This window comes from Heteronotia binoei, chromosome 1, assembly GCF_032191835.1.
Source record: "Heteronotia binoei isolate CCM8104 ecotype False Entrance Well chromosome 1, APGP_CSIRO_Hbin_v1, whole genome shotgun sequence".
Classification (NCBI taxonomy): Eukaryota; Metazoa; Chordata; class Lepidosauria; order Squamata; family Gekkonidae; genus Heteronotia; species Heteronotia binoei.
This window is the reverse complement of record NC_083223.1, coordinates 16,059,906-16,201,721: the sequence shown is the minus strand read 5'-3', so window position 1 is coordinate 16,201,721 and position 141,816 is coordinate 16,059,906. Positions and strand designations below refer to the sequence as shown.

Genomic DNA, 141,816 nt, shown 5'->3' with positions numbered 1-141,816 from the left:
AGGAGCCACATGTGGCTCTTTCACATATATTGTGTGGCTTTCAGAGCCCCCATCGGCAGGACTGGAGAAGGCATTTGTTTCTTTAAATCACTTCTCCAAGCCAAGCCAGCCAACTGCCTGGAGAATGCATTTAAAGTTGCTTTATTTCCACCTCTCCTCCTTCCCCTCCCCTATAATCTTCCTTCCTTCCTTCCTTCCTTCCTTCCTTCCTTCCTTCCTTCCTTCCTTCCTTCCTTCCTTCCTTCCTTCCTCCCTCCCTCCCTCCCTCCTTTCCTTCCTTCCTTCCTTCCTTCCTTCCTTCCTTCCTTCCTTCCTTCCTTCCTTCCTTCCTTCCTTCCTTCCTTCCTTCCTTCCTTCATCTGGAAGAGAATTATTTTTAAACTGGGACTACCCAGTAAACTCCTAGGAAGCTGACGGGTGCAGATTTTTCAGTTCACTCATATTTTTTCCCTTTAAAATGGTTTTGGCACTAGAATAGATCACTCAGGTTTTGGTTCAGCTGACTCATGTTCCTTTTCTGTTCCTCCAGGGAGACATGGAAGCTGAACTGGGACTGCCAATTTCTCCACTCTGCGACCGTGTGGCTACCAACGTACCTGAGTCTCAAATAGGTGACATTCATTTAAGAGCTGTACCATCACATCACGTGATCTGGACACTATACTTCTGTTGATACAGCCCCAAATTGCATTTGCCTTTTTAGCCACTGCATCACACTGTTGACTCATGTTCAGCGTATGATCCACTAAGACCCCTAGATCCTTTACGCACATACTTCTGCTAAGACAAGTCTCTCCCATCCTATAACTATACATGGGATTTTTCCTACCGAATTGCAGAACTTTACATTTATCCCTGTTAAAATTCATTTTATTGGTTTTAGCCCAGTTTTCCAGCCTGTCAAGGTCATCCTGTATCCTGTTTCTGTCTTCTTCAGTGTTTGCAACCCCTCCCAATTTAGTATCATCTGCAAATTTAATAAGCATTCCCTCTATTCCTTCATCCAAATCATTTATAAAGATTTTATAAAGGTTTTACACAAAATGCATAGCGTGAAAAGTCTGATGACTATATTTTCATTTTTCTGATTGAAATGTTTTAGTATGTAGAAGAAAAACAAATAACAAATATAATTTTTGCAGGGCAAACTAATTAAATGCTTTTTTAAGACAGGGTTTTACTCCCTTGAAATGTATAGCATAAAAAAAGCCCAATTGGGAAATTTGGGGGAGTACTAGGAAAAAATCCTTACTACAATTTTTATCTAATTTCAACTTTTATTTTTGTTTTTTCCTGCTTCCCAGATGACAAAAATTAAGATATGGAAGCTAAGATAACAAAGGTTGTAGCAGTTTCCGGCTCTTGAAAATATTGGGTATATCTGCAATTTTCCTTGCAGGAAACTAACAGTGCAATCCTAGGTACACTTTCCCGGGAGTAAGTCCTGCTGAAAAGACCATAGTAGAATTCAGAGTAGACTTGCATAGGATTGCTCTCTAAGGCATTTATAATTTTAAATCAGAGGTGTCAAACGCAGTTGTTATATGGGCAAGATCTAGGGTTGACAAGCCCCACTGCTACTGTGGTGGGGGACTTGTTGCTCGCATGAGCTTTGTGCATGAGGCAGGATGATATCAACCAGAAGTGATGTCATCATGCCGGGGACATCATGCTAGGGATGCTCTAGGACTTGCGATAAAACTCTATGTTACCACAGTGTTTTACTGCAATTCCTCGAGCTTCACACCGGAAATGCTCTAGGATTCAAGGTAAACTTTATGAGTACCATAGAGTTTGGGGCACGAGTCCTAGGGTGTCCCCAGCATGACATCCCTGGTGCGATGGTGTCACTTCCATGTGACATCATCACACCGGGGACAGCAGCTCTAAGACCAAGTGCTAATATTTTAAGGATGTTTTAAGGCTTTTTTTAAAAAAAAATATTTGTGTTTGTCTGTGTTCTTTATAAAGTTTATATCTCTCTGCGACCTAATCATAAATAGGTACACACATGGCCCGGCCCAACCTGACATGGCTCAGCCCGTCAAGGTCTCATTTATGTCAGATTAGGCCCGCATAACAAATGAGTTCGACAACGCCGCGACATATGTAATCTGGAATAGTTCTTTTGAGAGCTAGCCTTGCCAACATGTGTATCTTCTGCTGTGTCTGAATGTCTTCCCTTCCTTTTCAGGTTTCCTAGATGTCATAGTCAAACCGGTATTTACTCTTCTATTTGAAGAAGTAGAGGAACTCATTGTTCCTTTTCTCCATAAAGTTGCCTCTAAAGAACTTTGGTAAGATTTTTTGGGCGGGGGGGGGTGTCTAGTTTTCTTTTAAACTAGCCTTGTTTACAGTAGACTCCTGTGGCTTCTCTGGTCCCCAGTAATGTGGAGATAAGCAGTCCCCAGTTTCATTAAACAAAGAATTTTTTGAGGCTCAGTTCCAAATAAGATGCGGGACTGCAACATTGCTGCAACCTAATCTTGAAGGTGTTTTCCACATGGGGGCAGGCTTGCGTGGTTTCCCTGTTGCTGCTGCGACTTCTTCGCTTCCATGGGACAGGTCAGGGCTCTTTTTGCAGCAGGAGCTCCTTTGCATATTAAGCCACACCCTCCCTGATATAGCCAATCCTCCAAGACCTTGCAGGGCTCTTCTTACAGGGCCTCCTGTAAGCTCCAAGAGGATTGGCTACATCAGGCAGGTGTGGCCTAATAGGCAAAGCAGTTCCTGGTACAAAAAAAGCCCTGGGTCTTCTTAAATTTTGACTGCCCCAGACCTCCAGGAAATAACAAGAAAAATACTCTCCGCGTAACAAAAAAATTATCGAAATATAATTACAATGATTCCCAGTACAACAATATATTATAGTGACAACATTATCAATTTCAGGGACAGAATACCATCCGAAGCGCACAACTTCACTACTGTCCATAAGATGACGCTACATTCATCCAATAAAGTCCAACGATGATTCAAAACCGGTCCGTTCTCGTTTCGGATCTGTGTGATCTTTCCTCTGGGACCGTCTAGTTTATTTTTAGGTGCAGCAGTCTGACGGTGCCTTATTCTTATTTCATTACAATTCGCTGTTTTCCAGGCTTTCTCGAATTAATTTCCTTTTTTTTCAGAACGCTGCTGCCATTTCTCCATCTAGCAGCATTTCATGGCCTGCTTCGGATGGTATTCTGTCACTGAAATGGATAACGTCGTCACTACGATATATTGTTGTACTGGGGATAATTGCAATTATACTTTGATATTGTTTTGTTAGACGGAGAGTATTTTTCTTGTTATTTCCTGGTTGTAAAACCTCTGCGGTCCCGGCATTGTTTGGTGCCCCAGACCTCCAGCAGTTGGGTGTTTTGTTGTTGTTGTAGTTTTTAAATGGCAACTAGGTATGATTATAGATCCAAGTAGTCAGCTGCGTTGGTCTGAAGTAGTAGAACAAAATAGGAGTCGAGTTGCACCTTTAAGACCGACCAAGTTTTATTCAGAACGTAAGCTTTCGTGTGCTCTCTAAGCACACTTCATCAGACAAGGAATCCAGCACAGTGAGCAAAGCCACACATAGCTGGTAGACTGTACCGGATTCCTCGTCTGATGAAGTGTGCTTAGAGAGCACACGAAAGCTTACGTTCTGAATAAAACTAAGTTGGTCTCAAAGGTGCGACTTGACTCCTAGGTATGATTATGTTATAGCAAACTATTTGTCGAGCCCTCTAAATTCCCAAAATTCATTTTTCCTTTTTAAAAAGGCCACGGGTGGCTCTAGCACATGGCTCCTTTCCGTCTTCGGGGGAGAAGCGGGAGTCTCCTGACCAGGCTGCTGTTTCATGCTCCCACCTAGCATAATAAGGTTATATAGTTCCATTTCTACTGAATTTCCATCCCTCCCCGCCCCCCGTCAAGTTTTCAGAGGTTCAAGAAATCACATAGTCCATTCTTTAGGCAGGTTTTATTCCTTGAGAAACATGGAGGCAAAACAGGGTTTTGCTAAGACTGTCTTACATCAGGGGGTCCCTTATATAGTTCTGTGCAACCGTTAAACATTTGAGCAAAGCGGGAAAGGTTTTTGGCGGATCCCCCACTCCATCATCCTAGAAATCCAGGTGAAGGTTAATCACGTTCTAATTCAGCATCCGAACTTGGGCCTCAGCTTAGGCTGGTGGAAACAGCATGAGTAACAAGTTTATAGATAGATCCAAATAGGCAGCCGTGTCGGTCTGAAGTAGTAGAACAAATTAGGAGTCAATTGCACCTTTAAGACCAACTTAGTTTTATTCAGAACGTGAGCTTTCGTGTGCCTGCACACTTCTTCAGACGAGGAATGAGGTACAGTAAGCAGAGCCACAAATAGCTGGTGGGTTTGGAATGCCGAGTGGTACAAAGTTAAAAACCAATAGCAGAATAGTAAAATTAACAGATTCAGAAAACCTTCGATCTGGGTTGAATTAGCGTGGGAAACGATAAAACAGTAACATGTCAGAATGTGAGAATGCCTGTTAATTATTCTATTGCTAATAAACCTGGGTCAAAAAGAAGGCATTTCTTTCCCAGAAGTTTTTCCTGTCCAACTAATTTACCTTTTAACATGTAACATAAATATATAAATCATTCCAACTAGAATGATGTATATATTTATGTTACATGTTAAAAGGCAAATTAGTTGGACAGGAAAAACCTCTGGGAAAACTTCTGGGAAAGAAATGCCTTCTTTTTGACCCAGGTTTATTAGCAATAGAATAATTAACAGGCATTCTCACATTCTGACATGTCACTGTTTTATGCTTTCCCACGCTAATGCAACCCGGGTCAAAGGTTTTCTGAATTTGTTAATTTTACTGTTCTGCTTTTGGTTTTTAACTTTGTACCACTCGGCATTCCAAACCCCACCAGCTATATGTGGCTCTGCTTACTGTACCTCATTCCTCGTCCGAAGAAGTGTGCATGCACACGAAAGCTTAAGTTCTGAATAAAACTAAGTTGGTCTTAAAAGTGCAATTGACTTCTAAGTTTATAGATAAGCAAAGCTGGTATACAAAGGGAGTAATTGCAATAGGAATGCATGCAAGGTACATCAAATAATAGACAGGGGTGGCCGACAGTAGTTCTCCAGATGTTTTTTGCCTACAACTCCTATCAGCCCCAGCATGGCCAAAGGCTGGGACTGATGGAAGTTGTAGGCAAAAAACATCTGGAGAGCTACCGTTGGCCACCCCTGCAATAGGATTCAAAAGTAACCAAACACTTGACACCCCGCCCCCCCAAAAAAACCCAGGGAAAAAATCCCCGCCCCCTTTCACAGCTTCAACATTTCTGGAAGTTGTACGTTTCTGATCCCTCTGTGCAAAAAGAAAAGGGCAGAAGGAGCAAAATGCATACACAAGCCTTGCAACAAACCAGATTTGTACATGGGGTCAGTATGTAATCTGAATGTAGGCACATTCTGTGTGCAAAGGGCATGCAGGACAGGACTATCTTTGCTAGCAGCAGGCTTCAAATTCAGCAGGAGCTCACAGGAGCACAGCTCCTGAACCTTTCTGACGGCCCCTCCTCCTTCCCACCTACCTTGTCCATTGAATAGTAGGTGCAGCTGCATAACAATCCCTGGAGAAGAAGAAGAAGAAGAAGAAGAAGAAGAAGAAGAAGAAGAAGAAGAAGAAGAAGAAGAAGAAGAAGAAGAAGAAGAAGAAGAAGAAGAAGAAGAAGAAGAAGATATTGGATTTATATCCCGCCCTCCACTCTGAAGAGTCTCAGAGCGGCTCACAATCTCCTTTACCTTCCTCCCCCACAACAAACACCCTGTGAGGTGGGTGGGGCTGGAGAGGGCTCTCACAGCAGCTGCCCTTTCAAGGACAACCTCTGCCAGAGCTATGGCTGACCCAAGGCCATTCTAGCAGGTGCAAGTGGAGGAGTGGGGAATCAAACCCGGTTCTCCCAGATAAGAGTCCACGCACTTAACCACTACACCAAACTGGCAGGCAGGCAGCCACCCACCCACCCATCAGGGGCTTTGCCACACCCCCAGCAGCCCTCATTAAGAAGAAGAAGAATTGCAGATTTATACCCCGCCCTTCTCCCTGAATCAGAGACTCAGAGCAGCTTACAATCTCCTATATCTTCTCCCCCCACAACAGACACCCTGTGAGGTGGGTGGGGCTGGAGAGGGCTCTCACAGCAGCTGCCCCTTCAAGGACAACCTCTGCCAGAGCTATGGCTGACCCAAGGCCATGCCAGCAGGTGCAAGTGGAGGAGTGGGGAAATCAAACCTGGTTCTCCCAGATGAGAGTCCACGCACTTAACCACTACACCAAACTGGCTCTTCCCTGGAGAAGCCCACGCCACCCTTTCTCCACTTCTTATTTCCCATTCTTAGGAATCTCCCACTCTTGGGAAAGGGCAGGATACAAATCGACTAAGTAAATAAATAAATCAATATGCGATTTTGGGTGGCGGGTAGCTTTCTGGCTTTTTGACGGGACGGAGGTTGGCCCAGGAGAGCCCCAGGCAAACAAGGCCTGCTTGGGCTGGCTGGATCTCTAGCCATCCCAAGCAGGCCTCGCTCACCCAGGGCTCTCTTTTCTTGCGTTGAGTTGATTTTGGCTAGGGGGCGGCAGCATATGCTAATGAGTTATGCTAATGAGCTCTGCCCGCTATTTTTCTACAAAAAGACCCCTGGGTAGCAGCCATCCACAGACATCTGCTCCACGAAGTATATTATATATTTTCATACCAATTTTAAAATGGATCTGCCTGTTCGAAGTTGCATCAGTCAGTTTAACAAATTCAGCCTTGTTCATTTCTGCCCCCCCCCCCAAATAATATTTCTTTTTTAGCCAGAAATCCACAGGGGCAAGTGGAGTTAAAAAATCTCAAAGTGGAAACAATTCCATGGGTGAAGGAGGGCCGTGTGCAGGAGCAAAAATCTTAAGCAGCTTAGATATATCAGCATTTAAGACCACAGTGATGCATAATATTCAAGCAAACAGAAATAAGTGGAAGGAAGCTCTGGAGGCCAAGAGAAAAGGTATAGTGAATAATGCTAAAATAACTAGTTTTGGTTTTATAATGCAGATTTTCATCTCCTTTGCTCTGTATTTTTGCATTTGTTCACACGGTCTCTTAAGGTGGTGGCACGTTTTCATTTATTCCATATTATACATGTTGCGGGGGATGCCATGATAGAGCAGTGCAAATTAACCCTGTTTTGCAGCGGCATTAGTGGTGATAAAAGGTGGAGACTCATCAGATATTTCTAGTGCTACTGGCTATTCCAACAGGTTGTAAAGGTGAAGGTAGTCCCCTGCACAAGCACCGGTCATTTCCAACTCTGGGGTGACGTCGCATCATGACATTTTCTTGGCAAACTTTTATTGCCTTCCCCTGTTATCTACGCTTCCCCCCCCCCCAGCAAGCTGGGTACTCATTTTACCAACCTCAGAAGGATGGAAGACTGAGTCAACCTCGAGCCGGCTACCTGAACCCAGCTTCCACCAGGATCGAACTCAGGTCATGAGCAGAGCTTCAACTGCAGTACTGCAGCTTTACCGCTCTGCACCACGGGGCTCCTTTCCAACAGGTTGGGGTGGTGGTGGTGGAAATAATTCTTGTGGTTTTCAGTAGAAGACAAATGTGTTGCCTCACCAATCAAACACACACACCCAGCTTTCAAAGCAGACAGACAGATAGCAGATGACAAAAAAAAAAAATCTTTAAAATTTGTCCAGATAAATACGCAAGACATTTGAAAGCAAAACCATGGAGGAAAACACTCATGAGGCATGGAGGAGAGAAGAAGATATTGGATTTATATCCCGCCCTCCACTCCGAAGAGTCTCAGAGCGGCTCACAATCTCCTTTACCTCCCCCCCCCCCACAACAGACACCCTGTGAGGTAGATGAAGATATTGGATTTATATCCCGCCCTCCACTCCGAAGAGTCTCAGAGCGGCTCACAATCTCCTTTCCCTTCCTCCCCCACAACAGACACCCTGTGAGGTAGATGAAGATATTGGATTTATATCCCGCCCTCCACTCCGAAGAGTCTCAGAGCGGCTCACAATCTCCTTTACCTTCCTCCCCCACAACAGACACCCTGTGAGGTAGATGAAGATACTGGATTTATATCCCGCCCTCCACTCCGAAGAGTCCCAGAGCGGCTCACAATCTCCTTTCCCTTCCTCCCCCACAACAGACACCCTGTGAGGTAGATGAAGATACTGGATTTATATCCGGCCCTCCACTCCAAAGAGTCTCAGAGCGGCTCACAATCTCCTTTCCCTTCATCCCCCACAACAGACACCCTGTGAGGTAGATGAAGATATTGGATTTATATCCCGCCCTCCACTCCGAAGAGTCTCAGAGAGGCTCACAATCTCCTTTCCCTTCCTCCCCCACAACAGACACCCTGTGAGGTAGATGAAGATATTGGATTTATATCCCGCCCTCCACTCCGAAGAGTCTCAGAGTGGCTCACAATCTCCTTTACCTTCCTCCCCCACAACAGACACCCTGTGAGGTGGGTGGGGCTGAGAGGGCTCTCACAGCAGCTGCCCTTTCAAGGACAACCTCTGCCAGAGCTATGGCTGACCCGAGGCCATTCCAGCAGCTGCAAGTGGAGGAGTGGGGAATCAAACTCGGTTCTCCCAGATAAGAGTCCTCACACTTAACCACTACACCAAACTGGAAATGGAAATTAGGTTTCAATCCAGAGATTACATGTAATTTGAGTCAGGGCTTTTTTTGTAGCAGGAGCTCTTTTGCCTATCCTCCAAAAGCTTACAAGGCTCTTTTTTGTAAGCTCCAGGAGGATTGGCTACATCAGGGGTGTGTGGCCTAATATGCAAAGGAGCCCCTGCATCTGGCCCCCCCACTTTTGATATTTAGGTTTTATTTAGAGCTGCATTTGATTAATTTACTAGCTATCTTAAACTCGGGGGGGGGTTGTTGTTTTTGTATGGATTTTACATATCATATTGTGAGTATTTATCTATTGTAAGCTACCTTGGGCTCTCCATGGGAGAAAGCAAGCTAAAAAATGTTTTGCTTCCATAGGTTAAGCATTGGATCATGTCATGAAAGAAAAAGAATGTCTTAGTTTATGAAAACCCTGAATGCATGAACAAATGATCTTCTTTCAGAATCTGCTTATCTTTTAAAGTAAAAAAGGTAAAGGGAGTCCCCTGTGCAAGCACCAGTCGTTTCCAACTCTGAGGTGACGTCGTATCACAATGTTTTCACAGCAGACTTTTTACAGGCTAGTTCGCCATTGCCTTTCCCAGTCATCTACGCTTTCTCCCCAGCAAGCTGGGGACTCATTTTTCCGACCTTGGAAGGATGGAAGGCTGAGTCAACCTGGAGCTGGCTACCTGAACCCAGCTTCCGTTGGGATCTAACTCAGGTCATGAGCAGAGAGCTCAGACTGCAGTATCTCCATGGGTTGGTAACGACTCAGTGCTCGCATGGGGGACTACCTTTTTAAAAGTATTAAATACAATAACTTGCTATTATTAGGTATTTGACAAAGGGCGGTTTGACTCTCCAAAACATATTTGCTGAAAATCTTCCTGATCTCGAAGGTGCTACTGAGTTCGCATCTAGCTGTTGCTATAAGAACATAAGAGAAGCCATGTTGGATCAGGTCAAAGGCCCATCCAGTCCAACACTCTGTGTCACACAGTGGCCAAAAAAGCCCAGGCTATGTACAGTTAACTCTTCGTAGATGAAAATAACGCCACAGTGGCATTTCTTACATTTGTCCTCTTTCTTAGAAGAAGAAAGCAACAAGGCTAAAGAAAGCAACAACAGTAAAGAATCACCGGGAAAAGAAAGCAACAAAGCTAAAGGAAACAAGACGAAAGAATCGCCAGACAAAGAAAGCAACAAAGCTAAAGGAAACAACAAGACTAAAGAATTGCCGGGAAATGAAAGCAACAACGCTCACAATCATGAAGATAAAGCACACAACAAAAAAACACAGAAACGAACAAGCAGCAATACTGCGCTATCAAAGTCCAAAAAGTATTGTGTAGTCCCGCAAGCACCCAGTACTTGTGACTGCCAACTGTGTGACAGTCGGGCCTTTGAGCCAATGAATCTCAACTTCATCGTCTTCAACACCGGCTTGCCAGAAATGTTCTTGCCCCGACAGGATTCTGAAGCAATGGAAGTCACAGAATCGTACGGTAATCCGAAATCTTTCCACAATTTCTTATCATGTCACACCGCTTCCTTAAGCCACAAGTACATCTAAAAGAACCTCGATGTAACTAGAAAAAATGATTAGAAGCAAAATATTTGCTTAGGACTAGAAATTAACATGGGTGCAATACAAAGCATGGAATTCAGGGCTTTTTTTGTAGCAGGAACTCCTTTGCGTATTAGGTTATGCACCCTTGATGGATCCAGTCCTCTTGAAGCTTACAGGAGGCCCTGTACTAAGAGCCCTGTAAGCTCTTGGGGGACTGCCTACATCAGGGGTGTGTGGCCTAATATGCAAAGGAGTTCCTGCTACAGAAAAAGCCCTGATGGAATTTAGCTAGTTAGTGGGCGATCTAAGCACATGTGCATAGTCTTCACCTTCACAGGAATTAGAACTCAGATTCAGGGCCAGATTAAACCCTGTGGAGGCCCCTAGGCAGTCAAAATCTTGGGGGGAACCTCACAAATTATCTCAGAGCCTGCAGGCCCCTTCTCAAAAATCTCTTTGACAAAGCTGCGGGGAAGAGGGAGAGAGAGGCAAACTTGGCGATGACGCCAGCAGCAGCCGCACCAGGCAAGTCGGGCAAAGAGCGGCTCAGTTGCTGGCTGTGTGTGCAGGCTGGGAGGGCTGCAAGCAGGGGGGGAACTGGGGGGAGAAGCCAGCCTGGGGCCCCTAAAGGCATGAAGGCCCATAGGCCAGTGCCTACTTAGCCTTATTGTTAATCCGGTTCTGCTCAGATTACAAGGAACAGCAAAGTATCTGATTGCTAGGTATACCGGAGTATTAGAAAATATATGAAAGTGTTCCATTAGGGTTGCCAAGTCCAATTCAAGAAACATCTGGGGACTTTGGGGGTGGAGCCAGGAGCAAGGGTGTGACAAGCCTAATGAACTCCAAGGGAGTACTGGCCATCACATTTAAAGTGTGCTGTCCCTTTAAATGTGATGGCCAGAACTCTCTTGGAGTTCAGTTATGCTCGCCACACCCTTGTTCCTGGCTCTGCCCCCAATGTCTCCTGGCTCCACCCCCAAAGTCCCCAGATATTTCTTGAATTGGACTTGGCAACCCTAGTTTGTGGTCACAAAGAGGAAGTAAAATGAAGGGCTTTTTTTGTAGCAAGAATTCCTTTGCATATGAGGCCACACACCCCTGATGAAGCCAGTCCTCCTGGAGCTTAAAGTAGGCCCTGTAAGAAGAGCCCTGTAAGCTCCAGGAGGATTGCCTACATCAAGGGTATGTGGCCTAACATGCAAAGGGGTTCCTGCTACAAAGAAAGCCCTGGAGTAAAGTAATATTGACAGGGCTTTTTTGTAGCAGGAACTCCTTTGTATATTAGGCCACACACCCCTGATGTAGCCAATCCTCCTGGAGTTTACAGTAGGCCCTGTACTAAGAGCCCTGTAAGCTCCAGGAGGATTGGCTACATCAGGGGTGTGTGGCCCAGGGGTGGAATTCTAGCAGAAGCTCCTTTGCATATGAGGCCACACACTCCTGATGAAGCCAGTCCTCCTGGAGCTTAAAGTAGGCCCTGTAAGAAGAGCCCTGTAAGCTCCAGGAGGATTGCCTACATCAAGGGTATGTGGCCTAACATGCAAAGGGGTTCCTGCTACAAAGAAAGCCCTGGAGTAAAGTAATATTGACAGGGCTTTTTTGTAGCAGGAACTCCTTTGTATATTAGGCCACACACCCCTGATGTAGCCAATCCTCCTGGAGTTTACAGTAGGCCCTGTACTAAGAGCCCTGTAAGCTCCAGGAGGATTGGCTACATCAGGGGTGTGTGGCCTAAAATGTAAAGTGGTTCCTTTTACAAAAAAAACCCCCCAGAGTAAAGTAATATTGACAGGGCTTTTTTGTAGAAGGAACTCCTTTACATATTTGGCCATACTTCCCTGAGGCAGCCAATCCTCCTGGAGCTTAAAGTAGGCCCTGTAAGAAGAGCCCTGTAAACTCCAGGACGATTGGCTACATCGGAGGTATGTGTGGCCTAATATCCAAAGGAGTCCCTGCTACAAAAAAAGCCCTGGGAAAACGGATTCGTCTGAAAATAACCCAAGTTCCACTACCAATCTAGGAAACAACCAGTTGTCCGGATGCGAGCCTGCGCCTGGACTCAGCTCCCCCACCAAAGACTCCGGAGCTGGGGTAGTTAATTGGTCCGTGGCCATCAGAAAGAGGGAAAAGGCACCAGGGAACAGGCTGCCTGCATAAGGCAGACTAAAGAATCTACAGGAGAGATGACTGTAGGGGGACACCTGAGCCAAGGGAACAGGCGGGGCCCGGCCAGACCCAGGGCTAGGGGCTACTGGGTGAAGGGGCAGGATTAGGGCTGCTAAACTCTAATGTAATTTAATTTATTCTTGTTTTTTTTATTAATTGGTTCCAGGGCTTTTTTTTGAGCAGGAATGCACAGGAACACAGTTCCGGCTGGTTTGGTGTCGGCGGGTGTGGCCTAATATGCAAATGAGTTCCTGCTGGGCTTTTTCTACAAAAAAAGTCTTGTGTGAAACAATGGTGATGTTAGGGAGTGTGGCCTAATACGCAAATGAGTTCCTGCTGGGCTTTTCCTGCAAATATATATATATATATATATAAATAAATAAAAGCTCTGATTGGTTCTCAATAATTTTTGAAAAAAATCTCACCCAATATAGGCACCGTAAATGTGAATTGGTAAGTAAGACGCTACAGGCTATCTCGCCAGCATAAGCAAATATGGCACTGAACCTCATATAAGACAATTGAGCTAACATGTCCCTTCTCTTTCCTTATTTGTTTTGTAGAAGAATTAGCCGATAAGGAAAGTTCTTGGAGGAAAGCTGCCGGTCAGACCGTCGAGTCAAACATCCAGGAGATGAGAGCCATGGTCCCCAAAACAAAACCTCTGTCTCCAAACGAGAGCGATGACGTAATCATTGAAGAGTTTGTCCCCGACGATCCCCAATCGCAGATGGCGCTAACAAGCGGGCCTCCCGCTATCAGTGGTCAAGAATGCCCACAGCAGCCACCCAACGTTGGCTTCATCATGACAGATCTCTCGAAAAGCGACATGGAAATTTTCTCCCTGTGGAACGGTAATTGCCTGGTTTTGCTTGGACTTTGATCCTAGTTAACAGGTAGTTTTAGAATAAAGCTTGTTGAACTCTAGCGGGTAGAATGAATTAAAGAAATTGCTGTAATAGCATTTCAGTAAAAAAGTTTTTCACAAAATTTTTTATATATGTGATTGCAATTTTTGGTTTAACAAGTCTATCTTGTTTTTACAAACATACGTTTATACAAGCCAATCAGCCTATTACAAAACAGATAGCTATGTTCTGTAATGTTTGTCTTTGTATTAGAAATGCATGTATCTCTTGATTGTGTTGATACTTTTATTCATTTTTATTTGTTCTTGATTTTATTGATACTTTTATTCATTTTTATTTGTTCTTGATTTTATTGATACTTTTATTCATTTTTATTCTATTCATTATTTATTTTTATTTATGCTGGCCCCGCTGGTGGACCTCCTGATGGCACTTGGGGTTTTTCTGGCCTGACACAGAGCATTGGACTGGATGGGCCATTGGCCTGATCCAACATGGCTTCTCTTATGTTCTTTTGTCCTTATTCTATTTTAACCATGGGCAATCAGGGTTGACTCAGCCTTCCAGTAGGGTTGCCGAGTCCAATTCAAGAAATATCTGGGGACTTTGGGGGTGGAGCCAGGAGACTTTTGAGGCGGAGCCAGGGTGTGACAAGCATAACTGAACTCCAAGGGAGTTCTGGCCATCACATTTAAAGGGACAGCACACCTTTTTAAATGTCTTCCTTCCATAGGAAATAATGAAGGATAGGGACACCTTCTTTTGGGGCTAATAGAATTGGACCCCCTGGTCCAATCGTTTTAAAACTTGGGGGGTACTTTGGGGAGAGGCACTAGATACTATACTGAAAATTTGGTGCCTCTACCTCAAAAAACAGCTTCCCCAGAGCCCCTGAAACCTCCAGATCAATTCCCCATTATACCCTATGAGAATCGATCTCCACATAGGGAATAATGAAGTGCTCGGCAGACGTTTCCCTCCCTACCCCCCCCCACCCCGTTTCTGGCGACTCTGAAGTGAGGGATTGGCCTCTCTACTCACGAGTTGCTGCCAACTTCTTCAAAATAACACAGACACACCATCCCAAGAGGAAGCCGTTTAATCAGAGACTGAAGCCTCCGGAGGTGGAAAGGCACATGGTCCTCTGGGGGTGGGGCTTCCCCCCGCTGGCCATCTGACTGGGGATGGGAAGGAGCCTGGGAAAGCGGAAGAACCCCCGCTGGGACCTGGGGATTGGCAAGCCTAGTCCCCAGCTTGCTGGAGGGGAAGTGTACTTGACTGGAGAAGGCGATGGCAAACCACCCCATAAAAAGTCTGCCGTGAAAATGTCGTGATGCGGCATCATCCCAGAGTTGGAGGTGACTGGTGCTTGCACAGGGGACTACTTTTACCTTTTTAATTTTGCCATTTAATGTTCAAATGTGTTTCAATTATTAGGCTTTTATGGTTGGCTTGGTGCTGTAGAAATAAACTGACTGACTGATTCATACATACGTTCAAAATTACACAAGGTAAAGAGACATCACGACGCCTTCACAATATGTTATGCAATTTCCACCCAAATGAAGTCCAGAGTCCACATGGGATTTCTAGATATTAAACCCGTTCCGAAGTGTCTTCCCCAGTGGACCCTCAGAGATGAAGGCATCTCTGATTAAATGCCCACAATAAATCAGTACATCTCAATTACTCATATTATTACTAAGCAAGGAACCATCTGGGAAAAATTCTCCATAGAGTAAAGCATTCCATTCCATTGTCTATTGAGGGATATTTTAGCATGCGCTTAGGAGTCCAAACTATTAAAAGTTGCATGTAGTTTCCCCCTTGAAAGCCAAAATAAAATCCCCAAACAGTCTTGTGTGATCACAGGGAGGGAGGGAGGGAGGGAGGGAGGAAGGAGGGAAGGAAGGAAGGAAGGAAGGAAGGAAGGAAGGAAGGAAGGAAGGAAGGAAGGAAGGAAGGAAGGAAGGAAGGAAGGAAGGAAGGAAGGAAGGAAGGAAGGAAGGAGGGATCCCTTAATACTCCATAGTAGTTCTGTGCTCAAGTTAAAGTTGCTTTCTTTCCATCTCTCCCTCCCCACCTATTTGCTTTCCTCCCTTCCTCGCAGTTCTCAAACATCTGACATTTATTCTATGTGGCTCTTACGTTAAGCAAGTTTGGCCACCCCTGTCCTAGAACCACTCCGAAAAGCTTCTCTATTTCCTTTTTTCCCTTTCTGTAGAAGAAGTCCTGAGACGGGCGGCGGAGCAGCAAAAGCAAGACCACCTCCCAGCGCCAGACGACGCGCCCTTACAGGTGGCCGTCTCGGCCAAGCAACAGATGGAGTGCCAAGGCTACGAGGGGGCTTCAGCGGGCAAGCCTCCCGAGACCTTCGTCCTGCAAGTGATTTCTTTCGACTCCCCTTCCATGACCTTCTCGAAAGATGCCACTCTAAACTGTAACCCGGGCCTGCAAGCGCTCCCCTCTCCCACAGCAGACGGCAGTGTTGTGCCTGTCAACACATCTCAACAAAGCCAAACGGACTCCTGCGATGCTGCAGCGGTGTCTATCACATCCTTGAACTACGGAGTCTTTCAGTTACCCCAGTAAGTATTGCTGTAGAGTGAGATGGCCTGGCTTGGGCCTAACGACAGTCGTCATTAAATGCAACTTGACAGAAATAAACACAGCTCTTACGGCTGCTGCGTGTTTGATACTTAAGAGAACGTCGCTCAGTGTGAGATCGGTTGACGTAATTCTGAAGTGTTTCCCTGCTCCGGAGTAGGGTGAAATCATTCTTCAAAGGGTCAACACATTGGTAAAAATTAAACCCACATAATTGTGCTTGAACGAAACGAAAGCGTTATGCATTTGTGCAACTCTTCTTTGCTGCGTGGAAAGGTGGAAGTTCACAGGAGGTAGTAAATCGTGGAACTGGAATCACGATCACGATTGTATCGCAGCAATCAAGCAACTGCTGATTTTTTTTTAAAGTCCACAAGCATGCGTGGGTGGGTGGGTGGGTGGGCTAGTCCCCATTCTCATTGTGGTCAGCTGTATGTCTTTATTGGGGTGGCCAAATTGTGGCTCGGGAGCCACATGTGGCTCTTTTGCACATATTGTGTGGCTCTCGAAGCTCCCCCCCCCACCTCATTGGCCAGCTTGGAGAAGCCATTTCTCTCTTTAAATCACTTCGCCAAGCCGGGCCAGCAGCTTGGAGAATGCATTTAAAGTTGCTTTTTTCCACCTCCACTTCCCTCCCCATGTATTTCCCTCCCTTCCTTCCTTCCTTCCTTCCTTCCTTCCTTCCTTCCTTCCTTCCTTCCTGTGGCTGTCAAACTTCTGACGTTCTTGTCTTGCTACTCTCAAACACCTGACTTTTATTGTACATGACTCTTACACTAAGCAAGTTTGGCTACCCCTGATCTATATTATTTTTGTGTGTGTGCGCTTCCCCCCTTCCTTTTCAGCATGTGGCTTGCTCTCTCTAGTGGTCAATTCAGTATTACATTGTTCTATGCCGGTTTTTATGCTGGACATGTAGTGATGTAATATCAAACTGACCACTAGAGGAAGCAAAACACATTCAGAAAGGACAATTCCACCCCCCCCCCCCCCAAAGCAATTGGGACACATAAGAAACAAAAGCAAGAATGCAGAAGAGCCGTTTGTGTCTATGTATGTTTGGAAGTAAAACGGCAACTGCAAGGGGCTGAAGTGAGGAAAGGGGCACTGATATGGATAGGACTTCCAAACAATGCACACCTTCCTATCCCCGTGGCATTCAAAGGTGCTGTGACTGCAATCTTTCCGACTGAAAGATTGTATCAAACAATGCTTGTATCAGCAAGCAGGAGAAAACTCAGAATCCAGGTTGGGAGCCAACACCGTGTAGACCAGGGGTGTCAAACATGCAGCCCGGGGGCCAAATCAGGCCCCCGGAAGGCTCCTATCAGGCCCCCCAAGCAACTGGCTGTCGTCTGCTTCCTTCTCCCTCTCTTTTGCTTCCTTCTGCATCACAGCTTGCTTTGCAGCGGTTTGCTCAATCGCACAGGAGCTACAGAGCAAAGCTTCTATTTTCTGCATTGGCTGAGGCTCCTCCCATGGGAAAGGAGGGGGAAGGAATAGCTTGCTTTGCCAGACTCTCTCAATCGCACAACAGAGCTACTGAGCCAAGCCTCTCTTCCTACTATTGGCGGAAGCTCTTCTCCCTCCTTGTCCCCTGGGGAAGGAAGGGAAGAGCCAGAGCATCCTTTGCCCAGTTCCCTGGATCCCATGGGAGAAATACGAAGAAAGCACCTTTAAGACCAATGAGTGCCAATGTTTTAATAATAATAATAAATGTTTTATTTTATTTTTTTTTTAAAAAAAATCTTTAATTGTGTTTGTCTGTGTCCTTTATAAAGTTTCTATCTCTGCTCCCTAATCTTAGATAGGAACACACACGGCCCAGCCCAACACGGCCGGGCCCAACAAGGTCTCATAACAAATGAGTTCGACACCCTGGTGTAGACGCTTCAAAACTACACACTCCAGTCTGGATGCCAAATCAGAGTAAAACTCTCATGTGAAAGAAAACAAGGAGTGTCTTACCGGTACAAGGTGCTGGTTATTACCTTTAAAGCCCTATATGGCCTGGGACCTGCCTACCTGAAGGACCGTCTCTCCCCACATGTTCCCCAGAGAGCACTGAGGTCAGGAACACAAAATCTCCTCACTATCCCCGGGCCAAAAGAAGCCCCCCTGAAAGCCACCAGGGAAAGGGCTTTCTCCGTTATGGCCCCCGTATGGTGGAATCAGCTGCCGGAAGAGGTGAGGGCCCTGCGGGACTTAGCGCAGTTCCGCAGGGCCTGTAAGACGACCCTCTTCCGGCTAGCCTATACCTAGCCTACATTTAGCTAGGATAACAACCTGAGGAAACTGGCCAGCCATCTGTTCATAGGAAACTGCATTACTCTGTTTTAATGTTTTAACTGTTTAAATTATTTAATTGTTTTACATTTGAAATTGTTTATTTTTAAGTTTGATTAATTGTTGGAAGCCGCCCTGAGCCATCCGTGGGAAGGGCGGGATATAAATCCCAAATAAATAAATAAATAAATAAATAAGCTGACAGTATAAGGCAGGAGTGTCGAACTCATGAGGGCTGGATCTGACATAAATGAGGCCTTGAGGGGCCGGGCCATGTCGGGTTGGGCTGAGCACACATGGCCATGTGTGTACCTATTTGAGATTAGGAAGCAGGGATATAAATTTTTATAAAGAACACAGAAAAACACAAATATATATATATATTTTTAAAAAACTTAAAACATGCTTAAAATTTTAGCTCTCATTGGTCTTAGGGATGCTTTCTTTGTATTTCTCCCATGGGATCCAGGGAACTGGGCAAAGGAAGCTCTGGCTCTTTCCTTCCTTCCCCAATGGAGCCAATGGAGAACATAGGGGTTTTGCTCTGTAACTCCTGTGCAATGGAGCAAGCCTTGCAAAGGAAGCTGTGATGCAGAAGGAAGCAATATAGAGAAAGAAGGAAGCAGATGACAGCCAGTTGCTTGGGGGCCTGATAGGAGCCCTCCAGGGGCCTGATTTGACCTCCGAACTGCATGTCTGACATTCCTGGTATAAGGCATGACAATTACCTGCAAAAGCGCAGAAGTCCCTTTACAATTCACTCCCTTTACAAAACTGCTGCATTATCTCTGACCCTCCCCCATATACACAGTGTACGACGCACACAGGATATAGGTGTGAGCTGTGGTTTCACGCACTTTCTTCTGCGGTGCATGGAATCTTTTAATGTAGACTGGCGCATGTGTGCATACATCCCTACATGAGTAGACCCTGCTCACACCAATCCACCAGCTGTGAAAGAGATGGACAGGTCTTAACTGAGAGATAATCCCTTGCGTTACTGTTATTGTATGTAAACCATCATAAATCGAATTGGGCTCACAATAAGGATTTTTGCCAGGTTCCCCCCCCCCATTTATCGCTCTCCCACCCCCATTCCTCCCGCCCCGAGCCATCCTGGGGGATCAGAAAACTCTAGCACAAGATGGGAACATTGGGGGAAATGTTTGCTGTTAAAATGGCAACTGCAAGGGGCTGAGGCAAGGAAAAGGGCGTTGATATGGACTTTCAAACAAGGTATGCCTTCCTGAACCCATAGCCTTCAAAGGTACCATGACTGCAGTCTTTCCACCCAAAAGATTGGATCAAACTGTCACGGTCTGGGGCCGGGTCAGGCGAAGCCCAGGGGCAGTCCAAGGCCGGTAGCTGGTGAGCAAAGAGGGTCTGATGCGCCAAAGCCAAATCACAGTCCAGGTATCGCAGGTCAGGGGTTCAGAAGCCAAAGTCAGGGGTTCCAGAAGTCAAGCCAAAGTCAGGGGGTCCAGAAGCCAAAGTCAGCAGCCGGAGGGGATGCTAGAATGTCAGGTAAGTGACTAGTTGCCTCCACAAAGCCTCCTCCCAAAGCCCACAGCTATATAGCCCTCTGCTGTCTGTTGCTCATTTGGGCTAAGTGCTGACTCAAAGGGCAGCCAGGATCCTGCTAAGACTCACGCATCCGTACTCCTAGAAGAGCCAATATCCTTTCGAAACTCAGGGCTCAGGGAGCGTCCTGCTCATGAGCGTGCCGCCCTCCTTTGATCCCTGAGGTCCTGGCGAAGGCAGTCACGCACCCGAGCCACCCGAGAGGGCGAAGCAGGGGGGCTCGGGTCTTCTCCCAAAGGGGGCAGGGGCACTGGTGCAGGTGGCCAGGGCACTGGTGCAGGTGGCAGGGGCACAGTTTCTCCTGCAGGCTTGGCTTCTTCCGCAGGGTCCCCAGCACCCATGACACAAACAATGCTTGGGGAAAAGAGCCAGTTTGGTGTAGTGGTGAAGTGCACGGACTCTTCTCTGGGAGAACCGGGTTTGATTCCCCACTCCTCCACTTGCAGCTGTTGGAATGGCCTTGGGTCAGCCATAGTTCTCATAGGAGTTGTCTTTGAAAGGGCAGCTTCTGGAAGAGCTCTCTCAGCCCCACCCACCTCACAGGGTGTCTTGTGTGTGTGGGGGGGGGGGGGGGTAAAGAAGATTGTGACCACTTTGAGATTCAGAGTATAAGGTGGGATATATATCCAATATCATCATCATCTTCTACATGAAAAGAATGGGAGCTTGTGCAAGGGATGATTTTCACCAATCCTCAACTGTGTATTATTGAATTTACTGTACTGTAACTGGTAACTTTCCTCCAGTCCCCCAAAAGGGCATAACAATTTTTATACAATCAAATTCCAGTTATGTCCTGCCACCTTCTGAAGCACAAGACAAACTCAGTCCCACAAGGCCACTGTGATCCGAAATTACTTAGAATAATGTATCAACACTTTATAATCATTTAAAGCAACCCAGGTATTTTTCCAGTGTACAAAATCCTTCTGCTGGTAACAATAATAATGTCCAATTTCAACGGTGACAATTCCAAAAAGTCGCTGAAGGCATAAATTTACAAAATTCCAAAGGGACAGAAACATCTCTGTCATAATCTTTCTACCAGGCAACTGCTCAGAAGGCTGCTTCCCGGGTTGATGGGATCAATTAATTAATTTCATTTGCACTGCAGATTACAGAAACTAACAAAAAAAAGAGACAAAATAAAGAGCTGCCAAATTTTCAACAAACATTAAAAAGGTAAAGGTAGTCCCCTGTGTAAGCACCAGTCGTTTCCGACTCTGGAGTGACGTTGCTTTCACAATATTTTCACGGCAGACTTTTTACGGGGTGGTTTGCCATTGCCTTCCCCAGTCATCTACTTTCCCCCCAGCAAGCTGGGTACTCATTTTACCGACCTCAGAAGGATGGAAGGCTGAGTCAACCTCGAGCCGGCTACCTGAAACCAGCTTCTGCCGGGATCAAACTTAGGTCCTGTGCAGAGCTTGGACTGCATTACTGCAGCTTTACCACTCTGCGCCATGGGGCTCTTTTTCAACCAACATTACAAACTTCATAGCAAATGCCCTGAGTGTGCCCATTTTGCACGCTCAGCTGAACACTAGTTTGGGCTTCGTGCCCTTGTCAAGCAAGCTTTTCCATCTGGCAGAGGCTATGCCAGAAAGAAATGTTTGGAATACAGAGCCGTTGCTCATCTCTCTGGCTTGTAAAGCTGCACCTTATGGAAAGTGTATGGAAAGTGCTTGGGGACAAGATAACAAGGCTGTTGATGGTAGCTTTTCAGTTCAATGTAGACAATGCATTTGAATTTGCCTTGCTCAGTTAAATGATGATGATGATATTGGATTTATATCCCGCCCTCTACTCAGAGGCTCAGAGCGGCTCACAATCTCCTTTCCCTTCCTCCCCCACAACAGACACCCTGTGAGGTAGATGAAGATATTGGATTTATATCCCGCCCTCCACTCCGAAGAGTCTCAGAGCGGCTCACAATCTCCTTTCCCTTCCTCCCCCGCAACAGACACCCTGTGAGGTAGATGAAGATATTGGATTTCTATCCCGCCCTCCACTCTGAAGAATCTCAGAGTGGCCCACAATCTCCTTTACCTTCCTCCCCCACAACAGACACCCTGTGAGGTAGATGAAGATATTGGATTTATATCCCACCCTCCACTCCAAAGAGTCTCAGAGTGGCCCACAATCTCCTTTCCCTTCCTCCCCCACAACAGACACCCTGCGAGGTGGATGAAGATATTGGATTTATATCCCGCCCTCCACTCTGAAGAGTCTCAGAGCAGCTCACAATCTCCTTTCCCTTCCTCCCCCACAACAGACACCCTGTGAGGTAGATGAAGATATTGGATTTATATCCCGCCCTCCACTCTGAAGAGTCTCAGAGCAGCTCACAATCTCCTTTCCCTTCCTCCCCCACAACAGATACCCTGTGAGGTAGATGAAGATATTGGATTTGTATCCCGCCCTCCACTCCGAAGAGTCTCAGAGCGGTTCACAATCTCCTTTCCCTTCCTCCCCCACAACAGACACCCTGTGAGGTAGATGAAGATATTGGATTTATATCCCGCCCTCCACTCTGAAGAGTCTCAGAGCAGCTCACAATCTCCTTTCCCTTCCTCCCCCACAACAGACACCCTGTGAGGTAGATGAAGAAATTGGATTTATATCCCGCCCTCCACTCTGAAGAGTCTCAGAGCAGCTCACAATCTCCTTTCCCTTCCTCCCCCTACAACAGATACCCTGTGAGGTAGATGAAGATATTGGATTTATATCCCGCCCTCCTCTCCGAAGAGTCTCAGAGCGGTTCACAATCTCCTTTCCCTTCCTCCCCCACAACAGACACCCTGTGAGGTGGGTGGGGCTGGAGAGAGCTCTCACAGCAGCTGCCCTTTCAAGGACAACTCCTGCCAGAGCTATGGCTGACCCAAGGCCATTCCAGCAGCTGCAAGTGGAGGAGTGGGGAATCAAACCCGGTTCTCCCAGATAAGAGTCCGCACACTTAACCACTACACCAAACTGGCTGGACTGGAGATAAACCCGAGTTTCCGTGGTAACCAGCCTCGGTCCAGTGAAGCACTTACAAAGAAACCTTACAAATATACCATATATAATCAAACACGCTCATAGATATAGCAACATAAACATACCCTTACAAATTGGAACAAAATGCACACAAGGACCTTAGTGAGAAACATTCGGTCCACAAATAAATGCCCAATCTCCGCACCAGGTTCAGAAAAAAATGTCTTGAAGTGTCTCCAAAGTTCTGATCACCCCTAGGGAACCCCCAGGATTACTGCTCATCTTCAGATGAAAAATGGCTGAAGAAAATGGCTGCTTTGGAAGATGGACTCTGTGGCACTGTACGTAGAGTTGCCAAGTCCAATTCAAGAAATATCTGGGGACTTTGGGGGTGGAGCCAGGAGACTTTGGGGATGGAGCCAGGAGCGAGGGTGTGGCAAGCATAGCTGAACTCCAAAGGGTGTTCTGGCCATCACATTTAAAGGGACCGCACATTTTTTTAAAAGCCTTCCCTCCATAGGAAATAATGAGGGACAGGGACACCTTCCTTGGGGGCTCATAGGATTGGACCCCCTGGTCCAATTGTTTTGAAACTTGGGGAGAATTTTGGGGAGAGGCACTGGATGCTATGCTGAAAATTCAGTGCATTTATCTCAAAAAACAGCCCCCTCAGAGCCCCAGATACCCGCAGATCAATTCTCCATTATTTCCTATGGGGATAAGACTCCATACAGAATAATATGTATTTATTTAGTAGGCTTATATTCTGTCCTTTCCCATAAACGGTCTCAAGGCGGATCACAACATATAAATAGAGTTCCCAGCCATTTCCCTCCCCCTACTTTCGGATGACCCTGAAGCAGGAGGAGGGTCTCCAAATTGGGGGATCCCCTGCCCCCCAGCTGGGGATTAAAAACAATTATGGGATCACAGTTTGGATGCCTTCGAAAAATACAAAAATAGAACTGTGATTATAAAGGCTACCATACTTTTATTTATAATTTCCAATAAAAGACAATAAAAATAATTTTCCACAGAGCTCATTGTTAATTAAACATACAGCATGAAAATAATAATAATAAAATAATAATAATAATAATAATAATAAACGCCATCAACAAGAGGAAGAGGTTTTGTTCCTGCTCAAAACGATAAACGACTTATAAGAAATTTGGAATTCTTCTTCTTCATGAGGTCTCATTGCTGCATTGCTTACATTTTGAGAGCATTAGGCCAACTTTAGAAGTGATGGCTTTATTCCAGGTAAAAGAAAAATGATTGGCCGCTCCATATAGAGAAGTAAAAAGTAAATTGCAACAATGGGTGGTTCCTACATGGGAGAGTGGTTTGGCCTGCAATAAAATGGAAGGCGTCATTCAAGTTTTTAAAAAGAAATACTGGCTGACTCCTCCACTTTATACAGCTTAACAACAAGAAGAAATTAATAATACTGAAGAAGTGGAAACACGAAACGCGTCTATTATTATTATTTTCATGCTGTATGTTTATGAGCTCTGTGGAAAATTGTTTTTGTTGTCTATTATTGAAAATTATAAGCAAAAGTATGGTAGCCTTTATATCACAGTCGCACCTGTGAATTGGCAACCATAACTGTACCCCAGGCTCCATTCTCAAATCTCCAGAAGTTTCCCAGTCTGAATCTGGCAATCTCAACCAGGGCCGGATCTGGGGCGGGGTGGGGGGGAGGCAGAGGGGGGTGTTTGCCTCGGCCGTCGACAAGGGGGGGGGCCACCAAATTGGATATGTCCATTGTATTCTATGGGACCATAAGATAGAATGGCCCATAAGGGGGCGTCGTTTTTTAATTTTGCCCCCCCTCCCTCAAAAAGCATGTCGATCCGGTCCTGCTCTGAACTTCCGTCAGTTGCTAGGCAACCACAGCAGCCAACACCCTTGCTAAGGGTTTTCTAGTCCTGACTGGGCCCTCGTCCCTTCTTCCCGTGCCTTGCCTGTGCCCCAGCATTTCTCAAGAATTATTAGTCATCGCAACAGTTGCAATACCATCATAACATAATCAACATAACATTAATATTTCATTCCAAAAATCCCCCCGCAAGCACCCTAAACAAGCACCCAGTCACCTAACTGCTACCGCCCAATAGACAACTCCCTCCAAACTTCAGCTACGCATTTTATCCCATCCGCCCAGGGCTTTTTTTTGTAGCAGGAGCTCCTTTGCATATTAGGCCGCACACTCCAGATGCAGCCAATCCTCCAAGAGCTTACAGGGCTCTTAGTACATTGCCTACTGTAAGCTCCAGGAGGATTGGCTACATCAGGGGTGTGTGTGGCCTGATATGCAAAGGAGTTCTTGCTAGAATTCCACCCCTGGGCCAATCAGTAAAGTTGCCAAGTCCAATTCGAGAAATATCTGGGACTTTGGGGGTGGATGCAGGAGCAAGGGTGTGACAAGCATAATCAAACTTCAAAGGGAGTTCTGGCCATCACATTGAAAGGGACCACACTCCTTTCAAATCTCTTCCTTCCACTGGAAATAATGAAGGATAGGGGCACCTTCTTTTGGGGCTCATAGAATTGGACCCTCTTGGTCCAATCTTTTTAAAACTTGGGGGGGGGGGGGGTACTTTGGGGAGAGGCACTGGATGCTATAATGAAATTTGGTGCCTCTACCTCAAAAAACAACCCCCCCCCAGAGCCCCAGATATCCACAGATCAATTCTCCATTATTTTCTAAGGGAATAAGTCGCCATAGGGAGTAATAGAGTTCCCAGCAGACATTCCCCTCCCCTCCCCTCACTTTCTGATGACCCTGAAGCGGGGGGAGGGCCTCCAAACCAGGGGATCCCCTGCCCCCACCTGGGGATTGGCAACCCTATACATCAGGGGTGTGTGGCCTAGTATGCAAAGGAGTTCCTGCTGCAAAAAGAAAAGCCCTGCATCCGTCTCTCCTCCACCCACCCTTGCAGTTCCTCTGACCAGCTCTCTTGTTGCATTCATGAAGTCTTGGCTCAGTTGCGCTCAGCATGTTGCAGAAAGGAAACAACACACAAGGTTATTTCATGTCAGGCTACAGCTGGCTGCAAAAATGAAAATGGGCAAGCAGTTCCTATGGACAACATGCGAGGTAACCACATGAAGAAGAAGAAGACTGTCGATTTATACCTTGCCCTTCTCTCTGAATCAGAGCCTCAGAACAGCTTACAATCTCCCTTATCTTCTTCCCTCACAACAGACACCCTGTGAGGCGGGTGGGGCTGAGAGGGCTCACAGCAGCTGCCCTTTCAAGGACAACTCCTGCGAGAGCTATGGCTGACTCAAGGCCATTCCATCAGGTGCAAGTGGAGGAGTGGGGAATCATACCCTGCTCTCCCAGATAAGAGTGCAAGTGGAGGAGTGGGGAATCATACCCTGCTCTCCCAGATAAGAGTCCGCACACTTAACCACTACACCAAACTGGTATATGTGTCATTGATCTGACTGCATCCTAACCCCACAGAACATCAAAGGAAGTGCATCCCAACCCATGAATTAGGAATAGACATTATCAGTCGACATGACACAGACCCACAACTAGAATATGCATTGGCACACCCTTGATATCATTTGCTATGTAAATGCAGAACCTCGAGGGACTGTTGTCGACTAGTAGAAATGCACTCTTGGGGTTGAATTTAAATGTTTTCCTGCTCGTCATCCCCACAAGCCATGTGAATATGGGCACCGGTGATGTGGTGTTTTGCTATGAACATACTTTCTGTGTCTTTTATTTCTGTCTTGATGTGGGGTTTTATCTGTAGGTTGCCATGGTTTAAAATGTGGGCCCAAAAGTAAGAGCAATGGTCATTGGGCAGACCTCTTTAGCATAACTTATTTGCATATTCTGCCCACACACACCCCCAGCCAAAAGCAACCCGATACAAGAAAGGAGAGCCCTGGGTGAGCGAGGCCTGCTTGGGCTGGCTAGGGATCCAGCCCGAGCAGGCCTCGCTCACCTGGGGCTCTCCTGGGCCACTCCCCTCCCCCAGTCAAAAGGCCAGCAAACCACCCGCCACCCAAAATCACATAAGAAGTGGAGAAAGGGTGGTGTGGGCTTCTCCAGGGGTTAATGAGGGCTGCTGGGGGTGTGGCAAAGCCCCTGGTGGCTGGCTGGCTGCCAGTTTTCCTAATCCGGGGATTGTTATGCAGCTATTCAATGGACAAGGTTGGTGGGGAGGAGGAGGGGGAACCCTCAGAAAAGTTCAGGAGCTGTGCTCCTGTGAGCTCCTGCTGAATCTGAAGTCTGAGTAAAAGAGAGTGTGGCTGGATGGGTGATTGAGCCGTGATATGACTGGATGGTAGCTGTACCCTAGGGGGTTGAGTTAACTCATTTGTTCAGAGGGTTGGTGTGTGAGAGAGAAGAGAGTAGAGTGGGAGAAGAGATTCAGTGAGACACTGGAGAGCGAGGGAAATCTGTGTTCAAGCGGCAGTTGGGGAGGTGAAGGGAATAATAATTCTTTTGTGTGGAAGTTACTAGCCTGTGGCAAGTGAGGAAAATAAGATTTGTGGCTAGGTGTATTTAAGGATCTTTAGAGGAAGGAGGAGGAAGAGGAGGAGGAGAGAGAAAGAGAAGAGGAGGAGGAGACTGGATTAATACCCTGTCCTTCACTACCTAAAGGAGTCTCAGAGTGGCTTACCATCTCCTTTCCCTTCCCCTCCCCACAACAGATACCCAATGAGGTAGGTGGGGCTGAGAGAACTCTGACAGAAACTGCTCTTTCCAGAACAGCTCTGACAGAGTTATGGCTGATCCAAGGTCACTCCAGCAGTTGCATATGGAGGAGTGGGGGATCAAACCCAGTTCTCCCAGATAAGAGTCTGCGTGCTTAACCATTACACCAAACTGGCTCTCCAGGATAACTGTACCCATCTGAAACCATAACACTTATGAACTAGACTGTTGGTGTGTGTGAGAGAAGAAGAGAGTAAAGTGGGAGAAGAGATTTCTGAGGGACACTGAGGGAAATCCGTGTTCTTTGTGGAAGTAATTAGCCTAAGTGGCAACTAAGGGGAATAATTCTTTTGTGTGGCAAGTGAGGAAAATAAGCTTTTGTGGTTAGGTATATTTAAGGAACTTTAGAGGTACATACCCTTTGCAGGGGTACCTAGGGAGCCTTACAAGTCTGAAACAGTTAGAGGATGGAGCTGCAGCTCTGAAACCATTACACTTATTAATCGTACTGTTACCGGAACTATAGAATCATAGAGTTAGAAGGGACCTCCAGGGTCATCTAGTCCAACTGTCAAGCATCAATATTTCCCAATAATCAGCCTTTTGTTATTGAATCAAAAGTTGCTTTATTGTAGAAACTCCATAGCTTTGCCAATTACAGAATCCTTGGAAGTAATGACGTATACAGACTTACTTAGTTACTTTATAGGATAGCTTCAAAGGATAACATACAGATGCAATTTGAGTCACGGGTTCAAAGGTTACTACAAAGTATCTCTTTTATTACTAAGGAACGTTAGTTAATTGAAACATCTCCCTTTCTCATACTTTCTCTGTGAGTAGATAAGACCTGTCTGTGTGAATCTGGGGGAGAGGCACTTCGCACTGTTACCAGCCAAGCTAACCTAAACATCCTTGAGCCAGATGGATTTATTATTGCCCTTAGGTTGTAAAAGAGGGGGGAACAGGAGAGTTTGATATCCTGCTCTTTGTCTGAGGAACCATAATGGCACTCAGAAATATGAACGCTTGACACCAACCTCCTGCACAGTGCAGGAAATTCACAAATAACTCCCCCTAAATTCACAGGATCCGCATTGCAGGGGTCTCCTAATGTTTGGGGGAATATTAGCTCTTAAAGAGACTTCGGCTTGCAAGAGGCGGTAACAGGGTCTTTACACCAATTGTCTACCAGGATTTTTCCTTGGAGAACTCTCAGTATTAACCAGATTGTCGCTTCACCAAGGGATGTTGTTTTATTAATAGGAAAATAATAAAAACAATGCACACATACAGAACATAGATTCACACTGGAGACAAACACACAAGCTAAACAGAAAATACAGGGGTAGAGGAACCATAGCATGGGATGTGAATACGGAAAAGTGGCCCAAATAGAGGATTCTTTTTTTGGGGGGGGGGGGGGGGCAAGTCTCCAGCAAGACAAGACAAGACACAACAAGACACACCCACAATGGGAAGTGCTAGTCTAAATGTAGGCTAAAACGTTATCTGGGGGCATGCTGATGTACCTGCCTACTAAAACAATGTACTGATGGGTCTGCTAAATGGGTCTGCCATAATTGCATCTGAGTGAGAGGATGGGTTTCAGGTGTAAGCAGGAGCTGTTACTATCCCTTGATGTAATTTCTCCAAGAAGGTAAGCATGCTAATGTTTGTGGATCCTAGATTGCTAGAGAGAAAAGGCTACCCCGTCTGGGGATGGCCCATGAATTAAAGTGACAGGATTAAAAGGGAGGAACCAGGGTGTTGGGGTTCGTGAGCTGGGGTGGAATTCTAGCAGGAACTCCTTTGCATATTAGGCCACACACCCCTGATGTAGCCAATCCTCCAATCCTGTTTCTATTTACTCATGAGGGAATTCAATGAGTTACTCATGAGTTGAATTCAATGGGACTTACTGGCAGGTAAATACAGTAAAGATCTGGCTGAAAGGATGCACGCCTAATTGGAAGACACTGCACACAGAGGGACTTTATGTGCCGTCAAGTGGTTTCCAACCAACGTCGACTTACAACCAAATAAACCAGAAGAGGATAGGGCTGTGGGAATGTGTTTCTTTTCTTAGCAGAACTGCTATTCCTTCTTAAAAAGCCCCTTTGACTAAGCTGCAGGGGAGAGGCAGAGAGAGGCAAATTTGGCGACAACGCCAGCAGCAGCCGCACCAGGCAAGTCAGGCAAAGAGCGGCTCAGTTACTGGCTGCTTGTGCAGGCTGGGAAGGCTGCAAGCAGGGGGGAAACCGGGGGTGGGGAGCCAGTCCAGGCCCCAAAGGCATGGGGGCTCATAGCCCAGTGCCTACTTGGCCTAATTATTTATTTTTTAATTTATTTTATTTTATCAAATTTATATCCCGCCCTCCCCTGGTGGGCTCAGGGCAGCAAACGACAGCAAATTAAACAACATAAAACATTAAAAACAGATTACGCAATAAAATCAACCAGTACAATTTACAATCAATAAAAACAAAACGTGCGTTTTTAATTACTCTGAATGTTCTTACTTCAGTTATGACAATTCAGTGGGATTATCGGTGCCGTGAAGTAATAGCTGCCTCCCTTCAGCCTCTAAGGGAAAAGGAAAGGTCCCCTGTGCAAGCACCGGTCGTTTCCGACTCTCGAGTGACGTTGCTTTCACGTTTTCATGGCAGACTTTTTACAGGGTGGTTTGCCATTGCCTTCTCCAGTCTTTTACGCTTCCCCCCCAGCAAGCTGGTGGCTCCTTTTACCGACCTCGGAAGGATGGAGGGCTGAGTCAACCTGGAGCCGGCTACCTGAACCAGCTTCCGCTGGAATCGAACTCAGATCGTGAGCAGAGAGTTCAGACCACAGTATTGCAGTACTGCTGCTTTACCACTCTGCGCCACAGGGCCGCTTCAGCCTCTAAGGAAAGGAAAGGTCCCCTGTGCAAGCACCGGTCGTTTCCGACTCTGGAGTGACGTTGCTTTCATGTTTTCATGGCAGACTTTTTACGGGGTGGTTTGCCATTGCCTTCCAAGGCGAGTTTAAATAATTCAGTTTTGCAGGCCCTGAAGAACTGCGGCAGGTCCCGCAGGGCCCTGACGTCTTCGAGGAGGGCGATCTACAAAGCAGGGCCTATTACTGTAAAGGCTCTGCTCCGGCAATGGACAGTTGAGCCTCTTTTGGTCTGGGGATCTTAAGGAAGTTTTGGGACCCTGAACGAAGTGCTCTCTGGGGCACTTATGAGGTGAGGCTGTCTCGAAGGTAGGCAGGTCACCAGGCCATATAATTGTTAATCCAGCTCTGAGAAGAAGATGGAAAATGATGTAGGCTGGGAAGGCAGATATACTGGAGGAGACTGCCTTATGAATTTGGGGTGGTGCGAAGTTATCATTAGCAAGTCGGTTGAAGAGCCAGCCTCGTTAATATCTCGGAGCCGGCCTTATTAGTTGAAAAACAGGTTGGAGCTGTTGCCAGAAGCGCTTCCTTTCTTATACACCTGATGTGGGAACTGTTTTCCTAGACGCTGCTGATCAGGCCACCTTGATCCCTGCTTCTGTAGCCTCCAGGCTGGGTTGTTGAGACACACCTCACATGGAGGTTGTCCTTAAAGGCAAGCTGGAAATGTCAGTTAAGGGCAGAAGCCGGCTGCTTGCTTATGTAGCTCCCTGCTTTGCGCTTGTAGCTCCAATTTTGAAGCAGTTTCTTGTTGGCTTCTGAGCAGGGGTCGTTTTTCTAGAAAAAATAGGTGGTGGAGCTCCTTAGCATATGCCGCTCCCTCCCAGCCAAAAGCAACCCGATGCAAGGAAGGAGAGCCCCGGGTGAGCGAGGCCTGCTTGGGCTGGCTAGAGATCCAGCCAGCCCAAGCAGGCCTCACTCGTCTGGGGCTCTTCTGGGCTGCCCTCCCCAACAGTCAAAAGGCCAGCAAGCCACCCTCTGCCCAAAATCACATAAGTGAAGAAAGGGTGGCACGGGCTTCTCCAGGGGTTAATGAGGGCTGCTGGGGGTATGGCAAAGCCCCTGGTGGCTGGCTGGCTGCCCACTCTCGTAATCCAGGGATTGTTATGCAGCTGCACCTACTATTCAATGGATAAAGTAGGTGGGGAGGAAAAGGGGGAGCCGTCAGAAAGGTTCAGGAGCTGTGCTCCTGTGAGCTGCTGCTGAATCTGAGGCCTGCTTCTGAGTGTAGTTCAAGATGCTGGTTTGAAGCTCTTTAGTACCTGAGAATTACCTGTGTGAAGGGCTGGCCCCCCAACTCCATTACATTCCTCACAGCAATTTTCCCTTTTAATACTCCCCACCCCTGCCCCACCTGTGACACATTCTGCCTGTCCATTTACTCCTAGGCCTTTTCATTTGCCTCCCCCTGTACTGTGGAATGGATAGCTGCATGCCATTTAGGGATGCCAGCCTCCAGGCGGGACCTGGGGATCCCCTGGAATCACAGCTCATCTCCAGACTACAGAGATCAGTTTCGTGGGGGGTGGGGGCGGAGGAAATGGCTGCTATGGAGGGTGGACTCTATGGAATTGTACTCCACCAAAGTCCCTGTCCTCCCCAAATCTCCAGAAGTTTCCCAATCTGGATCGAGCTACTCAGCGCCCCCACCCTCAGCCCATACTTGCTTGCTCAGAAATAGGGATGCCACCCTCCAGGTGGGAGCTGGGGATCCTCTGAACATACAGCTCATCTTCAGACAACAGAAATCAGTTTCCCTGGAGAAAATGGATGCTTTGAATGGTGGTCTCCACAGCGCTGTATCCCACTGAGCTCCCTGTTCTCTCAGGCTCCACCCCCAACCCGTTGCTGGCACCCCGACCCCCACCCCGACCCTGCCAGCTGCCAGGGGGCACTTCACACAACCGCCGGCATTGTCTTCTCTTCCTCAGACCTTTCATTTGCAACAGGCTTCTCCAGGGCTCCTTTTGTAGAAAAAGCCCAGCATGTTAGGCCACACCCCCTGACATCACCATTGTTTCACACAGGGTCTTTTGTATAAAATTCAGCAGGGACTCATTTGCATATTAGGCCACATCCCCTGACACCAAGCCACTGGTTTGTGGCTTTATTTATTTATTTTATTTATTTATTTATATTAAGATTTATACCCCGCCCTTCTCACCTAGGTGTCTCAGGGCGGCTTACAACACAATAATTAAAACAATTTCAGTTTAAACAATTAAAATACCATTAAACCATAATTTAGTAAAAACAAGATAGAATAAAAATAAAAACCGGCGGGCCTATAGATACATTTTTTCATCCAGGATATTTTACATTGTCAGTTAATATCATAGGCCTGCCGGAAGAGGACTGTCTTACAGGCCCTGCGGAATTGCCCTAGATCCCGCAGGGCCCGCACCTCCTCCGGCAGCTGGTTCCACCAATAAGGTGCCGTTATTGAGTAGGCCCGATCCCTGGTGGATTTTAGGCGGGCTTCCTTTGGCCCGGGGACTACCAACAGGTTTTGTGAACCTGAACGTAGTACTCTCTGGGGAACGTGTGGGAAGAGACGGTCCCTAAGGTAGGCAGGTCCTAGGCCATATAGGGCTTTAAAGGTCATAACCAACACCTTGTACCGGACTCGGAATATTACTGGCAGCCAGTGCAGACCCTGGAGCCCCGGTCGAATGTGCTCCCATCTTAAAAGAAGACCTTTTAAAATTGAACATACCGTTTAAAGCAAGGGTGTCAAACATGCAGCCCGGGGGCCGAATCAGGCCCTTGAGCACTTAGCTGTCATCTGCTTCCTTCTCTCTCTCTTGCTTACTTCTGCATAACAGCTTGCTTTGTAAGGTTTATTTGTATGAGGTGGCCCATGACCGATTTGTGAGTCATCCTCGGCTGTGTAGGATAAGCAGGGTATAAATGTTTTCGATAAATAAATAAAGCGGCAGGTAGTGAGAGCTGAGGATGTCCTGCCTAGGTGGAAAAAAGAAGGGAGGGGTGAGTTCCCATTCCCCAGAAGACACCAACTGGACATGAAAATTGAGCAAACGGAAATGAGTGAAAGGAACAGGGAACCTCTTGGAATGTACATAGTATAGTAGCTGGAGCAGAGGTCTGTGAACTTTTAAAGCATGCTGGCACCTTTGAATTCTGACATGGGCCAAGGGGGTCCCCTCAAAATGGCTGCTGCAAGAGGCGGAGCCAAACAGGAAACATCAGGCCTGAGGGCAAGCGTAACTCTAATAGTCACTCTTCACCATTTCAGTTTAGCAGAAGACCTTTTAAAATTGAACATACCGTTTAAAGCAAGGGTGTCAAACATGCAGCCCGGGGGCCGAATCAGGCCCTTGAGCACTTAGCTGTCATCTGCTTCCTTCTCTCTCTCTTGCTTACTTCTGCATAACAGCTTGCTTTGTAAGGTTTGCTCAATCGCACAAGAGCTACAGAGCAAAATCTCTATTCTCTCCATTGGCTGAGGCTCCTCCCTTGGGGAGGAAGGGGGAGGGGGAGAGAGAGCTTGCTTTGCCAGGGACTCTCAATTGCACAGCAGAGCTACTGAGCCAAGCCTCTCTTCTGTCTATTGGCTGAGGCTCCTCTCGCTCCTGGTCTCTTGGGGAAGGAAGGAAAGAGCCAGAGCTCCCTTTGCCCATTTCCTTGGATCCCATGGGAGAGATACAAAGAAAGCACCTTTAAGACCAATGAGTACTAATGTTTTAAGCATGTTTTATTTTAATTATTTTTTAAAAAACATTTAATTGTGTTTGTATAAAGGATACATCCTTTATACAATTTATATCTCTGCTACCTAATCTTAAATGGGTATACATACGGCCCGGCCCAACATGGCTCGGCCCAACAAAGTCTCATTAATGTCAGATCCAGCCCTCATAACAAATGAGTTTGACACCCCTGGTTTAAAGAAACACATTTTCTTACATCCCGCCCCCCAGTTACCCTCAGTGAATATAGTCATGATGTGGTGTCACTGAAGCAACTTTTTAAAAATCTGAAAAGCCAATCAGAAGCTCTGCTAGGCAAAACCTCCACCTGGCCTCACCCATTTTGGAATTACTTGGCAGGTAGTCAGCAGGTGTCGTGGCGCCCGGGGGCACCAGGCTGGGGACTCCTGTCCTGGAGTATCAGATCTTGCAGCGCTAGGGTTGCCGAGTCCAATTCAAGAAATATCTGGGGTCTTTGGAAATGGAGCCAGGAGACTTTGGGGGTGGGGCCAGGAGACTTTGGGGTGGAGTCAGGAGAAAAGTTGTGACAAGCATAATTGAACTCCAAAGGGAGTTCTGGCCACCACATTTAAAGGGACTGCACACCTTTTAAACACCTTCTCTCCATTGGAAATAATGAAGGATAGGGGCATCTTCTTTTGGGGCTCATAGAATTGAACCCTCTGGTCAAATCCTTTTGAAACTTGGGGGGCGTTTTGAGAAGAGGCCTGAGATGCTATGCTGCAAATTTGGTTCAAAACACCCCCCCCCATCAGTTCTCCATTATACCCTATGGGAATCGGTTTCCATAGGGAATAATGGAGTGCCCAGCAGACATTTCCCCACCCCCTGGCTTTCTGATGACCCTGAAGCGGGGGGAGGGCCTCCAAACCTGGGGATTGGCAACCCTATTCACCTGCCCCCACCTGGGGATTAAAAAAACAGCCCCCCCCGATACCCATGGATCAATTCTCCATTATACCCTATGGGAATTAGTCTCCATAGGGAATAATGGAGTGCAATCCTATTCAGAACCCCCCCCCCCCCCCAAATCACATATGAATCCGACCTGGGTCAGGAGGACTTTCTGATGATCCTGAAGCAGGGGGAGTGTGTCCAGTCACCACTAGGGTTGCCAAGTCCAGTTCAAGGAATGTCTGGGGACTTTGGGGGTGGAGCCAGGAGACTTTGGGGGTGGAGCCCAGAGCAAGGTTGTGAGAAGCATAACTGAACTCCAAAGGGAGTTCCGGCCATCACATTTAAAGGGACCACACACCTTTTCAATGTCATTCCTTCATTTGGAAATAAGGATGGGACATCTTCTTTGGGGGCTCATAGAATAGGACCCCCTGGTCCAATCTTTTTGAAACTTGGAGGGTCTTTTGGGGAGAGTCACCAGATGATATGCTGAAAAATTGGTGCCTCTGCCTAAGAGGCCCAGATCAATTCTCCACTATCCCCTATGGAAATTCATCTCCATAGCACAGGGGTGGCCAAACTTGCTTCAACTAAGAGCCACATGGAATAAATGCCAGATGTCTGCGAGCCACAGGACATGAACGTCAGGTGTTTGAGAGCCGCAAGGCAGAGAAGAAGAGAGGGAGAGAAGAAGGAAAGCAAATAGGTGGAGGAGGGAGAGGTAGAAAGAAAGCAATTTATCTTTACATGCATTCTCCAAGCTGCCAGTTAGCTCGGCTTGGAGAAATGATTTCAAGAGACAAATGCTGTCTCCAAGCTGGCCAGCCGGGCAGTGGGGGCTTCAAGAGCCACACAATATGTGTGAAAGAGCCACATGTGGCTCCCAAGCCACAGTTTGGCCTAGGGTTGCTAATCCCCAGGTGGGGGCAGGGGATCCCCCGGTTTGGAGGCCCTCCCCCCGCTTCAGGGTCATCAGAAAGCAGGGGAGGCGGAGGGAAGTGTCTGCTGGGCACTCCATTATTCCCTATGGAGACTTATTCCCATAGAAAATAATGGAGAATCGATCCACTGGTATCTGGGGCTCGGGGGGGGGCTGTTTTTTGAGATAGAGGCACCAAATTTTCAACATAGCATCCAGTCCCTCTCCCCAGAATACCCTCCAAGTTTCAAAAAGATTGCAACAGGGGGGTCCAATTCTATGAGCCCCCAAAGAAGGTGCCCCTATCCCTCATTATTTCCTATGGAAGAAAGGCATTTAAAAGGTGTGCGGTCGCTTTAAATGTGAGGGCCAGAACTCCCTTTGGTGTTCAATGATGCTCATCACACCCAGGGCTTTTTATGTAGAAAAAGCCCAGCAGGAACTCATCTGCATATTAGGCCACAACCCCTGACGTTACCATTGTTTTACACAGGGCTTTTTGTAGAAAAAGCCCAGCAAGAGCTCATCTGCATATTAGGATACACCCCTGACACCAAGTCAGCCGAAACTGCGTTCCTGTGCGTTCCTGCTTTTAAAAAAGCCCTGGTCACATCTTTGCTCCTGGCTCCACCCCCCCCCCGAAGTCCTCTGGCTCCACCCCCAAAGTCTCCTGGCTCCACCCCACCAAAGTCTCCTGGCTCCACCCCACCAAAGTCCCCTGGCTTCACCCCCAAAGTCTCCTGGCTCTACCCCACCAAAGTTCCCTGGCTCTACCACCAAAGTCTCCTGGCTCCACCCCAAAGTCCCCTGGCTCCACCCCACCAAAGTCCCCTGGCTTCACCCCCAAAGTTCCCTGGCTCCATCCCCAAAGTCTCCTGGCTCCACCCCACCAAAGTCCCCTGGCTCCACCCCACCAAAGTCCCTGGCTTCACCCCCAAAGTCTCCTGGCTCTACCCCACCAAAGTTCTCTGGCTCTACCACCAAAGTCTCCTGGCTCCACCCCCTAAGTCCCCTGGCTCCACCCCACCAAAGTCCCCTGGCTTCACCCCCAAAGTTCCCTGGCTCCATCCCCAAAGTCTCCTGGCTCCACCCCCTAAGTCCCCTGGCTCCACCCCACCAAAGTCCCCTGGCTTCACCCCCAAAGTTCCCTGGCTCCATACCCAAAGTCTCCTGGCTCCACCCCCAAAGTCCCCTGGCTCCACCCCACCAAAGTCCCCTGGCTTCACCCCCAAAGTTCCCTGGCTCCATCCCCAAAGTCTCCTGGCTCCACCCCACCAAAGTCCCCTGGCTCCACCCCACCAAAGTCCCTGGCTTCACCCCCAAAGTCTCCTGGCTCTACCCCACCAAAGTTCCCTGGCTCTACCACCAAAGTCTCCTGGCTCCACCCCAAAGTCCCCTGGCTCCACCCCACCAAAGTCCCTGGCTTCACCCCCAAAGTCTCCTGGCTCTACCCCACCAAAGTTCCCTGGCTCTACCACCAAAGTCTCCTGGCTCCACCCCAAAGTCCCCTAGCTCCACCCCCAAAGTCACCTGGCTCCACCCCCAAAGCCCCCTGGCTGCACCTCCAAAGTCCCCAGACATTTCTTGAATTGGACTTGGCAGCCCCAGTTTGGCCACCCCTGCCATAGGGAATAACGGAGTGCCCAGCAGACATTTCCCTCCCCGCCCCCCGAAGGGGGTGGGGGAGGCCTCCAAACCGGGGGATCCCCTGCCCCCACCTGGGGAGTGGCAACCCTCGCCTTGCCCAGCTCTCCCCTCCGGCAAGCGGCGGGGGCGGGAAAAGCAGGGGAGGGGAGGGGAGGGGAGGCCGGGCCTGCCGCTTCCCTCCCTCCCTCCCTCCGGGCCTGGCGGGGCCACCCGGCGCGCCTATATCAAGCGGGCTCCCTTCCTCCAGCCGCGCAGCCGAGCTTCTCCCTCCTGCCCGTCGCGCTGAGGGAAGCGCCTGAGGTAGGGGTCGCGGTCGCGGACGGAAGTCAGGAAGGAAGCCGCCGAAGGGGGCGCCTCATTCGGCCATTGGCGGGCGCCGCTCGGCCTCTTCCCCTCCCAGGCAGCCCGTGGCCAGAAATGGTCCTTTCTCATAAGCAGGCCCGACGCGAGGGGGGCAAATAAGCAGGGGGGCTTCTTCCCCTTCACGGGCCCTCTGGGGCGGGAGGGAGGGGGCAGCCCTCTGGGTCTGGAGCAGCAGGACAAAGGGGGGGGGGGGGGGTCAAGCGGCACCTGCAAGACCAGCAAAGGTACAATCAGCCCCTGGAAGGCGGAATCTTGGTCTCCTCCAGCCTTGAATTTTAAGGTCTCCAAGGGCTCAGCTGTGTATATTGTATTACTTGTAGCATAGGGAAAAAGGAAAGGAAAGGTCCCCTGTGCAAGCGCCAGTGGTTTCCAATTCTGGGGTGACGTTGCTTTCACAATGTTTTCGCGGCAGACTTTTTACGGGGTGCTTTGCCATTGCCTTCCCCAGTCATCTACACTTTCCCCTTTTTACGGGGTGGTTTGCCATTGCCTTCCCCAGTCATCTACGCTTCCCCCTTTTTACGGGGTGGTTTGCCATTGCCTTCCCCAGTCATCTACGCTTTCCCCTTTTTGCGGGGTGCTTTGCCATTGCCTTCCCCAGTCATCTACGCTTTCCCCTTTTTACGGGGTGGTTTGCCATTGCCTTCCCCAGTCATCTACGCTTTCCCCTTTTTACGGGGTGGTTTGCCATTGCCTTCCTCAGTCATCTGCGCTTTCCCCTTTTTACGGGGTGGTTTGCCATTGCCTTCCCCAGTCATCTACGCTTCCCCCTTTTTACGGGGTGGTTTGCCATTGCCTTCCCCAGTCATCTGCGCTTTCCCCTTTTTACGGGGTGGTTTGCCATTGCCTTCCCCAGTCATCTACGCTTTCCCCTTTTTACGGGGTGGTTTGCCATTGCCTTCCCCAGTCATCTACGCTTTCCCCTTTTTACGGGGTGCTTTGCCATTGCCTTCCCCAGTCATCTACGCTTTCCCCTTTTTGCGGGGTGCTTTGCCATTGCCTTCCCCAGTCATCTACGCTTCCCCCTTTTTACGGGGTGGTTTGCCATTGCCTTCCCCAGTCATCTACGCTTTCCCCTTTTTACAGGGTGTTTTGCCATTGCCTTCCCCAGTCATCTACGCTTTCCCCTTTTTGCGGGGTGCTTTGCCATTGCCTTCCCCAGTCATCTACGCTTTCCCCTTTTTACGGGGTGGTTTGCCATTGCCTTCCTCAGTCATCTGCGCTTTCCCCTTTTTACGGGGTGGTTTGCCATTGCCTTCCCCAGTCATCTACGCTTCCCCCTTTTTACGGGGTGGTTTGCCATTGCCTTCCCCAGTCATCTACGCTTTCCCCTTTTTACGGGGTGGTTTGCCATTGCCTTCCCCAGTCATCTGCGCTTTCCCCTTTTTACGGGGTGGTTTGCCATTGCCTTCCCCAGTCATCTACGCTTTCCCCTTTTTGCGGGGTGCTTTGCCATTGCCTTCCCCAGTCATCTACGCTTTCCCCTTTTTACGGGGTGGTTTGCCATTGCCTTCCTCAGTCATCTGCGCTTTCCCCTTTTTACGGGGTGGTTTGCCATTGCCTTCCCCAGTCATCTACGCTTCCCCCTTTTTACGGGGTGGTTTGCCATTGCCTTCCCCAGTCATCTGCGCTTTCCCCTTTTTACGGGGTGGTTTGCCATTGCCTTCCCCAGTCATCTACACTTTCCCCTTTTTACGGGGTGGTTTGCCATTGCCTTCCCCAGTCATCTACGCTTCCCCCTTTTTACGGGGTGGTTTGCCATTGCCTTCCCCAGTCATCTACGCTTTCCCCTTTTTGCGGGGTGCTTTGCCATTGCCTTCCCCAGTCATCTACACTTTCCCCTTTTTACGGGGTGGTTTGCCATTGCCTTCCCCAGTCATCTACGCTTTCCCCTTTTTACGGGGTGGTTTGCCATTGCCTTCCCCAGTCATCTGCCCTTTCCCCTTTTTACGGGGTGGTTTGCCATTGCCTTCCCCAGTCATCTGCCCTTTCCCCCTTTTTACGGGGTGGTTTGCCATTGCCTTCCCCAGTCATCTGCCCTTTCCCCTTTTTGCGGGGTGCTTTGCCATTGCCTTCCCCAGTCATCTGCGCTTTCCCCTTTTTACGGGGTGGTTTGCCATTGCCTTCCTCAGTCATCTGCGCTTTCCCCTTTTTACGGGGTGGTTTGCCATTGCCTTCCCCAGTCATCTACGCTTCCCCCTTTTTACGGGGTGGTTTGCCATTGCCTTCCCCAGTCATCTGCGCTTTCCCCTTTTTACGGGGTGGTTTGCCATTGCCTTCCCCAGTCATCTACACTTTCCCCTTTTTACGGGGTGGTTTGCCATTGCCTTCCCCAGTCATCTACGCTTCCCCCTTTTTACGGGGTGGTTTGCCATTGCCTTCCCCAGTCATCTACGCTTTCCCCTTTTTGCGGGGTGCTTTGCCATTGCCTTCCCCAGTCATCTACACTTTCCCCTTTTTACGGGGTGGTTTGCCATTGCCTTCCCCAGTCATCTACGCTTTCCCCTTTTTACGGGGTGGTTTGCCATTGCCTTCCCCAGTCATCTGCCCTTTCCCCTTTTTACGGGGTGGTTTGCCATTGCCTTCCCCAGTCATCTGCCCTTTCCCCCTTTTTACGGGGTGGTTTGCCATTGCCTTCCCCAGTCATCTGCCCTTTCCCCTTTTTGCGGGGTGCTTTGCCATTGCCTTCCCCAGTCATCTGCGCTTTCCCCTTTTTACGGGGTGGTTTGCCGTTGCCTTCCCCAGTCATCTGCCCTTTCCCCTTTTTACGGGGTGGTTTGCCATTGCCTTCCTCAGTCATCTGCCCTTTCCCCTTTTTACGGGGTGGTTTGCCATTGCCTTCCTCAGTCATCTGCGCTTTCCCCTTTTTACGGGGTGGTTTGCCATTGCCTTCCTCAGTCATCTGCCCTTTCCCCTTTTTACGGGGTGGTTTGCCATTGCCTTCCTCAGTCATCTGCGCTTTCCCCTTTTTACGGGGTATTTTGTTGTTGCCTTCCCCAGTAATCTGCCCTTTCCCCTTTTTACGGGGTGGTTTGCCATTGCTTTCCTCAGTCATCTACACTTTCCCCCCAGCAAGCTGGGGACTCATTTTCCCGACCTCGGGGCTCTTCATCCGTAGCATGACTTAGCTCTGATTTGATTTGAAATATATAATGTAAAGCTAACAGAATGAGCTAAGATGAACTTGTGAATTTTATAGATTTTATTATTTAATCTTTTGAGAGAAGAACGAAGGAAGAAGATGAAGAAAACATGACGATATGATGTTTGTGATATTAAGTTTGTACAGTGCAAAAGATTTTGTTGGAGTTGTTAATTTTTAAATTCTTCCTTCGATAAAGAAAGAAAAAGCAGAAAACAAACATAAAACCAAGGAAGTTTTATTCAGAATGTAAGCTTTCGTGTGCTCTAAGCACACTTCATCAGACAATAGTAAGGAACGGCAAGCACTAACTAACAAACACCAGACCCCAACTCATGAGTCTTTTAATCTGCTAAAAAAAAAAGCATTTTCATGACTCTGCATACTAGCCCATGGCCCACTTTCTCTATATTTAGGACTGCTTGCCATTCCTTACTATTGTCCGATGAAGCATGCTTAGAGCACGCGAAAGCTTACATTCTGAGTAAAACTTGGTTGGTCTTAAAGGTGCCGCTGGACTCCTGCTTTGTGACAATGGAGGTTTGCCTTTCTTTCCCTGAGAGGAGAGAATCAGAATGCCATATTTATTGACTTTGTTTAGAGAAGGGGTGGCCAAACATGTTTAACATAAGAGCCACATAGAATCAATGTCAGATGTTTGAGAGCCGCAAGACATGAACGTCAGATGCTGGAAGGAAGGAAAATAGATGGGGGGAGGGAGAGGTGGAAAGAAAGCAACTTTAAATGTATTCCCCAAGGCCACCGGTTGGCTTGGTTGGCAAAGTGATTCAAAGAGACAAATGCCTTCACCAAGCTGGCCATCAGGGCAGTGGGGGTGTCGAGAGCCACGCAATACGTGTGAAAGAGCCACACGTGGCTCCCGAGCCGCAGTTTGGCCACCTCTAGTTTATAGCCTTTCTGCCCAGGGAGGGAGCAAAACCAGCATCCGTTTCTCATTCTGTCCATTTTACTATCACAACAACCCTGCGAGGTCAACTAGGGGAAGTGAGCATGACTGGCATTAAAATGTAAAAATGGGAAATAAAGCCGGAGAGTGTCTGCCAGTGATAGGCTGATGATGGTGGGCAGGTGAAGTCATTCAATCAATGCTTTTTTCTTTCCCTGAGAAGATAAATTTTGCAACCAATTCTCCCTGTAAGCTGCGGAGTCTTGTGAGCAAAAATTCTACTCTGTGAGCTGCAGGCATTGAAGTGGTGAGCTGTTGCATAAGTTAGTTTGCTCTGGGGCCATTTTTCCTGAGCTAAGGCAAAAATGTGTGAGCCGGAGGCTAAAAAAACTGTGAGCTAGCTCACACTAACTCAGCTTAGAGGGAACACTGTTTGCAACCCCACCACCAGTGGGTCTTGTGCCTTCTGAAGGTTGCCAATTCTGGGTTGAGAAATATCTGGAGATTTGGGGGAGGAACCTGGAGAGGGTAGGGTCTGGGGACTGGCAGGATTCCATGGGCCATGATTCCATGCATCCCACCCTCCAAAACTGCCATTGTATCCTGATCTCTGTCATCTGAACGTTCAGTTGTAATTTGGGAGACCTCTAGCCCATGGGTGGCCAAACTTGATTAACGTAAGAGCCATATAGAATGAACATCAGATGTCTGAGAGCTGTAAAACATGAAGGGAGGGAGGAAAATAGATGATGAGAGGAAGGAGAGAGAGGCAGAAAGAAAGCAACTTTAACTTTAAATGCATTTTCCAAGCTGCTAGCTGGCTTGAAGAAGTGATTTAAAGACAGAAATGCCTTCTCTGTGCTGACTGATGGGGTTGGGGTGGGGGAGGCTTCAAGAGCCACACAATGTGCGTGAAAGAGCCACGTATGCCTCCCGAGTCTCAAGTTTGGCCACCCCTGCTCTCGCCCTTGCTTGGAAGTTAGCAAATGTAAGGATTTGTTCATCTCCTCCATTTTATCATCACCCTGTGAGGTCACCTAGGTGGAGGGTAGATGACTGGCAACTGTATTAAAATGTAAAACCAGGATGTGTCTGCCAGGGGAAAAGACTGGTCATGGTGGACTGGTAAAGTCATTCATTCAGTGGAATCTGATTGCCTCCGTCCCTTACAGTCTTGTTATGAAAGAAAAGTTTGAACTAAGTGGCACCTTTAAAACCAGCAAAGTTTAATTCTGAGAATAAGCTTTTGGGTGCTTGCATGCTTTTTCAGATGCCTTGTTGTGAATAAGTGTCTTGTGCAGATCAAAATTCTGCTTTGCAGTAGCATTTAACTCATGAGTGGGTATAATATGGGTGACTGAAATTATTTTTCCACTGACAGGGCGCAAAGAAGTCTATTTGGTCTATCCATGGAGCTGTAAAAAGGTAGTCAGTCATGAGCCGATAGGTTTATCTGTTTCAGACTCAGTTTGAGGCATGGATTCCCTCATCTGTGCTAATACACTGAGGCCGCTGAAAGATCTCAGTAAGACTTAAGGTAAAGGTAGTCCCTTGTGCAAGCACCAGTCGTTTCTGACTCTGGGGTGACATTTTATGACGTTTTCACGGCAGACTTTTTACGGGGTAATTTGCCATTGCCTTCCTCAGTCATCTACACTTTTCCCCCAGCAAGCTGGGTGCTCATTTTACTGACATCGGAAGGATGGAAGGCTGAGTCAACCTCAAGCCGGCTACCTGAACCCAGCTTCTGCCGGGATTGAACTCAGGTCATGAGCAGAGTTTAGGACTGCAGTACTGCAGCTTTACCACTCTGCGCCACAGGGCTCCTCAGTAAGAGTTCTGAGCAAATATGCATGAGACTTGTCCTTCCCTTTCTGCAATATTCTGGAAAAAAAACCCTTATAACTATGTGATTTTTTTTTAAGGGATACTGTTCGTTTTACTTTAATTCTGAGGGTGGAACTATTCTAAAAGTTAACCTTGCCTTCCATTTCTTATTCTTGGCAGCAGGAAATGTTTAATGCAGAGGGAGATCATTTACAGAAAGACCTCACTATCATTTCTTGTGTGGGAGGCATTTATCAGGTACAAAGGGCAACAATAGATCTTACTTGTGATGCATCTATTTAAAAATAACTGAAAACACCCACGAATTGAAATACAGAACTGAGAATGGACAGTTTATCATAAGGCAGTATTGAACGAAGGAGGAGAAAAGCTCATTTGCCACTCTGTTTACTCGCTGGGGAGAATGAGTGCGTGTGTAAATGAAACCAATAAATAAAATTTAGTTTGGTTTAAAACCCTGAAAATACAAATGATGACTAGGGTTTTTTTGTTTGTGATATTAAAGCCAGAATGGCCTTTTGGCTCCTTTGCTAAAGGCAGTGACTGAAATTAGGGTTGGCAGGTCCCCGCTCTGACCCCCGGTGGGGATTTGGGTTGCCAGCTTTAGGTTGGGGAACTGTTGGAGATTTGAGGGTGGAAGCTGAGAAGGACAGAGACCTCAGTGGGGTACAGTGCCATAAGAACATAAGAGAAGCCATGTTGGATCAGGCCAATGGCTCATCCAGCCCAACACTCTGTGTCACAGAAGAACATAAGAGAAGCCATGTTGGATCAGGCCAATGGTCCATCCAGTCCAACACTCTGTGTTACACAGTGGCCAAAAAAAACAGGTGCCACCAGGAGGTTCTTCAGTGGAGCCAGGACACTAGAAGTTCTCACACTGTTGTCCCTTCCAAGCACTAAGAATACAGAGCATCACTTGCCCCAGACAGAGTTCCAACAATACGCTGTGGCTAATAGCCACTGATGGACCTCTGCTTCTTAGGTTTATCCAATCCCCTCTTGAAGCTGGCTATGCTTGCAGCCACCGCAGCCGCTTGTAGAGTCCACCCTCTAACTCAGGGGTGTTGAACTCATTTGTTATGAGATCCAGATCTGACATAAATGAGACCTTGTCAGGCCAGGCCATGTGTGTTCCTATTTAAGATTAAGTAGCAGAGATATAAACTTCATAAAGGCACATATATAAAAATAAAACATGCTTAAAACATTAGCACTCATTGGCCTTAATGGTGCTTTCTTTGTATTTCTCCCATGGGATCCAGGGAACTGGGCAAAGAAAGCTCTGGCTCTTTCCTTCCCTCCCCAGGGGACCAGGAGGGGGAGGAGCCTCAGCCGGTAGAAGAAAGAGAGGCTTGGCTCAGTAGCTCTGCTGTGCAATTGAGGGAGCCTGGCAAAACAAGTTCTCCTCCCTGGCCCTTCCTCCACAAGGGAGGAGCCTCAGCCAATGGAGAAAATAGAGGTTTTGCTCCATAGCTCCTGTGTGATTGAGCAAGCCTTGCAAAGCAAGCTGTTATGCAGAAAGAAGCAAGAGAGAGGGAGAAGGAAGCTGATGACAGCCAGTTGTTTGGGGGCCTGATAGGAGCCCTCTGGGGGCCTGATTCGGCTCATGGACTGCATGTTTGACACCCCTGGATTAGACCTGTTAAAGAGACAGGATGTGTTTTTTTTTCTCTGGGGCTGCTGACCCCAGTTTCAACCTTCTTTCAGAACCACATGCCTCACTCTCTTCCAACCGGTTACCACCCTCTTTTAAAACCACATTTCTTACTTTCCCCCCAAACAATGCAAGCAGATGACCAGAAGTTTTGCTGATGTTTCGTCTCACGGGCACAACACAGCCCACCAAATGAAAAGAAATGGCACAGGGAGCAGATTGATCATTTTGTGCTGTTACTGTCATCCCAAAGCCATCGCTGAACATCTTGTGCTGCGTTACTGTTACCGTGACCACACAGCCATAATGGAACAGCCTGTGCTAAAGTACTAAGCGTTGGCAATTTGAAAGTGATAGGTAAAGCGAGATACCATAAACGAGACCACAGCAAAAGTAGTAGTTTGTGATGCATCATTAAGAACCGAGGGAAAGATATGGTTTTGCGGAGGCAGAAACCTTTATTTAAAACTAAAGAAAGATGTTCTCAGCATATCTGATGCTGATTCAGTTTTTAGGTTTCTTGCACTTCCTGTTTAGGAAAACGCCTTGTCCCTGTCTAATAATGGAGGCAGCTTTGTACCAAACAGATATGTTGCCGTGACACCCAGGTACTAGCAGGGCCAAACCTAGGCTCTCAGGCAACCTAGGCAAGGCTGACTTCTGGCACTGATCGAGTCACCGAGTCACATGGGGGACGCACCCAATTTGGTGCCCCCAGAAGGCCAGCGCCCTAGGCAGTCACCTGGGTGCTAGAGTGATGGGGTGGGAGGGAACTTGGACTAGAGCAGGGATGGCCAAATTGTGGCTTAGGAGCCACACGTGGCTCTTTCACACATATTGTGTGGCTCTCGAAGCTCCCACTATCCAGCTGGTCAGCTTAGAGAAGGCATTTGTGTCTTTAAATCATTTCGCCAAGCCAGCCAGCAGCTTGGAGAATGCATTTAATGTTGCTTTCTTTCCCCCTCCCCCCTCTGTTTGCTTGCCTTCTTTCCTTTCTTCCTGTACTGTGGCTCTCAAACACCCGACATTCAGGTCTTGTGGTTCTCAAGTATGACATTTATTTGATGTGGCTCTTACTTTAAGCAAGTTTGGCCACCCCTGGACTAGAGCTTGTCTAAAAGCTTCTCTGGTGCAAAGACGACGACATTGGATTTATATTCCGCCCTCCACTCAGGAGTCTCAGAGCAGCTCACAATCTCCTTTATCTTCCTCCCCCACAACAAATGCCCTGTGAGGTGGGTGGGGCTGAGTTTTCACTGAAGCTGCCCTTTCAAGGACAACTCAGCTTTGGCTGACCCAAGGCCATTCCAGCAGGTGCAAGTGGCGGAGTGGGGAATCAAACCCACCTCTTCCAGATAAGAGTCCACACACTTAACCACTACACCAAACTGGCAGAGAGTGACTGTGTCCCATCAGTAGGATTATTAGAATTGCCAGCTCTGGATTGGGAAATACCTGGAGATTTTGGAAATGGAGCAAGAGAGGGTGGGGCTTGGGGAGGGACCTCAGCATGGTACAGTGCCAGAGTCCACCCCCCAAAGTAGCCATTTTCTCCAGGGAAACTGATCTCTGTAGCCTGAGTTCAGTTTGAGCCCACCTAGAAACTGGCAACGCTAAATTAGCCCTGATTCTGAGACAGTAAATAAGTTAACTGTACAAATATAATACGAAAAGAATGGGTTGTACTCAAATGCTGGAAAGAAGCAGAAATCCTTGGGAAAAGAGGAGTTTTCGATAGTTTATTATGGGGTGGGGGTGGAGACACAATCCTAAAGAACAGTGGCATCCTACAAGAGGGAAGTGCTCACCTTACCCCTTATATGGCCACTAATTTTGTAAGTACATAAAATTACCCATAATTTAGGTACATAAAATTACCCATCTTATAGAAATGGTAGTTGCGTTAGCTGGCCGAAGCACACTTCCCCACCGGTCATGATCTGCCGTTTCACAGGACTCAGATCAGAGTTTGCGCAGAACAAATGAGTGTAGACTCACTGAGAAATATTCTTTCCACACTTCAACCCCTTTTGACTTTAGTTACTGAATAACATATAGTCAGGATCAGGGTTTGGCTGTCAACAAACTAGAGTCAGTGCGTCACTTGTACATTAAGAGTACTTGTTGACCTTTGCTCGGAGTTTCCCACATTCATTATGACTAGCTATACTGACTTGTATAATTTCAATTCCAATTGCTTAGTGCTGAATTTTTTTTTTTTAAAAAAGCTTCATCTTTTAATGATTTCACTTACCCACACAATAGCAGATGAATACAGTGTAGTGCTTTTATACAGTGTGTAAACTTGCACTTTTTTCTGGTACTGGGTAGTAAGTCAGTGTTCTTTTTTACAAAAGTCCCTCTCCTCCCCCCCATCAAGTCGCAACTTGCTTTGGCAACCCCATGGGGTTTTCAAAGCAAAAGGTGTTCTTCATTACAACCTTGGTGGTCCCCCTTCCAAATACTTACCAAAGCTGAGTCTGCTTAGCTTCCAAGAACCAATGAGACAAAACTTTTTTTTTTTTAAACTGCTCTCCGCATTAAGATAGATGGGCCATTTCTTGCCTATTTTTTTAAATATATCTGAAAATGTTATGTATTTAGAAACACACATCACACAGCTACCCTAAACAAAGAGAGATGATTGTGATTCCATCAAGTGAACATTAAGTAATAAACCTGGGTTTGCTGTCCTGTAGGATGTGGAAAGGCCCTTAGTATATAACAGGGGTGGCCAAACTTGAGAGCCACATAGAATAAATGTCAGATGATTGAGAGCCACGAGACACGAACATCAGATGTTTGAGAGCCACAAGAAAGGAAGGGAAAAAATAGATGGAGGAAGATAGGAAGGAAAACAGATGGAGAGGGAGGGAGAGGTGGAAATAAAGCAACTTTAAATGCATTCTCCAAGCCACCAACTGGCTTGGCAAACACATTTTAAAGAGACAAATGCCTTCTCCAAGTCAGCTGATGGGGCAGTGGGGGTTTTGAGAGGCACACAATATGTGTGAAAGAGCGACATGGGGCTCCCGAGTCAGTTTGGCCACCCCTGGTATATAATATGTAGTTGCATATACAGATCTGCATGCCACTAGCTCAAACTTGACTATAATAGTAAGAATAAAATGCTGGGAGGGATACTGTGCTACTCAAGATATAGAAACGTTACCTCAAATACTTCAGTGGATTGGTCTTTTTCCTTCTTCCCCTTTAAATCCAGTAATTGGGGGTGGGGGTTGAAATGCAAACGATGCATCACTTTGGGATTTGGGGTAGGAAGTTCCATTGATTAAACTTTTCCGGCACCTGTTTCCTTTTGGGGTTCTCTTTTCCTCCCTACAACTGCACTCACCCCTAGTTTAGTGTGGCTGTTACATGATGCCTCATTGACCCAAAATAATTTTGAAGCTTCTTTCTTTTTGCCATTGTCTTGTCATATCCTAATAGCCAGGGATGCAGATAATTTTGCAACAATTGCAATCTTTGTTCAATTTAAGATACCAACTTCTTGTCGAGTCACTTCACAAGCAGTGTTGAGACCAGACTTGCATTTGTGTTGTAAGAGCACCAAGCATGGCGGGTGGATAATTACTGAACATCATGTGTTTTTCTTGTGCCTCAGTTCATCATGGGGTGCATCTTTTAAAAAGAAGCTAAGTTGGGGGGGGTGCTCTTTTCTCCTGTGCAACTGGTGGAACTCCTGCCTCTTCTCTTTCCTTTGGGCCCTTCGCTTTCTCATTCTCATCTTGTTTTCTTCTACAACTGGGCCCTTTGAGAGACTTAAGACAAATTTTATTTCAAATGAAGATTATGATATTGGATTTATATCCTGCCCTTCACTCTGAATCTCAGAGTCCCAGCGTGGCTCACAATCTCCTTTACCTTCCTCCCTCACAACAGATACCTGTGAGGTAGGTGGGGTTGAGAGAGCTCTCGCAGAAGCTGCCCATTCAAGGACAGCTCTGCAAGAGCTATGGCTGACCCAAGGCCGTTCCAACAGCTACAAGCGGTCAGATGAAAGCCAGGAAATGCAAGACGGCCACCTTATGCTACCTTTTCACATTTTCAGTATGTCATACTGAGATTCAGAATGCTCTTGAAGAGAAGCAAAGGAATGCCGAACAGGAAAGAACGGGGCATAGCTGACGATTCATAGTGAAGTTCTATGATTGCGCTTGAGCCACATATGGAAGAGACCTTACAGACTGAAACAACTGTGTTTTCAACTGAAATATGCACAGCTTGTCTGCATGAGATCTTTCCTTTAGATTTGTGCATAGAGGAAGCAAAAAGTCCATGCTGAAAAAGAAAAAATGATGCACTGCAAAAATAAAATTCTGTAGTTAGCATCACTCAAGCAAGCTGACTGGCTCTCTGAATCGCCCCCATCTGCAGTACATGCAGACTGTCATGGGCTGAAAACTGGTACAATCTTCTGTATATACCATAAAAAGGTAGAAAACGTTGTGAAAGCAACGTCACCCCAAAGTTAGAAATGACTGGCGCTTGCGCAGGGGACTATCTTTACCTTTTTAGTCCCCTGTGCAAGCACCGAGTTGTTACCAACCCATGGGGTGACATCACATCACAACATTTTCTTGGCAGATTTTTTATGGGGTGGTTTGCCATTGCCGAAGAGCCCTGTGGCGTTAAAGCTGCAGTACTGCAATCCTAAGTTCTGCTCACGACCTGATTTCGATCCCTGGTGGAAGCTGGGTTTTCAAGTAGCCGGCTCGAGGTTGACTCAGCCTTCCATCCTTCTGAGGTTGGTAAAATGAGTACCCAGCTTGCTGGGGGTAAAAGTGTAGATGACTGGGGAAGGCAATGGCAAACCAGCCCGTAAAAAGTCTGCTGTGAAACTATTGTGAAAGCAACATCACCCCAGAGTCAGAAACGACTAGCGCTTGCACAGGGGACCTTTCCTTTCCTTGCCATTGCCTCCCCCACTCATCTACACTTTCCCCCCAGCAAGCTGGGAACTCATTTTACCAACCTTGGAAGGATGGAAGGCTGAGTCAACCATGAGCCAGCTACCTGAACCCAGCTTCCTCTGGGATCAAACTCAGGTCGTGAGCAGAGCTTGGACTGCAGTACTGCAGCTTACCACTCTACCGTAGAAATGTACTAACAAAAGCTTGGTCTTCAATTTCATGTTCCTCGGTTCCAACTGTGCTCCTCCAAACTATATACAGGAAGTGTGTATTGAAGATGGAAATTGACCAAAGCTTTCTTAGATTTTCAGGGACACTATGAGCATTCTTGGTTCACCAATCCTGGAGAATGAGGTGGTAGAGCCTTGACATTTTAGAAAAACACAAAAATGCCTAAGGAAAAATTAGCACAGGATGGGAAAAGCTTCTTATGCCTCCCTCTCATGGTATTATTTCCAAGAAATCCTGAAAAATCAGTATGGGTTTGGGAGAGGAGATCAACAGGGTAACATGCTTTTTTAAAATCCAAAGCCTGTCTTACTGGAAGTAAATTTCTTGGAATTTGGTCTACATTTTTTGTTACATCACTTTCTGAGTCAGTCTTGGTTTAAAAAATACTCACATACCAACATCTTAGTGCCACTGCCCTTTTCCTGAGGATTTTAGTGCCTTCAGTCACCAGGAAAAGGGTGGAGCGCCTTCAGCAGGAAGTGGGTTTTTTGAACAGCTCACAATATTTTATGGTAGATCAAAAGCTAGCTTGTTTACCAACCAAAGAACGAAATCTACTATTTTCTGTTAACTGCAGGAATATCCTAAAAAACAGAAGTGGCAATAAACCCAACTGGTGTATTTAAGTTGAAAAGCTGGGAGTGCGAGGCTCCTGTATCTTTAGAGCTCTTCCACGCGCACATGGTTGCTGACTTCTTCAGGTAGCGGCTTCTTCCACCTTATAGACCAGAGGTGGCCAAACTGTGGCTCAGGAGCCACATGTGGCTCTTTCACACATATTATGTGGCCCTCAAAGCCCCTATCACCCCATCAGCTGGCTTGGAGGATGCACTTAAAGTTAAAGTTGCTTTCTTTGCACCTCTCCCTCTCCCCATCTATTTTTCTTCCTTCCTACTCTCAAACATCTGTTTATTCTATGTGGCTCTTATATAACAAGTTTGGCCACATCTGTTATAGACTGCTGCCATGAGCTCTTTCAAGGAACAGCAGGACAGAAGTCTTGTGGATATAATTACTCCCAGCGGATCCTGCTCCCATATGCATGCAGTAGTCAAGGCACGGCGTTAGAATCCCAGCCACAATGTCCTGGTTTGAAAGTTTGAAAAACCCTGCAGAATCTCAGCTTACTGTTACCGTCAATCGCACATCGCTTAGCCGTTACTCTGTTCAGTATCCCCTTTTCTTTGTCTCACTGCACATTCGTAACAGTTGCTCTGAAAAAACTGTCCCTTGTAAAATGTCACAGGTCATCTGTATAATCCAACAGGAAAGAACTGAGAAGGCCAGCATCTTATCTTAGAAAATTAAGTGCAGCTGCTTGTTGGATTATGAGTTGAGGTCACGCTAAAAACAGGAAAAGGTTTTTAATGCTGCTTGTAACTAGGATCTGCGTTAACTCCAGTTAATGGCTACAGGCATAATATAAGCAGTAAAATCCAGTCCCAAGTTAAGATGACTGCAGATTTATACCCCGCCCTTCTCTATTAATCAGAGACTCAGAGTGCCTTACAATCTCCTATATCTTCTCCCCCCACAACAGGCACCCTGTGAGGTGGGTGAGACTGAGAGTGCTCTCACAGCAGCTGCCCTTTCAAGGACCAACTCCTGTGATAGCTACGGCTAACCCAAGGCCATTCCAGTAGCTGTAAGTGGAGGAGTGGGGAATCAAATCCAGTTCTCCAAGAGTCTGCACCCTTAACCACTACACAAAACCGACACAAGCATGTTTAAGTTCCATTTACTTGTGCAAGGATTAAGCACATGCTTAAATCACTTGTGCAAATCATAGAATCACAAGAGTTGGAAGGGGCCATACAGCCTGTCTGGTCTAACCGACTGCTCAATGCAGGATCAGCCTAGGGCATCCCTGACAAGTTTGTCCAGCCGCTGCTTAAAGACTTCTAGCGAGGGAAGCTCACACCTCCCTGGGTAGCTGATTCCACCACTGAACAACTCTGAATCCTAGTGTCCAGGGGGTACCTTCCCATCTTTAATTTAAACCCATTATTGTGAGTCCTCTCCTTCCAGCAGGAACAGCTCCCTGCCCTCCTTTAAGCGACAGCTCTTCAAATACCTAAAGAGAGCAATCTTGGTCCCCCCGCAACTTCCTCTTCTCCAATCTGAACATTCCCTGGCCCCTCACAGGGCTTGGCCTCTAGGCCCCTGATCATCCTCATCACTCCCCTCTGCACCCACCGTGTTCTGTCCACCTCCTTCTCCAAGGGAGCCCTCCAGAACTGCACAAGATACTCCCGGGTTTTCATTGTAACTTAAAAGTGTTAGGCTGGCTTGCATCAATAGAGAGAGGTAGTTCTATGCAGGCTTTGGATTCAGCAGGAGCTCAAAGGAGCGCAATTGCTCACTTTTCTAATGACCACTGCCTCTTCTGAAGCAGGCGGCAGCATTTGGCAGCCCCCCCCCCTCCAATCTCCTCGAAGGAAGGACAAGGCTGGGGAAAACCAATCGGGGCTCAGCGCGGGAGTGCTGGCCAATGAGATGTTGGCTTGCCAGCCAGGTCTGGCATCAGCCCCCCCTTCAGCATCAGTTTGGTGGAGCGCAAGCTCCGAAGAGCATGGGGAGGCGAAGCGCCTGCTCGGTGAGGCAAGGTCTGGATGATTCCTAGCTGGGGGAGGGCTTTTGGTGGGGGCAATACGGGGCATGGGAAGGCTGGCAGCAACAGCAGCCTGCTAGAGGTGCCGATGATTTGTGGAAGCAAATCTTGCACTTTCTCTCCCACCCCACCCCGCTTCCTGCGCAGCTCCTGAACCTTTGAGGGTTCCCCCTCCTCCTCCCCACCTTGTCCACTGAATAGTAGGTGCAGCTGCATAACAATCCCTGGATGAGCTCCACCACCTATTTTTCTACAAAGCGACCCCTGGTTCTATGATGGTGATTTATTAATGGCTTACCTGCAGACTGCCCAATCTTATTTTTGTTGAAAGTCAGCTATGCTTAATTTCAATGGGGTTTCCTTCCAAGTAGATACATTTAGCAGCCGAAACAGCCTATGCCAGGGGTCCTCAACCCCCGGTCTGTGGACCGTTCCCAGTCCGCAGCCTGTTAGCAACCAGGCTGTGAGTTATATAATTATTTCATTATATATTACAATGTTGTTGTAGTAGTAATAATGATAAGTTGGATTTATATCCTGCCCTCCACTCTGAATCTCAGAGTGGCTCACAAGCTCCTTTATCTTCCTCCCCCACAACAGACACCTGTGAGGTAGGTGGGGCTGAGAGAGCACTCACAGAAGCTGCCCTTTCAAGGACAACTCTGTGAGAGCTATGGCTGACCCAAGGCCATTCCAGCAGCTGCAAGTGGAGGAGTGGGGAATCAAACCTGGTTCTCCCAGATAAAAGTCTGCACACGTAACCACCTCACCAAAATAAAGTGCACAACTGTATCATCCTGAAACCATCACCCTGCCCACCCCCAGTCTGTGGAAAAACTGTCTTCCACAAAACCAGTGCCAAAAAGGTTGAGGACTTTTGAGGTCAGTACTCGGACGGGAGATCACCAAAGACAACTGAGATTGCTCTATGGAAAACAAGTGGAAAACCACCTCTGCTTCTTCTCTCTCCAGATCAGGTAGCCATGAGTCAATTGTGACTTAATGGCGCATTCTTCTTCCTCATACATTTCAGATTGCATTTTCAGGCTGCACCTTATTCAGCCCAATTAATTAAACATAGTCCCCACTGAAATCTAGGGCTTTAATCTAGAGCTATCAGTCATCCAAAGGTTCCATGATTCTCGCTGTGCACAAGGATACAGTCCCCACCCACCCCCCAACGGGTGCACTTTTAACAGCTGGTAATCTACTCAGTTGTGTATGCGCAATGCATGAGTGCCGCACAAAATGTGGCCCAGATACAACCCTGGGAGGCAGGACTGTATTGTCCCCACTTCTGCAGACAGGCTAAGAGAAAGTGGCCCAATAGCAGGTTAGTAAGGCAGAGGTGAGATTTCATAGAACATAAAGAGTTGGAAGAAACTATTAAAGGCTGTCTAGTCCAATGCAGGATCAGCCTAAAGCAGGGGTGGCCAGACTCACTTAACATAAGAGCCAGATAGAACGTCAGAGGTTTGAGAGCCACAAGACATGAGCATCAGATTGAGAGCTAGAAGGAAAGGAAGCAAATAGATGGGGGAGGTGGAAAGAAAGCATCTTTAACTCTAAAATATATGGCTGGCCTGGCAAAGTGATTTAAAGAGACAAATGCAGTGGGGGCTTTTGAGAGCCACACAGTATGCGTGAAAGAGCCACCTCTGGCCTAAAGCATCCCTGACAAGTGTTTGTCCAGCCGCTGCTTGAAGGGGGAAGCCCCTAAGCAGCGAATTCCACTACTGAACCACTCTTACTGAAACCAGAGACTGATCAGCTCCCTCACATTTAGCCAGCTCCATATGGGCAGTGAAACAATTTTAAGTATATTTCAGAGAGGAATTGTTAAGGCTAGGGCTTTTTTTGCAGCAGGAACTCCTTTGCATATTAGGCTGCACCCCCTTCCCCCCATGTAGCCAATCCTTCAAGAGCTTGCAGGGCTCTTTGTACAGGGCCTACTGTAAGCTCCAGGAGGACTGGCTACATCAGGGGTGTGTGGGCTAATATGCAAAGGAATTCCGGCTGCTGCTGCTGCAAAAAAAGCCCTGGTTAAAGCAAAATTACAATTATGTTTGTGGGTTCTGAACACTATTGCTTGTTAACTTACAAAAAACTCAGCTTTGTTGCTGACTGTTCATTGCGAAGTTTGGTCTAGTTACTTTTGGTAAAGCAGGTAAACCTGTTTTGGAAGAGGTAACCTTATTGGGTTCTGCTGCTAGCCCTACAACAGTGTGAGGCGTGTGCTTCCCATTAAAGGCATTTTTTTCTAGCTGTCAGTCCTTGCGGGAAGCACATCAGTAATCAGAACTGGAGAATGCTGTCAGCAAGGGGAGGGTGTGAGATCTTATCAGAACCGGCAGTTTCTGGGAAGATGTACCGTCCTTCGTCCAAAGCATATTATTTGCAGGTAACGAGCTTCACAGCGACTCAGAGAACAGGCTATTCCTAGAAACCTGTCATTATTTCCTCTTGTTCTAATCCTGACTATGCATCACAGCCCTCATTACAATCAAGAGCTTATTAGTGGTACTTGGCATATGCAGGGTGTTTTTTTAAAAAACAAACAAAAGAAAAACAAAAAACCTCTGCTAGATGGGAGCTAAAAATCAGTTTTAATTTAACACTCCAAGTCAGGGGTGGCCAAACTTGCCTGTTTGGCCAGTTTGGTGTAGTGGTTAAGTGTGCGGATTCTTATCTGGGAGAACTGGGTTTGATTCCCCACTCCTCCACTTGCAGCTGCTGGAATAACCTTGGGTCAGCCACAGCTCTCGCAGGAGTTGTCCTTGAAAGGGCAGCTGCTGGAAGAGCTCTCTCAGCCCCACCCACCTCACAGGGTGTCTGTTGTGGGGGGAGAAGATAAGTGAAATCGTAAGCCGCTCTCTCTGATTCAGAGAGAAGGGTGGGGTATAAATCTGCAATTCTTCTAAACGTAAGAGCCACATAAACACCAGATGCTTGAGAGGCGCAAGACATGCACATCCGGTGTATGAGAGCTGCAAGACAGGAAGGAGGGAAGGCAGGCAGGCAAATAGATGGGGGGAAGGAGAAGTGGAAAGAAAGCAACTTTAACTTTCAATGCATTCTCCAAGCAGGCTGATGAGAGCCACACGCTATGTGTGAAAGGGCCACATGTGGCTCCCAAGCTGCAGTTTGGCCACCCCTGCTCCAAGCTTTACTCCTTGCTGGCAGAATTAAAAAAAAAAAAACTACAGAAAGACCTTCAGAGAAACAAAAAATCTTCAGAACCCATTTCAGAACTAACCAAGCAAACACAGCCAGAGAAAATCCATTTTTCCTCCCCCTTACTACATGCAGGATGCAGACGCCAAGAGAACACTTAAGGGCTGTTTCAGAGAACTCCTTGCCAACAAACCCAGCATCCGAGAGCCCGCTTGCTACACACGCATCACCATAGAGCCAAAGAAATATCTTTTGATTGCAGCGTATCCTTACAAAAACAGCAGCTCCAGTTTGTTGCCTGCACAGGCTGTCTAGCCTGCCCGCGATTTATTTGAAAAGGAAATACCAAAGATCAAAGGAGAGATGCAACTATATACATAATCCAGTTGTATTTCAAGGCGAGGGAAAACCACAGCGGTGTTAATCCTCGAAGGAGACCACAGAGACATCTTGGAAAACCTGTCCTTTCTAAGAACCTTTCTTTGTCTTGACCTTCGTTCACTGCCTCCCGCTGGTGGACCTCAGTAACAGGCAGGGCTGGAAACTGGAATATTAAAACAGCAGACTTTACGCCTTCGTTTTGTAAGGAAAGTGGTGCCATCTAGCCACAAGGAACAGGAGCCCGCCTTGCATTAGGATCTACGAGCCCTTCTTTAGCACCGGAAAGAGCAGCAAGATGCCGGGGTCAGGGCGTGCGGCTCCCTCCAGCAGAGACGCGCCGCTTCCACTCCACGCGACCGCCGATGGGCATCAAACCAAGGCGAAAAGGCCGGCGCCGGCAGCGCTCGGGGTGCTCCAAGCCAAGCTCAACCAGCCGGGGCGGATCCGGAGCGTCCCTAGCAGGCCAAGTCGAAGTCGTCCCGCTCCTGGTTGTAGTCGAGCACGTGCTGGCGGATGCGGGACGAGTCGGTCCAAGTGACGAAGTCCTCCATGGCGCGGGTGACCAGGAAGGCCGGGTCGGTGACCACCTCGGGCCCCACCCGCACGTGGCCTTGCTCGACGAAGGTGACGGCGGCCTTCATGTGCTGCGCCATGCGGAGCTTGAGGAGCAGCGAGGGCAGGCGGCGGCGGCAGAAGGACGAGGCCGAGACGCGCTCGCACTGCTCCAGGGAGCGCTTGGAGGCCACCAGGCCCAGGGCGTGGAGCTTCTCCAGCAGGGCGGCCGTGCAGCGCGCCCGGAACGCCGCCGACTCGGGCGCCTCGCCCAGGTCCCGGATGCGGCGCGCCAGCTCCCGCACGGCCCGGCTGAGCTGGTTGTAGCGCGTGTAGTCCTCCCGGCGCGCCAGGCGGTAGCGGCGCAGGACGCGCAGCTCGGCTAGGTTGCCCGAGGCCGCCTCCCAGTTCACCAGGTCGAGCTTCTTGAGCAGCTTCTGCTCGTGGAACTTCAGCTTGCGCACCATCGCGCCGCCGGGGAAGGGGCCGGAGGCGATCCAAGCGGAGAGCCCCGAGGCCTGCAGGCGATGGAGGCCGCGCTCGCTTTGCGCTCCAAGCAGGGAGCGATGGAAGCTGCGCGCGTCGCCGCGTGGGAAGGCGCCTCTTCCGAGTGCCGGACTGCAGGACTCCGCCCCAAGCGCTGGAGTCGGAAAAGGCGGCCCCTTTTGCATTCATTGGCTGGCGTTGCAGAAGGCGGAGTCGATCCCCGGGCTGCGTCTTCTGCTACAGAGGCCGGGAAAGACGAAGCTGGTTTCAAGCGCGAGCGTTGCAAAAAGGGGAAATCTTGATTGTTCTAGTACAGAGGTGGCCAGACCGTGGCTCGGGAGCCACATGTGGCTCTCCACACATATTGTGCGGCTCTTGAAGGCCCCGCCCGCCCCATTGGCTGACTTGGAGAAGGCATTTGTCTCCTTGAATCACTTCTCCGAGCCAAGCCAGCCAGCAGCATGGAGAATGCATTTGAAGCTGCTTTCCACGTCTCCCTCCCCCTCTCTCTGCCTGCCTTGCAGCTTTCACACATCTGACATTAATGCCCTGCCGGCGGCTCTCAAACATTCCGTGTGGCTGAACAAAGCAGGAATCGAGCTGCACCTTTAAGACCAATTTTTATTCAGAACGTCAGCTTTCGCTTTCGCGCGCTCTCTTAAGCACACTTCATCAGACGAGGGGGTCAGGTATTGTGAGCTGAAACACAAGCACACGGCTGCCCACTTGGATCTATTCTATGTGGCTCTTACATTAAGCAAGTTTGGCCACCTCTGCTAGCATAAAAGCAGACGCGACAGTAAAGAGTCGTGGGAAAGACGAAGCTGGTTTCGAGCGCAAGCTTTGCAAAAAGGAGAAACGTTTATTGATCGCCTAGCGTAAAAAGCAGGCGCCGCAGTAAAGAGCAGTGGGGCTGCGTGCAACCCGCAGGGATAGAAGGCGATGTCTGGGAAAGGCGAGGCTAGCCCGACTCTCGCCAGATCTCGGGAGCTAAGCAGGGCCAACCAGCCTGGTGTAGGGGTTAAAGAGTCAAGACCAGGGGTGGCCACTCTCGCTTAACGTAAGAGCCGCATAGAATAAAAGGTACATTGTGATTGAGCTTAAGACATTTGCTCATAGACTCTAATAAAGGAAATTGAATAGAATAAAAGTCAGATGTTTGAGAGCCGGAAGGAAGCAAGCAAGCAGGACCGGATCTACATTTTTTTTGGGGGGGGAGCAAAATAAAAAAATGACACCCCCTTATGGGCCCATAGAATAGAATGGACTCCATACCCAATTTGGTGCCCCTCCAGCAAGCGCCCCCTCTGCTCCCCCATAGATCCGGCCCAGGAAGGAAGATAGATGGGGGAGATAGAGGTGAAAGAAAGCAACTTTAACTGCATTTTCCAAGCCACTGGATGGCTTGGCATGGATAAGTGATTTAAAGAGAGAAATGCCTTCTCCAAGCCGGCTGACTGGGTGATGGGGACTTTGAGAACCACACAATATACATGAAAGAGCCACAGTTTGGCCACCCCCGGTCAAGCCTAAGATCTGGGTGGACTCAGGTTCGGATCTCGACCCTGCCATGGAGGCTGGCTGGGCCAATCACACACTCGGCCTAAGGTACCTCACAGGGACATTGGGAGGACAAACGGAACAGAGGGGAACTGTCAAGCATCGATATTTTGAAATAATCAAGCTTTTGTTTTGAATCAAAGGCGTGTTTTTTTGAAACTCCATGACTTGTTCCAAAGTCTCAAACCTTGGAAGTGATACAGATTGTCACAGTGCAAAGTATCTTAAAGGTTACTTCAAAGGCAGGGTTACAGATAACTTCAAAAGGATAACATATAGATGCAAATTGCATTGACAGTTCAAAGGCTACTGACGACTATCTCTTTGGGTACTGAAGAATGTAGACATTCTTCAATGGTGGGTTGTAAATAAATAAAAACACAGGGTTGATATTTGGATAGAAGTTCAGGTTTGCTATGCAGAGGCAGGCAGTGGCAAACCACCTCTGTTACCCAGGACCTTTTTTTGTGGCAGGAACTCCTTTGCATATTAGACCACACCCCTGTTATGTAGCCAGTCCTCCAAGAGCTTACAGGGCTCTTATTACAGGGCCTACTGTAAGCTCCATGAGGATTGGCTGCATCAGGGGAGGTGTGGCTTAACATGTAAATGAGTTCCTGCTACAAAAAAAGCCCTGCTGTTACCCCTACGGGATCTCCATAAGTGAGCAGTGGCTTGATGGCAAAACAAAAAAAAAAGATGTGGAGTCTCTCTCTCTGTGTATGTGTTTGCATGTTTGCTATTGTTTTAAACACAAGTGGGAGCTCTAGTGAGTAACCCTGCACAGGCTCTAGATCAGAGGTGTCAAACATGCGGCCCGAGGGCCAGATCAGGCCCCTGGAGGGCTCTGATGAGGCCTGCGAGCATCTCACTGTCATCTGCTTCCTTCTTGTCTCTCTTGCTTCCTTCTGCATCACAGCTGGCTTTGCCAGGCTTGTTCAACCCCACAGGAGCCACAGAGCAAAGCCTCTGTTTTCTCCATTGGCTGACCAGCACATGAATCAACTTATGCACAAAATCTTGCAATGCCCAGCCATTTCATGTTTTCTCCTGGGTCTTAGGCTCAAAGCATTGACCATGAGATTTCTGTAAACAAAAGTAGGTTTGCAACTTACACACACACTTGAATAACACCTGAACCGCATACACAAGTTTGCTATAGGACAGACATTGTCTCCAGATTTTGATGCAATAATTCACAGCACGAGGTGTCAGTTATCAGAAACTGTTAAATCAACAAAATATAGCAAGAGTGCTAATCTTTTAAGCATATTTTAAGGTGGTTTTTTTTTAAAAAAAATCTTTAATTGTGTTTCTCTGAGTGATACCAGACGGGTGTTTAAAGCCGCCCGGGGGACGGGAGGCAGGCGGACCAAAAAAGCGCGTCGATCTGCCTCCTATCCCCTTCCCACCCCGCTCCCATCCCCCGGCTTGAAAAGGTACCACTTTCAAAGTGGTCCCTTTTCTCTGAGGCCGTCTGGAAAGCCTGGGCCCCCATGGCCCCCCCTTTAATGAGCACCGTCTGGAAGCTCCAGGGCACTCAATTTCCAGCCGGCTCTCTTTGGGATGGCTTCAAGCCGACCCAAACCTGGTATCAGCCTCTGTGTCCTTTATAAAGTTTATATCGCCACTACTTGGCATTACATTTTATGACACACATGACCCGGCCCGACAAGGTCTCATTTATGTCAGATCCTGCCCTCACAACAAATGAGTTCAGCACCCATTCTCTCGATGCACAAGCCACTGACTATACACATTGAAAGTAATCTACTGAAGGCCTAATGCAGGGGTGGCCGAACTGTGGCATGGGAGCCACATGGGGCCAGAGTTCCTGGCACCCTAGGCCCCAGCCCCGCCAGACCTGGAAAGCCATCAGCTGGCTTGGAGAAGGCATTTCTCGCTTTAAATTGCTTCGCCAAGCCAACCAGTGGCTTGGAGAATGCATTTAAAGGTAAAGTTGCTTTCTTCCCATCCCTCCCTCTCTCCCTTCCTTCCTTCCAGCTCTCAAACATCTGATATTTATTCTACGTGGCTCTTACATTAAGCAAGTTTGGCCAGCTCTGGCCTAATATAAAATCCCTGCAGGGCTCCATTTCTTGTTTCCCACCATAGGAAGGCCTGCCTGTTTACCCTCTGCTTACTATTTTTTAAATCAGTTACCTCACCAAGCCGTCAGAGGATGAGACCCAACCTTGTATCCCACGAACGCTGTGTTTTCGGTTTGTTTGGAATATTTGGTGATGCTCCACAGCGAAAGATCGTCTTTAAAGTCTACGGAATCATGTGCTGTCTGTCCTTGCTGTGCGGTACGATAACGTTTCCTTCTCTTTGGGGCCACCTTTTCTTCTCTCTTGCCAACAGAATAAGCATGGGATCAGTACAATTTTAGCTGTAAACTATGATAGCCACCTGCAGGGGTGGAATTTTAGCAAGAGCTCCTTTGCATATTAGGCCACGCACCCCTGGTGTAGCCATTCCTCCAAGAGCTTACAGGAGGCCCTGTACTAACAGCTCTGTAAGCTCTTGGAGGATTGGCTACATCAGTGGGGTGTGGCCTAATATGCAAAGGAGCGCCTGCTAAAATTCCACCCCTGGTGGCCTGGGAATTGCTTTGTCAATTTGCCAGCCTCCAGGTGAGAAATACAATGAGAGGTCACTGCAAGAAACTGACGACACTAAACCTGCTGGTTACTGTGACCAAAATTACTAAATGCTCATTAACATTTATTATATTAAAGACAGGTAAATCAAGAATTACACGTTACAAGCAGACACACAAAAAGTAAAATCCATTCTCTGAAGAAATACCTTAGCGATGGTGCAGATTGCAGTGTAGATTTCAGTGGCATGAAGTAAGTAGCAATTTCTTGAATCCCACGAAAGATTTCAGCCTTGAGCCACCTGAGCATTTTGCCAGTGAGAAAATGAGGATGGAGACGTTATGCCCTGTATGAGCCTTGACTTAGAAATTATGTCTTTAATGACATTATGAAATTGTTCTAAATCCCGTGCCTGAGGAAAATTTTGTTGAAACAGGAGGTGGAATACCGGCTGTCCTGTCGCATTAGGCTGAAATCTTTCACCGGATTCAAGAAATTGCAACTTACTTCATGTCATTGAAGTCCACACTGGAATCTGGACCATCGCTAGGGAATTTTTTCAGAGAATGGACTTTACTTTTTGTGTGTCTGCTTGTAATATGTAATTGTTGATTTACCTATAAGAAAATAAGAGAAGCCATGTTGGATCAGGCCAATGGCCCATCCAGTCCAATACCCTGTGGCCAATACTGTGGCCAAAGAACCAGGTGCCATCAGGATGTCCACCAGTGGGGCCAGGACACTAGAAGCTCTCCCACTGTGCCCCCCACCAAGCACATAGAATACAGAGCATCACTGCCCCATACAGAGAGTTCCAACAGTACACCGTGGCTAATAGCCACTGATGGAACTCTGCTCCATATGATCATCCAATCCCCTCTTGAAGCTGTCTATGCTTGTAGCCGCCGCCACCTCCTGTGGCAGTGAATTCCATGTGTTAATCACCCTTTGGGTGAGCAAGTACTTCCCTTTATCAGTTCTAACCCGACTGCTCAGCAATTTCATTGAGTGTCCACAAGTTCTTGTATTGTGAGAAAGGGCGAAAAGCACTTCTTTCTCCACCTTCTCTATCCTGTGCATAATCTTGCCTTTAATATAATAAATGCTAGCGAGTGTTTAGTAATTTTGGTCACAGTAACCAGTAGGTTTAGTGTAGTCAACCTCCAGGCGACACCTGGAGATCTCCCAGAATTGCAGCTGATTGCCAGACAAAAGAGATCGCTCCCACAGAGAATATAGCTGCTTTGGAGGGTGGGCTCTGCGTTGTTATAGCTCAGTGAAGTCCTGATGAGTCCACGCACTTAACCTCTACACCACACTGGCTCTGGAGCTCCACTACTGCGAGCTCCTGACCAAAACGAGGCTTGCGTCCAGGCATTCTGTTGAGGCAGCCTCACTGATCATCATGCCAGACTGCCAGTGCGTTCAATTGTTCTATAGCAGGGGTCCTCAACCGCCGGTCCATGGACTGGTAGCAACCGGGCCATGAGTTGTATAGTTATTTCATTATATACTACAATGTAGTAATAATAAGAAGAAGGCGGCGGCGGCAGCATTGGATTTATATCCCGCCCTCCACTCCAAATCTCAGAGCAGCGTACAATCTCCTTTATCTTCCTCCCCCATAACAGACACCCTTTCAAGGACAACCCCTGCCAGAGCTATGGCTGACCCAAGGCCATTCCAGCAGCTGCAAGTGGAGGAGTGGGGAATCAAACCTGGTTCTCCCAGATAATAGAGCTATGGCTGACCCAAGGCCATTCCAGCAGCTGCAAGTGGAGGAGTGGGGAATCAAACCTGGTTCTCCCAGATAATAGAGCTATGGCTGACCCAAGGCCATTCCAGCAGCTGCAAGTGGATGAGTGGGGAATCAAACCTGGTTCTCCCAGATAAGAGAGCTATGGCTGACCCAAGGCCATTCCAGCAGCTGCAAGTGGAGGAGTGGGGAATCAAACCTGGTTCTCCCAGATAATAGAGCTATGGCTGACCCAAGGCCATTCCAGCAGCTGCAAGTGGAGGAGTGGGGAATCAAACCTGGTTCTCCCAGATAAGAGAGCTATGGCTGACCCAAGGCCATTCCAGCAGCTGCAAGTGGAGGAGTGGGGAATCAAACCTGGTTCTCCCAGATAAGAGAACTATGGCTGACCCAAGGCCATTCCAGCAGCTGCAAGTGGAGGAGTGGGGAATCAAACCTGGTTCTCCCAGATAAGAGAACTATGGCTGACCCAAGGCCATTCCAGCAGCTGCAAGTGGAGGAGTGGGGAATGAAACCTGGTTCTCCCAGATAATAGAGCTATGACTGACCCAAGGCCATTCCAGCAGCTGCAAGTGGAGAAGTGGGGAATCAAACCTGGTTCTCCTAGATAAGAGAGCTATGGCTGACCCAAGGCCATTCCAGCAGCTGCAAGTGGAGGAGTGGGGAATCGAACCTGGTTCTCCCAGATAAGAGAACTATGGCTGACCCAAGGCCATTCCAGCAGCTGCAAGTGGAGGAGTGGGGAATCGAACCTGGTTCTCCCAGATAATAGAGCTATGACTGACCCAAGGCCATTCCAGCAGCTGCAAGTGGAGAAGTGGGGAATCAAACCTGGTTCTCCTAGATAAGAGAGCTATGGCTGACCCAAGGCCATTCCAGCAGCTGCAAGTGGAGGAGTGGGGAATCAAACCCGGTTCTCCCAGATAATAGAGCTATGACTGACCCAAGGCCATTCCAGCAGCTGCAAGTGGAGAAGTGGGGAATCAAACCTGGTTCTCCTAGATAAGAGAGCTATGGCTGACCCAAGGCCATTCCAGCAGCTGCAAGTGGAGGAGTGGGGAATCGAACCTGGTTCTCCCAGATAAGAGTCCATGCGCTTAATCACCACACCAAAATAAAGTGCTCAATTGTATCATCCTGAAACCACGCCCCACCTCCACCCCGGTTTGTGGAAAAATTGCCTTCCACAAAACCGGTCCCTGGTGCCAAAAAGATTGGGGACCACTGTTCTATAGAATATTTATATTTTTATGTTTTGTATTGTGAACCGCCCTTGCAATGGGCAGAATGAAAATTTAAGCAGATAACCAATTTCTTTATTCTTGTGGAGAAAGAGATTCAGCTAAGGTCAGAATTTCCTGTTCAGCATAAGGGTGGGTACCAGTTTGATGTCAGCACAGGGCTGTAGCCAGGATTTCATGTTTGGTGGGGCCCACAGCAGAATTTGTTGTGTGTGTGTGTGTGGGGGGGGTGTCATCCAGTTTGGTGGCCCTGGGCTGTCAGCACTGCAAGCTGCCTTGAGTGCCACAAACTAACCACTACAGCCAGTTTGGTGTAGTGGTTAAGTGCACGGACTCTTATCTGGGAGAACCTGGTTTGATTCCCCGCTCCTCCACTTGCAGTTGCTGGAATGGCCTTGGGTTAGCCATAGCTCTCACAGAGTTGTCCTTGAAAGAGTAGCTGTTGTAAGAGCTCTCTCAGCCCCACCCACCTCACAGGGTGTCTGTTGTGGGTGGCGGGGAGGTAAAGGAGATTGTGAGCTGTTCTGAGACTCTGAGATTCAGAGTATAGGGCAGGATACAAATCCAATTTCTTCTGAGAGCCAGTAGGGGTGTAGTGGTTAAGTGCATGGACTCTTATCTGGGAGAACAGAGTTTGATTCCCCACTCCTCCACTTGCACCTGCTGGAATGGCCTTGGGTTAATCATAGTGTCACAGGAGTTGTCCTTAAAAGGGCAGCTGCTGTGAGAGACCTCTCAGCCCCACCCACCACACAGGGTGTCTGTTGTGGGGTGAGAAGATATAGGCGAATGTAAGCTGCTCGGAGTCTCTGATTCAGAGAGAAGGGTGGGGTATAAATCTGCAGTCTTCTTCCTCCTCTTCTTCTTCTTCTTTCTCTCCTTTTTCCTCTTACTCCTCTTCCTCTTCTTCTCCCCCCCTTTGCTCTGCACACTGTGTTAGGAAAGGGGAGAGAAAAAAGCAAAAAGACCAGCTGCAATGCTACTACTTGTACAGACGAGTGGTGAGCAAAGGGGACAGATTGCGGGCCCTTCAATGGAGAGGCCATACAACTGGAAGGAGGGGGCTTCACAGGATGAGCCTGCTCCCCCCCCCCCTCCGTAGCTATGGGCCTATTTCAGCATCTCTTGCATTTCAGGTTTGTCTGCTAAAATCCACAAGAGAATGGGGAGCAAATCGGGGCTAATCCCTGGAGGAAAAGGCCCTTATTCTGTTGGCTGCACAGACCTCATGACTGGCCCCGGCATTCAGGTACGTGCACTGAGAATCCTGTGAGGTACTGCCTGTGAGAAATCATTGCTGGGGGATGAATGACTGAGAACTTAACCCCCAACCCCTCCAGGATACTGTAAAAGGGCTTGCAGGCCAATTCTGTTCTGTGCTTTCCCATTTAAAGCACAGGCCTCATAGAGCAGGGGTGGCCAGCGGTAACTCTCCAGATGTTTTTTTTTTGCCTACAACTCCCATCAGCCCCAGCCATTGGCCATGCTGGCTGGGGCTAATGGGAGTTGTAGGCAAAAAACATCTGGAGAGCTACCTTTGGCCAGCCTTGTTGTAGACTATTCCACCATTTCCCAATCTTTATTAAAGAGGCATCGTCAGATGTGAAACTGACAAGGCCCCACCAATGCTCCCTCTAAGCTTTGGAGTCTTGTGAGCAAAAATTCTACTTCATGAGCTTCTAGGGTTGCCAAGTCCGATTCAAGAAACATCTGGGGACTTTGGGGATGGAACCAGGAGCAAGGTTGTGACAAGCATAACTGAACTCCAAAGGGAGCTCTGGCCATCACATTTAAAGGGACTGCACACCTTTTTAAATGCCTTCCCTCCATTGGAAATAATGAAGGATAGGGGCACCTTCTTTTGGGGGGCTTACAGATTTGAATCCCCTGGTCCAATCGTTTTGGAGGGTGTTTTGAGAAGAGGCACCAGATGCTATGCTGCAAATTTGGTGCCTCTACCTCAAAAAACACCCCTCCCAATACCTCAAAAAACACCCCTCCCAAAGCCCCAGATACTGATGGATTGAGTCTCCATTATACCCTATGGGAATTAGTCTCCATAGGGAACAATGGAGTGCCCAGCAGATTATTTCCCTCCCTCTCTCCCCCCCTCTTTCTGATGACCTTGAAGTGGGGGGAGGGCCTTCAAACCGGGAGTCCCCTGCCCCCACCGGAAGACTGACAACCCTATGAGCTACTGACATTAAAGTCCTGAGCTGCTGCCTACATTAGTTTGCTCTGGGTCCATCCTTCCTGAGCTATGACAAAAATGTGTGAGCCGCACGCTAAAAAACTGTGAGCTTAGAGGGAACTCTGGGCACAACTGTAAAGGAATCAAAAGTACCTTTTAGCAGGTTTTTGGAATGGCACAAGTGCTTTGGGTGGAGCCTTGCAACAGGCACTAGCCCAGGAGTGGTCAAACACGCTTAATAGAAGAGCCACATAAAATAAATGTCAAATGTTTGAGAGCCACAAGACATGAACTTCAGATGTTAGAAAGAAGGAAGGAAAGGAAATAGATGGGGAGGGAGGTAGAGGTAGAAAGAAAGCAACTTTAACTTTAATTGCCTTCTCCAAGCTGCCAACTGGCTTGGCTTGGAGAAGTGATTTAAAGAGACAAGTGCCTTCTCCAAGACAGCTGATAGGGTGGTGGGGACTTCGAGGGCCACACAATATGCACGAAAGAGCCACAGTTTGGCCACCCCTGCACTAGCACTTTGTGAAAGTTTTGCAAGCAGACAATAACTTCTTTTCCCTTTGAATTTGTGATTCAGACTTTATGAAGTGTTGCAAGTATTAGAACTGACAGACTTTGAATGAATTTTTAATAGCGATTTGGATGCAATATATTATTATCGGTGATTCTGTAGTATGTATTAATATAGAGTACAAGGGTTTTCTTATAATATCTTTATTGCATTTGTAGGGCTTTTCTTGCAGTTTATTTCTCCAGACTATCACCTGGAGATTGGCAACCATACTTTGGCCTTGAAGGGTCCAGCAAAGGCGTCACGCATAGTGCAGTCCAGTGCAAAATTCATCTGTGCACAGGATTGCTCTGACTGTTAAGTTCTGGGTATAATGGAATAAGAATTTTCACCCGAGGGTTAATTTCTACAATCAGAATCAAATGGTAAAGATTGTCCAGGATTGTGCCACTCCTGGTTTGTGGGTAGGAAGTATGTTTGAGTGCTTCATCATTCAGTGGGGGAGGGATCATCATACTTCTCTGCACATGGGAAAATAGCATCTGAAAAAAAATGCTTTTTTTCTAGCATGCCAGGCATTGAAGATCCTTGTGCAGTGGAGGTGGCTGCTGCCAATGCGCTGTTTTTAAAAAATCAGATCTTCAGTGGCCAATCAGAAGCCCTGTTGGGGAAAAGCCCCAGCTGGTTTGAGCAGGGGTACCAAACATGTGGCCAAATCAGGCCCCAGAGGGCTCCTATCAGGCCCCTGAGCAATTGGCTGTGATCTGCTTCCTTCTCCCTCTCCCTTGCTTCCTTCTGCATTACAGCTTGCTTTGCCAGGCTTGCTCAATCGCACAAGGGCTACAGAGCAAAGCCTCTATTTTCTTCATTGGCTGAAGCTCCTCCCTTCGGGAAGAAGGGGGGGGGAGGCAGAGCTTGCTTTGCCAGGCTCTCTCAATCGCACAGCAGAACTACTGAGCCAAGCCTCTCTTCTTTCTATTGGCTGAAGCTGCTCCCCATCCTGGCCCCCTAGGGAAGGAAGGAAAGAGCCAGAGCTTCCTTTGCCCAGCTCCCTGGATCCCATGGGAGGAATACAAAGAAAGCACCTTTAAGACCAATGAGTGCTGACGTTTTAAGCATGTTTTATTTTAAGTTTTTTTTTACAAATTAATTGTATTTGTCTGTTTATATTGTGTTTATATTTCTGTGACCTAATCTTAAGCAATTATTCATATGGCCCTGCCTGACACGGTCTGGCCCGACAAGGTCTCAAAAACCACACCTCAAAAAGGATATTATAGCATTGGAAAAAGTGCAGAAAAGGGCAACTAGAATGATTAAAGGGTTGGAACCCTTTCCTCATGAAGAAAGGTTAAAACGCTCGGGGTTCTTTAGCTTGGAGAAACGTCGACTGCGGGGTGACATGATAGAGCTTTACGAGATAGTGCTCCATGGGTGGAAATCCAAGTCTGGATCCAAGCCTGAGTCTTTATATCTTATTTGTTCCTGCACTGTTTTCCTTTTCACCATTTTAAAGTAGTTTTCAATAACTTTCCTCCTATTAAATTACAGGGAAGTTTTTTGCGGCTCTTTTACCCATCCCAAAACGGCACAAGTTCTGAAGACACCGCATGGATTCCCAAAAGAGAATACTATCATGGGCTAGCTGATTTCCTTAATATGTATCAGACTATGGGAGAGTTTGTGCTTTCACAATATCTTGGTATGTTTTTATTAATACAGACTGTCTCTATGAAGAGCGTGTCTTTTGCTTTAGGTGCTGTGTTTCAATTACCAGCTTTCTAGTGAGCTTATTTCCTGTTGCCAAGAGCAGGTAAAACTACAGTTGGTGCTGTTCAGGCCTCAGATTCAGCAGGAGCTCACAGGAGTGCAGCGCCTGAACCTTTCTGAGGGTTCCCCCTCCTCCTCCCCACCTACTTTGTCCATTGAATAGGAGGTGCAGCTGCATAACAATCCCTGGATTAGGAGAGCGGGCAGCCAGCCAGCCACCAGGGGCTTTGCCACACCCCCAGCAGCCCTCAGTAACCGCTGGAGAAGCCCACACCACCCTTTCTCCACTTCTTATGTGATTTTGGACGGCAGGTGGCTTGCTGGCCTTTTGACTTGGGGGGCAGCCAAGGAGAGCCCCAAGTGAATGAGACCTGCTTGGGCTGGCTGGATCTCTAGCCAGCCCAAGCAGGCCTTGCTTGCCTGGGGCTCTCCTTTCTTGCTTTGGGTTGCTTTTGACTGGTGGAGGAGGTGGCATATGCTAATGAGTTATGTTAATGAACTCCACCACCTATTTTTCAACAAAACAACCCCTGGTGCTGTTAATTAAACTGAAACTGATGAAGGGGCACTAGGATAAAGGCTGAAGTGAGGTTTTTTTCGAGGCTGTAGGCTACTCTCTGCCTTGCAGAACAAAGTTTTAGTCCAGGGACACCTGTAAGACTAACGAAGTTTAATTCTGGGTATTCTTAAAGGTGCCACTGGACTCAGACTTTCTTCTGTTGCTTCACAGCAACATGGCTATCCACCTGAATCTCTCTGCTTAGTAGTGGATTTTGTATTTTCTCCAATGGTGCTGTTTCGCAGTTATCTATGAACAGGACCTTTTTTTGTAGGAAAAGCCCAGCATGAACTCATTTTCATATTAGGCCGCAACCCCTGATGTCACCATTGTTTCTCGCAGGGTTTTTTTCTACCAAAAAAGCCCAGTAGGAACTCATTTTCATATTAGACCACACCCACTGATGCCTAGCCAGCTGGAACTGTGTTCCTGTGCATGCCTTCTTTTTTTTCAAAAGGCCCTGTTTATGGAAAAATCAGAAGGCAAAAGCCAGAATCGGATCCAGTAGTACCTTAGAGGCCAACATGATTTTTGGTTTTAAACAATTTATTGGTAGCATATGGTTACAAAGCTTATCTATTTCTTAATTTTTTCTTTTTTTTCACATTAACCCATATGACATTTCCATCCCCCCTCCCTCCAATGTTGACTTCCCCGAGGTTATAAGTTCAAATCCATACTAAAGGCACTTCTGATTGCTCAAAGTTCCGTATATATATTCTTACAACTAAAAAAATGTCCAATATTTCTTTACTTTCCAAGTTTTCTCCATATATCCTTTAAATTTTCTCCACTCCCTTTTGAATATCTCTAAATCATAGTCTCTTAGTGTTCTGGTTAATTTGTCCATTTCACACCACGATAAAACTTTCATGGTCCATTCCCATTTCTCTGGTATTTTTTCTTGCTTCCAAAGCTGCGCGTATAAAGTCCTAGCAGCTGATAACAGGTACCAAATTAAAGTCCTGTCTTCTTTTGGGTATTTTTCTAATTGTAATCCAAGTAAAAACGTCTCTGCAATTTTCTTAAAATCATAGCCCAAAATTTTGGTGATTTCTTGTTGTATCATCTTCCAGAATTCTTTCGCTCTTTCACATGTCCACCACATATGGAAGAAAGAACCTTCATGTTTTTTACATTTCCAACATCTATCCGACATTTTCTTACTTATCTTAGCCAATTTTTTCGGAGTCATATACCACCTATACATCATTTTAAAACAGTTCTCCTTAATGCTTTGACAAGTTGATATCTTCATTGAGTTCTTCCAGAGGTGCTCCCATGTTTCCATTTGTATTTCTCTATTCACATTAATTGCCCATTTGACCATTTGAGACTTTACTACTTCTTCTTCTGTAGACCATTTCAATAATAACTTATATACTTTTGATATCAATTTTTCATTGTCACCTAACAGGACTCTTTCCAGTTCTGTTTGTTCTCGTCTAATCCCCTCTGATTTTATGTCATTTTCCATCAAACTTTTAATTTGTTGCATTTGAAACCAATCATAATTGTTATTTAGCTCTTCTGAGGTTTTTAATTCAATTTTGTCTCCTTGAATCTTAAGCAGTTGGTTATATGACATTTCTCTTTTTTCTTCAGAATCAGCTGTTATTTTTATTACTTCTGCTGGCACTATCCATAATGGTTTTCTCTCGTCCCCGTATTTCTTGTATTTTATCCAAGTATTTAGTAATGTATTTCTGACATAGTGGTGAGAGAAAAAACCATCCATTTTATTCTTCCCATAGTACATGTATGCATGCCAGCCGAATCTATTTCCGTGAGCTTCTAACCACAAAGGTTTTTTATCTAACAGCATTATCCAATCTTTTATCCATGTCAAACAAACTGCATCGTGGTATAGTCTTAGATCGGGAAGTTGAAAACCTCCTCTCTCTTTGGCATCCGTTAAGATCTTCATCTTTATCCTTGGTTTCTTTCCGGCCCAAATGAAATCAGAGATTTTCCTTTGCCATTTGTTGAATTGTTTTGCTTCTTTTACAATCGGGATGGTTTGAAACAAATACATTATCCTTGGCAAAATATTCATTTTGATTGCAGCTATCCTGCCCAGTAAGGACAAGTTGAGTTTATTCCATTTCATCAAATCTTTGTCCATCTTACACCACAGTTTTTCATAATTGTTTTTGTATAAATCAATGTTCTTCATTGTTATCTCTATTCCAAGGTACCTAACTTTGGTTGTGACTTCACAACCTGTCACCTTTTGTAGTTCGTTTGTTTTATTTGGTTGCATGTTTTTACAGAGGAATTTCGATTTCTCCTTATTTATGTATAATCCTGCTAGTTCTCCGTATTCTTTTATCTTAGCTAACAGCAGTGGTGACACTTGAACCGGATTCTCCATTATGAACACTATATCATCTGCAAAAGCTTTATATTTATAAGAGAATCTTCTAATTTTTAGACCTTCTATTTTTTCATCTTTTTGAATTTGTTGTAACAAAATTTCAAGAGTCATTATAAACAACAATGGTGATAGCGGGCATCCTTGCCTTGTTCCTTTACTCACTTTCAATTCTTTGGTAAGGTCTGCATTTATACACAATTTTGCATGCTGATCTGTATATATTGCTCTTGTCATTTTTATAAATTGTTCCCCTAAATTAATTTTTTCCATTACCGCAAACATAAAGTCCCAATTTAAGTTGTCGAAGGCTTTCTCTGCGTCAACAAAAAATAAGGCCACTTCTTTTTCCGGGTGCTTTTCATAGTATTCCACAACATTAATAACAGCTCTTACATTGTCCCTTATTTGTCTTTTAGGAAGAAATCCCGCTTGGTCTTTGTTTATAAAGTTGGTCAGGTATTGTTTCAGTCGCTCTGCTAAAATTCTTGTATAGATCTTATAGTCATTATTCAACAATGAGATTGGTCTATAATTTTTTACGTTTGTGCTATCTTTATCTTCCTTAGGAATCAGAGAGATTACAGCTTCCCTCCAGGTCTTTGGGATTTTCCCTTCTTCTCTTATCGTGTTTAACAACTTCAACAGTTTGGGTGTTAATTCATCCTTGAGAGATTTGTAAAATTTTGACGTGAATCCATCTGGCCCTGGAGCTTTACCCTCTTGCATTGCTTTTATTGCTGCTTCTATTTCAATTTTCTCTATTGGGTCATTTAATATCTTTTTCATATGTTCCGTCAAAGGTGCCACCTGAATGTTTCGTAGATACTCTTCCACTTTTTCTTTACTTACATTCACACCCTTGAATAAATTTGCATAGTATTTAAAGAATTCTCTTTTAATTCCTTCTTGATCCACTACTGTTTTCCCATTTGCCATGATTTTATTTATAGTCTTATTTTCTTTCCTTTTTTTTAATTGCCAGGCCAGGTATTTACCAGGTTTGTTTGCACTTTCAAACGATTTCTGTTTCAAATTTTTTAAATTCCATTCTAATTCTTTATTCAGCAAATGTTTAACTTGGGATTGTAATATCGTAATTTCTTTTATTAATTTTTTCTTCCCTGGTCTTTTTTTTAAGTCCTTTTCTTTTTTATCTATTTCATTTTGCAGTGCTGACAGCCTTTCTTCTCTTGCTCTTTTGTCTTTATTATTCAATGTAATTAATATACCCCTCATTACTGCTTTATAAGTGTCCCATACTGTTGGATATTCCATATCATCCGTTTCATTTATTTGGAAGAATGCTGCAGTCTCCTTTTCTAAGAATGATACAGTGTCTTTATTTTGTAGTAAATCCTCATTAATTCTCCATCTTCTTGATTTTCTTTGCAATTTTGTTGACCAGCATATTGGATTATGGTCCGCCCAAACCTTTGGAAGAATCTCAATTTTTTTTGTTATGAGGCCCAAGCCTTGGGAACCCCACAACATGTCAATTCTGGAAAAAGAATTATGCCTTGCTGAGAAAAATGTATAGTCTCTTACCTCAGGGTTGAACTTTCTCCAAATGTCTTCTAGATTTTCCTGTTTAATCAACTCAAAGAAAGAATTGGGCAGCTTCCCTTCTTTATCATTCTTCTTTGGACTTGATCTGTCAAGGTTATTTTGTATTGTCCCATTAAAATCGCCCATCATCAATACCTGGTCATAAGTCTCTTCGTCCATTTGTCTATTTATGTCTTTAAAGAATTTGTCTTTCGCTCCATTGGGTGCATAGAGTCCTAGTAGTAACGTTTTTTTCGCCTCTATCGTCACCTCAACAGCAATGTATCTTCCTTCTTTGTCTTTAAAGATTAATTTTGGGTCAAGTTGTTCTTTAATGTAAAAAACCACCCCTCTTTTCTTTTGCTCTGCTAGTGAAAAAAATTCCAACCCCAAATTTCTATTCCACAAAAATTTACTGTCCTTGCGTTGTATATGAACTTCCTGTAAACAAATTATATTACATTTTTGCTTTTTAATCCAATGAAATGTTCTCCTTCTTTTCTGTGGTGAATTTAGTCCATTTATATTCCAAGATAGTAATTTGTACTCCATTATGATGTTGGTTCTTTATTTTCTTCAAAAAAGCTATGCATCTCTTGTTCGCTTCTTATTGTAATCCTTTTGCCATTTTGTTCAAATCCAAGACCCTCTGGTATTATCCATCTATATCTTGTGCCCTCTGCACGCAACTGATCGGTTAGCTTCTTGTACTTTTTCCTATCGCTGATCACTTCTCTTGGTAGCTCTTTCATTATTTTAACTCTGCTCCCTTCTATTGCCCAGGCTTTTTGGTACCCTTTCCTCAAAATTTTCTCTGCCACTTCTTTTGATCTTAATCTTATGACGATGTCTCTTGGCAGACCTTTATTTTTCGCATAAACTGAGTTGACTCTGTAGGCACCCTCCAACATACTCTTAAATCTGTCAGGGTCTTCTTCTATGTACTCAGTGATGATATCCACCATATAGCCTTTTAAGTCTGTGTCTTCTTTTTCAGGTACCCCTCTTAGACGCACTTGTGACTCCAGCAACTTACAGTCGTGTATTATGACCTTTTCTTGAATTTTTAGCAAGGCAGAGGCCTGTGTATCCACTTTCATCTCTACCTCTTTCACTTTATTTTGAGTCTCTTCCTTAAAATTCTCTATCTCCTTCTTAAGGTCTCCAACTTCTTTTTTAATATCTTTTTTTATTGCCAAATGCAATTTGTCCATAGCTTTTAACATTTTTGCCTCCAGAGCGTCAAATTGAGCCTGCATCTTGTCAAATGATTGGGCTCTTGCACGTGTTGTTCTTTCTACTGACATATAAAAAATCACCAAACCTTAAAAAAATCCCCACATAAAATTTAGCATCCAATCCAATAGCTTAGAGCCAGTTCTTTCAGATGAGACTAGTTTCGTTTTTCTCCCTTCTTCCTGAGCAAAGATATTGAATTTTAACAATTTTGACAGTTTTTCTCCCTTTTAAAATGGCAATCGTTATTTCTCTATGGTACAGTTCCAGCCTAGAGAGGTCTCTCTTCGTCTTTCTTGATCTGAGTCTTGGACTCAATTCCTTCCTAGTTCAAAGGTCGGATGTCACAGCTCTTGTTGTCCTTATAGGCTCTGATTTATTGTCCAGCCCCTTTTAGTTTCACTTCCTGTCACAGCTTAGACTGATCTCGTGTCTAGTCTCGCAGTTTTTTGAGCTGCATGAAGAAACCGCAACCACAAAAATTCACAACAATATGTCCTTTCTCCAAAATATCTTTGAAGGCAATTGTTTTTACGGCGTTCAGTTTTCCCAAGCTGAATTCTTTTCCTGCTGTGCCCCCACTCAGCTCAGTTCATTCTAGGTTCTGCAGTTTATGGGCATATATACACGGCAACTCTCTTTTCTTTCTTCTGCGTCACCAGCCTCCCATTGCCAACTTTCACTCTTATCTTGAAAGGTTTTTTTTTTTTTTTGCTGTTGTTCACATCCAAAGCCACAGAGCTCAGCTTAACAAGGTAAAAGTTTTTTTTCATTCAATTATGCTTTGCCTTCGTCTGTTATTAATCCACTCAGTGTTTAAACTATATTCAAAGTCTCTCAGAGTGAAGATAAGAATGATGAGTCTACCTTTTAGATGTTCTCAACTCCCCCGGCTGCTATTTTCTTGCAATTAAAATCAGTCCTTCTAGCGTGCTTGGATTCCGACAGCCTTAAGTGACCGAAGTCACTTTAGAGTCACTGCAGACGATGGTTGACATTCCATTGCCGGACATCAAGAAATGAAGGAGTCAGCTCCCTGACTGCTCCAGTTCGATATCAACAGCATTAAAGGAAGATAAGTCGTCTTGGGTTAACCCTTGCCTAGGGTTAATGAGCATAGACCTTATCAGGGGTCTTTAATACCCTGAACAGTGACAATAAAATCCCCCTCTGTTAGGGAGCTGCAGACTGTCTTCCAGCCAAACAGGAAGTCCAACATGATTTTTCAGGGTATGAGCCAAGCTGCCTTCATCAAATTTGCTTTGATTCTGGAAGGCTCACCCCCCACCCCCGCCACCAATTCTTGTTGGTTCCTAAGATGCTACTGGGTTCCGATCCAGCTTTACAGCAAACCAACATGGCTACCTTCTGGAGGCAGAAGCCAAGCTCTGAGGTTGTTGCTGTCAAAAGTGTGGCATGTTACTCTTTAAATTAGAAGAATGTTTCTTGAAACACAAGAAGATACGAGGATCTATTTATGTGTTATGGAATGGGTTCTACATCAGGTGTCCTGGGACTGTTTCTGGAAACAGAAGACCTGTCAATTTAAAGGAAAATAGCAAACAGGTCAGTAGATCTGGATTATACAAATACACCAAAGAGGAGCGGAGTCAGTAATCACCTCATTGTTCTGCATTTTGGTTTTACTGCTCGGAAACCCATTTGACCAGGGTGCTTAAGCAAGAAATTCTTAGAGAGCAGGCTTTTTTTTGCAGCAGGAACTCCTTTGCATATTAGGCCAACCCCACCTCATGTAGCCAATCCTCCACAAGCTCACAGTAGGCCCTGTACTAAGAGGCCTGTAAGCTCCAGGATTGGCTACATCAGGGGGGGTGGGATCTTGAAGCCCCACCCCACCTCCCTCCTCATGCTCCACCCTCCCAAATCTCCAGTTATTTCCCAACCCAGAGACGGCAGCCCTGTCTAGACCCACCCCCTGCTCAGTGCAGAACAGGGTTGCCAGCTCCAGGTTGGGAAATACCTGGAGAATTTGGGGGTGGAGCCTGATGAAGGGGGTGGGGTCTGGAGAGGGAAGTGACTTCAGTGGGCCATATAATGCCACAAAGACTGCCTTCCGTTCTCTTCAGGTGAACTAGGCTCTGTCACCTGGAGAGCAGTTGTGTCATCCCAGGAGATCTCCAGCTACCATCTAGAGCAGAGGCGTCGAACTCATTTGTTACGAGGGCCGGATCTGACATAAATGAGACCTTGTCGGCCCCGAGCCGTGTCAGACCAGGCCGTGCGTGTCCCTATCTAAGATTAGGGAGCAGAGATAAGAGCCCTGTGGCGCAGAGTGGTAAAGCTGCAGTACTGCAATCCTAAGCTCTGCTCACGACCTGAGTTCGATCCTGGCGGAAGCTGGGTTCAGGTAGCCGGCTCAAGGTTGACTCAGCCTTCCATCCTTCCGAGGTCGGTCAAATGAGTCCCCAGCTTGCTGGGAGGAAAGAGTAGATGACTGGGGAAGGCAATGGCAAACTAACCCGTAAAAAGTCTGCCGTGAAAATGTTGTGAAAGCAACGTCACCCCAGAGTCAGAAATGACTGGTGCTTGCACAGGGGACTACCTTTACCTTTTAGCAGAGAGATAAACTTTCTAGAGGACATAGACAAATACCATTAAAGATTTTTTTTTAAACCCCATAAAATAAAACATGCTTAAAACATTAGCACTTGTTGGTCTTTAAAGGTGGTCTCTTTGTATTTCTCCCATGGGATCCAGGGAACTGGGCAAAGGAAGCTCTGGCTCTCTCCTTTCTTCCCCAGGGGACCAGGAGGGGAAGGAGAAGGAAGAAAGGCTTGGCTCAGTAGCTCTGCTGTGCGATTGAGAGAGCCTGGCAAAGCAAGCTCTCCATCACCCCCCCCTTCTTCCCCAAGGGAGGAGCCTCAGCCAATGGAGAAAATAGAGGCTTCTCTCTGTAGCTCCTGTGCGACTGAGCAAGCCTTGTAAAGCAAGCTGTGATGCAGAAGGAAGCAAGAGAGAGGGAGAAGGAAGCAGATGACAGCCAGTTGCTTGGGGGCCTGATAGGAGCCTTCTGAGGGCCTGATTCGGCCCCCAGGCCACATTTGACACCCCTGACAGAGATTAGCAGCTCTAGTGCAGCAGTACATAAGGTCAGCATCCCCAACATATGGCCATCTAAGCCAGCTTGGAACACTTTAAAAAAAAACCCAGCTGGCACAAAGTTAAGATGTGGAACAAGCTGCGGGAAACGGTTCAGGCTAGATAATGAGAAGCTGCCCAAGGGTCCGTTGTTACTTTCATGAGGTCATCATCAGACTTCCTAACTCCAACAAACTCTGTTCCGTTGTCACCTAGGCCGCGTGACCTGTCCTGCCAAATGGGATGCTGAATTCAAACCTGGAGAAAAATACCCCCTCGTTATTTTTTCCCACGGGCTTGGCGCCTTCAGGTAAGGCTGCAGTTTCTGATGACACAGCGGATCTCTAAAAGTCACAGTGTCAGTCTCATCTGATGGCATTCGGGCTGTTTGTGAGGACTAAATGTTATCTGCAAAGTGGATGAAATGGAGTTTGTGAAATTGGCGGTCCTAAGGAATGTTTTCAGCACACCGTGAAAGCAAAATAATACTAGTTATAATCAATGTTCCCTCTAAGCCATGGAGTCTTATGAGCAAAAATTCTAATTGGTGAGCTACTGCCATTAAAGTTGTGAGCGACTGCATAAATTAGTTTGCTCTGAGGCCATCCTTCCTGAGCGAAGGCAAAAATGTGTGAGCCAGAGGCCAAAAATCTGTGAGCTAGCACACGTTCACTCAGCTTAGAGGGAACAGTGGTTATAATATCTGGAGTAGACCCAGGGCTTTTTTTGTAGCAGGAACTCCTTTGCATATTAGGCCACACACCCCTGAGGTAGCCAATCCTCTTGGAGCTTACAGTAGGCCCTGAAAGAGCCTTGTAAGCTGCAGGAGGATTGGCTACATCAAGGGTGTGCATCCTAATATTAGGCTTGCCAATCCCCAAGTCCCAGTGGGGGATCCCCCAGTTTTGCAGGCTCCTTCCCACCCCCAGTCAGCTGGCCAGTCTGCTGTGGCGGAAAGACCTGCTTGTTGTGGTGTAGTGGTTAAGAGGGGCAGACTCTAACCTGGAGCACCAGATTTGATTCCCCACTCCTCCTCCACATAAAGCCAGCTGGGGTGACCTTGGGTTAGTCACGGTTCTCTCAGAGCTCTCTCAGCCCCACCTGCCTCACAGCTGTCTGTTATGGGGAAGAGGGGGTGAAAGATGAAGCTGCTTTGAGACTCCTTGAGGTTCAAAAGCGAGGTACAGAAACCGACTCTTCTTCTTTCCCCTCCACGTTTACTTTTCCTCTTCTTCTTTTTCCTCTTCTTCTCTTCTTCTTCTCCACCACACTCCCAGCTGCACACACTGTCCAGCAAAGTCACAGAAGGGCGTGCAAGATTTGAGGAAACTGGGATATTAGCAAGGGGGTGGGGAAGGATGGATGGTTAGGCAATGGGGGAGGTGGACAAAGGCAGGTGGGCAGGGAGGTGTGTGTGGGGGGCACAGTGGCAAGCAAAGAACGGGACGGGGGCCCAGATACACTCAGCCTAGGCTGTCTGGCACCCTAGGCAAGAATAACTTCTCTCCCCCCCCCACCCAATTCGGCGCCCCCAGAAGGCGACGCTCTAGGCAATCACCTAGTTGCCTAGTGGCAAGGTCAACCCCGGGCCCACCAAAATCTGGAACTGGGTCTGCCTCCTGCTGCCAAGCCCTGTATTGCATCTAGTGCTGTTTCTCAGAAGTCCAACAACTTCCCCCTGAGCTGCGTTTCAGGGGTCATTTGATTCACGTACTCCTCACTGGGTGGAATTCATTGGACACACAAAGCTACCTGATGCTGAATTGGAGCCTTGGTCCACTCAGACTGGCAGTGTCTCCAGGGTCTCAGGGAGGGGTCTCGTCTTTCCCGTCATCTCCCGCCTTGGTTCTTTTAACTAGAGATGCTGGGAATTGAACCTGTGACCTTCTTCACACAAAGATGTGTGAACTCTGCCACTGACCCACAGCCTTTCCCAATGTTAATTATCCATACACCCATCTGTCCTAACGAGGGGAAAAAATAAATTAGCAGGGGACTGCGTGTGTGGCACATCGAATGCAGAACCTGTGCAGATCATTCTAGAAGCGACACAAGAAAGAGAGGAGGTATTTTCTTGAAAATATGTTGTTGTTGTTCAGTCACACAGTCGAGTCCAGCTCTTTGTGACCCCATGGACCAAGTCACGCCAGGCCCTCCCGTCTTCCACCATCCTCTGAAGTCCACTCAAATTTATGTTAGTTACACCAGTAACACTGTCCAGCTATCTCATCTTTTGCCGTCCCCTTCTTTTGCCTCTCGCCTTTCCCAGCATCAGGGTCTTCTCCACTGAGTGCTCCCTTCTCATTTGGTGGCCAAAGTATTTGAGCTTCAGCTTCAGCATCTGACCTTCCAGGGAACAGTCAGGGTTGATTTCCCTTAGGACTGACTGATTTGATCTTCTTGCAGTCCAAGGGACTCTCAAGAGTCTTCTCCAGCACCACATCTCAAAAGCATCTATTCTTCTGCGCTCGGCCTTCCTTACTGTCCAACTCTCACAGCCATACATTACTACTGGGAATCCCATTGCTTTGACCAGATGTATGCTTTTAATGAGACATAGCACGCCAGATAACTTCAGATCAGGCTGAAGGGATCTGTATAATTCCTTTCATGTTTGTTCCAACAGAACTGTATATTCGGCAATCTGCATTGAAATAGCTTCTCGGGGATTTATCGTTGCGTCTGTTGAGCACAGGTACAACCCACTGCCCACCTCCCTTTTGTAATGGTTGGAACAACAAGCTGTTTTGCAGAAGACTGACAGATTTCTGCCTGCATCCTTCCAGTGGAGAAGATGGATGAACTAGCAGTGCAGAACCAGTCTGGATCTGACCTTCCCCTACATTGCTTGCTTTGGGCTGCAAACAATGTATGAGAGCCAGTTTGGTGTAGTGGTTAAGTGTGTGGACTCTTATCTGGGAGAACCGGGTTTGATTCCCCACTCCTCCACTTGGACCTGCTGGAATGGCCTTGGGTCAGCCGTAGCTCTTGCAGAGTTGTCCTTGAAAGGGCAGCTTCTGGGAGAGCTCTCTCAGCCCCACCTACCTCACAGGGTGTCTGTTGGGCGGGGGGGGGAGGTAAAGGAGATTGTGACGAACGTTCCCTCTAAACTGAAGAGTCTTGTGAGCAAAAATTCTACTTTGTGAGCTACTGGTGTTAAAGTTGTGAGCTGCTGCATAAATTATTGTGCTCTGGGGCCATCCTTCCTGAGCTAAGACAAAAATCTGTGAACTAGAGGCTAAAAATCTGTGAGCTAGCTCACGCTAACTCAGCTTAGAAGGAACACTGATTGTGACAACTCTGAGATTCTTCTTCAACTCCTCCTCCTCTCACCAAAACGGATTTGGGAAGTTTATGATTCAAAATAAGGTGCTTATATTGGGGAAGGGGTTGCATTTCTGCTGATTTCTCCCTCCCACAGCAGCCTAAAACGCACCCCAAAATGCTGCTCCTTAGGGGTGGGGAATCTCCAGAAATAGTTATGAATCTTAAAGTCTCCCACAGGCCAGGGAAACTGGCAAAAAACTTAGATGCTCATCATTTACTACAACTTATTACAGCCTCTTTACACCTGTTTATTTCAATGGATTAAGTTTTTCATGGCTCTGCCCCACTGGCTTTAGTGTCCGTCATTCAGGGCTTTTTTTTGTAGCAGGAGCTCCTTTGTATATTAGGCCGCACCCCCCTGATGTAGCCAATCCTTCTGGTGCTTCCAGTAGACCCTGTACTAAGAGCCCTGTAAACTCCTGGAGGATTGACTACATCAGGGAGGTGTGGCCTAATATGCAAAGGAGTCCCTGCTACAAAAAAAGCTCTGCCGTGATGGGAAGTACACTTTGTATTGAGTAAGCTGATAGGGAGATGGAGGATTACAGCGAATACCGTGTACCATACTTGGTACATTTTCTTCTTCACCATTATAAATCCCGAAGCACAACTATGAATGTAGAAGTTAACGATCTCCATCAAAACTTTAGATGGCATTGGTGACCTGAATAGCCCAGGCAAGCTCGATCTTGCCAGATCTCAGAAGCTAAGCAGAGTGCCAAGTATTTGGATGGGAGACCTCCTTGGAATACCAGAGCTGGGGGGCAGGGGCAGGCTTTGTACAGCCATTTCACTGAATACCCTCCAGGAGGAGTCAGTCATCAGAAGTCACCATGACTTCCAGGTATATGCACACCCACACACATGCACATATAAATTGGGTGGTTGGTGGGGGGGAGACAGGATTATATGGGCCTTAATGGTATAGATTTCTCAAGAAACAAGCCTAAAGATTTTGAAACGGCATCTTTTTGTTAGAGATGAGTCCGCTTCAGCAACGTATTACTATAAGGAAGCAGAAGGAGCAGCGGCAAAATTGCAGGAAGAATGGATGTATTACAAGAAGTCAAAAGCAGACGAAGATGACGATGTTCCTCTTCGTCAGCGTCAGGTATTTGAGCAAGCCCTTTACATGCATAATCCATTGAGGTGGGGGAGAGGAGAGAGAAGACCTCCTAGATTTTGGATGTCACTTGAGCCTTTCTCCGGATTGCCAAGGTTTTGACCGACACGGCATGAAACCTAGGATAAAACCATCATGGCGTACAGAGTTTGTGTACCTGTTTCCGTTTCTCCATGAACATAGCTGGTCAAACAGATTTTGCCCTTTTTTGACCACCACAGACAATCACCCCATTTGTTTGACCATAGACGATAAGAGGACAGAAAGACACAGCGGCAGGGGGGAGGGGGAATGGGCAATGATGACTTGGGTCAGTTCACACCTCTGACCAAACTCCTGGCCGACTCCAGCCTGGTGCTGCTGCAGACAATCCAATGGGACATTTTCACTTACATCGGTGGGGACAGCTTTGCTCTAATTCTCACCAAATATTAAAATAACCGGAAGGAGAACTCTGAAATACACTTTGATGTTTGGGTGGTATTCTTTTGTTTTTGTTTTGCAAATGGCCTGAATATGGGCAAGCTGGCCTCTCAGCCATGCTGAATTGCCTCTTTTCAGTCTCTCATGGCAAAAAAAAAAAAAAGGAAAGTGCCCAGTAATTTCATCCCCTGCCCGCACAGAGAGCCAGTTTGGTGTAGTGGTTAAGTGTGCGGACTCTTATCTGGGAGAACCAGGTTTGATTCCCCACTCCTCCACTTGCACCTGCTGGAATGGCCTTGGGTCAGCCATAGCTCTGGCAGAGGTTGTCCTTGAAAGGGCAGCTGCTGTGAGAGCCCTCTCCAGCCCCACCCATCTCACAGGGTGTCTGTTGTGGGGGAGGAAGGTAAAGGAGATTGTGAGCCGCTCTGAGACTCTTCGGAGTGGAGGGCGGGATATAAATCCAATATCTTATCTATCAAATAGAATATGGGCCAGGCTTCTGCTTACTGAAAAGAAAATATTATCAAAAATGCTTTCTAAAAATCATATTCCACACTCACTGAGGGCTTCTTTGTATCTCTATGCCAGGGGTGGCCAAACTGTGGCTCGGGAGCTACGTGTGGCTCTTTCACACAGATTGTGTGGCTCTTGAAGATCCCACTGCCCCACTGGCTGGCTTGGAGAAGGCATTTCTCTTCTTATATCCCTTCTCCAAGCCAAACCAAGCTGGTGGCTTGGAGAATGCATTTAAAGTTAAAATTGCTTTCTTTCTACTTCTCCTTCATCTTCCTTCCTGTCTTGCGGCTCTCAAGCATCTGATGTTCATGTCTTGTGGCTCTCAAACATCTGACATTTATTCTATGCGACTCTTATGTTAAGTGCGACCGTTTTCGCACACAGCTTACCACGCGGTCACGTTCCTGTTCTCTCTGCAGCGTCTGTCGGATTTCCCATTATCTGAACCGGAGTTACAGGAAGTGCCGCGGCTTTTGCATAGCAAACGTAAACCGCTAAAACCGCTAAAACCCAGTTTACGTTTGCTACGCAAAAGCTGCAGCACTTCCTGTAACTCCGGCGCAGATAATGGGAAATCCGACGGAGGCTGCGGAGAGAACAGGAATGTGACCGAGTGGTAAGCTGTGTGCGAAAACGGTATGAGTTTGGCCACCCCTGCTCTATACTAAAAAACCCTTGTGCATATTTTTTTTCTTTCAATACAGGTTTTTTTATTATTATTATTTTAGTGATATCTCTGGATGTCCACCACGCATTCTGAAAAATGAGGTTGTACCAAGAAAAAGTAAAAGCACTATTATGAAATGGTTTCTTTGCTTTTGGAGGGTTTAAATAATGGGCACATATACAGAGAGCTGCATTAAGTTTCCTTCCTGTCTTTCACAGCCCAGCCAAACTTAAGCCTTGCTAGCTCCCAGTGACAAAGATTTAATTTCCCCACTGAAATTGACGAGACTGTGACTGGAAGGAAGAGAAATAGATGGGGGAGGGAGGCGGAGAAGGAAAGCAAGCCATTTTAAATGCCTTCTCCAAGCCAGCCGATGGGGTGGTGGGGGCTTTGAGAGCCACACATGCAGTGGCCAAACTTGCTAAATGCAAGAGCCACATATAATAAACATCAGATGTTTGAGAGCCGCAAGACATAAACATCAGATCTTTGAGAACCTCAAGGAAGGAGGGAAGGAAGGAAGATAGATGAACGAGGGAAAGGTAGAAAGCAAGCAAGTTGAAAGGCATTTTCCAAGGCTTGGAGAAGTGATTTAAAGAGAGAAATGCCTTCTCTAAGCCAGCTGACAGGGTGGGAGGGGCTTTGTGAGCCACACAGTATGTATGAAAGCCACACGTGGCTCCCAAGACACAGTCTGGCCACCTGTGCTGTATGCCACCCTGGCTCTACAAGGAGGGAGTCTGCAGTGGAGAGGGGGAAAGGGGGTAGAAATCGCCTTCCTTGTCTCTTCCTTCTGCACAGCTCCACTGACATGAAAAAGAAGAAGCAACTTTTCCTGACCCCTCATTTCCCAGGGCAGCCTCTTCTTCCTTCAGGGTCACAAAATGGCTGCTGGGAGGGGTGGGAAGGGCACAAGAAAGCCCCGTGACCTTTGGCGCCTACAGCTCATGGACCCTGAGCCCCAGGAACAGAGCCCGTTTGCCTTAAGGGCGCAATTGGAGCCTTCCTGGGTCAGCTCAGGAAGCAACTTCACAGTCGATGAATTTCTTTTCCACAGGTGCAGCAGAGAGCAGATGAGTGCATTAGAGCCCTTGACCTCTTGCTGGGCATTGATTCTGGAAAGCAAGTAGAGAACTTGATGCCCATGCGTTTTGACTGGACCCCTCTAAAGGTAAAGGAAATAGTTGGTTCCTCTTTGTCAGGGGCCATTTTGCAGAAAAATAGGTGGCGGAGCTCATTAGCATAACTCATTAGCATATGCTTCCCCACCCCCACCAGCCAAAAGCAATTTGATGCAAGAAAGGAAAGCCCTGGGCGAGCGAGCCCTGCTTGGGGTGGCTAGAGATCCAGCAGGGTGGGTCAGCCCTGGATAATATTTGATGGGAGACCACCGAGGAAGTCCAGGCAGGCAAGGGCAAGCCACCTCTGAACATCTCTTGCCTTGAAAACCCTATCGGTTGGTTGCAACTTGGTGGCATTTTTCCACTGTCTCTCTTGGGCAGAAGAAGATGATATTGGATTTATACCCCACCCTTCACTCTGAATTTCAGAGGCTCAGAGCAGCTCACAATCTCCTTTATCCTCCTCCCCCACAACAGACACCCTGTGTGGTGGGTGGGGCTGAGAGGGCTCTCACAGAAGCTGCTCTTTCAAGGACAACTCTGTGAGAGCTATGGCTGACCCAAGGGCATTCCAGACACTGCAAGTGGAGGAGTGGGGAATCAAACCCAGTTCTCCCAGATAAGAGTCCACACACTTCACCACTACACCAAACTGGGTACATGTGGCTTTGCAGATTTCTGTAGCACTGCAAGCAGACCCAGGAAACTGACTGATGAATAAATTGGGATCATGCAAAAAATTCAGTGTGCAAATTAACTGTATTTGTTGAAATGAATACTCCCACTATAATGTATTTCTTTGGACAAGTACGGTTCATTCGCACGTGGCATTTTTTTGCATCAGTTCACACCCAGGAAACGAATGGCAAGCAATGTCAATTTCGTGTTAACCAAATTTATTAAATTTTTGCGATATATTGAAATGTATTTCAAATAAGGAAAAAAGAAAAGAAAAAAGCAATATTTCAATCCTTATCAATACATTACACATTTTCTTTTCTTTTCTCACTTCCCCCACCTCTTTTCTTTGACCTCCATCGGTGCTTCAAGCTATTGAGAAAAAACAATTAAGGTACCATCCGTTTTAGAATCTTGCACTATAAAACTTACAGAAAATCTGATAACATCTCTATATCTCTATTTATAATTCGGTCTTCTAGCTTTCCTTCAGGACATTGTTAGCACATCCTGAACTTATTTATCTCAATATACTAAATCATATCACCTTAACCTTTTAGTTCACCCATAGTATTACACTTATCTTTCATCTATTATCACACCAGTTATAGCTATTTAATTCTTTTTAAGTATTACACTTATCTTTCATCGATCTATTATCACATCAATTATAACTGTTTGTTGTAGTTATCACTATATTTTCTAACCGCTAATAAAAGGAGCTATCGTATATTAATTCAAAAAATTCTTTCTAATCACCTGTCACCCCCATTTCCCCCAATTTCAGGTTATACTTTCAAAAACCACCAAATGTCTCTTAACTCTCCATTGCTTTTCAATATAGTCCTGAAACGTCTTCCATTCATCTTTAAATTTTTCTGCATCACTGTCTTTCAAGATTCTAGTAAGTCTATCCATTTCACTCCAATGTAAAGTTTTTAAAATACAGTCCCATTTATCTGATATTTCAGCTTGCTTCCACCTTTGTGCAAACAATGTTCTTGCAGCTGACAACATATACCACACCAAAGTCCTATCTTGCTTCGGAAAACTTTCCATTTGTAATCCTACCAGAAAGGTATCCGGTGCCCTTTTAACTGCATATCCCAAAATCTTCGACATCTCTTGTTGAATCATTTGCCAAAATTGTCTTGCTTTTTCACATGTCCACCACATACGGTAAAAAAGAGCCTTCATGCTTTTTACATTTCCAACACCGATCAGATGCCTGCTTGTTCATTTTTGCTAACTTCTTAGGTTTCATATACCACCTGTATTGCATTTTCAAACAGTTTTCTTTTATATTATTACATGTCGATATTTTCATAGAGTTCTTCCATAGGTGTTCCCATGTCTCCATTGAAATTTCTTTATTCATATTTATTGCCCATTTAATCATTTGAGATTTTACCACTTTGTCTTCTGTAGACCATTTCAATAACAATTTATACATCTTTGCAATCAACTTTTCATCTTCCCCTAATAGCACTTTTTCCATTTCTGTCTGATCTTGCCTTATACCTGTAGTCCTGATATCTTTATCCACTAAACTTTTAATTTGTAGCATCTGGAACCGATTAAATTTGTCTTGCAGTTCTTCCTCCGCTTTTAATTCTACTTTGCCACCCTTAATTTTTAGCAATTGTTTGTATGTAACCCATTTGTCTTCCTGTGAGTCAGAAATCCATTTTATAACTTCCATTGGTACAATCCACAGTGGTTTCCTCTCATCACCATATTTAAAATATCTTTTCCAAGTATTCAACAAACTTCTTATAAAATGATGCCGGAAGAACCCATCCATCTTCTCCTTCCCATAATACAAATACAATTAAGCTGTGTCCCCAAAATCCTTATTGTCTGCCAAAAATCCTTCCATGCCTTGAACGTCTATTACAGAATACTTCAGCCCTTTATACTCAAAAGTAAGTCCAGCTGGTAAAATCCATCTATATCTTGTACCTTTTGCCCTTAATTTATCCGTCAAAGGTTTAAATTGTCTTCTGTCACTGATGACCTTCCTTGGTAGTTCCTTCATTATCCTCACTCTGCTCTCCTCCACCACCAATTCTTTTGCAAATTGTTGGCTCAAGATCCTTCCCACTATAGTGGTAAATTTAATTACTGTATCTCTTGGCAATTTACGCCTTCTGGCAAACTCTGAATTGACCCTGTACACGTAATCACATCGATCTTCAGTCTTCTCTGGATCTTCACCCAAATATTCAGCAATAATAGTCATGATATATTTCTTTAAGTCTTGTAGTAGAACTTTTTCTTGAATCTTCTTTATTGTAACATCTTGATTTGTAACTCTATTTTCCACCTCTTGCATCTTCTGTGTTGTTGCTTGTGACTAATTCCTCAGATCTTCAATGTCTTTCTTGATCTCTTTCAGCTTCAGCACTGGAATTTATTTCTTTTGTTAGTTTCTTAGTTATCTCTTTTGTTATTTCTTTAGTCAACTTTTTCTCATTTGTAGTTATCAAATCTTTCATTGCCTTTGTTAATCTGGCCTCCATAGCATCCAGCTGTTCTTGGGCAATCTTAGACATTTTGCCCTCTACTGAGCCGGCTCTTCCACATGTTCTTAGTTCGTATTTTGGATCAGACATCAAACGTCAGTCTTCCCATAGCATATAACAGACCCCAAGTTGACCTCACCAAACTACAAACCGATAACAGGGTTCAATAGATTAGAGCATGCCCTCTTCAGCAAGCCCAAAATCGCCATCCTCAGAGCTTCCTGGGCCAAGATATTAATATTTAAAGTTTTGTAAACATTCAAAATGGTGGCCACAACTTTTTCAGGCCCCAACTCTATGATTTTTGGGGCTAAAGTAGGCCTGGAGGTCTAGGATGTGTCCCTCTTCTCCCAGCGCTGTTTCCTGACTCTCTGGAAATGAAGTCCCGTTCTCAATGGTTTCCACTCTCGAGATATTTCGAGCATCACTTCCTGTTTCCCAATTGCAAGCCGAGGCTTTGTTATGATGGGGGATTTTTTTTTGCAGGAGCCACAAAGGTAAACAAATCTTGTTTTTTTTGAGTTTTACAGTGCCTATTAAAGTTCCAAAGCCACGATTTCACCCCCAGCCTCTGTAACACAGCTTTACTTCTTTGCAAATAGTTCCAAATCTTTGTTTCTTTAGTTTAAAAACGTTCTTTTAGACCCAGAATGAAAGATAAGAATTGTACCTTATCAAGTGTCCAAAACTTCCTTACACCGATCGTTCCAATCTTCAGTAGTCTATAGTCCATAGAAAGTTGGGGTTGGATAAACTTATGTCAACTTAATGACTCCAAAAAGCCTTTGTAGACGTTGTTATGCGATTTTTCACGGGAGATTCTTCAAAGCCGAAAAGGAGCTCCAGCAGGACTCCTCGCCAGCCAAAGTTAAACTCCTCAAAATCTTGCAAGCATGTCTTGGACTCTTCCCATAACTGGGATGGTAGACAGCAGGTGATAAAAACACCTTTTATGTCCAGAACAAAGGCGTTGGTTCACTCCACGAAAGGGAGATGCGTCAGTTCCCCATATTTCCAACTCCAGAAGCCGCAAGCAATGTCAATTTCCACCACTATAATGTGAGGCATGTATATTTAGGGAGAGGCTCCCACAAGAGACCCTCGCATTCTTTGTCATGTACCTGTACCTCTAACTCTTTTTTCCAAACAGATAAATGCTCTCTCTCCCTCTCAGCAGTGGCCCACCTTTCCAGAAATTTGAGTTGCCTGCAGCCCTTGCGCTAGGGGTTCTGCCACCCCAGGCAGAACCCCCTGCCATTGCCCCCCCCCCCGAGCTCTAACTGTGCTTGTGAACCGCGTGCGGCGTGATGATGTCACCCAGAAGTGACATCATTGCGACAGCGCGTTTTTCTCAAGTGTTCTTTCTCACCTTCGATCGCTCGGAGCTGAGAAAGAATGCTCCGCTTTGGAAGGAGCTGGGCAGGGGGCAGGGCTGCATCGTTCTTTCTTCCCTCCGAGCGAAGACTCCATGCCATGGAGTATCAGGGTCAGTGTGAGCGGAGATGGGGAGGGGCCACCCGCCTCTATGGCAAGGTGATGCCCTAGCCAGCCACCTACCTTGCCTACTCCCACGCACCAGCCCTGGTTGCCTGAGGAGTGAAATTGACTAGCCCCAAAATCTCATCTTTCCACTGATTTGCCGCCATATGCAGGAACTCTTGTGCCGTGAGCTTGGTGCGTCACTGTATCAGGGCAATCCTCAGAGCACTGGAGAAAGTCACTTCTGTTGTTCTCCAGATGCTAGAGTCCTCCTGGGTTTAGCTGTGGGACCTGACCTCCTGTTCAGAATGGCTTTGGGAGGCGACCAACTCAGGCTGGAAATGGGTGTGCCAAAAATGTTAGCCCCCTGCCGGGCTTCTCTCTTGTTTTCTGAAAGATGCAGTTATGGAAACGCGTCACGAGATGTTGTGTTGTGCCTTTCCTTGTCCCTGCTACACGCTGTTGACTGCCATGGGAGGAGGAGAAGGAATGTGCACAGTAATGTCAGATCACTTTCCCCCTAACCTCACCTTGCTGGTGGAAAGCACCCATCTAGTCACAACCGACTTACGATGACCCTGGTTTTTAAGGCAAGAGACGTTCAGAGGTGGCTTCCCATTGCCTGCCTCTGCGTAGCAACCCTGGAGTTCCTTGGTGGTTTCCCATCCAAGGGCTAACCAGGCTTAACCCTGCTTCATTTCTGAGATCTGATGAGGCCAGGCTATCCTGAGCCATCCAGGCCAGGGTGGAGGGGTTGGCCATTGCCTACCTCAGCATAGCAACCCTCGACTTCCTTGTTGGTCTCCCATCCAAGAACTGACCAGGCTCAACCCTGCTTAGCTTTCAAGATCTGAAGAGGTCAGGCTACCATGGGCCATCCAGGTCAGGGCAAGAGAGGAACAGAGGTGGTTTGCCCTTGCCTGCCTCTGCGTAGCAACCCTGGACTTCCTATGGTGGTCTCCCACCCCAAAATACTAACCAGGCTCAACCCTGCTTAGCTTTCAAGTTCTGATGAGCTCAAGCTAGCCTAGGCCACTCACATCAGGACAAACCTCACATGGGCCATCCAGGTCAGGGCAAGAGAGGAACAGAGGTGGTTTGCCCTTGCCTGCCTCTGCATAGCAACCTTGGACTTCCTATGGTGGTCTCCCACCCAAAACACTAACCAGGCTCAACCCTGCTTAGCTTTCAAGATCTGAAGAGGTCAGGCTACCATGGGCCATCCAGGTCAGGGCAAGAGAGGAACAGAGGTGGTTTGCCCTTGCCTGCCTCTGCGTAGCAACCCTGGACTTCCTATGGTGGTCTCCCACCCCAAAATACTAACCAGGCTCAACCCTGCTTAGCTTTCAAGTTCTGATGAGCTCAAGCTAGCCTAGGCCGCTCACATCAGGACAAACCTCACATGGGCCATCCAGGTCAGGGCAAGAGAGGAACAGAGGTGGTTTGCCCTTGCCTGCCTCTGCGTAGCAACCTTGGACTTCCTATGGTGGTCTCCCACCCAAAACACTAACCAGGCTCAACCCTGCTTAGCTTTCAAGATCTGAAGAGGTCAGGCTACCATGGGCCATCCAGGTCAGGGCAAGAGAGGAACAGAGGTGGTTTGCCCTTGCCTGCCTCTGCGTAGCAACCCTGGACTTCCTATGGTGGTCTCCCACCCCAAAATACTAACCAGGCTCAACCCTGCTTAGCTTTCAAGTTCTGATGAGCTCAAGCTAGCCTAGGCCGCTCACATCAGGACAAACCTCACATTACAAAGAAGGAAAGTTAGAACTTGTTGCAAGCCTGCAGTTTTCAGTATTTACTAAATATCACAGCTCTTTAAAAATTCCTGACTAAGAAATGAATGGCATCTTAATATTAACTATGGAAATTGTAGTAGGAACAGACACAATCTGGCCACAACCCAGCACACAAGTTAAGCCGACTGAAACCCATTGGTTTCAGAAGAAGGAATTGGATTTATATCCCGCCCTCCACTCCAAATTTCAGAGTCTCAGAGAGGCTCACAATCTCCTTTATCTCCCTCCCCCATAACAGATACCCTGTGAGGTGGGTGGGGCTGAGAGGGCTCTCCCAGAAGCTGCCCTTTCAAGGACAACCTAAGAGAGCTATGGCTGACCCAAGGCCATTCCAGCGGGTGCAAGTAGAGGAGTGGGGAATCAAACCCAGTTCTCCCAGATAAGAGTGTGCACATTTAACCACTACACCAAACTGGCTCATAAGGGGGCTTAAGTCTGTGCTGGAGTGCAATTTGAGTGTCTGCGGTGATGCTCAGATTTTGTTGATTTTTTAAAACCGGAATAAGCTGCAAGAACAGTCCTCTGTCCTTTAAGGTCCCTTTTTGTCTTTCCAGGACTCCATTGACATTCACAAGATAGCGGTGATGGGGCATTCTTTTGGGGCTGCCACAGCCATTGAGACCCTTAGCAAAGACGAACGATTCAAGTAAGAGCAAGAATCTCCCCCAAACTGCTACTATGGTTCTGTGTGTGTGTGTGTTTCTCTTTGTATTCATGTTAACATTCATTTAAACCAGGGGTGTCAAACATGGGGCCCGGGGGCCAAATCAGGCCTCCAAGCAACTGGCTGTCACCTGCTTCCTTCTCCCTCTCTCTTGCTTTCTTGTGCATCACAATTTGTTTTGCCAGGCTTGCTCAATTGCACAGGAGCTACAAAGCAAAGCCTCTATTTTCTCCAATGGCTAAGGATCCTTCCTTGGGGGAGGGGGGGGGATAGTATGTTTTGCCAGGCTCTCTCAATCGCACAGCAGAGCTACTGAGCCAAGCCTCTCTTCCTTCTGTTGGCTGAGGCTCCTCCCCCTCCTGGTGCCCTGGGGAAGGAAGGAAAGAGCCAGAGCTTCCTTTGCCCAGCTCCCTGGATCACACAGGAAGAAAGCACCTTTAAGACCAGGGCTCTTTTAGCACAGGAACGCAGTTCCAGCTGGCTTGGCATCAGGGGCATATCATAATATGCAAATGAGCTCCTGCTGGGCTTTTTTCTACCCATAAAGTTCTGTGCAAAACAATGATGACATCAGAGGGCGTGGCCTAATATGCAAATGAATTCCTTAGGAATACCCTAGGCAGTTGAAATCTGGGGGGGGGGCCCTTCCAAATTATCTCAGAGTCTTATCACCCCGCCGCTCACGGCCGCCACCAGTGTGGGGGGGAGCCAGCCTGGGGCCCCTAAAGGTGTGGGGGCCCATAGGCCAGTGCCTACTTGGCCTAATTGTTGATCAGTTCCTGGATGCTTCCCGCCACCACTCCAACTCTCCCCGGCCTCAAGTGGCTGAGGGCACCTGGTGCCCGGTAGGCGCAGTTGCACAGTGGTGGGTGTGCTCCAGTGCACCAACTAGAGCCTACTGCTGCTGCACTCGGGTGGGGGGGAGGGTGAGTGGCGGGCAAGAAGTTGGGGGCGGGGGGCTGCTTGCCTGGGGTGGCAGCCCAGCACCAGCACCCGAGCGATGGCACTGCAAACATGTGACGTTTATTCTATGTGGCTCTTACGTTAAGCAGCTTTGGCCACCTCTGGTTTAAGCCCTGAGGTTGGATGGCTCAGGCTAGCCCCATCTCGCCAGTTATTGGAAGCCAAGTAGGGTCAGCCCTGATGACTGTTTGGGTGGGAGACCTCCAAGGGCTGTAATGCAGAGGCAGGCAACCACCTCTGAGCCACGTTGGTGTAGTGGTTAAGTGTGCGGACTCTTATCTGGGAGAAGTGGGTTTGATTCCCCACTCCTCCACTTGCACCTGCTGGAATGGCCTTGGGTCAGCCATAGCTCTCTTATCTGGGAGAACGGGGTTTGATTCCCCACTCCTCCACTTGCACCTGCTGGAATGGCCTTGGGTCAGCCATAGCTCTCTTATCTGGGAGAACGGGGTTTGATTCCCCACTCCTCCACTTGCAGCTGCAGGAATGGCCTTGGGTCAGCCATAGCTCTCTTATCTGGGAGAACGGGGTTTGATTCCCCACTCCTCCACTTGCAGCTGCTGGAATGGCCTTGGGTCAGCCAGAGCTCTCTTACCTGGGAGAACGGGGTTTGATTCCCCACTCCTCCACTTGCACCTGCTGGCATGGCCTTGGGTCAGCCATAGCTCTCTTATCTGGGAGAACCAGGTTTGATTCCCTGCTCCTCCAGCAGCTGCTGGAATGGCCTTGGGTCAGCCATAGCTCTCTTATCTGAGAGAACCGGGTTTGATTCCCCACTCCTCCACTTGCAGCTGCTGGAATGGCCTTGGGTCAGCCAGAGCTCTCTTACCTGGGAGAACGGGGTTTGATTCCCCACTCCTCCACTTGCACCTGCTGGCATGGCCTTGGGTCAGCCATAGCCCTGGCAAAGGTTGTCCTCAAAAGGACAGCTGCTGTGAGAGCCCTCTCCAGCCCCACCCACCTCACAGGGTGTCTGTTGTGGGGGAGGAAGGTAAGGGAGATTGTGAGCTGCTCTGAGACTCTTCGGAGCGGAGGGCAGGGTAGAAATCCAATATCATCATCATCAATCATCATCATCTGCTTCTTCTGCTGCTTCTTTCCTTCTTCTTTTTCTTCTTCCTACCTTGAAAACCTCTCAGTCACCTTTAGTTAAGTGTGACTTGATGGCACCACCACCAGTCCCTGGCTGGTTTTTACTGCCCTTTCTGAAGGTGTATGTGAAAATCCTAAATAAATAAATGTCAGTTTCACCCTGTCCGCCCTCCCCTCTGCAGGTGTGGTGTGGCCCTTGATGCGTGGATGCTGCCTCTCCTTGATGAAGTCTATGCCAAAGTTCACCAGCCGTTGCTGTTCATTAATTCAGAAAAATTCCAGTGGGCCTCCAACATCTTAGAAATGAAGAAACTGGTCTCTGCCAATGAGGAGACAAAGATGATCACTATCAAGTAAGTGCTAAAATCTAACAGAGAGCCAGTTTGGTGTAGTGGTTAAACGCATGGACTCTTCTCTGGGAGAACCGGGTCTGATTCCCCACTCCTCCACTTGCAGCTGCTGGAATGGCCTTGGGTCAGCCATAGCTCTGGCAGAGCTGTCCTTGAAAGGTCTGGCAGAGCTCTCTCAGCCCCACCCACCTGACAGGGTGTTTGTAGTGTGGGGGGGAAGATAAAGGAAATTGTGAGCCGCTCCGAGTGGAGGGCGAAATATAAATCCAATGTCTTCTTCTTCTTCTTCTTAACAGCCAGAGTTTCTTTCCAAGGAAACATAACAGCTCCATGAATCCTTCCAGAGGTTTAATATGAAGTGAAATATTTTATTTATAAAAATAATTATATCCCACATTTAAAAGAAGATGATGATACTGGATTTATATCCTGTCCTTCACTCTGAATCTCAGAGTGGCTCACAATCTCCTTTACCTCCCTCCCCCCACAACAGACACCCTGTGAGGTGGGTGGGGCTGAGAGAGCTCTCCCAGAAGCTGCCCTTTCAAGGACAACTCTGCAAGAGCTATGGCTGACCCAAGGCCATTCCAGCAGCTGCAAGTGGAGTGCGGGGTATCAAACCCGGTTCCCCCAGGTAAGAGTCTGCCCACTTAACCACTACATCAAACTGGCTCTCTCAGTCCAATGAGTTTACAATAGTTAAAAACTCCCAGTCTAACGCTCCTTTTCTCTGCAGGGCTTTCTTCCTATTTCACACAAGCTGCCCTGGGGCTGCAACTCACTCAGCCTCTTTCCCAAGGCAAGCAGAAACCTGTTTTCAGAGGATCTTGCTTGGCACATGAAAGAGGCGGAGTGAGTTGCAGCCCTGGGGCAGCTTGTGTGAAATCGGAAGGGAGGAAAGTGAGACCAGGACAAGGCTAATGGGGGATCGGCCTGTATGTTTACATACCTCGATCACCATCTTCAAGTACTTGAAGGGCTGTCCTATAGAGGATGGTGTGGAATTGTTTTCTGTGATCCCAGAAGGTAGGACCAGAACCAGTGGGTTGAAATTAAATCAGAAGAGTTTCCAGGTCAACACTAGAAAGAACTTCCCGACAGAGTGGTTCCTCGGTGGAACAGGTTTCCTTGGGAGGTGGTGGGCTCTCCTTCCTTGGATGTTTTTAAAGATGGCTAGATGGCCATCTGACAGCAATGCAGATCCTGTGAATTGAGGGGGAGGTGTTTGTGAGTTTCCTGCATCGTGCAGGGGGTTGGACTAGATGACCCTGGAGGTCCCTTCCAACTCAGGAGGTGGTGGGCTCTCTTTCCTTGGAGGCTTTTAAACAGAGGCTAGATGGCCATCTGACAGCAATGCAGATCCTGTGAATTTAGGGGGAGGTGTTTGTGAGTTTCCTGCATCGTGCAAGGGGTTGGACTAGATGACCCTGGAGGTCCCTTCCAACTCTATGATTCTACTTTTGCTTACAACTCAACGCTTAATTTTTCCTGACAACAATATTATTAAAAAAAAAAAAATCTTTACTGCTTGCAGAGGATCAGTGCACCAGAGTTTCCCAGACTTCACATTCCTGGCCGGTAACTTCATTGGAAAGATTTTTAAACTCAAAGGAGACATTGATCCGCATGTAGCCATTGATGTTAGCAATGAAGCTTCATTAGCCTTCTTACAAAAACATTTGGGTAAGCTGCTATGTTATTTTTGTATAGAATTTACTTATTTGATTAGTAGCCCATCCCGTCCCCCAGGGTGAGAAAAATATTACAAAGGAAATCGTCACACCAACAAATCTCCTTATATGGTACTTTTATTAAAAAAAAAAACACTTGGAAATAGTTTCCTGGAAATAAAGGAAGTCCAGGGTTGCTGTGCAGAGGCAGGCAATGGCAAACCACCTCTGAAAGTCTCTTGCCTCTTCAGGGAAGGTATATACTGCCTCTCCAAAGACCTGCTGAAGGATGCTTGCAAAATGAGAACCATACAGTAACGGCAAGGCTTTTTTTGTAGCAGGAACTCCTTTGCACATTAACCACGCACTCCTGATGTAGCTAATCCTCCAAGAGGGACGGTGGCTCAGTGGTAGAGCATCTGCTTGGTAAGCAGAAGGTCCCAGGTTCGATCCCCAGCATCTCTGACTAAAAAGGGTCCAGGCAAGTAGGTGTGGAAAACCTCAGCTTGAGACCCTGGAGAGCCGCTGCCAGTCTGAGTAGACAATACTGACTTTGATGGATCAAGGGTCTGATTCAGCATAAGGCAGCTTAATATGTTCATTTGTTCAAGAGCTTACAGAGCTCTTAGTACAGGGCCTACTGTAAGCTCTTGGAGGATTGGCTACATCAGGGGTGTGTGGCCTAATATGCAAAGGAGTTCCTGCTACAAAGAAAGCCCTGGATAACAGCATAAACACTGTAACTAACAAACCATAAAAGTGCATCAGTGGCATAAAGCAACACGGCTGTGATGGAGAGGGTTGCCAAGTCACTGCCAACTTCTGGCAACCCTATAGGGCAGTGGTGGCCAAACTGTGGCTCAGGAGCGCCATGTGGCTCTTTCACACATATTGTGTGGCTCTCAAAGCCCCCCACCAGCATGTTGGCTGGCTTGGAAAAGGCATTTGTCTCTTTAAATCACTTCACCCTGTCAGCCAGTGGCTTGGAGAATGCATTTAAAGTTGCTTTCTTTCCACTTTCCCTTCCCCCTCTATTTTCCTTCCTTCCTTCCTTCTCTAACATCTGATGTGTATTTTATGTGGTCAGGGCCGGCTCGCCCACTAGGCAAACCAGGCATTTGTCAAGGTGCCGGGAGGGGGGGCACCAAATTGGGGTTTCCCCCCATCCCCACAACCAAGACATGCCTAATTTGCCTTCCCCCCTCTACGCTGCCATCGCCACCCTGCCCAGCTGCCTCCTCCCTCCGCCCCTTCCCTTCTGCGCTGCTGCCCTCCACCGTCCCCGGCACACGCAGAGGAGCACCGCTAAAATCATCCCTCCCCTTTTAGATGTGGCCCGGGCATCTCTGTGCCCTCTTGAGAGAGCACTCAATGAGGCTTCACTCCCCGCCTCACTTCCAGAACCGCCAGAAGCGAGGGGGTGTGAAGCTTCATCGAGCGCTCAAGAAAGAATGCAGAGATGCCCAGGCCACGTCTAAAAGGATAGAGACGATTCTAGCAGTGCCGCTCTGAGTGGGGGAGGGGTGGGTGCTGGAGCGCAGCGCCGCAGAAGGGAAGGGGGGCAGCAGCCTGACCTGGGTTGTGTGCGTGCACACGCATGCACCTAGGGCCCCCAAAACGGAGCAGCCAAATTCCGGTCAGATGCTCTCACACAATGCACCCGTATATTACGAGAGGGGCACTCTGGTGCATTCACGTGGTGGTTGCATGCAGAAGATTTTACTACCACTTCCCAAGCGTAGCCCTTTCAATCCACCTCAGGGATGTCAGAGGATGGGGTGAATGCAGGAGCGGGACAGGTGGCAGCTGTGCCTTTCTGTCTTTGCTTTTTTCATCCACCTGGAGGCTGTGCCTAGGTCAGCTCAAATTGGCTGTCTGAATTTAGCCATAGGCAGGGGTGGAATTCTAGCAGGAGCTCCTTTGCATATTAGGCCACACCCCCCTGATGTAGCCAATCCTCCAAGAGTTTACAGTAGGCCCTGTACTAAGAGTCCTGTAAGCTTTTGGAGGATTGGCTACATCAGGGATGTGTGGCCTAATATGCAAAGGCGCTCCTGCTAAAATTCCACCCCTGGCCATATGGTAGCTTTAGATAGATCTGAAACTCCATGCCACCCTGAGGTCAATACAAGCTTTAAAGTAACAAGGACAGGTTGCAAGTTACTTATTAGATAAAATTACAGACTGGATTATACGATATGAGGGTATCTACTACACATGAGTAAATGGTCCATATTGCTGAATGCTTTTCCCTGGCTATTTATCCAACTCCTCCCAATTTTCAAACAAAACCCAAAAAACTTTTTATCTTTTACATTAACCTGAGCATAATCTGACTGTTCATACTGTATAATTGATAGTTATCCAATGTTAACTGTTTAATTTATTCAACCTTAGTACCTCTGTATTATTTCCGAAATTTAATTTTGAAATATTTCTGAAAATCTGTATCATTTGGTGAATAAACTTTTAATTTTTTTAAAGGACAGAATATGAGCTCCTGTGGGGTGGGGGGGTGGAGTTTGCAAGTCTAATTTCTCACAAATGTCCAGTGTAAAAGACAATTGGCCAGTGATTTCCCATCTTTGTCTTCAGTCATTCTTTTGCTTTTCCAAACTAATTTTGTGTTCATGTGTTCTGTATTTGTGTCCTGTAGGCCTCCAGAAAGACTTTGACCAGTGGGATCCTCTTGTAGAAGGTGAAGGCCCTCATGTCATCCCTGGAACGAACGTTGAGCTGCCTCCTTCAGAAAAATAAAGGATGCGCTAAAAAATATTGTGCCTAGAACACTTAATTGCCATAGTGCTGCTTGGCACCTAGCGGTAACTTCCTCACTGTTGATACTGACTGGAAAATGAGGATTCAAGGAAGGCAGTTTTGTAACCTACCTGGGCCAGCTGCACAAAGTTACACTGCAATATTGGTAGGGTAGTGTTTGTAAGTCGTTGCCAGTTTATAAGCTTGTCTCATAATGATGTAGGATTGAACACCTATACTCAGTAAGGATGGCTGTGTGTAGTAGACTGAGAGCTGTGTTCACAACATGCTTTATGATGTGTGCAAGTTGTTTCGCACATCCACATGGCTGCAAAATGAAAATAAGCTGTTTAACTACTGCCTTTTTTCAGATCCTGAAATGGGATATCCACTCATGTGGAGTTCGAAGGTTTCTCTTCAGTATCACTAGCGGAGAGCTAACCCCAGCTGTCCTTATGAGCGCTCCAGTTTTGTTCATGCCCAATTCCGCTGGCATGGATCAATCAGAACCATTATATTAAAACGAACATAGTAAATTTCCAACCCCCACCCCTCCAGATTTGTACTTGAAGCTGGACCCTGTGAAGCACAGCTGACGAAAGGGGTCAGCTGGAGTTCCATTTTGAATGGCCTTAAAGTAGCTGCAGCCTTCCTTACCCTGTGGAGCCGCCTATAATGCCTCTTAAGGTCTCTGGATTCTCAATGCAAGGATGACTCAGAGCGCCATTTAAGAAAAGGTAACTTATCAAGTCATGTACATAAGCACATGTTAAGCTAGTGATGGCCAGACATGCCAGGAAACAACAGGGGTAAGGACCATGCTGATGACCAGCGTGCCCAATGGTTACTATGAGCACACCATGGCAGATTTCTGCTTGGTGAACAGTCGTCTGTATTTACCCTGCTTGATGCTTGAGCTGATTTAACGTGGGCCAGTTTCCAAACAAGAACTCGTTTGTGTTGTGTAGTCCAGTTGCCCGTCATGCCACCCATTTGGACCTATAGAAACAGCCTCACGCTTGCCTTTTAGCTTATTTTCTGCTTCTGACAAGAAATGTGGGGATTGTTGCAGCTGATCAGAGGTTTCTCCACTCCAAAGTACTCTTATCCTTAGACAAGATCACTCTTGGTCCAGTCCAGGAAGATGCTAAAGCTAACTGTACCCATGTGCCTGATGAAGAGGTTATCTTAATGTCCTGAGAAACTGGGGGAGCTACTGGAGCTTTCCAGCTAAGGAATATTGAAAACAACATGCACAGAAAACCTAAGCCTTAAAACCTTTTCAGTTATAGAAATAATATGTTCAGGAAGGTAAAAACTTTTCAAATTTCAATGTTAATGTCCTCTTTGACATAACCACTAAGGAAAAAAACCTTGGTGAGTTAGTATATTGCTCTGTTCACTGTGATGACGCCAAGAAGAACAATACCACAGTCGATGTAACTGCATTGCAAAGCAGTTGTCAGAATTAAAATAAGATGTATCAGCTATTACAGTCTTTTTATTATACTCTACTGTATGCTATTTTCCGAGGTTTCTTCCTTTTCAGCCATAAAATCCTGTATCTGTGGATTTAAGTTAAAAAGTACACAGACGAATGGGCCACTGAGAAGTGATCAGAACTCCAGTTGCAGAGTCTGAATGAATGAACCGCACCCAGTCAAAACAGAACACCTGTGACATCTACATTGTCTCATACCAGGATCACAGAAAAAGCAACAGAAATTCCTTCCTCAAATCTGTTTTCTCAGCCTTGAACTAATAAGCCAAGCAATATAGTTCAAGGCTTCAAGCCCCTAAGTAAAAGAGGTTGAGGGGGAGGGAGAAAACACCCAGTAGGAAATGATCAAGTATCACAGCAGGGATCAGACCCACACATTTTGGAGTTAAAACTTTTGGAAGTCACAGTCATACATCCTGCTCAACACCACAGGGAACAACTTGAAGGCTGCCTTCTAAGCCCCTTTTCTTTACTAGCAGAGATGGTAGTGATTTCAATGGGAAAATCAGAGCAAGGATGCTGAATTCTGCCACCTGGTTCTCTCGCTTCAATACAGCTGTGGTTCAGGCTTTCACAACCACAGGAACCTTTAATGACTCATCCTTTTCCCCAGTGACTGTCACAATTTTCCCTTCATTCCAAAAGGGGGTGGGCACAGTGGTCCATCTGTTGCCAAATGAGACCTGTTGGTAAAAATAAAACGGGGGGGGGGGAATCCCCCCAAATCTGCTGCTAACGTAACAATATGAGCTGCTGTCTCAGGTTTATGCAGAGCTGGCATCTAGAAACTGAACAGGATGGATTCCAATCACTATTGGTGGAGTGAGCCTGGCAAAACAGGATGTCCCTGCCTGTCATTGGGCCCCTGGAGTTCTGTTCCTGAGGATCAGGTGACATTCAAAACAGCGTGTGGGGGGGAAACAGTACAATCTGCAATAGGGGCAACTGGCAAAAAAAAAAGAAAAGAAAATCACACCTCCATCAACCAAAATCTCTTTGCGAGTGATGTGGCACCTCTGAAGTCAACTATGTTTATCTGCTGCATTCAAAGCGTTCCCTTCTCTCTTACACAGTGGCAACAGAAACTTTTAAAAATGAACTTGCTATTCTAATAAAGACTGCCAAAGGATGGAGTGATGGCCACAAGGACAGTTTTAAAAAGGGATTAGATAGATTCATGCCCTGGTGGACTGAGGGGAGCCTCCACGTTCAGAGACACTAAACCTCTGAATCCTAGAGCCAAGAGGCAAAATTAGAGGAAGGCCTTGTCCTCTATGCCCTGTTGCTGTCCCTCTGGAGGAACTGGTTGCCCACTGTGTGAGATGGCTTGCTGGATTAGATGGGTCACAGGGCCTGATCCAGCAGGGCTCTTATGTTCTTAAGACACTTGTCCTGAACCAGGCATTCACTGTAAAAGCTGATCTGCTCTGCCTAGTGTCACACTAAATAGGTCCCTCTGTAGAAAAAAAAAAAAGCATAAAATTATCTGATGGAGCTTTGGCTCTTGAAAACTTATACCCTGAAAATTGTGTTGGTCTTTAGGGTGCTACTGGAATCAAACCTAGCTCTCCTACTGTAAAGCAACCAACCAACCCTCTGAAACTACCATGCATAATATTAAAAAGTAACACTTAGTCATTTAGAATAGTTCTGTGTAGCAGCCCGTTACTGTGGCCAGGAGCAAAGGATGTGCATTTAAAAAAGAAATGAACAGCAAAAACAAAACAAGTTTATTCTCCCTTAGTTAACCAAAGTTCAAAACACAGTGTTCTAAATATCCAGAACTTCTTTTAAGAGGTTGGTATAATCAAAGTACACTCAAAAGTGTATTTCTTCCATTCATAACAGAGTTTAAACAGTTTTAGAGCATCAAGACAAAGACAACTAAGTCTACTAATCCCGTATTCCGGTCTTACCAAAAACCACTATTCCAAGAAAATACTTTGGGGGCTCATTTAAGTAGCAAACTCCTTCCCAGTGAAGTAGGACTCGCCCTCTCAGCTGCCCCGGTCATCAGTACCGAAATCTGAAGAAGCTCGTGCTCAACAGCTCCATCTTGCAGGTATGCTTTCAGTGTTGCTGGTCACTTAACCCCAAAGGATCAGCATCGATGTCTGAATCATCCATCTCTACTTTCAGGGCTGAAGACACAAGGAAGAAAAGCAGTATGTATTTAAAACAGGCACGATTGTTTGTGATTGCATTAAAACAACTCAAAATGAACTAAATTTCCAAGGGCCAGTTGGCTAACCAGTTACATCTCCGAGTTACATCTCCAAGTCCAGTGGCACCTTTAAGACCAATGAGGTTTTATTCAAGGTATAAGCTTTCATGTGTATGCACACATCTTCAGGTACATTGAAATGGACGTGACCAGTCCCTACATATAGGTAGAGGGTGCAGCAAATTAGCATAAGTAATGGCATTTACAGATGCAAGGGCCAAACTGTCAAGTGCGCTATTTTCTGTAACGTGATTTTCTTTCAGACAAAGAGCAGGTCACCAGCTCTCTTCTGCTCCCCCCTTATTTACAACCATTGGGCAAGTAATAAATCCATCTGGCTCAAGGTTGTTTATGCTACAGCCTGGCTGGTGGTACTTTCAAGTCGCCTCTCCCACAGGTTCACACAGACAACTCTTATCTGCTTCCAGAATAGTGTGAGAATGGGAGATGTTTCTAATAGCCTAAATTCCTTGGTAATAAAATAGAGAGTTGTTTAGCAACCTTTGAACCCATGACTCAATTATGCATCTGTATGATAACCTTTGAAGATATCCTATATAGCAACTGTGTAACTGTGTATATGTCATTACTCCCAAGACTTGTGCCCTTGGTATAGCTCCTGAGTTTCTAACAATAAAACAGCTTTGATCAAACAAAAGACTGCTTATTGAGAAATATCGGCGCTTGACACAAACTGGAACAAGTTGGTATATATCAGGGGTGGCCAAACTGCGGCTCGGGAGCCAAATATGGCTCTTTCTGGCTCTTGAAGCTCCCAACACTCCATCGGCTGGCTTGAAGATGGCATTTGTCCCCTTAAATCACTTCTTCAAGCCAAACCAGCCAGTAGCTTGGAGAATGCATTTAAAGTTAAAGTTGCTTTATTTCCACCTCACCCTCCCATCATCTTCATTCCTTCCTGTCTTGTGGCTCTCAAACATCTGATGTTCATGTCTTGTGGCTCTCAAACATCTGACTTCTATTTTTTGTAGCTCTTATGTTAAGCAAGTTTGGCCACCCCAGTTTATATATTTACCATTTGCTTGGGTTTAATTCCAGGGGGAAACATAGTAAAGAAAATAAATCTATCAAAAGCAGAGATGGATGGGCAGTCCTGTCTTTAATTGCAGAATGCTGAGACTAATTAACTGAGGCCATATAAACCAAGCTTGTTATTCCAGTTTGGCCCTTGCATCTGTTCAACATCATTTATTATGCTTATGCTAAGTTGCTGCTCGTCCAGTATGTAACCAATGCTCCCTCTAAGCTGTGGAGTCTTGTGAGCAAACATTCTACTTTGTGATCTACTGGCATTAAAGTTGTGAGCTACTGTAGAAATTAGTTTGTTCTGGGACCATTTTTCCAGAGCTAAAACAAACGTGTTAGCCAGAGGCTAAAAAACTGAGCTAGTTCCCACTAACTCAGCTTAGAGAGAATACTGCTGGCAACTTCCATTTCGTTGCATCTGAGGAAGTGTGCAAGCATATGAAAGCTCATACCTTGAATTAAACTTTGTTGGTCTTAAAGGTACCATGGGACTTGAACTTTGTGCTGCCTCAGACCAACATGGCTGCCCACCTGACTCGACAGCAACATCGTTATCACAACACATCATTTTTAGAACAGCCAAGATACCAACAGAAGTTCCAACAAATTATATATAAGCCCCCAAATTTTAGAAAAACGGAACCCAGGATGCGGCCTGGCACTGGTAACAGCAGGCTTCATGTTCTGTGGCTCCCACCAGGTTCTATGGCAAAGACTTCCAAGCGACCTCCTTTCAGGTCCACATAAACATGTCTGCAGACCTCCCCTGACCCATCCCAGTGTGTCATACAAGAGTCCAGTGCAACCTCACTCATGCTTCCCCAATGCAGTCTAGTAGAGCATGGTTATCACACAGCCTCGGTGCCCGCATAAACTACTTGGGCAGCCTACAGACCCATGCTGCCTGCAGCTGCAGAAGGCAAGAGAAATACAGCATTGGTGCATCACTGCAAAGGGGGAGGGAAAGAACATGTATTACAAAGACTCCTGAAGGGGTCAGGAGTGGAGAAAAAGAACCAGAAGTACTTTTCTCCCTTTCTCACAATACGAGAACTTGTGGGCATTCAATGAAATTGCTGAGCAGTTGGATTAGAACTGATAAAAGGAAGTATTCCTTCGCCCAAATGGTGATTAACACGTGGAATTCACTGCCACAGGAGGTGGTGGCAGCTGCAAGCATAGACAGCTTCAAGAGGGGATTGGATAAGCATATGAAGCAGAGGTCCATCAGTGGCTATTAGCCACAGTGTATTGTTGGAACTCTCTGTCCGGGGCAGTGATGTTCTGTATTCTTGGTACTTTGGGGGGGAGGGCACAGTGGGAGGGCTTCTAGCCCCACTGGTGGATCTCCTGATGACATTTGGTTTTTCTGGCCACTGTGTGACACAGAGTGCTGGACTGGATGGGCCACTGGCCTGATCCAACATGGCTTCTCTTATGTTCACTATGTGGAGAAGAAAAAACACTGACACAGGATGTAGTGATGGCCACAGGTATAGACAACTTTAAAAAGGGGACTGGATAGATTAATGGAGTCCATCAGTGGCTACTAGTCACAATGACTGAAGGAAACTTCCACATTCAGAGGCCGTCAACCTCTGAATCCCAGAGCCAGAAGGCAACATCAGGGGAAGGCTATGTATGGCCTGTTGTTGGCCATCCAGACTAACTGGTTGGCCACTGTGTGAGGCAGGATGCTGGACTAGATGAACTGCTGGTTTGATCCAGCAGGGCTCTTTTCATGTTCTTGTGTCTGATTCTGCATTTCTGTCCAATGCTTCTTGCCTCTTAATTACTATACTACTGTCATTGGGGAAAGCTGAGCTAAGAAATATAAATACAGCCCTTCTTTTCTAGAAAAGAGATGAAGTCAAAGTATGTTTGGAAATATCAGCTTCTTATTTGGAGGCTCATTTATTGTCTGCCCAGGTTTTGGGGAGAGGACTCTCTGTAATTCCTCGATGACATGCTGTCAGGATTCCTGTCAGCAATTCTGGCTGGCCAGCCAGGCCCCAGGGAGGCTGCTGCACAGTACATCTGGGCCCTGTGATCCCTGCCTGGCCCTGGGGAGGCTGCTGCACAGCGCAGCTGGACTCAACAATCCTCGCTGGTCAGCCAGGCCCCAGGGAGGCTGCCACATGGCTCGGTTCAGTCAGCTGTCCCCGAGGGCCACACCAAGTGACCTCGAGGGCTGTACACGGCCCTCAGGACAGAGGTTCCCCACCCCTGACTTAGATCTTTGCTGACTCCAAAAACTCAATGCTTATTTAAAGACCATTTCTGTAAACTACCTGCACGCAGCAAAACACACATGGAGGACAGGGGTCAATGGGAACCAGTGTTCCCTCTAAGCTGAGTTAATGTCAGCTAGCTCACAGTTTTTTAGCCTCTGACTCACATTTTTATCTTAGCTCACAAAAAGTGGCTCCAGAGCAAACTAATTTCTGCAATAGCTCACAACTTTAACGCTAGTAGCTCACAAAATAGAATTTCTGCTCGCAAGGCTCCACAGCTTAGAGGGAACATTGATTGGGAACCACAAAAAACAACAGGTCACTAAGTCAAGCCAGAGACATCTTCAAGACAATTCCTGGAAGCAATTATCTTTGCCATCTTCAGAGTATGCCACTTTATCTAGAAACCAGAAGGTTCACACACATGACTAGAAGCGGGGCTTTTTTTGTAGCAGGAACTCCTTTGCATATTAGGCCACACAACCCTGATGTAGCCAATCTTCCTGGAGCTTACAGTAGACCCTGTATGAAGAGCCCTGTAAGCTCTTAAGAGGATTGGCTACATTAGGGGTGTGTGGCCTAATATGCAAGGGAGTTCCTGCCACAAAAAAAGCCCTGCTAGAAGCATAGCTTCAACTATCACCTCAACATTGCAGTTGGCATGGAAAGCCAAGGCATGTACATTGCAGCACCATGACCTAAGACTAGAATCCCACCAAGACACACAACCTGTCTCTCCTGTCTCTTGTCATTTCAACTAATTCTGTGCACAAACCAAGAACCACAACCAAAACCTGCAATAACTGCAAAGTTTTACATATTATTTAGTAGAAGTTGTAAAGATGTTCTCCTTACCTTCAACTGCTAAACTACTTTCTGACATATAAGGCAGGGTATCTATTTCTTCACATAATACCTGCAGGAGGGGAAAAAACCCAGAAAATTCAGATGATACATATGAATTTTTTTTAAAAAACAAACAAATGGACATATTTCAGTTTGGTTACTTAATTGTATAAAGTGTTCTAGGGTTAAGCTTAACCATCAGGCATGTCTTAGAATAGTGCAATCTTAATCATAATTCAAATAATAAAACTTTCATATCTATCTATCGAGCCAGTTTGGTGTAGTGGTTAAGTGCACAGACTCTTTATCTGGGAGAGCCGGGTTTGATTCCCCACTCCTCCACTTGCACCTGCTGGAATGGCCTTGGGTTAACCATAGCTATTGCAGGAGTTGTCCTTGAAAGGGCAGCTGCTGTAAGAGCCCTCTCAGCCCCACCTACTTACAGGGTACCTGTTGTGGGGGAAGGAGATAAAGGAGATTTTAAGCCACTCTGAGACTCTGATTCAGAGAGAAGGGTGGGGTATAAATCTGCAGTCGTCTTCTTCTAAAAATGCTACAGAATTTGAGAATAACAATTCCCTCTACAGACATTTCTTCAACAATACTATAGAGTCAAGAAACCAGCCAGAAGCACATCACTAACTGCAATCACTAATAAGTTATGTTTTTTTCAACATAATGAACGAAGGTGAATCTTCACACAAGCCAGAATGTTGCAGCCCACGTTACAGGTACAGGGGTTCCTAACTTCCTATCAATTTTGAGCAAAATCCTAGTTTTCTTTGCAAAACCAAATTGGCTTGTCCCTTGTGAAACTTAACAGCAGACTTCACTGCCTCCTCCTACTACACACACAGCCTCTCCCCAACACAAGATTTCAGTGTCAGCAGACCCTAATTAACCTCATGGTAAGGAGGGCAAAAGCAGAAGAAGGAAATCAGTGGAAATCCACCCCACCCCCAATGACATATATCAGGGGTGGCCAAACTTGCTTAACATAAGAGCCACATAGAATGCCAAATGTGTGAGAGCCAGAGAGAAGGAGGCAGGCAGATAGATAGGAGGAGGGAGGGAGAGGTGGAAAGAAAGCAACATTGACTTTAAATGCATTCTCCAAGCTGCTGGCTGACTTGAATTGGAGAAGAGATTTAAAGAGAGCTGATACGGCAGTGGAGGCTTCAAGAGTCACATAATATGTGTAAAAGAGCCACATGTGGCTCCTGAGCCACAGTTTGGCCACCCCTGACATATATGCTTTTCTGTCATCAGAAACTAACAGGACGCTATCCATTGTTTCTTGGTCACCAACCCTTACTATTCTACATTTATACATTTTAACCTTAATAGTGACCAATTCTTCAAGGTTAGTCTGTTGCAGCAGAAAAAAAATCTGTCACGTTAAAGACAAACAGCCTGAAGCTTCAATACACTTTCCAATATCTTAGGTGCCAAAGAAGCCCTTAATCTTTCATTCCACCAGTTTAAAAGGGACAGCTACCATCTCCTATTCTCTCTCACACACAAACGTGCATACACAGGTGGGTTGTTTTTTCAAACGACATTGCATTGGCTAGTTTTCAATTGACTGTTAACGAAACCCGATTGTAGTTTAAAAATTATTTTACCCTCGAACTTCTTAAAGCGAACTATCATTAAGCCTCCTTACTTGTTAGCTTTAATTCTGGCAACCCATTCCTTTACCAAGCCTGACAGTGTAGCAAATGAAATGCAGTTCAGGTAGTAGGTATTTCCCTCCATTCCCTTTTCTGCTGCGAAGACAAATCTACACTGAGTTAATTTCATTCTCCTACCTTTCCTAACCTTCCTCCTTCTCATATACAAGCCTCATGGTAAGTTAACTGAGACAGTCAATATAATGCGGTTCTTCAGTGCAAGTAGCATACCTCAGCTGGACATGAGTTCTGTTCAGAAATCCCATTCCAAACATTTACAGGACTTTCTCTTTGTTCCCATTCATGAGATTCAAAACATTTACATAAAGCTACAATTTAAACATACAAGTCTACTTACGTAAAGGGGAGCTACAACTGTTCTCATATTGAATGAGTCCTCTGATAGCTCTTTAGTGCTTCATCTTAATGTTAATTCACCCAGAATAACTCTCATTGCCTTACCTCTGTGCCTTCAGTAGAAATGTCCAAGCTCTGAGCCTCATATCTTTGTGCATCTCTCCCCACCACTGATTCAGATCCAACATCAAATCCTTTTAACTCACAAGGAGTGTCATTTTTTTCTGCCAAGAGAAAACATTCTTTAGAAGCACCTCACCTGCTGCAAGGTGCAACCTGTATGAAATGAAACAAAGGGTTAATTTCTCTTCACCCAGTAGGCTCGGAATGGTAAGTTCTAACCATGCTCACCAGACCTGAAGCAGCTCCCCCCCTTTTCTCCTCAAGAAGATGATAATGATACTGGCTCTATATCTCACCCTCCACTCCAAATCTCAGAGCAGCTCACAATTTCCTTTAACTTCCTCCCCAACAGCACCCTGTGAGGTGGGTGGAGCTGAGAGAACTCCCACAGAAGCTGCCCTTTCAAGGACAGCTCTGTGAGAGCTAAGGCTGACCCAAGGCCATTCCAGCAGCTGCAAGTGGAGGAGTGGGAAGTCAAACCTGGTTTTCCCAGATAGGAGTCTGCACACTTAACCACTACATCAAACTGGCTTTGGTAAGTGAAGATATCTACACAAGCACAGCTCATATTTCTTCCCCCACTATAACAGCTGAACTGTTGTATTAAGATATCTTCATCCCTTTTATTATGATTTTCTGTAAGTCAGCAAAGCCAGCTCTTTATTCGAATTAGAATCATAGAGTTGGAATGGACCTCTAGGGTCATCTAGTCCAACCCCCGGCACAATGCAGGAAACTCACAAACACCTCCCCCTAAATCCACAGGATCTTCATTGCTGTCAGACGGCTATCTAGCCTCTGTTTAAAAACCTTCAAGGAAGGAGAGCCCACCACCTCCTGAGGAAGCCTGTTCACTGAGGAATCGCTCTAATGGTCAGGAAGTTCTTCCTAATGTTGAGCCGGAAACTCTTTTGATTTAATTTCACCCCGTTGGTTCTGGTCCTACCTTCCGGGGCCACAGAAAACAATTCCACACCATCCTCTCTATGACAGCCCTTCAAGTACTTGAAGATGGTGATCATATCACCTCTCAGCCGCCTCCTCTCCAGGCTAAACATCCCCAGCTCCTTCAACCTTTCCTCACAGGACTTGGTCTCCAGACCCCTCACCATCTTCGTTGCCCTCCTCTGGAGCCGTTCCAGCTTGTCTATATCCTTCTTAAAATGTGGTGCCCAAAACTGGACACAATACTCCAGGTGAGGTCTTACCAGAGCAGAGCAAAGCGATACCATCACATCACGTGATCTGGACACTATACTTCTGTTGATACAGCCCAAAATTGCATTTGCCTTTTTAGCCTCCGCATCACACTGTTGACTCATGTTCAGTGTATGATCCACTACGACCCCTAGATCCTTTTCGCACATACTACTGCTAACAGAAGTCTCCCCCATCCTATAACCATGCATTGGATTTTTCCTATCTAAATGCAGAACTTTACATTTATCCACGTTAAAATTCATTTTATTGATTTTAGCCCAGTTTTTCAGCCTGTCAGAGTCATCCTGTATCCTGTCTCTGTCTTCTTCTGTGTTTGCAACCCCTCCCAATTTAGTATCATCTGCAAATTTAATAAGCATTCCCTCTATTCCTTCATCCAAATCATTGATAAAGATGCTGAACAAAACAGGTCCCAGGACAGATCCTTGAGGTACTCCACTTGTCACTCCTCTCTAAGAGGAACCATTCACAAGCACTCTTTGGGTGCGATCTGTCAACCAGTTACAGATCCACCTAACGGTAACAGGATCCAATCCACATTTTACCAACTTGTCAACAAAGATAATATGTGGAACCTTATCAAAAGCCTTACTGAAATCAAGATAAACTATGTCTGCAGCATTCCCCTGATCCAGCAAGGTAGTCACTTTCTCAAAAAAAGAGATCAGGTTAGTCTGACATGACTTGTTCTTGAGAAAACCATGCTGGCTCTTAGTAATCACATCCATTCTTTCTAAATGTTCCAGGACCGACTGTTTGATGATTTGTTCTAAAACTTTTCCAGGTATAGAAGTCAAGCTGATGGGTCGGTAGTTACCCGGATCGTATTTTTTTCCCCTTCTTGAAGATGGGGACAACATTCGCCCACCTCCAATCTTCCGGCACTTCTGTTCTCCAAGAATTCTCAAAAATAATAGCCAGAGGCTCAGAAATTACATCCGCAAGCTCTTTTAGAACCCTTGGATGCAATTCATCTGGCCCTGAGGACTTAGTTTCATTTAAAGAAATTAGGTGTTTATGTACTACTGATGCTGATCCTAGGTTGGAACTTCATACCCTCCTTATATGTTCTGTTTTTGCTACGTTGAGCACCATTTCCCTCAGAAGAGAAGACTGAGGAAAAGTAGGAATTGAGCAGTTCCGCCCTCTTTTCATTAACTGTTACAATTTCACTTTCTTGCCCTCGCAATGGGCCCACCATGTCCTTGCTCTTTTTCTTACTCTGAACATAAGAACCCTTTTTTGTTGTTTTTATAGCATCTTTGGCCAGCCTAAGCTCATACTGAGCTTTAGCTTTCCTAACTTTTTCTCTACAAGCACTGGTGATGTGTTTATATTCATCCTTGGTTATAAGGCCCTCCTTCCAATTCCTAAAGGAGTCTTTTTTATTTCTCATGTCTTTAGAGAGCTGTCCATGGAGCCACTTTGGCTTCTTTAGGCTTTTTCCATTTTTTCTTCTCATAGGAATCGTCTGTGATTGCGCTTTCAGTATTTCGCTTTTAAGAAACTCCCACCCCTCCTGAACCTCCTTCCTCCTACGTATTTCTGACCATGGGACTTTACCCAGCATAGTTCTAAGTTTATTGAAGTTTGCCTTTCTGAAGTCCAGCCTACAAGTCTGACTATGTATATATAGCTTTTCCCTTCCCTAAGACTTTAAATTTCAAAATCGCATGGTCACTACTGCCCAGGGTGCCCACTATTTCCACCTCTTCAATAAATTCTTCCTTGTTGGTGAGAATCAAATCCAAGATAGCAGATCCCCTTGTTTCCTTCTTCACTTTCTAGAAAAGGAAGTTGTCAGCAAGATGTCAGGAATCTATTCGACTTTTCATTTTTAGCAGAGTTGGACTTCCAACAAATGTCCGGGTAATTGAAATCTCCCAAGATCACTGTATCCCTTCTCTTGGAGAACTTTGCAATCTGCTGTAGAAGTATCTCATCCAAGTCCTCTGCCTGACTTGGTGGTCTATAGCAGACCCCCACCATAATATCACTGTTATTTCTTACTTCTTTTATTTTTACCCAGAGACTCTCAACTGAGCTGCCATGCTCTGTTTGCATGGACACCAATCTTCATTTGTTATAGTTTCAGGAGTGGCCAAACTGGATCGGGAGCCATATGTGGCTCTTTCACACATATTGTATGGCTCTCAAAACCCCCACCACCCTGACAGCCAGCTTGGAGAAGTCAGTTTTTTCTTTAAATCACTTCTCCAAGCCAAGCCAGCATTAAAGTTGTTTCCTTCCCACCTCCCCCTCCTCCCATCTATTTGCCTTCCTTCCTTGTGGCTCTCAAACATCTGACGTTCATATCTTGCGGCTCTTACATTAAGCAAGTGTGGCCAACTCTGTTATAGTTTATTCATTCCAAGCAGCCCAATTGTGACAGAAGCACATATGGACAAGTGACATCAGTGACATCACAGACTACAAATGACGTAAATAAATAAATAGGACCAGAATTTAAGAGGCAATAAAAAGAGACAGCGAGAACAGTGGTGTGGACAGGATGGGACAGAAGTCCCTGAACAGTTGCAATAAGGGGGAAAATTTTCATGGAGGCACATTTTTCGCAAATGTTGGAAAGTTACAGCAACTAACATATGGCAATCTATACAGTATAAAAGGAAAAGCTCCACTGGAAACCAAACCCACCACCTTCCCAGCAGCTCACAAATATGAATGGGCCACGAGCTTCTTGGACATTTAGTTCAAGCCAGGAACATCAAATAAGGCTGGACAACTTGCGTGCCAGGAATATAGCAAAAGGCGGGTCCCAGAATGCCCATCTTTTTTGCACGAAAGTTTCCTTCAGAATACAGGAATGTGGTGTCGGTGAACAAATCTATTTATCTGAACTGATACAAGAAGCTCTTGTCATGAGAGAGGCAAAGAAAGAAACCATTTTATGTTTTATGGTCAGAGGTCAATCCATTCTACTTTTTTTGCCACGTTCACCTCTAGTCTCTGCCCCCATTAAGTGCTCCAAATCCCTCCCAGAAACATACACGAAGCACATCTGTTTGCTGCTCACCAGCTGCTACTACTTAAATATCGGTGCATTCAGGCTAGGTGAGACAGCTATGTGCACAAAAGTGCATCAAACTTTTGCTAGAAAACAAAAAAACCAAGCTTACCAGCACTCCGACGTGAAGCTTCAGCTTGCTCTCCCCACTGCAGCTGATTTGCAAAATCATCCTCGGCCAACTCGCTATTGCTGTCTTCAAAACCAGTGCATGGGACAGGCCTCGTCTCTACTTGTTCCACGCTCTCCTCCAAAACAGCTTGCTGTTTCATGTCGTTCTGCTTCGGGGCATCAGGTCCAGTTTCACACAGATCTATTTCCTCTCCCGTGCAACATGTGGCTTGCAGTTCTAATTTGTTTTCTGAAAGGCCAGACTGAATTTCTGGGAGAGAGGGAGGGGGTACAGCAGACAATAAGCGCAGCTCCTGGCTTTCGACAGCTAGCAACGGGGGTGGTGAAGGGTCTGGCAGTTCTAGTGGTCTCTCTTGCCCACAGCTTCGCCAACAGCTCACTTCATCCATTAGCAAAGGGCTTGGATTTAACTCTGTTTCTGAGGGCTCTTCAACCAAGTCCAGTTTGGAGGTCTCTCGCATTTCTTCACACAAGAGATGGTTCACATCAATGGGTTCCAGTTCCACTAAGCTTTCCAAGGAGGCTTTTTCAGCACTCAACAACAGCTCCATGTCAAACGGATCCTGTGGTAAGGGCTGATTGGAATCAATGGATTCCAGTCCCACCAAGCTTTCTGATGAGACATTTTCAACGCTCAACAGCAGCTCTATGTCAAAGGGATCCTGTGTTAAGCCCTCCTCTTGGGCTTCAAAGGGATTTTGTTCCGACACCTCTGTTTCAACACTCCCTGGAGACAGTGTTTCAGAAACATCTGTACAACTAACAGCACACATCTTGCGCTCACCTTCTCTCTCGGGGACCAAACAGTCCAGTTCATCAGGAGGCACCTCAGGTATAGTTTGTTGTTCCCCTATATTAAGTACCTCAAAGGTGGTCTGGTGATGCTTGGCTGGATATTCATTTCCTTTCGCTTCACAAAGTCCCACATTTCTTGTAGAAGCTGAACACTCTTCTGTTGGCTGAAAAGGCTCTGGAGCACATAACAAATCCTCTGAAGCCTTGGTACCTTTTGAAGCCACTGAAGTGAAAGCAGACGTTTCCATTTCACAGAGAACAGCTTTCAAATCTTCTGCCTTAGCATCTTTGTTCTGTCCTTCATGACTGAAGAGGTTTGTCACAGCTGAGCCACTGTCTTCAATGTTAGGCTTCCAAAAAGGTTTCATTTGTGCATTAATGCTTTCCCCCTGACATTCCAAGTTAACAGCAAATAATGGGATTTCAGAAGGCCTACTGCACAGTATTTCTATAACAGTAACATCTAGTAAAGAATCTACTGTTTTAATGCAAAAGATATCAATTGTTCCTTCTACCCAGGACCCCTCAGAGGAATTAAATCCAAACAGACTACATGGAAACGCTTGAGGAGGTAGTGTTAACAGCTCATCAGAAATCTCCCTTAACATCTCTCTGGTGACAAGGTCCTCAGTTCCATAATCAACATGAGCAACTCTCAAGGCGTTCTCTTGTACACTGGTAACTGTTGCTCGGTAAAAATTTTCGCTTTTACTACATTTTGCTAGACAAGGGCAACCAATTTTCAAATCAGTCATATTACAACCAACCAGCTTTGCAGCATCCTGGACTTTCTTTTCAATGGAACTGATTTCAGACAGATCAGCAAACTGACACCAGAAATAATCTGGGCTCTTTGTGGCTCTTGTAAACACTTTTACAGTTTGTCCACCTACAGGTGCCTCCCAGAAAAACGACTTGGCATCCTGTACACCTGCAGGTCTGCTAGGCTCATCAGAAACAGCTTTACCCAAATGAATCAAGTCAACTTCGGTTTCATTTTTGTCAGGTGTCTCTACTGGCAGAGATTTTTTGCATGCACGATGACAATTAACCAAATCAGCCAGCATGTTACCTTCTTTGTCACACAGAATAACTTCCCATTTGTCTTCAAGCTGTTCCACAAATTCACAGTTCATCTGAATTTCACTTGTACTCTGGGAGAAGCACAGCACTGCTTCCTCTGTCCACTTTAGACACCCACTGGACTTCACTCCACCCAAAGAGCAATGAATGCTCATTCTTGGACACAGTGCACAGTCCTCCAGAAGTCGACATGTTTTGCAAATGTCAACTACTGCAGTATTGCCAAAATCAATGTATCGTACACTGACCAATTCATCAGATGGCTGCTTTTGGACTACAGCTCGATACCACAAGCTGTCTTCAGGAAAAACTGCACCTATCAAGTCTCCTACACAGAGCTGCTGTCCATTCAGGAACTCAACTGCTTCAGACTGGTTTAGTTTCTCTGAAATACTGTCAAGCAGGGACTCATCTTCTACTAGCTGAACATAAAAGTCAGAAGGATTATTTATATGAGAAACATACACAAAGGTCTTAAAACCAGGGGTTAGGTTTTTCAGAGGCAAATCACATATTTTCTTAAGTGAAGAGTCTGTGAAAATGTCCTTTTGATTTCTGTTTTCGAAGCTATCACCTGTCCCTTCCCTCTTTTCCAGGGGCCCATCATGTCTGCTCCTAACTCCCACTGGATCAGTTTGGCTAAGCCCTTCCACTGGCAGAGACAACTGCATCACCGTCTCTCCCCTTGTTTTCTGATGAGAGGGTTTTACTTCTCTGTACCCAGCACTGGGTCTGCTATGGCCCAGGGGTTCCAGATTTTTAGACAGGTGTCTCTTAACCCCTGGGGTAGAGTGGTCACCCCCTGTAAAAAATGGCCTCCTTGCTTCACTGCCCAATTCCCTACTTTCTGCAGATCTGACCATTCTTTTGCTGCCTGGTAAATCTAATTTTTCTTTCAGTTTTGCATTGATCTGCATTTTGCCATCATACAATTCAACAACCAGTTTTCCATCAGGTTCTTTTGCTACAATTAAAGCCTTTAAGGGCTTTTCTAGCACTAAATTTTCAAACAATGTGACGGCTTCTTTGGGTACATTACCAATATCAGACAATGAACATTTAATCGCTTGCATTGGCAAAAGCAGTATCTCATAGGCATCTCTGGGTACTAAAATCAGATCTTCTTTTTTCAGCACCTCAACATTCCCATAATCCACAAAGACGACTTCATTGGTGGTACTTGGCTGAGCCAGTATTGCTCTGTACCAGCAGCCATCAGTATACTTTGCCAGATACAAGTTTTCAGGAACCGGTGAGGATTCCAAACTATGCCCCACTTTGCTGAGCTTACCAATTTTATTTGTTAAGTGTTCAAGAAGACGCGCGCTTCTGGCCAGCTGGCAGTAGAACAGACACAGATCGTGAACATATGTGACATAGACCAACTCTTCACTGCCTATTTTGATGTCATGTGTTGAATAATAGTAAGAAAGAAGGCGAACTGATGATATCAAGGGTTTCTGTGGTGCTACAGATCTGGCTAAGCCCTTACTTGTTAAAAAACGGCACGCGCTTTCAAAAGGTGTGATTAAGTCGACAACGTTAAAGAGGTATGCATTATTTAATGCTGCTAAAGCAAATATGGTACACTTCAGTTCAATTTTGCTTGCTGAATCAACAAATTCCTGAAAAATCTCAGTGGCCTTTTCATCCCAAACAAAAGGATCCTGGCTATTTGGCTGAATTAAATTGTAAAGGCTACATCGGAAAGCCTGGGCTTTCAACTGGAGAAACTCAGCCTTAGTTGAGCACAGATTCTTTATAGGAACAAGCTCTTTATTCCCATAGTCAACATATGCAACTTCTACCTCTTCTTTAGAGCGGTCGGCACGAATAACAAGAGCTCTGTACCACTTCCCATCTTCTGAATACTTAGCCAAACACACAGGGTTAGGCCAGTCATGAGGCTGTGCTGCATGAACACAGTAATGCTGAATCTCAGCCATAAGTATCTTCAGGTCATGGGAAGTTTTAGCCAATTGACACCAAAAGAGACTAGGGCTTTCTATGTAAGATACTATCACATCTACTGTACTTCCAACTTCTAACTGCCCTTCACAAGATAATCCTGGCTTTATTTCAGAGTAGTTGTGCGCCAGATAGGACAAACTGTTTGGGACACCCTTAGAGTCTTCTTTTCCAACTGTTTCACTTGGCAATGAGCAAAGGCCTCCAAGTGCTTGGCGTTTGGCCGTCAAAGCTGGATGGTCACGTTTGGATGGGAATTCATCTTTTGCAGATGTTTGTCTCATAGGGTTTTGACTTACGCCCTGTTCTTTAACACCCTTTCTCACAGGCTTATCCGAAAGCTTCTGGATAGTCTCTGATACTGCTTCGCCATAATGCTCACCATACTTCCCCTGGGACATGATTTTGGCTATGTTTTTTTCTCCTGCTAGAGAATGATCAAAAAGTTCAACTATGTACATGTCCCCCTGCATGCCCAGGACCTGCATCACTAGTTCCTTGTTCAGCACAGCTTTCTTGAAATAGTCTACAGAGCATGGAGTCCATGGCTGACTCAAGGAAGAAGGATTAGCCAGGGCACACCTGAGCGCCACAGCAGGAAGTTCTCTGAACTGAGGAAGCAGTTCCCTCACCTTGTACAGGTCAACTATTTCCTTGTTCCCCCGGTCAACCAGATATACTTCGATGCCTTCTCCCTGCACACTGGTGACAATGGCACGGTGATAGAAATTCTCCTTCAGCATCACACAGCACAAGGAACCCGGCTGGGGCTCAAGGAGAACCCCCTCTAGTTTTTTGCTTTGTGAATAAAAGTCTTGTAAGTTCTGTTTCAAGCGACAGAGAGGCTGGTGGTACTCCTGGAGGTACACGGAAAACTGCATGGGGTCTTGGAGGAAGGATACTTGGACTTTGTGGCACTCACCTGCCTTCAAATGCAGACTGGGCAGGGAGCTGGCAGTAAATGTGGATCGCTTGCCCAGTGTCTCCTTCTTGGCAGAGGAACTGATGCTTTCCTGTTCAGCCCCTAAGTCCGAAGGGTGCCCTTGAGGGCTATGCACAAATCTCTGGGTCAGGCAGTTTGCCTGCACCCCAAAAAGGCAGTTGAGGTTGAAGCCTTCTTCCCCCAGAAAGGTCACGTAATATACATGCTCAAAGGCGCAGTAAGTTTCAATGCGGGCTTGCAGCACCTTGCCCAAAAGCAAAGTCTTGAGCTCACTAATCTGTGAGCGGGTCCAGCCGCAACCTCCATCCGTGATCCCCTGCAACGAGCAAAGGTAGGTCACCACTGGCATCCGGAAATACACCTCTGGCAAGCAACGCAGGTTTCTCTTGGTCACAAACTCCTTCCTGCCATAGTCCATGCAGATCACCTGGGCCACCGCCCCCGGCTGCTCTTCCGCACTACCCCCAGGATATATCTCAAGCAGCAAAGCTCGATACCAGCGTCCATCTATGCCCCGGGCAGCACAGGGAGAACCAGGAGCGGGTAAGGCCTCTTGCGCACCATCTCCTCTGGCCCCCTCAAAGGCTTGGCTCATGCTATCGGAGAGATGGTAGATCTCTTTGGAGAGGCTGCGCAGTTGGAAGTAGATTCTGTGTGGGTCGCATATTTCAGTCACCAGTACTGACTCGGTCATGTTTAACTCCAGCTTGGGGTAGTAGTAATCCAGGGAACCGGGGCTTAACTGGCCTCGGGTCGGAGCGGAGGCGGCAGGAACAACGGGCACCTGAGGAGGAGGTGCAGAAGGTAAGGAGGCCTGCTCCGGCGGGATAGCAGTGGCACCCAGGGAGGCGTTGAGCAAAGCGCGGAAGGCTGCGGGCGAGATCTGGCTGGCCAGCCCCAGGTGGTGCATCTGGGCCAGCAGCCGGGGCAGCTCCAGGACCACCAGGCGCTGGGGGATGAGCACCTCCCGCACCAATCCGGAGACTTCTTTCCCATGGAGGTAGCCCAGGAACTCCACGGCACCTGCCGTCCAGCCAAAACTGGGCCTACTGTTGCTGGTGCCTCTCAGCGTGGTCAGACCCTGGGGGTCGCCCCCGGCTGCCGCCTCGACCCCAAAGTTCCCCGGGGGCACCAGGTCGGCCAGGATGCAGCTCAGGACCTCCGAGGGCAGGTGGAAGAACTCCTCGCGGCCTCGGGCCAAGTAGTAAGCGCCTGCGCCCACGGTGCGGCCTTCGTCCAGCAGGAAGACCCGGTAGTCTCGGCTGGGGCCTCGCTGGCGGCCCACCACGCGGCAGCGCTGCCACTGCCCGCCCAGCTCCACCAGGCACAGGTCGCCCACCGACAAGGCCAAGGGGCTGCCGCCGCCGCCGCCGCCCCCGGGGACGCTGGCCAAGCGAGGGCCCGGCGCAGCCTGGATGTCTTCGCGGAGCCTGGCGTAGAGTTCGCCCCACTCGCCCGTCAGGCCCCACAGGCGGGCCAGCGGGATCTCCGGGTGCACCTCGACGAAGGAGACCCGCAAAGTGATGGTGGTGCCCGGCGTGGGCAGGACGGAGCACATCTCGGAGCAGGACGCCGCGACGCCCGCCTGGGTCTGAGGAGGAGCCGCCGCCGCCTTCGCGCCTTTTTGCATCGGCCTCGCGGAGGGCACGTGACCGCCCGGCCAAACCCAACGGGCGCGCGGGAGAGTCGGTTGCCTCGACGACGGTTTAATTTTTAAACCTCAGGAGGCAACGGCCGCTCGTCGGCTCGCGCCGCTTCGGGAGGAGTTGGCTTCTCTGGCGCTCCGCGAGGCGGGGGCGGGGGCAAGTTTTATTTTCCCCCTCCCAAGTTCGGGCTGCCGCCGCCGACGGTGGTTTGTGGAGGAAGAAGGTTTGAAGACGCGCCTCGGGCTTGAGGGGAGGTTAGTAATCGCACTCGGCGCCGTCCCCCGAGGAGGCTGAGGGAGAGCGGGTGCCGGTCTCCAGGGGAGGCCTGGAGTGGTTGCCAGGGCGTGGCGGAAAGGGGCGGTGTCATGTGGCATCCCTCCTCCAATCAGCGTGAGGGGTCGGGGTGCCTTCTGTCAGGGGCTTCCCAGGTGTAAAAGTTTCTATGAAGCAAGGAAGGACCTATTATAGCACCATAATGTTAATTTTAATATAATCTGTAAATTGATTTATGATGATTTTATTGCTATGTATGATTTTATTGTATTACGTTTGTATGTTGTGAGCCGCCCTGAGCCTGCTTGTGCGGGGAGGACGGGATATAAATAAAAAGTATTATTATTATTATTACTGTGCTAGTCGTGGATCGCACCTAATAGTAATTACTCGATAGTCGTTTTTGGAATAATCTGTAATAGTTTGCATAAAACTTATTTAAGGCAGTTAAGAATTCTTCGCAATGCTTACTTAATAGTTTAATGATACTATGGGTTCAATGAGATGGGTTGTATTTCGATGCAGGAATTGTTGTCTTAACTTTTATCTTGATCTCTCTCCTTGGATAGAAAATGGTTGACATATCTTGACACATCTATATAGCTTAAAATTCTTACTAGGTATTTTATTGCATGGATGTAAGTATTTGTGCTTGTTTATAACCTGATTCCATAAAATTAATTGCATATGAGTATTAACATTGATGTTAACTTGGATATTTTCAAAATTTTCAAAATTCAATAAAATATATAAATGAAAAAAACAAAGAAGGGGTTTTTGGGGGGGGGTGTTTCTAAAAATGTTTGTTTAAAGCAATAATCAATATGCAATACACTTAACAACTTTGTTATGAAATAAATCGTTAATAGTACGATGAAGTGAAATGATATATATAACAGGGGTGGCCAGATTGCAGCTTTGCAGCCACACATGGCTCTTTTGTGTGGCTCTTGAAGCCTCCACTGCCCCCCTGGCCTGCTGGGAGAAGGCATTTCTCTCTTTAAATCACTTCACCAAGCCAGCCAGCAGCTTGGAGAATGCATTTGTGCTCAAGTTGCTTTCTTTCCACCTCTCCTTCCCTCCCCCTTTCCTTGTCTTGCAGCTCTCAAACATCTGACCTTCATGTCTTGTGGCTCTCAAACATCTGACAATGTGTGGTGTCTGTTTTATACCATGTAATGCATCTTGAGTCTCAAGAAGAAAATAACTGGTAAATAACTAATAAAGTATAAATAAATATATAAATAAACGATGATGGGCTGACCACCACTGTACTCATTCTCTCCCCCCCCCCCCCCGCCCAATAAATGTTTTCTGGCTATGGGCCTGTTTCCATACAACAAAGATCAATTCCCCTAGAGAAAATGGTAGCTTGAAAGGTGAGCTTTTTAGGGATGCCAGTCTCCAGGTGAGACCTGGGGATCCCGTAATTCCAGGGGATCTGGAGACTGGCATCCATAAAAAGTCCACCTTTCAAAGCTACCATTTTCTCTAGGGGAATTGAACTTTGTTGCTATCTGAACAAAGGATGAAACAACACATTAAACAATGAAGGACGTCACATTATGTAATCATTAGAAACAATTTGTTTTCCTGGACCAATGTATTTTGACGTAGTCCTGTTTCCTTTTATAAAAATGCCCTCCTCAACCGTTCTGTTTTATATAGTTTGTGGAAAGCCAAGAGTATGGGAGCCTTCCAGACCCCCTCAGGCAGACCGTTCCACAGCATGGGGGCCACTAAAGAGAAGGCACTTCTGAAGGAATGTGAATACACACAAAAGCGTATATCTTGAATAAAACTTTTGTTGGTTTTAAAGGTGCCCTGGACTCAAACTTTGTTCTACACGTATGGGCAGTTATAGGTTTTCCCCATCTTCAGGGTGGCACCTACAGAAATTTGTGCTCAAGACGAGCAAAGTTGTTGCGGTGGGACATAGGCAGAGACATGGTCTTGCAGATACAAGGGTCCAAAGCCATGAAGGATTTTAATGGGATAGCCAATTCCTTGAATTGAGTCCACTGACGGGCAACCAGTGGAATGACTGCAGACTAGAATTAATATGCATGCTCTACTTGGGTCCCAAGAATAAACGAGCTGCAGCATTCTTGCACCAACTGGAGTGTCCCTGTTGACACAGAGTCCATTACAGTAGTCTAGTCTTGATGTTATTGTGGGTACCCAGGTGGCCAGATCAGCTGAGTCAAGGTAGGTTTTGTATAAGTTTACTAACTCTGAGAAATTCCTGGAGATTTTAGGGCATGCAGCCTGGGGAAGGTGAGGTTTGGGAAGTGAAGTGGTGGGACCTCAGTTGGTTAAAATGCCACCCTCTAAAGCAACCAGTTTCTCCAGGGGGACTGGTCTCTGTTATCTGGAAATGTGCAGTAATTCTGAGACATCTCCAGGCCCCATCTGTAGGTTGGCAACCCCAGATTTGTGTGTTTTCGGTAATAGTTGGTCTCAATATCTAAGTAGCCTAATGTACAGAACTGGGAAATTCTGTAGAATAATAATATGCAACACATCAGGAAAGATCGCCCTCTCCAAAGCATTGCATTCCTGTCTTGCACTTTTTAAAGGCCCCGGAGCTCTGGCAGAAGAAAAGATGGCTTGTGTACCTAAAATGACTTGAACACACAGAAAACAGGTCCCTTAAATGGACTAACATTTGAAAATTTGATGCTTAACATTTGAAATGTGATGGGTTAGTTACTGAAAACAATGCTGGATTCTTGATGATTGTGAATATTTTTGTTGTTCTGGCTGTGATTTAGGACAACTGAATCCTCTTAGGATATTTCACAACTGGCATCAGAAATGTGTCATTTGTGAACATGGTTAATGTGAAAGGAAAAATCCATGTAATGTATTTTTACTATAATGCACTTTTGTCTTGAATATGAAATCGAAAAAAATGATTTAAGCATGCTTTTCAGTGTGGCTTCAGATACACTGTATAGCTTCACTGTCCTGACTAGGATAGCCCAGGCTAGCCTGAACACATAATCTGGAGATGAGCTATAATTCTGGTCCCTTAAGATGTTACAATGCGAGAATGATGCATGGATTGCTGGACTTCTGATCCAATACTGATTCTTCCTGTAGTTGTGGGGAGATCTGTGGGTAATGAAAGCTCCCACATCTGTATTTCTGTACACAGTATCCTTTTATTTATGCTCTGTTCTTGCTTCACGACAGTTCACTGTTTTCCACACATAACAATCAGTGATCTGGGACCCTTCCACAGTGCCTTGCAGCTTAGTGGCAGTTCATTTGAAGAGTCAACATTTAGTGCCATTTACTTTTTCCATTTTTTAAATTTCTGTTTGCCCCGTGATACATTTGGCGCTAGGCTAATATCAAGAACTCGTTTGAAATAGTCTTTGGCTGCCGGTACCAACAACCTTTTGGACACCAAAGTTCCATCGAAGGCTTAATATCCACACATTCCTAAAATGAACTGACTCCAATAATTCTTCTGATTTGTTCAAAGGTGAGCCAGAAGACCAGAGACCAAGGAGCCTGTAAAAAAGAAAGGAGTTATCATTGTAAATAAGAGGTAACGTTCACTCCATGGCAGGAAAGAAATCGCTTGACCTGGTGAGAAGAATCCTGAAAAATCTCAGCATAGATCATAATTCTTGAGTAATTTGGATAGATAAAATATAGATAATTATATAACACTGTTCTCCACATATCACTCTCTCTCTCTATGGCCAAGAAACTGGCAGCAGACAATGAGACTGTGTATCTTCCTTTTCTCCTCCTCCTTTCTGGAGCGTGCATTTTCCTTATCTTTCTCCCTCTAGCCTTAACCTCTGTTAAGCAGCCTTCATTTATTTAACTCATTTATGTCCAGTTTTTCTCCTAAGTGCCCGGACCTGGGTAGCTCAGTGTGATGGATTGCATATGAAAAGCAGGTTTTAAAATGCTGCTAGTTCAGAGACCCTGAGAGTTCAGGAGTTAATCTTCCCTAGAATGGAGACCTTGTGCAATCGTCTGCTCTACATGTTCTTTGGCCAGTGTCAGCTGTTAGAGACATAAAGCATGTGACCCACTGTGTACTGAAAGGGAAAAGGTTTTGGCCTAGAGCAGGGGTGGCCAAACTTGCTTAGCGTAAGAGCCACACAGAATAAACGTTAGATGTCTGAGAGCCGCAAGACATGAACATCAGATGTTTGAGAGCCTCAGAAAAAGAAGGAAGGAAAACAAATGGGGGAGACGAGGGAGGGAGAGGTGGAAAGAAAGCAACTTTAAGTGCATTTTCCAACCCGCCAGCTGGCTTGACTTAGAGAAGTGATTTAAAAAGACTTTAAATGCCTCTTCCAAGTTGACTGACAGGTCAGTGAGTGCTCCAAGAGCCACATGATATGTGTGAAAGAGCCACATGTGGCTCCTGAGCTGCAGTTTGGCCACCCCTGGCACAGAGTGAATGAGCCAGCGAGTTGGTTTCTGATGGCGAAGTGGTTCTGACAGGATTAGTCAGACAAGAGGCTCCTTTGGCCTAATTATATAAGAACCACTCTGAGGGAGAATTGTGATTCTAAGCCTAGAAAGCTAAACAAAAATGCTTTACGCAGACATCAGCACTGGCAAAGAAATTGGGCTGGGTTGCTGGGCTGTAACTCCCAATTGAGCTAGAAAGGGTTATTGCTACTTAAGGGGGGGGAGAATAATTGAACATATGAAGCTGCCTTCTACTGAATCAGACCTTTGGTCCATCAAAGTCAGTATTGTCTTCTCAGACTGGCAGTGGCTCTCCAGGGTCTCAAGCTGAGGTTTTTCATACCTATTTGCCTGGACCCCTTTTTTTTTGGAGATGCCAGGGATTGAACCTGGGACCTTCTGCTTCCCAAGCAGATGCTCTACCACTGAGCCACAGTCCCTCCCCATTCCTGCCAGTTGCAAAGGGTTGAGCTCTGATAAGAACCCCTTGGTCTGTGGTGAAGGGGATATGCTTTAGACACCTCAGGAATTAGTGGGAAACTACGATTTCAAAAGGAAGCAAGTTAGAAAGCGCAAATCTCCAGGAAAACTCTTATGAAATAATATTGAAACTGCTGAAAATAAGCTACAACACACTTTTTTTTTTGCTTTTAACAATTCATTCCTATACAAAATATAAATTTTAACTCAGCATTTCTAAACCTTGACTTTTCCTACATATTCTTTGCCTCTTAAATAAAAATCGTTTCTTCTATTTTGAAAGTTATACAGTCTCAAGTGCTGTTTTTCAAAGGATTTAAGACAAGAGAGCCAGTTTGGTGTAGTGGTTAAGTGTGCGGACTCTTATCTGGGAGAACCACGTTTGATTCCCCACTCCTCCACTTGCACCTACTAGCATGGCCTTGGGTCAGCCATAGCTCTGGCAGAGGTTGTCCTTGAAAGGGCAGCTGCTGTGAGAGCCCTCTCCAGCCCCACCCACCTCACAGGGTGTCTGTTGTGGGGGAGGAAGGGAAAGGAGATTGTAGGCTGCTCTGAGACTCTTCGGAGTGGAGGGCAGGATATAAATCCAATATCATCTTCTTCTTCCCTTGAGTTCCTGTGCTGGGTTAAAAGCCAAACTAAATCTCTGACAAGGGTAGGACAATCAAGTCTTTTATGGCAAAGAAGCAATGCATGCTACTGAGGGCAACTGAGAAACAGAAGGGAACTAAGTTTTGGTAGCAAAAATCTGCCTAGAGGTTGGGAAGCGATGGGGGCCCATCATACCCAGGATAGCCCATTCTTGGAAGCCAGCTAGGGCCAACCCTTGTCAGTATTTGGACGGGGGACCAACAAGGAATACCAGGATTGCTTCCAAGCAATGACAGCTCACCTCTGAATATCTCTTGCCTTGAAAACACTATGGGGTCCACCACAAGCAGGCCTAGTGTGCCCCCCCCTCCAAAGTAAAAATTTTTCATGCACGCAAAGCGCACGCGGTGTGATGATGTCACAGTGACATCATCACGCTGGGCACTCAATGCCACTCTTGGCTCTGAGGGATCAGGGAAAACTCCTCCAATCCCTCAGAGCTGAAAGAACACTCGGCCTTTTCCTTCCCCGGTGCCCTCAGAGGATGCTGGGGGAGGGAAACGCGGCTTTTTCAGCTCTGAGGAATCAGATCCCTCACAGCCGAAAGTGGAGGCTCAGGTACGGCCCAAGCGGGGAGGGGGTGCCTGCCCCCCCGACCCTGCTGGGAGCTGGTGTCCTAGGCAATCGCCTAGTTCGCTGACTCCCACCGCCAGGCCTGACCACAAGTCAGCTGTGACCTGACAACAAAACAACTTTCCTTCCAGTAGGAACCCAAAACAGCTTGCATCATTCTCTCCTCCATTTTATTCCTACAGCAACCCTGTGAGGTAGATTAGGCCACGAGCGTGTGCCTGGCCAAGGTTACCCAGCAAGTGTCCATGACCCAAGTGAATATTCAACTTTGGGTCTCCTAGATTACCAGTCTAACACTCTTAACAACTACACCACACCAACATGGTTAACGTGATTTAAAGAAGAACAGGAGGCATTTCACACTGCGAGAGAAGAGCCTGAGAAAACCAGCCCAATTCTGTGAAATCATACCCCGCTGCCTGTCCATAGATAAGCATTTAGGCACTTTGCACGCATGCTGGTGCTATGCCGTTATATACAAGCATCATTACTACTCTCCACTGGCATTTACTTTGTCACTTTGTCAAGAATATGTCATAACAAGATTCAGCAGTGGAAGCTGGGAGGGCAGATGCCAACCCGCAAAAGGCATCTTGGCAGCAATGCAAACTATTGAGCTTTGAGTGTAGTCTGCCAAAATATTTTTTTAAAGGAAACTTACCATTCGCATCCATGTTGGTACGAAACCTTTGTACAGAGACGGAAACCCTTCACCTTGAATTGCCTGAAACAAGCAGTCAGTGGATGATTTATACAGCAAACCCCTAGCAGGGAAAATTAAATTGGGATTACAAAAAAACAAAACAAAAAAAAACAGTTTTGTGTAATATTTCTTGAAATTCTTCAAAAAAATTATCCTTTTTGCTAGTCCACAGAACTAAATAACGTATCATTTAAGATTAATTCTGCCCAATAAATTAAAGCATCATACATTTCTCTGACATTTTGCATAGCAGATATTTTGGAAAAAGTATTCTGCTCTTACAGCTGAACACTCGCCAGTAACACAGAAGATTAAGGGTGTATATACTTCCCATTTGCCTCTGGTTCTCAATTGTGACATAGAGCAGGAAATATTTGACATACCTCCCATGTTCATCTCTTGGTTGATTCATTATTCGGGTTTTGATCACATCCGCCGGAGTACCCAAAACAGCTGCCACCAGGCCAGAACACCCACTATTAAACCGACATTTGAACAAGATACACACATCATAGCAATCGTGTCCAAAGAACAGCAATTGTTCATGTTTATGTTTAATTCAATTTATACCCCGCCAAGGCGGGCAAAGCCACATGGCTTTGTTTGCCCAAAGTCCACTAAAGGGAAATGGGTGTAAATTTTCAAATATAGTTGTGTTACCCGTTTGCTTTCTTAAAAAAATAAGGCTGACATTATTTGCTTTTAATTGGATAAATACAAATGTAATACCTATAAAACAGGTATTTTATATCTTAAAAATGCTGAAATTTTTAGTATTGACAGCAGCTGCAGATCTATATATTTAGTCTGACCCCAACCACGTTTGATTGAGATGCCTGTATTTAACGGTACAATGCTGTATGGATAGCTTAAAGTGCAATATTGAAAGCTGAAAGAACCATGCTCTCTTGGGCTAAAGAGACATTTCTGCCAAAAGCTGGAGATAACAAAAGGGGAACATATGAAGCTGCCTTATACTGAATCAGACCCTTGGTCCATCAAAGTCAGTATTGTCTTCTCAGACTGGCAGCGGCTCTCCGGGGTCTCAAGCTGAGGCTTTTCACACCTATTTGCCTGGACCCTTTTTTTGGAGATGCCGGGGATTGAACCTGGGACCTTCTGCTTCCCAAGCAGATGCTCTACCACTGAGCCACCGTCCCTCCCCGAAAGAAAGGGAAGAAAGGGATCCAAGACCTTGCAATGCTGTGAGTGATGCTGTTGTCCTGAAGTGATGTATTCAGAAGTAAAAAATGTTTCACTGAGTCGTAAGTCGTCAGATCTGTTGGCAAAAAAAGGAGGATTTTTCTTGGATTCTTTAAAAAAAAACAGGCGCTACACATTTGTGGTTTGTGCTAAGCACAATGCATAGTAGACCGTGGAAACTGTCCCCGTCCCTCCATTACCAGTTTCTATGGTCACAATCCATATTGTTCTTCCTTTCTATTCCATTTTTACTCCGCCCTTCATGCTCAGAGTGATAACATGGTTTAACCCTTATATAAACCTTAGAAATTAGGCTGGGAGAAAGAAAGAGTGATCAACTCAAGATCACTCAATGAACATGGCTGAGTGAAGAATTTGAACCTGAGCCCTTATGTCCCTGACTTGTGCACACACTGGTCCCTTCAGGCAGATGTTCGCTGAGAGCGAATGCCTTGCTTGGAATTTCACACCAGGCACCAAGGTTGGAGTTCCATGAGAAGGAACTGTGAGGAGGAGGCTGAACGGTCTTCATTGCGGTCTCTGTGCAGTCCCCACACGTGGGTTCTGGGCTCAGCCATGATCCCTACTCCAATAGCTAGCCATGGGCTATTTGGCGCAATTTTCCTCTCACTCTGTGGAATAGGCATTGACTGTGCATGCCTGGAGAGAGGAAGGTACCCTCCTGCTGTTTCTTCCTAACTGCTACTCAGACACCTATCTGCTCCAAGACTTAAGGCCTATATGCACCCGACAGGCCCAGCTAACTGCAGGCTGGTCCAAGAGAAATTTGAGGATCTTAACCAGAATTGGCAGCTTGGGGACAGCTAGAAAGATTGATATGCGCATGCTAAAGTTTTATCACTTACTTAGTACAATCTAATCCTGCCCTTTCTCACAAGGCGCTCGGAGTGGCATACATCAATTCTATTTCCGCGATTTTACCCTCACAACAGCCCTGTAAGGTAGGGTAGGCTGAAAGAGAATGATTGCTCCGAAGTCATCTCATGGAAGAATGGGAATTTGAACCTGAGACCAGTTTCGCACTAGACCTTAAATCCTGGTATAGCTCTGTCCCCAAGCTGACATTCTACACCAGGGGTGGCTAAACTTGCTTAACATAAGAGCCACATGGAATAAACGTCAGATGTTTGAGAGCCACAAGACATGAACAGATGTCTGAGAGCCGGAAGGAAGGATGGAGGGCAGGGAGGAGGGAAGGAAAAGAAAGCAACTTTAAATGCATTTTCCAAGCTACTGGCTGGCTTGGCTTGGAGAAATAATTTAAAGAGAGAAATGCCTTCTCCAAGCTAGCCAATGGGGTGGTGGGGGCTTGGGGAACCACACAATATGTGCAAAAGAGCCACATGTGGCTCCCGAGCCTCGGTTTGGCCACTCCTGTTCGACACTAAAATCACAGAATCACAGAGTTGGTTTCTCTGATTCTATAATTCTAGCGTAGAATGTCAGTTTGGCGACAGGGCTAAACCAGGATTAAAGGTCTATTGTGAAATTGGTCTGAGTCTACCAGATCTTAGACTAATGTTTTAACCATTGTGTTGAGCTGGTTTTCTCCGTAGGCAAACTTTAGCACTTAAAAGGGGTTGTTGTATCAATGGCTTAGATTCAGGAGTCTCTTGCTGTTAATAGCATTGTGTCTGGATTAGCAATTGTGACGGAGCCCAAAAGGAAAGCAGGCTTTTAAAATGCTGCTTGTCTCAAAGTCCTGGAGTTAAGGAGTTAATTTTCCCTGAAGATGGGACAGGGGGAGGAGGAAAGAAAGCAACTTTAACTGCCACCTGGCTTGGCTTGGAGAAGTGATTTAAAGAGACAAATGCCTTCTCCAAGCTGGCCGATGGGACAGTGGGGGCTGTGAGAGCCACACAATATGTGTGAAAGAGCCACACGTTCCTGAGTCACAGTTTGGCCACCCCTGTGATTGATAAATCTCCCTGTGGTGGGAGTTTTGGTGCTTCTGTGTAGCAGCTCTGGATTTCCTGGGTGGCCTCCAAGTAATTACCAGAACGGACCCTGCTTAGTTTTTCTGTTGAGACTGGGCCATCCACGTCAAGCCAAGAGTACCAGCTGGTTGAGCTGGTTTTCTCCGTAGGCAAACTTTAGCACTTAAAAGGGGTTGTTGTATCAATGGCTTAGATTCAGGAGTCTCTTGCTGTTAATAGCATTGTGTCTGGATTAGCAATTGTGACGGAGCCCAAAAGGAAAGCAGGCTTTTAAAATGCTGCTTGTCTCAAAGTCCTGGAGTTAAGGAGTTAATTTTCCCTGAAGATGGGACAGGGGGAGGAGGAAAGAAAGCAACTTTAACTGCCACCTGGCTTGGCTTGGAGAAGTGATTTAAAGAGACAAATGCCTTCTCCAAGCTGGCCGATGGGACAGTGGGGGCTGTGAGAGCCACACAATATGTGTGAAAGAGCCACACGTTCCTGAGTCACAGTTTGGCCACCCCTGTGATTGATAAATCTCCCTGTGGTGGGAGTTTTGGTGCTTCTGTGTAGCAGCTCTGGATTTCCTGGGTGGCCTCCAAGTAATTACCAGAACGGACCCTGCTTAGTTTTTCTGTTGAGACTGGGCCATCCACGTCAAGCCAAGAGTACCAGCAGAACATAAAAAATAGGAAGCGCTATGCAGGGACTGTTAGGCTAGAGATTAATAAGGTTACCTCCCATGTTTACTAGAGCAGCCCGTTGGACATTGGGCACCCAGCCTGCCCAAAGGCCTCGTACTCCTCCGTCAGATACAATCTTCACAAATGCGTGATGGACTCCGCGATATCTAGGATGGATTGGAATCAAAACAACTGCATTTCACTCATGCCTCTGTCTTAAACACACAAGCCATAGACCAGCTGTACAAGTTACACGTATGGCCAGAGTTTCCCTGTTACTGGCATGGAAAAACCTATATGGTTTGGCAGGTTTGTGTTAATACAGTCCTCTTATCTGGAGGGGTGCTGCCATGAGAAGCCTTACAGTCGGGCCTTTTTTTGGAGAAAAAGCCCAGTAGGAACTTATTTTTGCATATTGCATATTTTTGCACAGCCCCTGACGTCAACATTATTTTGCACAGGGCTTTTTTGTAGGGAAAAACCCAGCAATCACCTATTTGCATATTAGGCCACACCCCCTCATGTCAGAGTTGTTTTGTGCAGGGCCTTTTTGTAGAAAAAGCCCAGCAAGAATTCATCTGCATATTAGACCACACACCCCCGACGCCTAGCCAGCTGGAACTGCGTTCTTGTGCGTTCTGGCTCAAAAAAAAGCCCTGCTTATGTTACATTAAGTTTGGCCTGACATCTTGAATACAATATTTTTTTTCTTTGTGTCGCTTTCTACGAGCAATTGTGACTTTTGCTGAGAGGACGTTTCCAGAGCCGCTGTTGTTTTGCATTCCGTGAAACGACTGCAAGGCACTGCAAACATTTGAAAGCCGCTCAAATTGTTGTTCCTGACCAAATGGATTTTTGCAACAAAAGACACCCCTCCCTTCCAGATGACCCCCAACTGTGTTTGGCCCTGCAAGATGTTATGGTGTGAGAGAAAGGCGTGGGTCGCTGGGCCTTTTAAAAAATTTCATCTTGCAGGATTCTCCCACTGCTTTGGGGAGGATCTGTGGTTGCAGCTGCAGGAACCCAAAAGTTGGCAAAAGGGAACGGGAATGAGATGTGTTGCACTGACAGGGTGCCGGTGGAGTGAAGATAAAGAACTGCTCTGATACCGTGTCCATGGCATATCAGAAATCAACATTAAATGCAACCAAACGCCACAGAAACATGCCCCAAGCCTAGTTTGTCCCACAGATCTTTGTGCACGCATAACCACAGCGCCAAAGGGTGCCTTATGAACACATGTGAAGCTGCCATATTCAGGGCCAGCCCTAGACTGTCTGGAACCCTAGGCAAAGCTAACTTCTGACACCCGTCTCCCTGCACTGATAACGTCACTGGGTCACCCAATTTGGTGCCCCCAGAAGGCTGGTGCCCCAGCCACATCGCCGAATTTGCCTCGTGGCAGGGCCAACCCTACTTATATTCCACCAGAATCAAGGTCAGCAGTTTGGGGGGGGGGGGTTTAGCAGGAATGCAGTTCCGGCTGGCCTGGCATCAGGGGTGTGGCCTAATATGCAAATGAGTCCCTGCTGGGCTTTTTCTATAGAAAAAGCCCGGTGTGAAAGAATGGTGATGTCAGGGGGTGTGGCCCAATATGCAAATGAGTCCCTGCAGGTCTTTTTCTACTACTGGAATGGCCTTGGGTCAGCCATAGCTGTCCCAAAGTTGTCCTTGAAAGGGGAGCTGCTGTGAGAGCCCCCTCAGCCCCACCCACCTCACAGGGTGTCTGTTGTGGGGGGAGAAGATATAGGAGACTGTAAGCCTCTCTGGTTCATAGAGAAGGGCGGGGTATAAATTTGTAGTCATCTTCTAACCAAAAAAGCCCCAAAGGTCAGTGCTGTCTTTGCAAACTGGTGATAGCCCTCAAAGGTCTCAGGATGAAGTCTTCTTCGTCACCTAATGCTTGGCCCTTTTGACTAGACACACTGGGGGCTGAACTTGCGACCTTATGCATGCAAAGCAGAGGCTCTTCCGCTGAGCCACAGTTCCACCCCCATGAAAAGCCCTCTGCATAACAAACAGGTACCCAAAGAATTATTTGGTGCGTGCCGACAGGGAAACCACCAAGCAAGGCTTAGGTGTCAACCTGCCACCATCTCCTTTTCTTTTCTTCAACATCCATTAAAACAAAAATCTTTTAGCGCCTGTCAAAGCGGTTCTTAAAGCCGGAGAAACATAGGCGCCGTTTGGATGCAAGCATTATCCCTGGAAGACAAAAAAGGGGCCGCAAGCCTTACCGCAAGGGCTTCCCTTCCAACTTTCGCTTTCCTTCCATTTGCATCTGCACTTTCACCAAGTCAGTTGGGCTGGCGAAGAACTGGCCGATGGCCCCGGCCACCATGCCCCCCACAACGGCTTTCCTAACAAACAGCAATTAAAAAGCCCCCGTCAGAAACTTCAGACTGCAGTTCTAAGCATCCACATTCAGATAAACAGGATTTGCTTCCAAAAAGGAAATCTTCCATTTTTCTACCCCTGGGCCAAGACAAATTAAACTACAGAATACTCGCTCTCGGGCCTTTTCGGCCGCAGCCCCACATCTCTGGAACCAACTCCCAGAGGAGGTGCGGGCCCTGCGGAACCTTGATCAGTTCCGCAGGGCCTGCAAGACCACCCTTTTTAAATTAGCTTATGAATAACTGAAAATCCGCCATCAGCATCAACTAGAAGAGTGTCAAGGATAGCGTCATAAAATGTTTTAGTTAATTGTTTTAATTCAGGCTTTTAAGGTTAGTTTAATGTTAATTTAATGTTTCTAGTGTAACTGTTTTATTGTTGGTGCACCATTGGTCACCGTATTGTTAGCCGCCCTGAGCCTGCTTCGGCGGGGGAGGGCGGGGTACAAATAAAATTTATTATTATTATTATTATTATTATTAAAACTAAACCATATTACCAGAGTTTTGTGTCACCTTAAAGATCAGCTGCTTTCTTATAACAAAGACTTTCATGCCCTGGAGTTTCTTTGCTCAGGTGGTATAATCTGTGGGAAACTATGATGAAGATTTCCATCTGTCTGTTTTATATGTTTTGGTTATTTTCCCATTTTTGTGGAGAGAAATATTAGAAAGTTTGTCAAATCTTAGAGTTCAGCAAAATTCTCACAGGGGGTTTGAACAGTGGAGCCCAGAAGCAAATATTGGGGAGGGGGGGGGGAAGGAAGGAAGGAAGGAAGAAAGAAAGAAAGAAAGAAAGAAAGAAAGAAAGAAAGAAAGAAAGAAAGAAAGAAAGAAAGAAAGAAAGAAAGAAAGAAAGAAAGAAAGAAAGAAAGATAAAATTTAGAGGTTCCAAAGCTCCAATCCTGTGAGCTCCTGCCTGATCCCTCCATTGGATTGTGCTGCTAACCCAACCGCCAGTGAGTCAGCATTGAGCAGACAGACTTTGTATCAGGCAAGTTCAGGTTAGGAGGAGGAAAAATGAGCATGACCAAGTCCAGAAGGTTGTGGTTGGGGTGATTTTTTTTTCTATATTCTTTGATATAGCAAATTAGCATCAGGTAGCAAACCAGGGCAGCATTACCATAGAGGAAAGCTCCCATCCGCAGCTCGGCCAAGCACAGAATCACGAAGATGCTCATACGCAACCATGCGCACTCCGCTGTACACTGCGGGGCCAAAAATACGTAAGAGTGTTTTAGGACTGGAGTCTCTTTGCAACAGCATCTTCATGTTCTAGTATAATAAGCATACGGATAGTTGTTGAAAGAGGGTCAGGGGTCTGTCTCCCATATTTATTCCAGTGGTTTTCAATTTTCCTGGAACCCTCTTCATTGCTTATATCTATGAGAGCAAACTTCTTCTGTGTGTGCTCTCTTGCCTCTGAATCTGTGTGCGTGAGGAGAGAGGAGAAGACACTGCTGTATTAGACATCAGCTGCAGAATTCTACCACACACTGGAAGGGGCTCACTCAGTTTGTCTGCAGCCTGGCTTTTATACAGGAGTCCTCTGGAGAATTCTTAGCAGGCTCTCTGTAGTTATTATTCTTATTTATTGGACTTTTTTAAAATCGCCCATCCCAGCCAAGGTCAGGCTCTGGGCGATGTACAGCATAATAAAACAATACAAACTTAATAAAATTCCAATTAAGTTGTACAGTGTTTGTGACTGTTCCTCTGCCCAATGCAAGACATACCTTCAGTTTCCCTTCTGGTATGCTGGAGACCACCAAAAATGTTAAGCGTGTTGGTCAAAATCTGTGGCGTGTTTCCAAAGCGACAAGTTTTAGGGCAGGGGTAGCCAAACTGTGGCTCTTTCACACACATTGTGCTGCTCCTCACTGCCCTGTTGGCTGGCTTGGAGAAAGCATTTCTCTCTGAATCACTTCTCCAAGCCAGGTGGCAGCTTGGAGAATGCATTTGAAGTTAAAGTTGCTTTCTTTCTGCCTCTCTCTCCCCATCTATCTTCCTTTCTTCCTCCCTTCTCTCCCTCCCTGTCTTGCAGCTCTCAAACATCTGACATTTATTCTACGTGGCTCTTAGACAGACAGACTTTGTATTTCAGACCTATGTGCCTGTAAACTGCCGGCGTTGCTCCTTGCCAGAGTTGTAGCACCCCCTCCTCTTGGACTATCCCGGCTGCGGTCCGTAGCATCCCACGGTAAGGGGTCGTTCTCCTTCGTGCATCTTCATGGTGACGTCCAGCAGCTTCCCCTTGGATCTGTAGCCGGGTCTTTGTGAGGTCCAGAGGGAAAGTCACTGAGGGAAACCACCGCGAAGAAATAGGAACAGAAGACCGGTCAGCTCACATTCAATGCCTTGGCCCCCAATTAAAAACTGGCCGTGAAGTCCCAGCTTTGACATGTTTTCAGTCTCCTTGACTGCTTGAAAACATCCTTGGCCTGGGAAGTAACAAGCTGCATGAACCTTCCTGGACTCTAATCCTGTGCATGCTGACTTGGGAGTAAGAACTGTCGATGTCACTGGAACTTGATGGTACAAGGTGCTGTTAAGTCACAACTGAGCTACGGCAACCCTGTTGGGCAGAGGTGGCCAAACTGCAGCTTGGGAGCCACATGTGACTCTTGCACACATATTGTGGGGCTCTCGAAGCGCACCCGTCAGCCAGCTTGGAGAAGGTATTTAAATCACATCTCCAAGCCAGCAGGTGGCTTTGAAAATGCAGTTAAAGTTGCTTTCTTTCCACCTCTCCTTCCCTACTTTAATCTATTTACCTGCCTTCCTTCCCGCTCTCAAACATCTGATGTTCCTGTATTGTGGCTCCCAAAATCTGACATTTATTCTATGTGACTCTTACATTCAGGGGCAGTACACCATCGCCCACCTCAGAGTCATGACCCTGGGCATTCCTTAGCGGTCACCCATCGAAGCACGAGTCAGGGCTAGCTTTGCTTAGCTTCCGAGATGTGACAGGATTGGGCTGACCTGAGCTATCCAGGTCAGAATCAGTGGGACTTGCTACTGAGAAACAGCCTGCCTTAGGCTCATGAGTGCACATCACATTAATGTTAAACAAAACAGGCAACAGTCCAGGAGCACCTTTAAGACTAACGAATTTTATTGTAGCATAAACTTTCGAGAAATGCAGCTCTCTTCGTCAGATGCATGGAGGGCCAGTTTCTACATACCCTCTGTGCACCTGAGGAAGGGAGCTGTGTTTCTCAAAAGCTTATGCCACAACAAAATGTGTTAGTCTTAAAGGTGCATGCACCTGAGGAAGAGAGCTGTGTTTCTCGAAAGCTTATGCTACAATACGATTTGTTAGTCCTAAAAGTGTGTGCACCTGAAGAAGAGAGCTGTATTTCTCGAAAGCTTATGCTACAATAAAATTTGTTACATCTTAAAGGTGCAAGCACCTGAGAAAGAAAGCTATGTTTCCCAAAAGCTTATCCTACAATAAAATCCATTAGTCTTAAAGGTGCATGGACCTGAGGAAGAGAGCTGTGTTTCCCAAAAGCTTATCCTACAATAAAATCCGTTAGTCTTAAAGGTGCATGGACCTGAGGAAGAGATCCGTGTTTCTCAAAAGCTTTTCCTACAATAAAATCCGTTAGTCTTAAAGGTGCATGGACCTGAGAAAGAGAGCTATGTTTCCCAAAAGCTTATCCTACAATAAAAATCCGTTAGTCTTAAAGGTGCAAGCACCTGAGAAAGAGAGCTATGTTTCCCAAAAGCTTATCCTACAATAAAATCCGTTAGTCTTAAAGGTGCATGGACCTGAGGAAGAGAGCTGTGTTTCTCAAAAGCTTTTTCTACAATAAAATCCGTTAGTTTTAAAGGTGCATGGACCTGAGGAAGAGATCCGTGTTTCCCAAAAGCTTATCCTACAATAAAATCCATTAGTCTTAAAGGTGCATGGACCTGAGGAAGAGATCCGTGTTTCTCAAAAGCTTATCCTACAATAAAATCCGTTAGTCTTAAAGGTGCTTCTGGATTCTTTACTATTTTGCAGCAGTAGCCTAACACAGCTAATGCCTCCGGATCGATGTTAATCAAGCTATAAAAAGTTTCTGAAATACTTCGAGGTGGGGCACGACAACAGCACCGCACTCGTCCAGCGTATGCACAGCGACCCCAAACTAGCGTTTTGTGCGCTATCAAACTCCAGAGAAACGCCCTGCTCCTTCTGCCCTGTCTCCACCCACCCCCGCTATCAATACCGCTCTGGGAATCGATCGGTACCTAGTTCGGCCACCGAAGCGGCGCAAGCGGACAGAAGGAACTTGGTGGTTCTGGGCCACCTCTCTGAAAAGGAGGCATTTCTCTCTTCCTCGCTGGAGAGCATTCAGCATGAAGCTTGCAGGCTGGGTTGCCCCTCCTGAAAGAATCAGTGCTCGGTGCTTTCTTGTCTTAAATCAGAAATCTAAGTCTTCCGGCAACCCATTCCTCCAGTTCCATTTTCAGCAAAGCTCTTGGGGGTAGCACGAGCGCTTCTACTAAAGTCCAGAGTCCTGGGAATCCGCACTTCCAAGTCTCCCCTTAGTGACATGACAAATCGGGGGCTTCTGGGATATGTAGTCTTTTGTTCCTTTCACAAATATCCCTCCGATGCCACGCGTTTGGCAGCCAAAAGATTAAACAGGGCCCGCAAAGCTGCTTTGCTACGGATTAAAGGGCTGCGATCGCACGCACTAAAGAATGCACTTTCAATCCACTTTCAGTGCCGTTTCTGACTGGATTTTACTGTGTGAATTGGCAAAATCCGATTGGAAAGTGCATTGAAAGTGGATTCAAAGTGCATTATTTAGCGTGTGCGCAGCGTAGATAATATCTCACCATGTGGTTCTTTTGAAGAGAGCTTTCCTCCGCAAAAATTTAGGACTGGTGAAAAGGCGTGTCATCATAACTGAAAAAAAAATGTTTCTTTTTTTTCCTTATGTGCAAACTGAATTGATGCAATATGTATGTTTCTCAGTTACTTTTTTTTCTTTTTTGCAGACTGTTTTTAAATGAGAAGTTGGAATAAATATTGTGTTCTAAACACTGTTTGGATTTCTGTATTTACGGTTGCCAGGTCTTTATTTGTTATTTATTTGATTTTATGTAATTTATATCCGGCCCTCCCAGCCCACGCGGCCTCAGCGTGTCTGCGTTGGAGAATACTTGGGGACTTTGTGGGGGGTGGAGCTGGGAGAGAGCGGGGCTTGGGCAGGGGCGGGGCCTCAGTATGGGACAATGCCACAGAGTCCACCCTCCCAAGCAGCCATTTTCTCCAGGGCAGCTGATCTCTGCCAGCTGGAGATGGGTTGTAAAAGTGAGCGATCTCCAGGCTCCACCTGGAGGCTGGCAACCGTATAGTGGACTGGTCCCCTCTAATCTATGCCTGACAAAGACACAGAAGGTTAATCTTCAAATAGAACCTAATTTAACCACTCCACCATGGTGTGTCTTCTGAGGCCTAAGTTGTGTGTTGAAGAAGGCCCTGTTTTAGAAGAGGCCTTGGTTCTTCCAGGCTGACCTAGGGGTCCCAAGTCCAATTCAGGAAATATCTGGGGACTTCGGGGGTGGAGCTAGGAGACTTTGGGGGTGGAGCCAGGAGCAAAGGTGTGACAAGAATAATTGAACTCCAAAGGGAGTTCTGGCCCCCACATTTAAAGGGATCACACACCTTTTTTATGCCTTCCCCCCCGCTTGGAAATAATGAAGGATGGGGGACCTGTTTTGGGGGCTCATAGAGCTGGACCCCCTACTCCAATCCTTTTGAAACTTGGAGGGTATTTTGGGGAGAGGCACTGGACGCTATGCTGAAAATTTGGTTTTTCTACCTCAAAAAACACCCTGCCTTTCACTCTGAATCTGAGAGTCTCAGAGCAGCTTACAATCGCCTTCACCTTCCTCCCCCACAACAGACACCCTGTGAAGTAGGAGGGGCTGAGGGAACTCTGAGAGAACTTGTAGCTGACCCAAGGTCACACCAGCAGCTGCATATGGAAGAGTGGGGAATCAAACCTGGTTCTCCCAGATGAACCTGAATTCCTATCAAAGATGTTTATGTTCTAGGCGGGGGGATGGGAGGGGAGTTGAACAGGAATACACAGGAATGCAGTTCCAGCCGGCTCAGTATCAGGGGGTGTGGCCTAATATGCAAATGAGTTCCTGGTGGGCTCTTTCTACCCAAAAAAGCACTGGTTATAGGTCATCTTGTAAACAATTGTTTGGGGGGGGGGGATGTTTCAGAAGCTACATATCTCCAGTGAGGAAATAAGTTTTAATGCCATGCTTAACTAACCACGTTGTGATAAATTATGGCCTTTGGTATGGTTAAATTAATCATTAATTTGTAGACGCTGGAATCCTGCGGTCAAGGACTGTTTTGGTTAGGCCAATATGTCAAGCACTGTTAGGCCAATATGTCAAGCGTTTTTCAAAGACAAAATGCCCAGATGGTTAATAAAACAATTAAACAGGACAAATAAAGCGAAACCATACAGACTGCTCCAAAACAAAAAAATCAAAATAAATTCGTGAATTCCCCTGGAAGAAATTGCTGCTTTAGAGAAAGGAGTTTAGGACCCTGGCCCCCGCTGAGGTCCTTTCCCTCCCTTGCCACGCCCTCCCCAGGCTCCACCTGGAGGTTGGCATCCCTGTCATAGATCCCCTTTCACACACAGGCTGCTCGGTTTGCATAGAATCGCAGAATCCCAGAGTTGGAAGGGGCCGTCTTGTCCAACCCCCTCAGTGCACTGTCAGCCTATAACAGGGGTGGCCAAACTGTGGCTTGGGAGCCACATGTGGCTCTTTCACACGGATTGTGTGGCTCTCAAAGTCCCCAGCACCCCACTGGCCGGCTTGGAAAAGGCATTTCTCTCTTTAAATCACTTCTCCAAGCCAAGCCAGCCAGCAGCTTGGAGAATGCATTTAACGTTGCTTTCTTTTCACCTCCCCCTCCCTCCCCATCTCCCTCCCTCCCTCCCTCCCTGTCTTGTGGCTTTGTAAAGACGGAGTCTTGCAAAGAATGAGCTAGAGCCTTGTGAGAAAGAGGCAGGATTTTGGGGTTCCACTTAAAAGCCATCAGTCTTGAAAAAGGCAACAAAACATTTGACTCCGGCTAACGTGGACTGGCTTCATGTGAATGAAATTATTCTTTATCCTGACACCTCACTGAAACAATAGTGGGCTGAACGTGCAAGACTGTGAGGTGGGATAATTTGTTTGTTAAAGCGCCTGTGTGTAATCTGGATGAAAGAATCCATTACAGACTGTTTTCTCATGATTTTGGCGTATGAGTCAAAAGCAGGCTCTTAAGTGCGCAGACTCTTATCTGGGAGAACCGGGTTTGATTCCCCGCTCCTCCACTTGCACCTACTGAAATGGCCTTGGCAGAGGTTGTCCTTGAAAGGGCAGCTGCTGTGAGAGCCCTCTCAGCCCCACCCACCTCACAGGGTTTCTGTTGTGGGCGAGGAAGAAAAAGGAGATTGTGAGCAGCTCTGAGACTGAGATTCGGAGTGGAGAGCAGGATATAAATCCAATATCTTCTTCTTCATCTTCTATCTTAACCTTTTAAATGTGCCTGTGTGCGCTCGGATTTATTTTTCTGCAGACTGTTTGAATTCATTTGAATGCAGCCTGTTTGGGAAAAGAGGTTATGCCAAAGTGCCTGCGTGCACTCTGGTGTTCCATATTGCTGTTTAAAGGTAGAAGCTTTGGAATATTCAAGTGCCTGTGTGCACATTTATATTTTTCATCTTAGATTATTTAGAAGTAGAGTCTACTCAGAAGTTAAGGCCACAAGGTTTTTCCTATCACATACTTTTTTTCCAGTAATGAATGCTTTGATAGTATAGTTTCACCCTGACGTTTCTTCTATTATAGTTTTGCTTAAACGCAGGGAGCCCCCCTTTTTTTCTATAGTGCCCACCTGGGGGCTGGCAACCCTACTCTGAACCTCCAAGGCAACAGATCTCTGTAGTCCAGAGCTCACTTGCAATTCTGGGGAAACTCCAGGTTCTAACTGGAAGTTGGCAACTCCGATCTTGCCATTCATGGCAGAAGAAGAAGAAGATGATGATATTGGATTTATATCCCACCCCCCACTCCAAATCTCAGCGTCTCAGAGCGGCTCACAATCTCCTTTTTCTTCCTCCCCCACAACAGACACCTTGTGAGGTGGGTGGGGCTGAGAGGGCTCTCAC

General features: G+C 46.5%; 5 protein-coding genes across 6 annotated transcripts in view; 2 read left to right on the top strand and 3 right to left on the bottom strand.

Annotated features, from left to right (window-relative positions):
* The window catches only part of LOC132585868 (uncharacterized), an 18,078-nt gene extending 2,117 nt beyond the window's left edge, over window positions 1–15,961 (top strand). The window contains exons 2-7 of the mRNA XM_060257749.1: window positions 530–611; window positions 2,195–2,297; window positions 6,840–7,030; window positions 9,774–10,187; window positions 12,985–13,275; window positions 15,515–15,961. Of these exons, the coding sequence (XP_060113732.1) occupies window positions 530–611; window positions 2,195–2,297; window positions 6,840–7,030; window positions 9,774–10,187; window positions 12,985–13,275; window positions 15,515–15,882 (1,449 nt within the window). The 3' untranslated portion in view covers window positions 15,883–15,961. The remainder of the gene's footprint in view (window positions 1–529; window positions 612–2,194; window positions 2,298–6,839; window positions 7,031–9,773; window positions 10,188–12,984; window positions 13,276–15,514) is intronic.
* Window positions 15,962–37,772: 21,811 nt separating this feature from the next.
* On the top strand, window positions 37,773–100,982 carry PLA2G7 (phospholipase A2 group VII). 2 transcript variants are annotated; one of them, XM_060257729.1, is made up of 13 exons: window positions 37,816–37,864; window positions 43,358–43,401; window positions 61,570–61,719; window positions 66,147–66,259; window positions 69,270–69,420; window positions 78,521–78,614; window positions 80,931–80,999; window positions 82,610–82,742; window positions 85,418–85,531; window positions 92,517–92,608; window positions 94,864–95,034; window positions 96,566–96,714; window positions 99,358–100,982. In XM_060257729.1, exons 3-13 carry the CDS (start codon window positions 61,593–61,595, stop codon window positions 99,456–99,458), a joined length of 1,314 nt encoding a protein of 437 aa, XP_060113712.1. In that variant the 5' UTR covers window positions 37,816–37,864; window positions 43,358–43,401; window positions 61,570–61,592; the 3' UTR covers window positions 99,459–100,982. The 2 variants fall into 2 exon arrangements, with proteins under 2 accessions (XP_060113720.1, XP_060113712.1); XM_060257737.1 differs by lacking the exon at window positions 43,358–43,401 and having other exon boundaries at window positions 37,773–37,864.
* LOC132585839 (U3 small nucleolar ribonucleoprotein protein IMP3-like) lies at window positions 56,722–57,854 on the bottom strand. The gene has a single exon (XM_060257718.1). It carries the CDS (start codon window positions 57,829–57,831, stop codon window positions 57,268–57,270), a length of 564 nt encoding a protein of 187 aa, XP_060113701.1. The 5' UTR covers window positions 57,832–57,854; the 3' UTR covers window positions 56,722–57,267.
* A 1,684-nt stretch (window positions 100,983–102,666) lies between the features above and the next one.
* On the bottom strand, window positions 102,667–120,200 carry TDRD6 (tudor domain containing 6). Its single transcript, XM_060231323.1, has 4 exons — window positions 113,825–120,200; window positions 109,446–109,564; window positions 107,320–107,380; window positions 102,667–103,100 (listed from the first exon to the last, which is right to left on the bottom strand). The coding sequence occupies exons 1-4, from the start codon at window positions 120,189–120,191 to the stop codon at window positions 103,030–103,032; spliced, it is 6,618 nt and encodes a 2,205-aa protein (XP_060087306.1). The 5' UTR covers window positions 120,192–120,200; the 3' UTR covers window positions 102,667–103,029.
* Window positions 120,201–123,699: 3,499 nt separating this feature from the next.
* On the bottom strand, window positions 123,700–138,181 carry SLC25A27 (solute carrier family 25 member 27). The gene is made up of 9 exons (XM_060231311.1): window positions 137,867–138,181; window positions 135,731–135,922; window positions 134,748–134,832; window positions 133,466–133,588; window positions 131,283–131,395; window positions 128,600–128,684; window positions 127,789–127,881; window positions 127,364–127,466; window positions 123,700–124,074 (listed from the first exon to the last, which is right to left on the bottom strand). The coding sequence occupies exons 1-9, from the start codon at window positions 137,967–137,969 to the stop codon at window positions 124,003–124,005; spliced, it is 969 nt and encodes a 322-aa protein (XP_060087294.1). The 5' UTR covers window positions 137,970–138,181; the 3' UTR covers window positions 123,700–124,002.
* Between the last annotated feature and the right edge of the window lie 3,635 nt (window positions 138,182–141,816).

Bases quoted from the DNA above. Each gene is read 5' to 3' on its own strand.
- TDRD6 (XM_060231323.1), bottom strand. From the start codon at position 120,191: ATGTGCTCCGTCCTGCCCACGCCGGGCACCACCATCACTTTGCGGGTC. The intron at 109,565-113,824 runs GTAAGCTTGGTT...TTCTCTTGGCAG, and splicing joins AGCTTCACGTCGGAGTGCTG to AAAAAAATGACACTCCTTGT. The intron at 103,101-107,319 runs GTAAGGAGAACA...TTGTGTCTTCAG, and splicing joins AAGTAGTTTAGCAGTTGAAG to CCCTGAAAGTAGAGATGGAT.
- SLC25A27 (XM_060231311.1), bottom strand. From the start codon at position 137,969: ATGCTCTCCAGCGAGGAAGAGAGAAATGCCTCCTTTTCAGAGAGGTGG. The intron at 133,589-134,747 runs GTAATGCTGCCC...GCTGTTTGTTAG, and splicing joins GATGGGAGCTTTCCTCTATG to GAAAGCCGTTGTGGGGGGCA. The intron at 124,075-127,363 runs GTAAGTTTCCTT...TCTTTTTTACAG, and splicing joins TACCAACATGGATGCGAATG to GCTCCTTGGTCTCTGGTCTT.
- LOC132585839 (XM_060257718.1), bottom strand. From the start codon at position 57,831: ATGGTGCGCAAGCTGAAGTTCCACGAGCAGAAGCTGCTCAAGAAGCTC.
- PLA2G7 (XM_060257737.1), top strand. From the start codon at position 61,593: ATGAGACCCAACCTTGTATCCCACGAACGCTGTGTTTTCGGTTTGTTT. The intron at 69,421-78,520 runs GTATGTTTTTAT...GTTGTCACCTAG, and splicing joins TGTGCTTTCACAATATCTTG to GCCGCGTGACCTGTCCTGCC. The intron at 95,035-96,565 runs GTAAGTGCTAAA...TACTGCTTGCAG, and splicing joins ACAAAGATGATCACTATCAA to AGGATCAGTGCACCAGAGTT.